The following is a 139357-nucleotide window of genomic DNA, read 5'->3' as shown; positions in this document are numbered from 1 at the left end:
AATTCCAATTTGGTGATGATGCCATCCATGGATTCTCCTGACAGGACCTGGCACAGACTCATCATCCCAGTTCCTGCTGAGCTCCCAGGACAGCTCGGAACAACAACAACAACACGTGAGAGACAAACCCAGATCCATGAATTAGTGGGAAGAGATGGAAATTTGAGCCCTTTTTTAGGTTTAAAGGGAAGGTGCTGTGCCTGAGGGGGGCTGGGGGAATGGGATGTGCCTCCCATCCTCATGGAGCACCAGGAATACTCAGGACACTCCTGATAGGAATCTCCATCTCATTTTGAATTTCACCAGCTCTGGAAAACAAAGCCCTGAGCCCCAAATCAGCAGCAGGCAGGGCCATGGATTGCAAAATGCCCATTGCTTGGGAATTCCTGCCTGGCTTAAGGAATGCTTTGTGTTTAGGGAGAGAATTGTGCTGCTGGGGAAAAGCAGGTGTGGTTTTACACTAAAAAAGGAGAGATTTAGATTGGATTTCAGGAAGAAATCCTTCCCTGGGAGGGTGGGCAGGCCCTGGCACAGGTGCTCAGAGCAGCTGTGGCTGCCCCTGGATCCCTGGAAATGTCCCAGGCCAGGCTGGATGGAGCATCCCCTCCTGCCCTAAATCTTTATTTCCTGGCCCAAAATGGTCCTCCCCCCGCCACACCCTGTGCCAGCAGCACGATCCCAACGTGTTGGTTTTTATAATTTATTAGCAGGACAATCTGATTTAGGCCCTGCTGACAAATGGGATGTTGTATTCCAGGAGTTTATCCCCGGGGAACAAATAAACAAACACAGCGCTGGAAACCTCATGAATTTTTTAAAGAGCTTATCAAAACCTTTTTTTCTTTTCCCCTTTTCCCACAGGCACGGTGGCTGAAAGGGGAAATATCCCCTCCATCTGCATTCCCAGCACTTCTTTCCCCTCCAATCCCTTAATCCTCTTCTTTCCAGCTCTAATCCACACGGTTGCCTCTTTCTTGTTTGGTTTTTTATTAATTCCCCCCTCTCCAAATAATCACAAAACCAACACCGAGACTCCAGAGCTCCGTGTCCAAACTCCCGGCTCCGCGAGCATCCACAAAAGCCTGAGCATTACATCATCCCAATTCCTATTTTTTTCCCCTCTTTTTACCCCAGAATGACCCCGGATTTGCATCCCCGGGGCTTTTCTTGGGATTGCAGGCAGCGGGAATTGGAAATCCATCACCGGGAGAGGCGCTCCCCGCTGGGGACATCGCTGTCCCTGGAATGGTAATGAGTTAATTAAGGAAAAGCGGGGCAGGAGAGGTGCGAGCCCTCGGGGAATTCATGGGAGAAGCTCAGGAATTCCCAGGAAAAGCCTTCAGCAGCTCCAGCGGGATCGCAGGGTGTTGGATTTTCCCGTTCCAAAGGGAGGATTCCCAAAATTCCCCCGCAGCCGCCCCGTCCTGTCCTCGCATGGATCTCCTGCCTCCAACCCCTCCAGATCCCAAAATTTGTTCCCTAAAAGCAATTCAAACCCATAGGGAAAACTGCTCAGCCCCTTTTTCAGTGATTCCAACTTGTTCCTGTCCAGGTTGTACTGCTGGAAAATGAATGTAGGAATGAAAAGCAGGAAAGGCCAGTAGGAGTTATTATTCCACAAATTTCCTGATTCCTTATTCCCTTTCCTGCCCCACATGGCTCCAGGTGGAGCAGAGGCACCGAGAGTGTAAACTTTGCTAATTATTGACTTTTAATCAGCTGATAAATTGACTTTTAATCGCTGATAATTCATCCCAGCTCCCCAATCCGGGAAAACCAGGATTGCAGGGATATTCCACCTGCATTTTCCACCCTGGGAGGTCAGCAGGGATATAAATCCACCAATAAATGAAATGAGGCTCCTTATCCTGCCCTTCCCTGGATGTCACCTCCCTAATAACCCAGACCTGGAAGCACAAGCACAGCCTCATCCTTGGGAAGGAGGCAAAACCTCTGGAAAATCTCTGGGATGCTGCTCCAGCATCTGCCACGGGAATGGCAGGGACCAGCAGGAGAGAAATTCCCTTTCAGCCGAAAAATAAGTTGAATTTCCACTCCCAAAAGGCCCCAAATGTGGCTTCAATCCCAAAATTAGTTTTCCCACACCCCCAGCTCGTTATGGAGCAGAGCGCAACAGCAGCAGGCATCCCATTTAAATTGGAGATTCTGACCTTTCTGCTGAGGATCTTTCCAGCCGTCCTGTTTCCAGCTTTTTTTATTTATTTTGTGTGTGTGTGCTGGCACTTCCTAATCCTCCAAACGAGATTGGATGCAGCTTTTTCAATATTAAAATGCACTGCATCCTCCTTTTCCCGAGCCCTCAGGTAATTAGAAGGTTTTTTAGTGCCCAAAAATGAGGGATGCAGGGCTGGGGAGGAGGGGATTGTCACTCCAGTGTCCCCACAGGGGTGGGGACTCAGAATTTGCCCTTTTCCACTGAAATCCACCCCGGTGCTGGGCACTGGGAGCCACTGGCTCCGTTTCCCTGGATAAGGCTGGTGCCAGGAACCTCCACAATCACTTTTGGCTCAAAACCCAGCGTCCCTGACGTAGGGATTTATCTGGGGACACTTCAGGCCAATGTCAAAAGTCCCTTGTCAATAACCTCGATGTTTTTGGGATTAAAAAACCCCTGAAAACCCTGTGGGATTGGGTCCTTCTGGTGCAGCATCGCTGGGAGCAGGGATTGGGAATCGCTTCCATTGCACCATGGCCCATAAGGACCATTCTCCTTTTCCATAAGGAAAATAGATTTGCTGTCCCAGGAGGGTCCTGGGAAGGCAAACTTTATTCCAACAGATGGTGATCCCATCAGGAGAGGGGTCTGGAATTGCATCTGGAATTGCAAACACCCTCTAAGGAGCTGCAGAGGGAGGGGAATATCCCTGTTTTTAGGAAATACAAGGAAGAATCGCTGGGTTTGGGGAGAATATGGGTGAGTTTGTAAAGCCCTTGGGCAATGGGATCCACTGGCCCAGCTCGGGGGAGGTCTCATCTCCCCTCATTCCCGCAATTCCCAGAGTTTATCCGGAGGGAGGGAGCGCTGCGTGGCCGGACACGATCCCGGGAGGATTAAAATAGCACAAAACAGCTCCTTATCCCCAGGCTGGCACTGAGGCAGCGTTCCCTGAGCATTCCCTGAGCATTCCCTGAGCATTCCCTGCCTGGTTTCCTATGAAAACGAGCGCCATGTCCCTCCCGGGTGAATCCGGGCACAGGAATGTGAATCCTGCATGGATCCTCCAGGAATGGGGATCCCCGCGGGATGAGGGAACCCCCGTGGATGTGTTGGACACCCCCCGTCCTCCTGGTACCGGGAAAAATCCGCGCTCCCAGCTCGTATCCCTGGATGCGGCTTTGGGAGCGGAGATTGCCAAAGATCTGGGAGAAGGTGCTGCCCTAATCAGCGTCAGGAGGTTCCTCTGGAGCCCTTTGGAATTCTCTCCTCACCTGGAGGGACTCGTTGTGCGCCACAGCCGGGAATGCTGAGGGATTGGGATCACAGCACCGGGAAGGGGATGCGGGTCCCAGCTGCCACAAGCATCCCCTAAAATTCCTCCCAGCGATTAAAGTTGGCAATAAAAGGGGTGGGGAAAAAATTCCCGCTCAAGTTAATCCCTTTTAAGTCGCAATTTTTTATTCTCAGGCTCAGAAAGTTTTGGAATTAATTTTTAATTGATCTGACAGCACCTAAAAAAAAAAAAAATTCATATACGCAAACAAATATACCCACAGATATATCCCGTGATATATTTATATGTTTATTTATTTTGATATATTTAGCTATGATATATTTATTTATAATAAATATATTTATATATTATTTTTATTTATATATTATTTTTATTTATATATTATTTATTATTTATATATAAATAATAAATATGTACTTTATAATAATATATTTTTATAATATGTACTTTATAATAAATATATACACATATAAATGTGTTTACATTTATATATGTAGCTGTATATATTTATTATAAATAAATGTATTTATTTAGAATAAATATATTTATATACTATTTATATTTTATATATTATTTATCTATACATTTTATATAAATATACATATTAAATATATAAATATATATTAAATATTTATATAATATATAATATATATTTGTTTATTATTTATATATAAATAATAAATATATACTTAATGATAATATATATACTTCATAATATATACTTTATAATATATATATATATATATATATAAATGTATTTACATTTATATATGTAGCTATATATGGAATGTACGTGTTTACCTACATTTATTTATTTATTTATATTTTAAATGTAGGTTTAATCCTTGCTGCCTCCATTCAATAACCCTTGGGCCGGTCCCGGGTGCCGGGGAGGACGGAACCGGATTCCCGGTGGGGGGATCCCCATCCTCAGCATCCCTCTCTTTGGGGGCAGCAGAGCGGCCGGGACCACCCGAGCGCTGCTTCCCGGTGCTGCCGCATCCCTGAAAAACAGAGAAAACAAGAAATAAATTTGAAATTTATATATATATATCCAACCGGGGCGGCGGGAGGGAAGGGGTTAAGGCCGGCAGCCGGCGGAGGGAGCGGAGCCGCTGGATGGAGACGTTAAGAAGCGGCGCCCGGCAGCGGCTGCGGGCAGAGCCGAGCGGCAGCACCCGAGCCGGGCCGGGCTCTCCTCGGCCCCAGCGGCACCACCGGAACCTCCCCGGGCGGTACCGGCACCGGCGGAGCCCCCCCGGCAGCGGGGCCGGGCCGCGGGCAGCGCCCGGAGCCCCCCCGGCCCCGCCGCTCCCGATGGAGGCACCGAGGGATGGATGGAGCCAGGGATGGAGCGGCCGGAGCGGCCGGGAGCAGGGCCCGGGCACGGTGAGGAGGAGGAGGCGAGCGAGGAAAAACCGCTCGGGGGAGGAAGAAGGGATCGGGGGAGGGAGCAGAGGAGCTGCCGGTGCGGGGAGAGCATTGAAACCGGGTCTAAGGGGAAAAAAAAAAGCAAAAAACCCAAAAAGCCCAAATTAACAACCCAAAAATAAGAGGAGAAAACAAACAACACCACCCCCACTCCCCAGCCCTCCTGCGCAAAATAAAATTTTTAAAAGGACTAGGGAGCTCGGCGAGCTGGGGTCGGCAGGAGCCCGGCCCGCCGGGAATTGCGTTTGGGAAGCGGCGGCTGCGGGTGCGGGAATTTGGGGGGCACCGGGTCCCCCCCGGCTCTGCGGGAGCTGATGGTTCCCGCCTCATCCCGGCAGGGATTTTTCGCTGGTTTCCGCTGGTTTGGGAAGGGTTTTGCTTCGCTGAGGGAGCCATGCAGGAGAGAGCTCCCCTCATCCTCATCCTCATCCTCCTTCCCAGACTTTGTGCAGGAACATCTCCGCCGGGGAAATAAGGAACATAAGCGAACGTAATCCTGCCAGAAGCCTCTCCCCTGTTTATTTTCCTCTTCCCACATCCATGCTGGCAACTTGGGGGAATAATTTAACATAGAGATGAGCAGGGAGAGCAGAGGCAGTTGCAGAACGGCGTGAAGGTAACCTTGAGCTGAGCCCTGTAAACCCCGGCCTCCGTCAAGGCAGGATTAAAGAAACTTTGCTGGCAATGCAGAGCTGGGAATCCCAGCCTGGCCCTGGGAATTACAGCCCCGGGGTGCCCCCACACAGCCTGGCCCTGGCCCTCTGCACCTGCTCCTCTGGTGAGTGCTGCATCCTTCCTTCCTCTGGGAATTTAGCTGGGAATTATCCTTCATGAGGGGCTGTCCCTTCCCTGGGCTTGGCAAAGAGCTCTCCCTTGGAATATCCAAAGCTGTTGAGCTCCAGGAGCTCCTCCAAGACAGGATTTGTTAGCATTTGTTGGGTTTTTTTAATGTATATTATTATATTATATATATTATTAGCAATTATTGTGGTTTTATATAGATTGTATTACATCTATTTTATGTATTATTAGCAGATGCTATGGTTTTAGATTTATTGTTCTATTATATTCTATTATAATATTGTTATATTATTAGCCCCTACCGTGGTTTTTATATACATTACATTATAATATTCCACATATTACTAGCAGTTATTAGGCCCAGGAAGAATTCCCCAGAGGGTTTTGCTCTGGTTTTTTGGGATGCCTTTCCCAGATCCCGGTGTTCAAGAACCCAAATCCAGCTGCAGCATCCAGGCTGCAGGTACCTGGGTCCAGGGGGGCTTATCCATGTGAATGTCCCTGTCTTTTAGGGTCCTTGATGTTTGGGATCCTGGCAGATGGGAATCCCCCACAGGAGGATTTGGGGATGGATTTTCTCTCACAGAAAAATACTCCCTTCTTCCTGGGGGATCTTTTCCCCATGGAAAGCTGTGCCAAGCCTCAGCAGCTCCAGGCTCCCATCCAGAGTCACAATTCCCAGGGATGAGGCAGGATCCAGGAGTGTTCAGCACCGTCCCCAGCTCAGTCCAGATCCTGGGAAAATCTTTTTTTCCCAGCCCCCTTGGACCAGCAGGGACTCCCAGAGCAGAGCAGGCAGCTCTGGGGTGGGAATTTGTCCTTCCCAATGTGTTGGCTCTCTCTGGGGCTGGGGAGGGAGTGTGGGACAGGAGGTGCTGAGGGATGAGCCTGTAGCATCCATGGGAATGGCAGATCCCTGCCTGGATGAGGGGAAAGAGAGGAATCAGCTCTCCTGGGGAAGGAGGTTTTGAGGGAAGTGTTGCACGAAATCCTCCTTCTCACTCCATTAATGTCTGTGGGCTGTGCAAGGCATTGTCTGCCGCTGCAAAAGCTCGTTAGTTAATTGCCCCAGTGCTGCTGTAATCCCAGATTAACGAGGGCTGAGGCAAATCTCCATGGAGCAGACCTGAGCGTGGGATTTGTGGGGAGGTTGGATTCTGCTCTTCCCTACCTGGGGAGCCCTTGGGGGCTCCATCCTGGGCTGGACGTGCTGGGTGCTCCCAAGGGAAGAGCTTTCTGTCACATCCATGAGGGTTCACACTTCCCAAATCCCCTGATTGTCCCCGTGGATCCCATTGGGATGGGATTTAGGCAGGTCCAGCTGGGTGCACCCGGATTTCCCTCTCCTTTTGGTGTTTCTCATCACCTCCCCGTGAATCCTGGGGCCAGGACTGCTCCAAACCTCGGGATGAAACCCTTTGGCTGCTGCGGGGTTTGTTCCTCCTCGTTAAGCACAAGGAGGGGAACAGCAGAGTCCTGGCTTTCCCTGGAATCAGGAGCTGCCAGCTCGGGATGTGCCAGCAGCTGCGGCTCAGGAATGCTTTCCCACAGCCACAGGGACGTGCAGGTCATGGATGGAGAGCCCAGAGGATTTGGGGAGGATGAACAGCGCAGGGAGGGCCGTGCATCCCTCCAGCCCCAGCACTGCCTCTGGAAAAGTCCATCCCGTGTGTCCCAAACCTCCTTCTCCTCCGGGATTCAGGCAGCTCCGTCTGCGGGGAGCTTTGCTGAGCCAGCAGCTGGCTGGGATCCAGCTGTGCTTCCCTAGGGAACAGCCCCGGCCTTCCTCCCGCCCCCCTCCTCCTCCTCCTCCTCCCTGGCATGCACATCCCGGCTCCCCAAGCCTGACTGAAAACCGTGCCTGGATTTTGCAGGCTGGGCATGAAACCCCCCGAACGTGAGACGTGAAAACTGCTCGGGTTAAAGCCTGTCACAGACACTCAGCGTCCTCCGAAGGAATTACATCACCTTTTCCGAGGGCTTGAGCGTCGGGAGGGTGGGAAGGAACGGGAGAGGGAGACTGGGAGCATCCCTGGGTGTCACTGAGACCCCGCAATCCGGGGTGGCCTCTCCAAAATACCACCCAAAAATAGGGAATTAACGGGGAAATGGAGGTTTCTCAGCCTTGGACGCAGGGATGGGGCTGATGAAGCAGCAGGAATGTTCAGGGGAGGGATGCTGGAAGCTGGCAGGGATGGGGTGGGGGAAGGCTGGGATCCCGCACCCAAATTTAATGACCCCGATCCCAAAGGATGCAGCTTCCTGCTCCTTCCACAGCCCCACCCCAAACACCCCGGGCAGATGGGATAACGCTGCTGGAGAGAACTGGAACACCCAGACCCCCGGGGTTGCTGCAGATTAATTAATTAATGAAAATCATAACGATGCTGGGAGGGGAACAGCGAGTCCCACAGCTGGATCCCGGCTGTGCCACCTCATTTCCATCATCCCACAGTTCCCTGGCCTCTCTCCCTGCCCAAATCTCTGCAATCCACGGCGATTTCCTCCCCTATTTCCTTCCCTGCCTTCGGCAGGGCCGGGTGCTTTTTTAAATGATTCATGACTTAAACCATTTTTCTTTATGAGCTGCTTTTCACACTTGTGAGGGGAATTCAGCCTCCAAGAACCTGGAACGGGCTTTGATGGAATTGTGGGTGGAGGAGCAGAATGCGAAGTAAAAAACTCCCCATTTTCAGCTCCACTTGGGCCATTGTGGAGGAGAATACCCAGGAAAAGGAGCAGAGCTATGGAGATGGGATTACCTGGGAATTAAGTGGCCTGGAGGGAACAACATTTCTTTGCTTTTGGGGGCTGGAGCAGCCTGCTCATCTCAGCTGGGATTTGGTTTGGGAGTCTCTCACCTGTCCTACAGCAAATTCCCCACAATCATCATGGTGATCCCACCTTGTGCCATCCCATGGATGTGGGGTTTGGGCAGGAATGAACATCCCTTGGGTAGGAATGAGCATCCTTAGGGTGGGGATCAGCATCCTTTGGGTAGGAATCAGCATGCCCAGAGCAGGAATTGGCATCCCTTGGGCAGGAATTGGCATCCCTTGGGCAGGAATCAGCGTGCCCAGGGTGGAGATCAGCATCCCTTGGGTAGGAATCAGAATCCCTTGGGTCGAGCTCTGGGAATTTGCAATGCCAGGCAGCTCAATGTCATAATTAAAAATGGGGTTAAACTTCCTTAAATAACTTGATTAAAGAGAATTGCCTTTCTGGGCCAGGCTGCAGGCCCTGGGCTCGTGCAGCTCTGTCCAGTGAGTGGAATAAGCCAGGGCAGGATCCATCCTGGTGTTCCTGGGTTTATTTATAGCTCAGCCCTGGCAGAAACGGGGCTGGTGCCCTGTGGGCTCTGTCCTCTGGAGAGCACAGGGAGCACTGAGAGGAGCTTGTGCAATTAGCACGACCTCATTTCAGAGGAGCCTTTTAGAGACCTTAATCAATTAGTCTGGGGCAGACCCGAATGGATCCTGGATCCTGCTGGATCTGGATCCCTCTGGATCTCGGTGCCTCTCGCCCTGGGAAAGTGCTGAGGCCACCGATAAATCCCCAGAATATTTCAAAATCAGTTTTCATCCATAAGCAAAACCAGCTCCTTAATTCCAGTCCAAACTCCTCCATGGACTCCCAGCAAGGAGGAGGATTCGCAAACCCCACAAAATGGAAATCCCCCACAAAAATCCACCAGCAGATGGGCAAATCCTGCCCTGGATCTTCAAATTGAGCCAATAATTCCCTAAGGAGATGTTTTCCCTTTGCATCCCTGGCTGGTTTGGCCTGTGGAGGGGATTTGGTGGCTCCACAGGGAAGTCCAGGCATGGGAAATGTCTCACCCTTGAGGATGAGGATCTGATCCTGGGATGAGTCTGGGAGCTGCTGACTCAGCTGCTTTTAAGGCATCCCCCAGAGGAGAGGAGGCACAAATCCATTTCTCAGCAAAACGAAGGCAGAGAAAAGCAGAATAAATAAACTCGATTTTGATTTGAGGGGGACTGACAGCTCCCTGTGCTCGGCTGGCCCCTGGGAGAGGCACTGGAAGGTTCTGGATGCTCCAGGTCTGCCCTGCTGGGCTGGAATAATCCTGGTTTATCTCAGCTTCATTCCCAGCCATAATGGGGTTTAAATTCAGCCCCATGCATCCCATTTGCTGCTTCCTTAACGAGTGGAAAAGGGTGACAATCCATTTCCATGAGGCTGGAAAAGAGGATGGACAACTCCACCTGGAATTTGGGCTGCCCAAACTCTGCCAGGGCAGCAATTCCAGGCTGGCACTGGGGGATGGAGGCTGAAGGTTTGAGGGATGGCAGTGCCCAGGGTGCCCAATGTCACTGGGGGTTTGAGCTGGTGTCACTGGGGTTTGTGCTGGTGTCACTGGGGGTTGTACTGGAGTCACTGCTGGGGATGAAATGGAGCTGCAGGAACTGCTCTGGGATACAGGGACATGAGGATTTCTGGTGGTCCCTGCACCCAAGTGGGTGGCTTTTGGTGACAGCATATCCAGGGAACCTCCATGCCCTAGGTCCTGTGTCCCATAAATCCTGCACCCCATGGATTGGGCTCTTTTCCCCCATCCTTCACTGCATTTCCAGGCTTGGCAGAGGCATTCCAGCACTCCCAGGGTGCCCAGAACCTGCTGTCCCCATGTCCCCATGGCGTGGGACCGGGTCAGTCCCTGCGTCACAGCCCTCCCGTGGGGTCACCCCGCTGATGTCACCGCCCCTCCGCTTGCCAGCCCTATTCTCTCGCCGTCCCTGTGATAAGAAATGTTAATGAGGGGGTGAAACTGGATATTCCCGTGGCCTTCTCCTCCTCCTAATGGAATTCTGCTGGTGGTTAATTTGCTGGTTTTAATGGGCCCTTTGTTCTCCCTGGCTGGGGGAGCCACGTGAGGGTGTTTGGGAGGTGGTGCCTGAAGACCAGTGAACCTTGGCGCCCAATAATTGCAGGGCAATTTGAAGACAAGCCCCAAATCCATAATTGATGGGCCCTTCACTCATCGTGCTCCCGCTGCTCCCGGACCTGCTCCCACCTCTCCAGGCGCAGAGGGATGGATAAACTTGGGAAAAGCTGGTAAATTATCGAGGATTTCCTCACCCTGGGGACAGCTGACATCGTGCAGAGAGGTGGGTTGGGTGTGGAGTGATGCTGAACCAGGTATCCTGGGGCTGGGATGAGGAATTTGGCTGCTGGTGGGATTTTACTGAGGCAGAGTTGGGTGTTCCATTGATGGATGAGGATTTTGGCTGCTGGTGGGATTATAAAGAGGCAGAGCTGGATTTCCCATTGATGGAGGAGGATTTTGGCTCTGGGTGGGATTTTACTGAAGCAGAGCTGGGTATCTCAGTGCTGGGATGAGGATTTCGGCTGCTGGTGGGATTATTCTGAGGCAGAGCCAGGTATCCCATTGATGGATGAGGATTTTGGCTCCTGGAGGGAGTCTGATGATGGATCTAGGCAGGGAATCATTCCCTGATCCCCACTGGCCCCACATCCTGGGAAACCGCTGTGCTTTGGCTCTGGGGGGGCAGGGAGGGATTCCCCAACCCTGGCACCGCCAGCCAGGGGGGATTTGGGGGAATTTTCCCACACTGCAGCTTCCAGGGCCGGATCCCTCCCTTAGGCTGGATCACAGTATGTCCTAACTGAGCAAGGGCTGACAGATCATTCCCTGGTGGATAATTCCCTCCGTTCCCTGCTGCCCCAGCAGTTTTCCATCCAGGCAGCAGCAGGAAGGCCGGGCTGAGGCCGCTGCATTGCGCTGGCTGGGGACTGTCCCCGTTTGCTTCATTAGCCTGGATGTCAAAGTGTGTCACCGCTGTCCCCCGGCCACACCGCGGGCTGGGCTGGCACCGAGCACGGCAGGGTTCAGACAGCGGGGTCGGGGACACGATGGGACCCCTGGGGACACCGTGGCGGTGACAGTGGCCATGGGGACCAGCGGTGGCCGCTCCTTCACCCCAGCGCTGCTGCACGGGGTGGATCCATCCTTAAAACCCAGGATGCAGGGAACGGCGCTCTGGGATGGTTCCTGCATCCCTCAGCTCCCGATACCCCCCTGCTGATACTGGGAGCACTGGTGTCCGTACTGGGAGCACTGGTGCCGCCCCCGGCAGCCGGGAGCCCGGAGCCGGAGCCCGTTATCCGCTCCAGACAATTAGCAGAAGCATTAATGGAATATATGCAAATGCGCAGTAATTGACCTGTGACTCCGCAGTTCATGATGGAGAAGGATGAGCTCCAGATGGCTTAATGAGAGTAATTTAAGCCCCTTCTTTATATTCTGTGCCAGAGCCTGGCAGCGCCCAGCCGGGGAGGGGAGGAGGGCAGGGAGGTGGCACTGGGGACACTGGGGACACTGGGGAGCAGGGACAGCCCTGGGGACGCTCTCTTTGCTCCCCAAACCGCCCCGAATCCAGCTCCCATCCCAACCCCGGCAAGTTGGATTTGTTCTGGGTAAAGGAGAGCCAGAATTCCTGGTCAGGGAGTGCAGGAGAGCAGCAAAACACCCCCGGGATCATCGGGCTGGGGGCTGCTCTCCCGCCATGGCCATGGTGGTGCCACATCCTGCACATGGAAAACCCAAAATGCTGCTACTCCGACGTTACTCAGCCTTTACTCCAGCTCTGTTTGGGGTTGTGCCCCTCCACTGCTCTGCCCCAGCCTCTCCAGCCCTGAGCTGCACAAAATTCCCGCAGCAGAGCTGGAGGTATCTGAATAACCACTCTGGGAAACCAAATTAAAATATTGATGTATAATTCATGCCATATGTTCCACCAATATTTTTTATTTAATCAACTGAAGACAGATGGCAGGAACATAGAGGCCATTAAACTAATGGCACTTTGTCTTTCCATTTATTTCCGTCTCCTTTCCTAAAATAAGAGGAGGCCGTGACAGGCAGCACACCCCCGGCACTGGGATGTGTCAGCAGGGGCATTTCCCACGTGGCATTTTCCCAGGAAGGGCTGGGGCAAATCTCCCATAGCTGGGGGGGGCTGGAAGGAGAGAAATCCAGCTGGATTTATAGGGAAATCCATCCTGGTGGGGCTGGAGGGGACTGTCCCATCTCTGCCCTTCCTGTGCCAAGAGGCACCAGGGATGGTCCTGGTGCTCCTGGGACAGCACCATCCCGGTGGCAGAGTGGGAATGCCACCAGGGAATGCTCCTGGATGGAGGTAGAGGATGTCATGGCAATCTCCAGTCCCTGGGGATGTGAGGAACTGGAGGGACACTCAGGGATGTTGTGCTCCTGACCCTGTGGGATGCTGGAATATTGACTTGGGTATCCATGCAGTGCCCATGAATGGATTTCACTTGAGATCTGCTGCTGCAGAGATGTTTGGATCTCGGGGTGCAATGTGTGTGTGCACAGCTCATCCTCGTGGGGGTGAAACTGGAAATTTTCCACATCCCAGAGCCATCCTGGAGCACCTGTCCTGTATGATAAGGCAGACACGTGCAGGCTCTGGGATTTGGGCTCACCCCACCAGCACCGCTCCCACTGCACCCAGTTACCCACCTGGGAGAGGTGGAGCTGCCCCTCCTCGGGGCTGGAAGGCGATGAAGACCACAGGTGGCCTTCCTCACCTCCTGCAGGGGCAGGGCCACCATCCTGGGGCGCTCTCCTGAGTGTGCCTCTCTCTTTGACTTGCAGGTGGAGATTTCTTGCCCTGGGAGCGAGTTGAAAGCGGTTTCCTTACACAAAGGGTGCCGGGCAGCATTCCAGGCTCCAGGCGCGTCCAGGCACCTTCCATCCTTTGTCTGAACGGGCAGCGGGGCCGTTCCCATCCCAGCGATGCCTGACGGAGCCCCCGCCGCCGGGAGCGAGGAGCTGCGGCAGCCGATCGGCTTTCAAATCACCTTCAAACCTCGATTTCCTTAACATGATCCCTCCGTCAGCGCGGTCCCCGGGGCACAGCCGGGCAGGAGAATAACCCGGGGGCTGGAGGTGACAGCCAGCGCTGGAACACCCCGGCCACCACGCGGGGTGACAAAATCCACCTTCCCCAGCACTCCAAGACATTTTTAGGGTCGGGCAGCAGCTCTGCACGACCTCGCCCTGCAGCTTTCACCCCATTTGCTCGCCGGGATTCCCCTCCAAGCCAGGCGGGATAATCCCCATCCTCGCAGCATCCCTGGAGCCGCAGAGCATCATCCCCGCGGCGCCGGCTGCCGGGGAAGGGATGAAGACGCTATGGCCAAGCTTTTGCTGAAACTCCAGCGCTATTTTCGGCGCAGACCCGTGCGTTTCTTCACTCTGCTGGCGCTCTACCTGGCGGCGGGCAGCTTGGTGTTCCTGCACTCGGGTTTCTCCGGGGAGCCCAGGGTGCCGGGCAGCCCTCGGAGCCCCGCGGCCGCAGAGGGGCCGGGGCTGCCCTACCTGGGGGTGATGCAGCTCAGCCGCGGCTTCAAGGCGGCGGCCACGATGCCGGCGGGGGCCCGACGACACGGCCCGTGGTTCAAAAGCACCTCCAAGGAGCCGTCGGACAGGGGGAAATCCCGGGAAAACGGCGGCACCCGGAGCAGGGCGGTGCGGGGCAGGAGCGGCCGCGAGAAGGAGGAGGACAGAGGTGAGGGCTGGGGACGTGTGGCAAAGGGGTGTCCCTGCTTTTGCCTCTCCATGAGGGCATCACGAGTTGGGGAAGCGGTGTCTGAGCTAGGCAGGACCACAATCCCCCCCAGGAAATGTGTAATTATTTCTTTATTTATTTATTAATTTATAAGCCACGTGCACGCGCTGTTGGAGCACCGAAGTTTTCTTCCCCCATCCCACAGAGATGCTCTGGGGAGCAGCACCCCGTTCTGGAGAACATCAGTCCAGAGAATATTTCCAGAAGGATCTTCTCCCTCCTTCTTCCCTCTTTCCTTTTCTCCCTCTCCAAGTGCCAATAATGTGCTTTTATTTTACTGTCCTCACTCTTTCCCCCTGGTGCATCACCGAGCTCTGAGCCCCCCTTGTTGTTACAGGTGATTTTGGGGGTGGCAGCTGTGCCCCATCTTCCTCCCACCCTTTGGCCCTGCCAGGGGCCAAATTCAGTTTTCATTCTGTTGGCCTGAATCAACCCAAAATCCAGGTTTGTGTGGGTGTTGTGTCGAGGCAGGGGCTGGCTGTGATTCCCATGGAAGTGCACACAGGGCTGGGCTGTGGGGCCTCTGGAGCCAGGACATCCCTGCCTGGCTGGGGTCTTGTCATTATTAATGATCAAGGATGAAAAAATGGAATAATTCCCACTGATTTTTAAAATTACATTTATTTATCCTGAAGTAGGCCAGACCTGCACATTCTGTGGGATTTGGGTGGAGCCCCCAACCCCAGAGCAAACTGGGTCTTTCCCAGGGGTCCAGGCTTGATCCCCCCAACCTGGGCTGCCCTCAGGGCCTGGGGGGCTCCTTCTCCTCCTCCTCCAGCAGGACGTGGTTTGTTCATTCCAGGAATGATGCCTGGTCCAGGAAAAGTGATGCTCACGGGATTTTGTCCTGCTAAAAGGAGCTGAAGGGGTTCCCCTGTTGAGACCCCGCTCCGAGGGGTCTCTGGGGAGTTTTGGTGTCTCTCTTAATGCAAACTGACTTCAGTGCAGCCTCAGCAGATGGTCCCTGAGGCCAGGCTGTCTGTCCCTATAAACACCCCAAGCAGTGCCCATGTCCCAGGCCATATGTCCCGTGTGCTCCAAGATTAACCTCATCCAGCTCTGCCAGCAGGGATGGGATGCTGGCCTTGGGATTCCTGGGTTTATCTGCTCCCAGCTGCTCTGGGAATATCATTTTCCCCTTGGAGCGTCTTGGCAGCTCCTGAGTGGGATGGTGTGGAGAGAAATGCAGCAGCTTGAGAAATCCCACGTGCCCCGTGTTCCTGGTGTGGCTGGCAGAGTTCCCCCCTCGCTTCCCTGCTCCTCTGGAGCACTGGGATATCTGGCAGGAACGGGTGGATTTAATGGTGCTGGTAATTAAGTGGGGACAGCTTAACGAGGTGGTTGCCACGTGAAACCATTCCAGAGGGAATTCTGCTCCAAAAATCAGGTTTAGGGAGTGATGTGCAGCTCCCTCTTCCTCCTCTTCCTCTTCCTCCCTCTCCCAGCAGTGTCAGGTGAAGGTGTGGGTGGGGAACAGCCCTGTCTGCCAATGCAAATCCCTGTGGGAAGGGGCATCTCCTGCCTCCATCCAGGGAGGATTTGTAGGCAGTGAAGCCAAGGGAAGCAGGAACAGACCCCAGCCCTCAGCCACATCCATCTCTGGTGCCTTCCTGGACAAGCCCAGCCATTCCCACCTGTGATACACAACCAAGCAAAATTCCATGAGGATGGAGGGGCAGCCACCCCAGGCAGGGACCTGGAGCCATCCCTGTATTCCCAGCTCTGGAAAAATGAGATGCTTGGGGAATTTAGTGACAATCACTGGGTGGATGTGTGTGTCTGCTCACAGCTGTGTTTCCAGCAGGCTCCAAAATTCCTCCTGGAGAGGTCCAGCTCTCCCTACAAAGTGCCAGCCCCACTCTCCCCCTTCTCTTGTGTCCTTGTCTGTCCCTAATTATTCCAGCTGGCTTCCCAATAAGTGGCAGCACGCATATGTCAGGAGCACTGGATTGAAGGTAATGCACATCAGTCACTGGCTCCGTGCAAGTGTCTGGAGCCATCCCACACCCACTGGAACCCTCTGACCTGCCAGGATCTGCTCATCCCTGTGGGAATGTCGTGTGGAGTAACTGGGATTTATGGCTCTGGTGGTTGGAGTTATCTGGGACATTTCTCTCCATCTTCCTTCTCTTTGGCCTCCAAACTGGCTTGGGAAGGAGGCCCCAGCACTGGTGAGGTCTGTGCTGTGCTGGGATAATTGGGAATGGGGGGGGATCTGTGCGTGGAGCACACCATGGATGGGGTGAGCTGGCTCAGGGACCCCACGGAGGTGTGGAAAGCAGGGAGGAGGTGAGAAGTGTTATCCCAGAGCATGGCTTGGAATTGGAGTGGCACAGTGAAAGAAATTCCTTCCTGTGAGGATGGACAGGCTCTGGCACAGGGTGCCTGGAGAGTCTGGAAGTGTCCAAGGCCAGGCTGGACAGGGCTTGGAGCACCCTGGGATAGTGGAAGTTGTCCCTGCCTGGTTTGGACCCAGAGTTTCCAAACCAAACAACCAGGGAATGCTGCTGCACGTCCCTATTTAGGGATAAACCAAGAGGGGTGGGCTCACAGGGTTGTGACCCTGTCCCCTGTGTGTCCCCAGCCCGGTACGTCGGCTGCTACGAGGACAACACCCGGCAGAGGACCCTGCGCGGGATGTCCTTCTTTGACTACAAGAAGATGACGGTGTTCCGCTGCCAGGACAACTGTGCCGAGAGGTGGGGACAGGGACAGGGCCTCCATGAACCCCTGCACACTCCATCAACCCCTGCACACCAGCTCCAGCAACCCTTTCCCACCATCTCCATCAATTCTTGCACACTGTCCCTCTCAATCCCTGCACACCAGCTCCATCAATCTTTCCCACTGTCTCCACGAATCCCTATGCAATGGCTCCATCGATCTTTGGGTTGGGATGGGATGGAATAGGATAGAGATGGAATATCATATCATATCATATCATATCATATATCATATCATATCATGGATTAGGATATGATAGGAAAATAGGGTAGGATGGGACAGGATGGAATGGAATACTAGGATAGAACAGACTAGAAAAAAATAAGGATAGGATAGGAAAGAATTGCAGAATGGGATGGAATAATGGAAAGGATGGGATAGGATTAGGATAGGATAGGATAGGATGAAATGGAATTAAATTATATGATATTATATGATGGATTAGGATGTGATAGGGAAATAGGATAGGATGGAATGGAGTAATAGGAGAGAATAGACTAGAAAAAATAAGGATAGGATAGGACAGAATTGCAGAATGGGAAGGAATAATGGAAAGGATGGGATGGGATAGGATAGGATAGGATAGAAATGGAATTAAATTATATAATGGATTAGGATATGGGTAGGATAGGAGGTAGGATGGGATAGGATGGAATGGAATGGAGTGGAGCAATAGGATAGAACAGACTAGAAAAGAATAAGGATATATAAGGATAGGATATGAAAGCATTGTAGATTGGGATGGAATAATGGAAAGGATGGGATAGGATAGGATAGGATAGGATTGGATATTTTCAGTTGGAAGTGCCCTAAAAGGATCATTAACCAAAGAAACGAATCCCTGGGATGCACTGCTGCTCCCAGAACAGCAGCAATGCTCCTTCCAACCCCCCTGGAGCCGGGGGGGGATGTGCTGAGACCCCGTTTCCCCTGGGCAGGGGGTACCTGTACGCGGGGCTGGAATTCGGGGCCGAGTGCTACTGCGGGCACAAGATCCAGGCGTCCAACGCCAGCGAGTCCGAGTGCAACATGGAGTGCAAGGGGGAGCGGAGCAACACCTGCGGCGGCATCAACCGGCTCTCCATCTACCGCCTGGAGCTGGCCCAGGAGTCCGCACGCAGGTGTAAGTTGGGGGCTGGTCCCAGCTCAGCCCTGGGATGGGGGGCACTTATCTTGGTGCTGGAGGGGTGATCCTCGCATTCCCAAGCCAGGTTGTGGCTCCGTGGAGGTTTTTGGAGAGTGGTTCTTGAGTCCAGAGAGGTTTTGCTGCTGCAAACATCAGGAGTCTCCTTGTGGGGATGCTGCTGGCTGGGGTTGGGTGGAATGAGGAGCCCCAAGGATTCCTGCTGGGATTCAGGGAATTTTGGGAGATTTTGGGTGGAGATTTGTTTCCCCATGGCCAAACAGCAACATGAGTGTCTCCTGTGTGTGCTGCAGGATGAAGGATGTGTGGGAATTCCAGGCAGAGCTGAGAGTGCTCCCTCGTTTGGCTCCCAATTATAATTACCGACATTCCCTGCTCACCTTTCCTCATATCTAAGGAATGGGAAAGGGGATGGCAACAACCAGGAATGCACAAGGGGCTGAGGGTATCAAGGACCAGGGATGGGATTCTAGGCCTGACCAAACCTGTTCCTGCTCCATCCCTGGTATCACAGAGCTGATAAAAACACCCAGGAAAAAAAAATATCCCTGATTTTGTTACCAGTGTTTTGCTCTGATTGTGGCTGCGCTGCTGGAGCCGCTGGAGCAGTTGGGAATGCCGTGTCACACAGAGTGGCAGCAGTGTCATTTTTGGAGTGTCACTGGGGCCTCTCTCTGTCTCTCTCTCCCAGATGGAAGCGCGATATTCCGGGGGTGCTTCCACCGACCAGAAAACGTCTCCATCGCCCTGCCCGCCAGCCAGCTCATGCTCAACATGTCCGTGGATAAATGTGTGGATTTCTGCACGGAGAAGGTACTGGGATAAACTCCTCTTCTTCATCTTTGTTTCCATCACCATCATCACAGTCCCACTGGGAGAACTGAACCTGGTTTAGGGATATCGTTTTTGTGTATCCAAAAAAGGGATAAATGGATTTGTGTCCCTGCCACAGGATGGAGTGGAGTCAGCAGCAGCCCTGGGAGAGTTTGGGAATGAGCATCGCAGAATTAGAGTTTAGGTTGGAAGGGACGTTTAAAGGAGCCACCATGGGGTCCTGCTCTGGTCCAGGGGTCTCATCCTGGGGCGTGGTGCCTCCAAAAAGGAGGGGAAAAGTTGGCAGTGGGAACTGATGGAGGGTGGATGCTGGAAATGGTCTGGAATGATGCTTGAAATAGGTTGGAAGGATGCTGGAAATAAGGTGGAAGATGCTGGAATTGGAAGAATGCTGGAAAGGGCTGGAAGGAGGCTGGAATGGGATGGAATGGGCTAGAACAACTCTAGAATTGTCTGGAAGGATGCTGGAATTGGAATGATGGTGGAATGGTCTGGAAGAATGCTGGAAATGGATGGAAGGATGTTGGAAATAAGGTGTAAAGATGCTGGAGTTGGGAGAATGTAGGAGTGGTCTAGAATGGTGCTGGAAATGAAAGGATGCTGGAAATGGTCTGGAATTATGCTGGGATTGGAAGGATGCTGGAAATGGTCTGGAACGGTGCTGGGATTGGAAGGAGGCTGGAAATGGTTTGTAATGATGCTGGAATGTTCTGGAAGGATGCTGGAATGGTCTGGAAGGATGTTGGAATTGGAATGATGATGGAATGGTCTGGAATGATGCTGGGATGTTCTGGAATGGTGCTGGAATGGTCTAGAATAGTGCTGGAATTGGAATGATGCTGGAAATGTTCTGGAATGATGTTGAAATGTTCTGGAATTATGTTGGAATGTTCTGGAATGATTGTGGAATGTTCTGGAATGATGCTGGAATTGGAATGATGCTGGAACGTTCTGGAAGGCTGTTACAAACCACCCTGCGCTGCCCAGAGAGGGCGAGTGCGGGGGCGCAAAGGCCCTGCCATGGCTGGGGGGCGGTGCCATCTCCATTCCTTGTGCCCATCCCGGCAGGAATTCCCGCTGGCAGCTTTGGCGGGCACCACATGCCGCTGCGGCTTCCCCAGCACGCTGTTCCCGCTGCACGAGCGCGAGGACGAGCAGCTCTGTGCGCACAAATGCGCCGCCGAGGAGTTCGAGAGCTGCGGCTCCGCTGACTTCCTGCTGGTCTACCAGACACAAGTGCAGGGTGAGCTTCTCCCCCACATTTTTTCCCCCAAAAAATGAATTTTCATTCTCCTTCTGAGGATGAAAATTCATTATAAACTTCAAAATTCCCATCGGGTTAAAAATGATGGGAATTTTGAGTGATTAGAAGGGTGTGAGAGTGTTCACAGGGGTCCGAGGATGAGGGAAGAGATGAGGATCTGGCTCCATGTTTCAGAAGGCTTGATTTATTATTTTATTATATATATTATATTAAAACTATACCAAAAGAATAGAAGAAAGGATTTCATCAGAAGGCTGGCTAAGAATAGAAATAAAAGGAATGATAACAAAGGCTTGTGGCTCGGACAGAGAGTGTGATTTGCCATTGATTAGAAACAACCACATGAGACCAATCATAGATCCACCTGTTGCATTCCACAGCAGCAGATAACCATTGTTTACATTTTGTTCCTGAGGACTCTCAGCTTCTCAGGAGAAAAAATTCTAAGGAAAGGATTTTTCATAAAAGATGTCTGTGACAGAAAGGAGACTTCTACTCACTCACCTTCTTCCCTATGGCTCTTTTTGTATCATGATCTATTATACAATTTGCAACATGATTTGCCTCAGACCCTTATGTCACAAAAGTCTTCACTTACCTACTATTTTCCCTAATTGCAATACTCATCCTAATCATTGCCAACAACTTAAGTGTGAGGATCCCGTTAAAAATGAGCAAGTTTTAATTTCCCTGGTGAGCTGCGGTTGCTGCCTGGCTCAGCTGCAGGGCACAGCAGATTCTGCCTCTGGCAGGATTCCTCTTTCCCATGGTTTTCCCACCTCTCTGTGATCCCATGGGAGTCTGCTATCCAGACAAGCTCCAGGGAAAAATGTGGGGTGGAAAAAGGCAGAACATTCCTGAGAGAGCAGGGAGCTAGGGAGAAAGGAAAACTGTTCCTGGGAGAGGAAAAGGCTGAAAAGAGCAAATGAGGACTCAAATTCGGATGGTTTTGGCTCAGTCTTGTCACGATCCTTTGGTGTTTAAAGCTGTGCTGGAAATGCTGTTCATTGATTCATCGAAAAAGCAGGAGTGTTTCTTGGCACAGGAATCCCTCCCTGTTAGTCACCCTTCCCTAAGCTCACAGCTGGGAATGGCAGAGAACTCTTGGGAAAAATCCTCTTAGGACTTTTTGAGTGTTTAGGACTCTTGGAGGTGTCCAGAACCCTCTGGGATGTCCCTCTAAGCCTTAGGCAGGGCCCCTTTTCCCTGCCCAGCCCCTTCCCCAGCATTTTCCTGGGAGAGACAGCGTTTCCTTAGACATCCCAGTGGGACCAGCAGCTTTCCATGACACATTCCTGACGTGTCTCCCTGCAGACAACCGCTGCATGGACAGGAGGTTCCTGCCCAGCCGTGCCAAGCAGTTGGTGGCCCTGGCCAGTTTTCCTGGAGCTGGGAATACCTGGGCCCGGCACCTGATTGAGTTGGCCACCGGCTTCTACACCGGCAGCTACTACTTTGATGGCTCCCTGTACAACAAAGGTGAGGGGAGGGCACTCCTGGGGTGCCACCCCAGCTGGGGACAGCCCTGGTGACATCCCAGGAAGGGCGGAGCAGGGCTGGGTGCGAGCGCTGCGGCTCCATGGGGTGGTTTGGGCTGGAGTGTCCTGGTGAGGGAATTCCTGCCTGGGAGGGTGGGGAGGTCCTGGCAGGGGTTGCCCAGAGAAGATGTGGCTGCTCCACCCCTGGGAGTGTCCAAGGGCAGGCTGGACAGGGGTTGGAGCAAGCTGGGGTAGTGGAAGGTGTCTTTTTCCAGGAGGGTTGGAATGAAATGAGCTGTAAGATCCCCTCCAACCCAAAGCATTTGGGGGTTCTGGTTCTAATAACCCACCCCATTCCCAGCTTCTCCTGTTTAGAACCACCCACAACAGTTTTATCTGGAGACCTTGAAGATTTCCCCTGTTATTCCTTCATTTTTTGTGTCTTTGAGAGGAAATTCTCCCTTCTTCCTCAGCTGTGGTGGAGTTGGGATCTGTGTCTGTGCCATATTGGTGGGGTCTGTACCCAGGTTATTCCCTAAATCCCCATTTTACTGACATTCCCTCCCAATTCCTGCCAAATCCAGCCTTGCAGGAGGGAGATGCTCAGCGAGGGAGCAATATCCCAGCCCCCAGGGTGCAGCAGCATCCCAGGGAAGGCAGCAGCAGTGGGAAAAGCCTTGGCTGGGTTTTGCTGAGCCACACGAGCGTGGGCTCCGTGTTCATTCCCTGTCGGAGGGGCCAGGAGGTATCCAGGCAACCAGCAGATTTATCCACTGCTGAGAGCCAATTACACCTCTCTAATTGATGGAACACAGCTCCTTCCAGCTTATCCCCCACTCCAGGTGCATTCCAGGGGCTGGGATTGATGCTGGCTCAGCCCTATGCCCAGTGCAGTGTCCCTTCTCTGAACCCCCCCATGGCATCACCCCCACCTTGGGCTGATCCCCTGCCCCACAGGCACAAGGGTTTCCCTTTCTTTATTTATTAGAGGTCTCTTCCAACCTCATTATTCTGTGATTCTGTGATTTCTGGGAGAGTTTCAGCTGTGCTCAGGGAGGTTATAGCCATTAAATCTGCCCTTGACCCCTCAGAACAGGCACAAGAGCTGAGTGTGGCCAGGGAGATGTCACCCTGAGAGGCCCCTGTTGCTGTGAGCCACCCACTCATCAATTTTATGAGACTCATAACATGGGAAAATAAATTATTTCCATCTGGGAGAGGGATGCAAATCCTCCTTCACGCCCCAGCTGCTTTCATCATCCAACTGGATTTTGCAACCTGATATCCCTGTGATGTTCCCTTTCATGGAACTGTGGGATCCTTTGAGTTGGAAAAGCCCTCTGAGGCTGAATCCCACTGTTCCCCCAGCTCTGCCAAGGCCACCACGTTCCCAAGTGCCACATCCACACAGGTTTTAAATCCCTCCAGGGATGGGAGTTCCATCACTGCCCTGGGCAGCTCTGCCAGGGATTGATCACCTTTTGGGTCAGATATTTTCTTTTATATCCCATCTAAACCTTCCCAGCACAGCTTGAGGCCATTTCCTTTAACCCTGTCTGGTTTCCCCTGGGAGCAGAGCCCAACTCCCCCTGGCTGTCCCCTCCTGTCAGGGATTTGTGCAGATCCAGAACGTCCCCCCTGAGCCTCCTTTCCCCCAAGCTGACCCCCTTTCCCATCTCCCCATTACTCCCACTAATCCCAGCTCTATCCCGGCAGGATTCAAGGGCGAGCGGGACCACTGGAGGAGCGGGAGGACCATCTGCATCAAGACCCACGAGAGTGGGCAGAAGGAGATCGAGTCCTTTGACTCTGCCATCCTGCTCATCCGCAACCCCTACAAGGCCCTGATGGCCGAGTTCAACCGCAAGTACGGGGGGCACATCGGCTTCGCCGCCCACGCCCACTGGAAGGGCAAAGGTAGGGCAGGGAATCCTCTGGGAATTGGTTGGGTGTAGGAGCGTTGGGGGGTCAGGACGGACGGAGACAAGAGATCTCTGCAGCCAGGTTGAGGAACTTGTTGTGGTTTGTTGCAAAGGGCCTGGGTGCAGGGCCTTGCTGGGAGCTGCCAGCCACAGCTCAGAGCAGGCCCCAGACAGGGAGAGAGAGATAAAGAGAGTGGTAAAGAGGATGAGAGAGCAAGGTTCCCATTACAATACAATAAATCTTCTGGTCCTGGAACTTGGGGTTTATTGCAAAGGGCCTGGGTGCAGGGGCCTGCTGGGAGCTGCCAGCCACAGCTCAGAGCAGGCCCGAGAGAAGCGAGGGGTAGAGAGGATGAGAGGGTGAGAGAGTAAGAGGGTAAGAGAGTAAAAGGATAAGAGACCAAAAGTGTAAGAGAGTGAGGTTCCTGTTACAATACAATAAATCTTCTTCTGTGTTGAATATTCTGATTCTCACTAACCAGTCTAGTACAATATACAAATCCTATAGCATTTACATACAGCCTATAAGAATCATTACATTACCATACTGTGTTACATTTTAAACCCTAAAAACTCCTCTTTGGACCCCTTCTGCCAAGCTGTAGGGTCTGCTCTGACCCTTGGACCTGCCTGCAAGCAGAGGGTATTGTTTGATCAAAAGAGGATTACCTTCAGCCAGCCACACCATTGTTTTCCAGTTGTTCAGTAACTGAGGTATCTCAAAGCTTGCTTTCATTTCAATCCCACTTATAGTTCCTATATTCTCAAAATCTTTTGCCAGGCAATTATATTTATAAGGCTTTCCCGTTTCACCTTCCCCAACAGTTGGGAAAGTTCAGCAGAGCTGGAGTTGGGTGTCCGTGGGGGAAATTTTGGGCTGTGCCACCGTTTTGGGCCATCTCCTGGTGTAATCATCATCTCTTGGTCGTGGGTTCCTGTGTTGGGTAGAATAAGATGGGAAGGGATGGAACAGGATAGCAGGACCAGGCAAGGATGGGCATCTCCTGTCCCCAGGGAGGGGTGGCAGTCCCCAGCCCATCCCTGTGGTTTCCAGGTGTTCTTTCCACGTGTCCAGCTGCTCCCCAGCCGCCACCTTTCCCACGCACAGGCGCGTGCCAGAGGCTGCTTAATTACAGCAATTTCCAAATTGCTGTTGTGGGATTGACTTCATTGGAAAGAGTTAAAATGTTTAGCTTGATTGAACATCTGCTACCCTTAATTCTGAGTTTATTTAAGGGGAGCTTTGGCTGCTTGTGGCTGGGATGTGTCTGGATTTCGTTATCTCCATGTGCTCACAGTGCTGGGCACAGCCCAGCCCTGCTCTCCCCATTCCATAAAACCTGTGGGGTGTGGTGTCCCCCACTTCCTCAATCAACATCCCTGGGCTGGCACTGACCCCACTGTGGTGGCACAGGAGCCTGTTGGTTGATTTTTTCCCCATCCATTTGGGGATAGAGCCAGGATTGGTATACCAGCAATTGATATTGAGCCTCCTGAGCCTTCCCAATCTCTGTCCACGGAGCACAAGGAGCCTCCTGAGCCTTCCCAATCCCAACCCCCTCCCCAGCCTGTCCCAAGCTTCGTGTCTCTGAGGGGAGGGAGATCCAGAGGGGGACCATGCCAGCACAGCCTTGTTTGGATGCACTTCAAATATATCACCAAATTTTTTCCAGAGGATATGTGGAGTAATTAGGGTTAATTGTCAGGTTAATTAACCACTACTGGGAAAGATGGAGATTTTCCCTTGCATGGTTGGGGACCCCGTTCCCAGCTGGAGAAGTCCCTGAACACAGAGCATGAGGGTCCCATTTCTGGCCTTCCCTGCAGCCCAGCTCTCCATATTTTTTCTTCTCCCAATAACTAATTTTGGGGCTAATTTGGGAAAAAAATCCCTGGGCCCTCTCTCCAGCCTCACCCCCAGTGCTGAGTGGGTGTTCTCCCATTTCCCCCAGCCCATTACCAGCCCTGCAGAGGCCAAACCCCTGTTTGGTTCCATGGCATTAATTTTATGATGTCCCTGGAGCGGCTCCAAAGCAAAGTTTTATGTGCTGTGATTACACAAGGTGAATTGTCCTGGATCTGTTTAATGGAACACATCCTGTGGTTAACGATTCCTCAGGGAATTTAACCCAGTCCAGCTGTTAATCAGGCCTTGGTTTTGTGGGGAGGACTTGAGGAAGAGGGAGATGCCTGCAGCTTGAATGCAGCACTGCCAAGAGAGAGGCGGCTGATTATCGGTGTCTCATCATCCCACTCACCACCTGATTTGAATGGCAGGATCAATTAGCCAGAAGGTTAATTGAGATGTTCCAGCAGGGATGGGAGAGGACACAGGGAACATCCACTCGCATCTGTTGGAACCCTGGGTGCTGAGAATTTTAAACTTTCTGTGCCGAAAGGCACAGACCCACAAGAGAACACTGCATTTGACCTGAGGCTATGGAGAAGGCTTCCAAATTTGATTGATAGCCCTGAGATTACGGGCGTGGAGTTGTTAGAAGTGTGTGAAAAAACTTAGATTTGGGGATTTAGTATATGGTGATATATGGGTGCCAAGATGGAGAATTTTGGGCATGGGTTAGATGTCTTTTTTGTACCTCCTTCTTCACAAATCTGGGTAGTTTTCTTCTCGGAGTCTCTGTGGTCAAGATGATCCCGAGGTGTTGTAAAGTCTTTTTTTCCCAGCCCTGAGACTGAAGAAGGAGTCAGTCTTCTTCAGCTGTGGTTTTCAAGATTGTTTATTATCTATAACATTCCTTTTCTGATCTGCTGAGGTCTGTCTAGCAAGTCTGTGGCACACTGACCGCCCTCAGGATGGTGTTATCTTTTTATACTAAAAACTGTACATTATTTACAATAATTTTCCAATACCTATCACCTATGTTAGACAGTCTGTCTCTACTCTAAACCAATCCAAAAGTGCCACCATCACAGCAGAAGATGGAGGCTAAGAAGAAGAAGAAGGAGAAAAACAGGACACGCCCAGATTCCTCCATCTTGCCTCCTGAACCCCCATTCTAAAAACCCCAAAATTCTACATTTTTCACCCTGTCATAAATTCACTAACATTCTATTCAAACCCTTGTGGCTTTTACACATTCGCACAAGGTGCGAACATACAACTACCAAAAGTTGGTAGTTTTTTCCATGGGTTAAAATCAAAGGCACGGGTGTCTTTGACTCTGTGCCAAGGTCTCCAAGCCCTTTGCCAGGGTCCCGAGTCCTCCAGAGGATTCTGCTGGGCTCCAACATTTTCTCTAATTGGGTGAAACCCCAATACACATCCCCTTCTCTTTTTTTCCCCCAGAATGGCCGGAATTTGTGGCTAATTATGCCCCGTGGTGGGCAACCCACACCCTGGACTGGCTGCGCTACGGCAAGAAGGTGCTGGTGGTGCACTTCGAGGACCTCAAACGCGACCTGTTCGTGCAGCTGCAGAGGATGGTGGCCCTGCTGGGTGTCACGGCCTGTGAGGACAGGCTGCTGTGTGTGGAGGGACAGAAGGATGGAAACTTCAAGCGCTCTGGGCTGAGGAAGCTGGAGTACGACCCCTACACGGCCGAGATGAGGAAGGCCATCAGCGGCTACATCCGCACCGTGGACGCCGCCCTGAAGCTCCGCAACCTCTCGGGGGTCCCTGAGGATTATTACCCCAGATGATGGTGACCACAGCGGGGGGATGGCGCCCAGGGGTGGCTCTGTCCTCCCAGATTCTGCCTAATTCCACCCAGTGGGTGGCTCCTCTTTTAACCCTCCATGTGCTGCTGTAGCTGTCGGTCACTCCCTGCATGAGCCGCCGCAGGTCCCCAGCCACCGCTGAGCTTTTTTTTTGGCCAACCTGGGGACAAGGGTGCCTTCCCTGCTCCCCACAGGGTCCCCTGCTCCTGTTCCGGCTGCCCCAGCCCTCCTGGGAAGGGCAGGGGGATGTCTGTGTCCCCTCAGGCTCTCCTGGGGACATTGAGCTGCTCAGGCTCTGGTGTATCCAGAGCTGAGCTCCTTGGGGTGGGTGTCCCCAAAATCCCAGCCCTGCAAGGATTCCACTTGTCCTTGGATGGAATCTTCAGCCTTCCCAAGGGAGGATGGACCAAGGGTGTGGCACCCTCCTGGATCCTGTCTGAGGTTATGGGATGGCAAGGCCATGCTGTGCAATGTCCCCAAACCCGCTGGCTGTGGCCCATTGAGCCATCCTCTGGCTCTCTGAGAATTCCCTGGAATTCCCCAGCCACAGCACCAGGCAAAGTTGCTGCTCCAGCCCTTGGGGGGGCCCATGACCCCCACCAGTGTGGCCACAGGGGGAAGCCCCCCTTCCCTGTGGATGCAGCTCCAGAGGGGGAAATTTCCCTGGAGCTGCTGGGCCCCACGAGCTCGTCCAGGCCTCATTTCAGAGCCCACGAGCCAGAACATCCCCTCAGGAGCATTTCTGGGGGGCCAGGAGCAGTCTGGGGGACTAAAAGCAGGGTCCACGCTGCACCCAACCCTCGTGGGGAGCAAACCCTGGGGCTGAGCTTTGGGGGTGCTCCAAAGCCAAACCAAAGGATCCCACACACCGGGAATGTGCCGATTTCCGGGCTGGCTTTGTGCACAGCTGCATGTGGTCCCTGGCTGTCCCCTCATCCTACGCCACCCTCCCCATCCTGGCTTTGTCCCAAATGAGCTCCCAACCTGCAAAACCCCCTGGATGTAGGTGCAAAAGCCATATATTGTACGCAGCCTTTTCTAGAGTTAGAGATTCACCAGTTGGCTTTTAACTCTTGATCCTGATAGAAATGCAGGCACAGGTTGAATCCAGGGACCCTGCTTGGTCTCTATTTCCAAGAGAGAAGAAAACTCCCTGGAGAAAAAAGGAGAATTTCAATAAAAATCTATTTTTCTAACGTGTGTGTGGAGCAGAGCTGGGCTGCTCCTTGTTTTATTGAAGAAGTGGGGGAATTTCGATCAGAGGGAGCAGCTGCCCCATTTTTAACTCTTTCAAACTCTTTTTTAACTCTTTAACTCTTCCCTTGACAAGCAGCTGGAGGTTTTTTTGGGATTCCTGGCAGTGGGATTGGAGCTGAGCCCACACTCCTTTGCTCATGGCAGCCCCGGGGTTGTCATGTCAGAACAAACCCTGAGGGTAACCCAGCAATTAAAGGAGAGGTTTTCTTGCTGCTCTGCCTCCCTGTGTGTTTGTGGGGCCACCTGAGCACTCCCAACCCACCACAGACAAGGTTGGGAGCAAAGGGAGAACAGCTCCTCTCCCCTTTAATCCCATTAATCCATTTCTGTATTTAAACCCATTAACAGGTATTTAAATCCCATTAATGCCATTTCTGCACTGACAACGCCGCCAAAGCTGCTCCTTTTTGGGATCTTCTGTACCTTGAGACTGTCCTTACAGATTTAATGGGATGTGTGCTAGGAAGGGGGAGATTCACTGCAGGATTTATTCCTGACCTTCCTCGGCACCAGAGCGAGAGCTGGGTGCAATTTATCCCTGATTTCTAGTATGGAGTGGGTGAAATTCCTATTTTATTTTTTTATTTAAGCAGGGATGGAGCCTCAACTTAGACCTTGATTTGTTCTGACAGGCCCCGGCCGCCCAAGGGGCAGAGCTCCCTGCCTCCCCTCGGCAGTAATTAACCCCTCAAAGCCAATTAATCGCCAGATAAAACAATTAAGGGATGACATTGCATGCGGCGCCCAGAGCCTGGGCTGGAGCTTGGGAGAAGAGGGGAGGGGACCCCACATCTGCACCTCCACAAACCCCACCAAAAAACCCTGGGAATCTCCCCACTACCAATTTACATCTTCTTTTATTTTTTTGTTTTCCCTTTTATGGCACCACAATTGCTTCTTTTTTTTTTTTCCTTAATTTTTTTAAACACATTTAAATTGCACCAAAATGGAGCAATTGGAATATGTTATGACCATGTCAGCACATCTGGCAGCACCTCTGGATTCTGGGATCCCCCCTTCCCCTCGTTCCACTGATGCAGGAGCAGCTTCCCCATCCCAGAGCTTCATCCTCTGAATTTTTATTTATTTATTAAACGCTGGGCTGTGTTTCAACCACATGGAACTGGCACTTAAGGACAAAATTCCTATTCCCCCTGGAAAAAAGGAGCCAACCACCCCTCCCGCATCATTTTCCTGGGAAAAGCTCTTGACATTTACGAGCCCGCCCGGCTGCCTGGGGGAGGCAGCACTCATCCTTTCCATGAGGATTTGAAAAGCTGAAAAGCCGAAATTTTTCCTCTTGACTCAGCCTGAGCATCCCTGGGTGGGCACAGCCCGCCCTGCCCCGCTGGAAGGACCGTGACCTCCCCTCCTCCCTGGATTCCTGCAGGAAAAATCATCTATTTTTGGCAAATCTCGCATCCCCGGGAGCGTTTTCCTGCCTCCCGGTGCTGCTGCAGCGTTCCTGCCTCCAGGGCTGCAGGGGTTGCTCGGCTGTTGCCGTGGCAACGGCGTCTGCACCAAAAACTCCCGCATTTCCCCCAATTCCGGGTGGGGTTTGTGCTCCCTGGATGCTGTGGTGATGGAGGGTTTGCGATCCTTCCTGGCAAAGGGAGTGGATGCTCCTTTGGATCCTCCTGAATCCAGGAATTCCTAAATCCCCTAAATCCATGAATACCCCAATGTGATGCAAACAATGCTGAAGGGCTCAGAGAGAAGGAGTTCCCCACTTCCCAAATTAAATCCCATAAAGCTGTGTTAAAAAAAAAAAAGGGAATCCCCCCACCCCACCCCACACACCCCTCAGTAGCAGAACTTCCATAAAAACCCCAGAATGGGGAGATGGGCCATAAATCAGAGAGCAGCCATCTCCATCCCTGACAAAACCAACAGGTTTATGTATCAGCTTGGCTGTTTCCCCTTAAATTTACAGCTGACAACGTGCCTGAACACAGCAGGGATAATTTAAACCTGGCTCCCAGCAAAGGGAGAGGGGAACACGTTTAGTCCTCTTTTTTTTCCTTAATTTTAAATTTCATTCCAATTCGGAACAAGGGCAGTGATTTATGGGAGAGGGAAAGCACAGCTTTATTTTAGGGCCGTGACAGCCAAGTGAAAAAGAGCTGTCATTAAGGATGGTAACACGTTCCACAGGAGCAGGGTTTGTTCTATTCCAGGGTAATTTCACCCAGAAAATGAGACCCAGCCTTGGGTTTGGGTAAATCCAGGGGAGCAGAAAAGGGAATGGGGCAGGTTTGGGATGTGCTGGGCGAGAAGCAGTCCTGCCACAGCTCCCATCTCTGGGATCTGGGGGGCTGAACCCCACAGCATAATGAGGAACTGGGGGAGGGAGAGGGGGAATGGTTGTGGCAGGATTTAAGAGGTGGGGACTGAGGATGTGGGCTGGGGATTCTGGTCTGAGAATCACAGGGATGTGGATGGGGGTCCTGGCCTGAAGGTTGGGGGTCCCAGGGTTTGGGATAAAGGTCCTGGACAGGGGTTGGTGCTCCAAGGCTGGGGATAGGGGTTCTGGGATGGAGGATTTGTGCCCCATCTCCAAAACCTGCTGTTCTTCTTTACCATGACCCTTGACTGACCCTAAAATCCCCACAACTGCCCTAATTCCGGATTTCATGGGGTGTTGGTGGTGTTGCACCCCAATTTCACCGATTTCTGCCCCAAAAAGAGCAGCAGATCCCGGCACCAACAGCCCTGGAGCTGCAGCTCCCCCCCACCAGCCTTTCCCTGGATGCTGATTCCAGTTTGTGCACGTTCCCCTGGAGCTGCCCCTGGTCATTAACCTCCTGCTGCCGTTAATCAAGAGGACTTTGTTAATTAACAGCTAAAGATGTCTCCAGCTGAGCAGCGCAGGTGTGGGATTGGGGTCACCTGGATGCATCCAAGGATCTTTAATTCAATATATTGCAGCTTCCCAATGCTCTGGGGGAGTGCAGCCCCCTCCCCTCCATGAACAAAACATCCAGCACTGCAAAAAACCCGAGGAATGCTGACAGGATCCATCCTCAGCACCCTGGGAGATTCCAGAGCTGCAGCTCCTGCAGTATTTTGGGAATATCAGAGGAATTGGGGCAATACTGAGCTGCATTTCTCTGCCACTCTGCCAAAAAGGGAAGAAAAAACCTGGCTGAGGAGGCTGAAGTTTTCTGAGGAATGCTATTTTCTTTTTTTTCCCTGCTTCTATTTTATAGACGTATAAAAATGTGCTTTTTTAATGCTGCCTGGGTGAGCCGTTTGCTGCCTGTCTCAGTGGGTGACACAGGAACAGAAATCACTGATATTCCTTGGGGAGCTGAATTCAAAGATAACAAGGTCCAGCAGGAAAAAACTCAGTGGATTTTTCCTTTTTCTTCCCAAACCCTGTCAGGATGAGGAGAATCAGGAAGAGGAGGGGACAGAGCAGCAGCACTGGGGTCTGGATGGATGTTGGGGTGCAGAACTTGGATCATCCATGGGGGATATCCCAAAGCCCACCCGAGAGGCTCAGATCCCACCTCAGCCACTCAAGCCCCATCCCTCTTTCCACAACTCCAAACTGGACCCCAGGGCTCAGGAATACACACAGGGAAGGGATTTCTCCGTGGAAAACCCTGGGATCCTTCCCACTCCACACATTGAGGTATTTGTCTGGAAAACAGAGGTTTTATTAAATAAGCAAAACAGCTACAAAGATGCACCCAAATATTTGGGAAACTTGGGATTGCCAAGCTGCCATTACAGGGATGATTTAACCCCAGGGTAAGTACCAAGGCACTGCTTTTTTTTATTTATTTTAATTTTTTTTTTTTTTTTTGGAAAGCTGTTTGGAGCAATAACAGATGGGCTTGGAAAAAACAGACACCAGAATTAGTGAGGAGCATCCTGAATCCATCATGAACATCCCAGCACCAGCCTGAGGGGCTGTGGGATGGCATCCAGTCCTTGAGGCTTCATCCCACTCTTCCCACATCCAGGCCTTCTCCAAACCCTGAGCCCAAAAAGCCACAGAAGCTGCTGGCTCTGGGTACATCCCATCCCCACTGCTCCCTAAACAGATCCTCTGCAAGTTCTGTGTGTCCCTGTGTGTACATCTGTCCCATCCCACTCCTAATAGGATCCTGGCAACCTTCCAGCAATGTTAATTAAATACTGGGGAAAATGAGCAAGAGGAGCCTCCTCCCACCACCAGAGAGGCCCTGCAGCCTCCTCAGGCACCTCATCTTCCATGGGTATAGATCCAGCATGGGTTTGGGGGGAAAAATCTCTGTGGAGCGGGGCTGGGAGTAGCCCTGGGCTTGGCAGTGCTCCCCAGGGTGCATCCCAACCCCAGGAGACACACAGACAATCCAGGTGCTGAGCGTCCCATCACAGGGAGGAGGTGATGAGATCAAGGTGGAGCAGCGAGGAGCGCCAGGGCGGAGAGGATGCTGGATAATCCATCTGAAATCCTGAAATCCTGAAATCCCGAAAACCTGAAATCCTGACATCTTGAAATCCCAAAATCCCGAAATCCTGACGTCCTGAAATCCTGGCATCCTGAAAATCTGAAACCCTGACATCCTGAAATCCTGGCATCCTGAAATCCCACTCCTGCCACCCGATTTCAGGATCTGTTGCCTGGAAATAGCTCCCTGCCTTTTCCTGGGAGATGTCTCTCCATTTTATTTTCCATTTTCTGATTTCCAAGGAAAGCTATAAATAAATATTTCGGCCCCTGTGGGCATCTGGGAGCAGATCCTCAACTGCCAAAACCCGCACAAAGCTCCCTGAGGGACCTCCTGAAATGTCCCCAAGGGCTACTGAGGGCTGCCTAATTCCAGCTCCATGGAGTGACACATAAATGAGGGTGACACCAGGGCTGTGGTGAAGGAGCTCTAATGGAGAAGGAGCTCCAAAATTAACTGGTTGTGAAACTGGATTGAAGAGGTGGCTCAGCTCATCCTTCACTGCAGAGATCGGTGTGTGGCGGCAGAGTCTCCCAGGAGAATCCCAGAGTGTCCCAAGATGTACATGAGGGGACAGCAGGTCCTCCCCAGAAGCTCATTCCCAGCTCATGGGCCTGCTCCTGGTCCCAAATACCCACCTTTCCTGCAGGATGTACCGTGTGGAATGTGCCCATCAAAGGGAGGGTTAAAAACGCATTTCAAATTGACCTTTCCCTCTTCCTTCTCCCCGTTTTCCATGCTGGTGACCCTGTGCATGAGCCCAATCCCCACTCTGGAAGGTGGCCCTGGGTCTGGGTCACTTAGAAGACATTTGAGACTTCCCAGTTCTTTGAGATGGGATAATCCAACCCCCTCATAAGGACACTTCCCAAAAAAAGTCACAAACACCTTCTTCTGGTACCAAAATACCTCAGGAATTTACCATGAGGAGCCACACAGAGACATGGGACAGAGCAGTGTCACCAGTTTGGCCATGGCACAGGAGATGCCTTCCTGATATCCTGCACCCCACTCTGGAAACACCAGGAAAGCCCTTCCTGGGTCAGGCACTGCACAGTTTGGAAGGGAATGCCCAAAAATGTGTTTAGTTTGGCACAAGGATTTTTGCAATCCCAGATCAAGGGTGGTTGTGTCTTCTCCATCCCTTAGGGGTCTCCATCCCCTGCCAGCCCCCAGGCAGCAACACCAGTCAAAAATGGGCAGTGCAGGACAATGTTTGACCACACCAGGGCTGGTCACCATCACAGTGCCATCACCAGGGGATTCTGTCCCTCCTGCAGGCTGAGTTTACACAACCGTTGTCTCTTTCTCAGTCATGGAGGAGACCTTGGAGAAGCTCCTGTGCACGATGCTGGAGTGTCCTGTCTCCTCGCTGAGGGCGTTCACCAGCCTGGAAAGGAGGGTCACCTTGAACTTCTTGAAGTCCTGGCCCATGAAGACGTAGAGGACGGGGTTCATGCAGCTGTTGGAGGCTGCCAGAGCCGTGGTGAGCGGGATGAAGATCTCAAACACGGACCAGGGCACCGCGCCGGGCGCCGTCTCCAGCAGGTTCAGCAGGTGGTAGGGGCTCCAGCAGAGGAAGAAGGTGACAATGATGGTGACAATGATCTTGAAGGGCTTCTTGGACTTGGCCAGGCGGTTGCGACGGAGGTTGAGGACGATGGCGACATAGCAGAAGGTGATGATGGTGATGGGGAGGATGTAGCCAGCCAGGAACCTGGTGATGTTCACCGTGCGGTGCCTCACCAGAGCCAGCCCTTCGTAGGATTTATTCCTGGAGAGGGAGAAGTTGCTGAAGCAAATCACGGAGCTCCGGGTCTGCGCCGTGTCCCGGAAGACGAGCGAGGGGCAGCTCATGACGATGCCCAGGGTCCAGATGACCACGCAGACCCCGTAGGCCAGGTTGGTGGAGCGGTGGTTCTGCGACCACACCGGGAACACCACGGACACGTAGCGGTCGAAGCTGATGGTGGTGAGCAGCAGGACGCTGGTGTACATGTTGAGGATGAGGAGGAAGGAGTTGAGCTTGCACATGACCGTGCCGAAGATCCAGTGGTAGCTCATGGCCGTGTAAGCGATGTTGATGGGCAGGAAGATGTTGAAGAGGAAGTCGGCCACAGCCAGGTTGAGGAACCAGACGGCGTTCACCGACTTCTTCATCTTGAGGGTGATGATGGCGATGACGAGGCCGTTGCCCAGGATGCCCAGCACGCAGGACACGGTGTAGATGATGACGGACAGGATCCTGGTGATGTCCTTGGGGTCGTGGGCCGGGTCTGCCCACACGCTGCCCGTGTCCTCGTAGGTGTAGTCGGGGTAGTCGCTGTAGTTATTGTTGAGGCTGTCCAGGTAATCGGACAGGTTGGGAAGCGCCATTGTCCCTGGGAGCAGCAGCTGATCCGTGTGATCCTGGGGAGCTGGGATCTGCAGCCAGGGATCTGCCCCTGATGAGCAAACACTCGGTGTTAATCACAGTGAGGAGAGCAGGAGGGACAGTGGACCCCGACACATTTGGGAATTGGGGACAGGGAGAGAAGGGACAAACGCAGGAATGGGGGATCTCATGGAACCTCACTGGTCCCGAACAAGATGCTCCCGCAGCTCCTCCCTGATTCCCTCCCCCATCCGTGAGACATCAGGACGTGATTCAGCCCCTCAGCTTCACCAGGATGTGGCTGCAGCCTCATCCTGCAGAAAACGTTGATTGCCCGCCTACTTCCAGAGGGAAAACCGGGATAATGCTCATTAACAGCTCATCAACAGCTCTGACTTTACAATCTGCAACATATTATGGGTCCTCTATTTTTTTTTTATGGACTGAAAACCCAAAGGGAAGCTCCCCACACACCCCAGTGACACCAGGCACCCTCTCACCTCTCTCCTCTCTGTCGGGATGGGGACAGGTGACACTTCAGTGTCCCAGGGCACAGCGGCAGCTCCCTCCACACCGGCCTAGGGCATGAGCTGTAAGATTAAAGCCAGGATCAAAGAAAGGCCGCTCACCTCCGGATGTGGGGTTAAAGGAGGAAACCCAATCAGGGTGTGGCAATAATTAACCCTGTGCAGCCTCCCTCTGGGGACTGTGCTGGCCAAGGACCCAACATGAGCAGCACCCTCAGGTGCACACAAAGAACCAATTAACCACAAGTTACTAATCATTAAATAATATAAAAATATATAAATAATAGAAATATATAAATAATAAATTAAATAATAATTAATTCAAGGTATAAATGAGGAGGACATTGTCTATCTTATATCCTGCATTCTCACAGGGTTGTTTTCCCAATTCAGTTGATGCCCTGTATGTTTAAATATGTTAATTGTGGTAAATCAGCAGCATCATTGGCCATTGTCAGACTCCAGGCTCCAGAGCCTGGATTGAGGGGCTTCAACCTCTCCCCTGTGAGAATCCAGGATATAAAACCCCCTGCCTGGATCAGGAGGGTTAAAACCAAAATCCCCAAAGGCTGACAAGAAGCCCAGAGCATCCCACCCTGACGTGTCCTCACAGGAGGGACATGGGGACGCCCAAGGACCCTGCCTGTTCCCAAGGAATTTCACCCCAAAGGTCCCTAAGCCTCACCCTCCCACCAGCCCTGCTTTCAGATTCCCATGGTGTTTGTGCTGGAGGCTATTGTTCCTCCCTGGGCTTTTCCTGCTGTTCCTTCCTGCCATTGCTACTGCAGAGTCCCCAGCCAGGGGTGAAATCCCACCCTGTCACCTCCCCCTGGCCCAGCTCCTGGGCACGATAAGCAGCCAGAATAAATTAGATTTGAGTGCAAAGTCTGGGAATGGGCTGGAGCTGGGGAGAGGCCTCGTCCCAGGAAAAGCTCGATGGCCACAGAGATGACTTGAAGTCGATGATCCGGTGGAAGGAACAGAATCAGCAGAACTGACTCTCCCAGAGATGTTAATGGTGATTGATGAGGGTTGCTTTATGGAACAGGGATTTCAGGTCATCCCCTTCCCAAAGGCTGAGCTCCAGAAAGGTGGGGGAGACCAGAACCCCACGTCCATCCCACCCCACCCCATTGCCTCATATCCCATCCCACTTCATTGCCTCCCATTGCACCACACCCCATTGCATCATATCCCAATCCCATCCCATCCCATCCCACCATCCAGAGAACCCCAAAGCTCCCTGGACTTGCTCCACAGCCCCCTTTTCACCTTTTCCACTGTGTGTCATCCATGGGGCAAGCGAGACACTCCCACCCCTCACTGTTACCCCACATTCAGCCCCTGCTCCAGAGGGACAGAGGAAATTCCCACTCCTCTTCCCACTGTGTCCACTCCCATGTTTTTAATGTAAAATCCTCCCTTTAGTATTATTTTTAATTGCTGGCCCTGATGATTTTCAGCTTGTTCCAAAGCTGATTTTATTGGATTATTTACCTGAATTCTCTGTTAATTTTGCCCTGCCAGGCTTGGCAGGGATTGGTCTCTGCTCCCAGCTGGGATGGGGATGGCAGAGAGCAATGGGAACACCAGGACACTGCTTCCCCGTGGGATTTGGCAGAGGATGGGTTTGTTTCCAGGGCTCACGAGAAGCAATCCCAAACTCCACAGCAGCAGCAGGACAATCCCACCATGAACATTCCAGATGGGCACCAGGAGCCCAGACCTGCTGGAAAATCACCCAGCAAACTCCCACCTGCCTCTCCAAAACTCTCCCAAAAATGGAGAATATCAAGGGCAGCTGCCTGAAACCTCCTCATTTCTCACAGCAAAAAAACTCAGAAGTCTGGGAGGAAATTAAAAAAAAAAAAAAAAAAAAAAAAAAAAAAAAAAAAAAAAGCCACATAACACTAAGAGTGTTTCATCGCTCCTCTCCGGGCTGAAAATTCCCTGCTCAAGCCAAAACCACTGCTCTCCCTTCGATCTATTCATCCTTGTCCTCCTACCTCAACAAAAAGGAGCAGAGGGTTTACCCAAAATAGCCTTTTCTCCGTCATTCCCGCAGCTGTGTTTGCCTTGGTACCCAGGGAAGGCCGGGTGGGATTCCCGACGGGGCGGCTCGAGCACCGGCAGCATCCCGGCGCATACCGGGGGAGGATGAGGTCAGGGATGTTGTTCTTGGGAAGGCAACAGGAAACCGAGAGAACAGCAGAAAATGTTCAAATCCAGCTTTTTCTGGGCGAAAAAAAGCTCTGCCCCGGCCAAGGCAGGCGGGCGGGGGACGGATGTGAGCGGGGAAAGGCGGCGGGATGGGACGCGGGGAGGGCAGGGGATGCTCGGGCAGCGCATCCCGGCGGGCAGGGCGGTGCCGGATCCCTGCTCCAGGATTTATAGGGATGGGCAGGCTGCCAGCACCGCCTGCTGCCCGCCGGGCCCGGCTTTTAGCGGGGCAGGTTGAGGAGAGCTGATAGAACCTAATCAAATCAAATCAAATCAAATTAAATCAAATCAAACCAGCAGAGCAGCTTTTTGAGTACATCAGGCCCTGCCTGAGCTGTCAAAGCGCATCACGCTTTGATGGATATCATGAAATGAATCCGGGCTGGGACCTGCCAGGCTCTGCGGCTCTGGGGGAACTGGGGGAGCCCTTGGGTGGGTGTTTGTCCCGCCTAAAAAATTCTTGTCCCCGGAACGGGACAAACAAATCCCCCGGGGTCAGCCGGGTCCGTGCCCGCCCTGCTGCCGCCTCCTCCCCTGCAGCTACTCTGCCTTTGCCTTTCCTTCCTTGTAGCGCCTCCCTCTCCTCTTCCCACTGAGGTTTCCGAGCTCCCAGCGCACCCCAAACCCCAAACCCGCTTCCTGCGGGCGTGGGAGGCGCGGGCAGCTCCGGCACAGCCCCGGCACAGGGGAATTGCCGGCAGATGTTCGGAGCTCGGCTGTGGGAAGGGCTGGGGGCAAAACGGGATCTCCACATCCCCCTGGAGCTGCTGGCACCGGTCCCCACCGAGCCCTGCCACAGTCCTGGGTGTCCCTGAGGGGCAGGGATGTCCCTGAGGGACAAGGATGTCACTGAGGGGCAGGGATATCATCAGGAGGGCTGGGATGTTCCTGGGGGACAGGGATGTCCCTGGGGACATGTGGCAGGTGCTGGTCCCAATTCCATGGGGGTTCACAGTTCTGGCTGGATCCCAGCATCCCTGAGAATTCCATGGCATCCCATGCCCCAGGAAAAGTGGATGGAAACCCCATTCCGAGCTGGCACCCAAAGCCACCACATCAATCCCCACATGTTTCCAGCCCCGGGTTACACAGGAGGGACATCCCTTTGGGATCCAGCTCTCAGGAATCTCAGGGAGCAAGGCACCAAATGGCAAAGCAGCTCTGGGCACCCAGCTCCAATTCCCCTTTATTTTAGCAGGTGATTGCTGCCAAAATGGCAACAGATGCCACAGGGATGAGGCTGCCCACATCCCACTCCCCACCGGGATACCCGGGATGAAGCTCCCATTCCTGGGTGTGAATCGACCACCAGCCCATCAAAAGGGAGTTTACAGCTCCAAACCCCAAGTTCCAGCCTGCCCAAAAGCTGCTCCTGGCTGTGATTCCAGCCCTGCTACCACCCCTGACCCCTGTGTCCAGCTCCAGCAGGCTGGGAAGGGCACAGGGATGTGGGATGCCATGGGAGCAGCAGCAGCAGGCTGAGGATCCAGGCTGGAAATTCTCCCAAACCTCCCCCAGCACCTGGAGACCCCCAGAGCAAATGGAGGAGGCACAGCTATGGGGGAAACTGAGGCACAGAGGGCAGTGGGAAGCTTAATCCCTACCTGCATCCACTCAGACACATCCCAGTTCTCCATCCTGGATCCGGGACCCCCCTGTCCAGCAGCCTCGGGCATCCCCAGGCTGTCCCTGCATCCCTGAGGCTGCACCACGCCCGTGTGAACGGCACAGGGAAAAGGGAATGGCTGGAAAAGGCAGCCTTAAAAAAGCTGCTGTGCCCAGGGTGGGACAGAAAAACATGAGTCAGTGTTTATCTGGGCACAGGCAGCCAGGCTGAGCAGGACAGGATGGGATGGATCCCACAGATCCTCCTGGCCACAGTGTGGGGTCACCCCCATGGGGAAGGCGCCCCAATCCTGACAGAAAAAGGGGGTTTAACCTCAAAATTTGGGTCAGGAAAGCCCCTCCCAGGGTGAAACTCCGGCAGAGGAACCCAGCCTTCCCTGGCACCAAGTGTTGAAAGAGCCATCCTGTTTGTAAAATCCCGGCCTTTTGCTCCATCCCTTCTGTTCTTGGGAAGGTTTGAGGATTAAAGGGGAAAATTTGGGGTGTTTGCACCTACACAGGCAAAGATTCCCTTGGAAAAGGGCAGTTTGTACTTCTGAGCTGCCTAAAGTGACTTGGCTTCAAAGATAATGAAAGTTCTTTCATCTCCTCTGCTCTCCTCTAATAGTCCAAGGTTTTCTCCTGGCACTTCTCAGGCAATAAAAAGGCAATAAAACCTCCCTTTTCCAGAGCATCCTCCCTGCTACATCCCAGCAGTGCAGTGATGCTGTCCCCATCCACGGCTTGGGCTTGGTCAGGGGACAAAACCTTGGGGACATCGCTCTGGATTTGGGGAATACAAAGGGAAAGAAACACAAGAAAACAGATTTTTTTTTTCTTGCAGGAGGGACGTGACCCCTGAGGGGATGTGGCATGGCTGGGGACAGCAGGCTCAGCCCCCCCCTGAGTGAGGAAGTCACCCTGGATCCATGGGAGCATCCTCCCAGCTGTGCTCTGTGTCCCCAGCTGAATGCTGATCAGCGTTCAAAGAAAAGCCACCCTGTTCTCCCTGTGCCCAGGCAGGGGACACTGCCACACTGTCAGGGCACCAACCCCCCCAAATCCTCTGCCAGCTCCTCTCCCTTCTGTGCTGCTTTCTCATCCTGCAGGCTGCAAAGCCCAGCTTCCAAAGGAGGTTGGGATTTTAGGGAAAATTAGGGGGTTTGGAGTGAAGGACAGTGGGGATCCCAAACCCACTGTGTAACAACAGGGCAGCAAAAAACCTCAACTGGCTGCAAACCCTTCCTCCCAAATCCTTATGAAAAAAACACAAATTAACAAATAGATATAAACCCAGAGGTGTTTACCTGAGCTGGATAAATCCCCAAGGGAATTTTCAGCATTTAGAGGCTGGATCAGACATCTCTGCTTCTCCTACAGCCCCGTTGGCGCTGGCATAGGAACCACCCTGGGCTGGTGGCTTTGGCATCCAGCTGGAGCTGACACGGATATTGCCGAGATTTCTCATCCCGAGGAGAAGCACATGGGATGGGAGGATGAGGAAAATAAACGCAGCCCGTGGAATGAAGCAGCTGCTGGCCTCAGCAGAGCTGCAGGGGAAGGGGGAAGCTCTGGGGGAGGATGTTGGGTTTGCAGAGTTTGGCTGGACACAGAAGGGGATGTGGCAGCAGTGACATGTCCCGTCCACCACGGCTGCCCACAGCGGCTTGGGAATCTCCTGGGAGCCTTTGGGAAGGGTTTGGGTACCCCCAGAGGGTCCCCTTGGGCTCCTCCACCCTGGCTGCCCCTCATCCCTGCTCCCCAAATCCATGCCCTGTTCCTGGGATGCTCCTGGCCTCACTCACCCAGGAGAGGGGGAACCCAAAGCCATTCCTGGGGTGCAGGGAAGAGGAGAAGCTGCTCATCAGGTCCTGCCCATCCCACAGTGCATTCCCAGTGAGGAAATCAGCCTGGCCTGGTTTGTAACCCCAAAGAGACAGCCAAGGGCTGTCCCCAACCATCCTCACCTCAGGAGCTGGAAATTGCCGGTGATCCTGAGCAAGCTGAGCCTGGATGGACACAAATATCTGGACACAAATCCCTGCCCTGAGCCAGGACAGCTCATCCAGAGGGAGATACAAAACACCTGCAGCAAAAGCTGCACCGTGCTGGCTCTTCCACCAGAGCCCCCACCTGCTCTGTGTCACCAAGATCCTCCAGTTTTCCAAGGGACAAATCCCAGCTCAAAGCTGGAAAAGCACCACCCCCGTGTGAGCAGGGGACAGGGGGTGATGCCAGCAGGGAGTGGCGGCAGGTGGGAGCCCGAGGTGGGGACATTGACCCCGTCCCACGCGGGGCAGCTCCCGTGAGAGCCCCGAAAGAGGAATCGGAGGCACTGCCAGCTTTGCACAACTCCGTGTCGCAACATCCCCGAGCTGAATCAGGGCTGAAAAAAATGCTGATGTGCCGGTTCGTGGGGCTGCTCCGGGGAAAGGAGAAGCCCCAGAAGTGTGAACCGGGCAGGGATGTGCCAATCCCCGTGTGGAACCCGGCTGGGGACTCGTGACCGGCTCCCCCGTGTCCCTTTCTCCCAGGACCCCAGGATGGGGTGGCAGCTCTGGGATATTCCACACTTGTGGCACCTGTGGTGGGTGATCAGGTACAGAGGAGCTGCCTCAGGACAGTGGGAAATGCAGCAAAAAATTATAAAAACCATGAGAAACACGGACCCAGCACAGTCTGGGTCTTCCCCATCACTCTGCCACCCCATCCCGTCCCTTCTTCTCCCCAGTGTCCCCACCAAGTGACATCTCCCGATACCTCGTGCGGTGCCAACGCTGTCCCGCTGCTCCAGGCTGGGCAGGACGAGCTGGGGGTGCCCTGGGTGCCAGCGGGATCCCATTCCCAGGCGGATCCCGGCGTGCCGGGACAGACACAGGCCCGGTGCCGCTCCCCGCCGCTTTTAAGGCAGCGGGGCGGGAGCTGCATCCATCGCCAAAGGTTTTCTTGGCAGCGCCCGCGATGCTCGGCGAGGCAACAGCTGGGAGAGGGTGTGACGCCGGGAGCTGGGAACGCTGGCCTGGATCACAACCCAGCGTGAGGAAGCAACAAAGCTGCTTCCCCAGGGGCCTCCTTTCCTGTGCCGCCCCCCGGGCCGTCCCACGGAGGGATAACGGAGCCCGGAGCTCCGTTCATCGGCATCCCGTGGGGATGCTGCTCCAGCCGGGGGCACCGCGGCAGGCAGGTGGCTGCCAGGCCCCCCCTGGCTGTGCTGTCCCCACCCTGGGTCAGCCGCTGTCCTCTGCTCCCCTCACCGCCCCCAACTCCTTCCAAGACGTTGAGTCACTTCCCCTTCAGGCAAAATCTGGCTCCCAAACGCCGCTCCTGCTGCTCAGGGGCTGCTTTTTCCCCGATGGATTTCATTAGCACCAGGATGCTGCAGCTGCTCCCAGGCAGCCCCCCCAGCCCGCAGAGGATCTGTGGGGGCAGCTCTGTCACCCCCAGCCCCTCTGACACCTGCCAGAAAAGTTCTTTGAGGGCTGGGAGAGGCTCCAGGGTCTCCTGGGTGGGAGGGATGGGAAAGGCTGGACACAGGGATGGGGTTCAGGGGGATAAATAAGAGAGTTTTGGGGCAGCCATCCCCAGATTGGGAGCACTGAGCAGTGCAGCCCCCACCCACACAGAGCAGGAGGTTTGGATAACCCCAGGCTTGATGTGGCACCGGGAAAATTCCTTCCCTCCCTACACAGATCCCAAGCCTCAGGCATCCCAATCTCAGAATCCATCCCACTCCCAGCATCCATCCCAATCCCAGCATCCATCCCAATCCCAGTATCCATCCCAATCCCAATCCCAATCCCAATCCCAATCCCAGCATCCATCCCAGTCCCAGAATCCATCCCAATCCCAGTATCCATCCCAATCCCAATCCCAACATCCATCCCAGTCCCAGCATCCATCCCAGTCTCAGTCCCAGAATCCATCCCAGTCCCAGAATCCATCCCAATCCCAGTATCCATCCCAATCCCAATCCCAGCATCCATCCCAATCCCAATCCCAACATCCATCCCAGTCCCAGAATCCATCCCAGTCCCAGCATCCATCCCAGTCCCAACATCCTTCCCAGTGGGATAAGGGCCAGTGCAGGGGTTGGGAGCAAAGGCAGCACAAGGAAACACAAGAAAATTTGGCAGGGATGCCCCCCATCCTCCTCCAGCCTGGAAAAGGAGCAGGATTTGCCCCACTGGGACACCCCAGCACTGCCCTGAGTTTGTCACCAGCCATTCCCCAGCAGAAAGGAAGTTTGTCTACCACAGGATGCTAATTAAGGCTAATTAATTACCCCCAGCTGTAAAGACAGAGCAAAAAACATCCTGAACCCAGCCAGCAAGGGACAGAAACAACCACAAACTGATGGGATTTCCTTTTGTGTGTCCGGAGTCCAGCGGTGCCGCCAAGAGATGCTCAGCCCAGGCAGCTCCAGATGGCACCAGCTGGGACCTTGAGGGGATCTTTGGGCTTCCCAAAACCTCCCCAGGACCTGCTGGGGCTGGGAATGATCAGCCACGGATGCTCCTGCACGTGGCCTTGCCAAGGGCAGAGCTCAGGACATCGAGCAACGACCAAAATTCCAGCAGATCCAAGAGGTCCAGAGCCAAGATCTGGCACAATCCCAGCGTTCCCAGCAAGGCTGAGCCCCACAGAACCAGCCCATCCCTTAGCACTCCTTTCCCAGGCACCTGCCGCTTCCCCACACCCAGGCAGGATGCAGGATCCTGGTCTCACACCGATCCCTGTGTTTAGCCAGATGGGAGGAAAACACGCTGACTTGGGATGTGATTTCCCATCCCGAGCCTTTGCGGGTTGGGGTTTCCCTCCGGGCCTGCTCAGCAAGGACAAATCCCCGTTCCCAGGGCTGGGGATGGAGCAGGATCCGGGCAGGAGCAGCCGTCGGGAGCGGCAATTCCAGGCACCGCAGCCTTTGGCAGTTGTCGTGTCCTTGGCAAGCGCCGAGTGTCACCCACACCGAGCAAAGCAATTAAAGCCCTAAATTGATTTGGGCTGATTAAACGCCCTGGAGCTGCTCCCTGCAGAGCCGGGATGGGGATGGGATGCGCGGATGGAGCCGGGATGCGGGGATGGGATGCGCGGGTGGAATGCGCGGATCGGGCCGGGATGCGCGGATGGGATGCGCGGATGGGATGCGCGGATCGAGATGGGATGCGCGGATGGAGCCGGGATACGCGGATGGGATGCGCGGTTGGGGCCGGGATGCGCGGATCGAGCGGGAATGCGAGGATCGAGCCAGGATTGCGCGCATGAGATACGCGGGTGGGGCCGGGATGCGCGGATGGAATGCGCGGATCGAGCCGGGATGCGCGGATGGGGTCGGGCTGCGCGGATGGAATGAGCGGATCGGGCCGGGATGCGCGGATGGGATGCGCGGATGGGATGCGCGGATGGGGCCGGGATGCGCGGATGGGATGCGCGGTTGGGGCCGGGATGCGCGGATCGAGCGGGAATGCGAGGATCGAGCCAGGATTGCGCGCATGAGATGCGCGGGTGGGGCCGGGATGCGCGGATGGGATGCGCGGATGGAATGCGCGGATCGAGCCGGGATGCGCGGATGGAATGAGCGGATCGGGCCGGGATGCGCGGATGGGATGCGCGGATCGAGATGGGATGCTCAGCCAGAGCCCGGCAGGTCCGACCCGACCCCTCCGGTTCTCGCCCTTCTTGCCTCCCACACAGGCAGGCGCTGGGAAGCCGCCTGACTCATCCCGAAACAGATGCGGCAGTGAATGGGGAAGAAATCGGAGGAAGTTTTGGAAGTTTTCCCTCTCCGGGGGAGCTTTCTCAGGCATCCAGCAGCGCTTTCCCTCGCCCCGGACAGAGCCGTGGGGATAATGGGAATGGCTGGAAAAGGAGCTACGAGGACAAGGCTGGAGGCTCCCACTGCATATCCCAGCTCCAAATCGCGTGTTTCAGAGCTGGGTTTGTGCCCGGGGATAACTGTGCCCAGCCTTTCCCCAGGGAGCTCATCCCTGGCTCCACACCCGCTGCGGTGCCGAGCTCCGGATCCCGCCACCGCCTCCCGATCCGGGCTCAAACTCCCTGCACAAATAAAGAAGCCACAGACAGGATGTTCGGGAGACGGCTCCCGTTCCCTTTTTTCGCTGATTTGATATAACCACGGAAAAAAAAAAAGCAAAAAACCGAAAACCCAGTCCCGACCTTGTGCAACTCGAGTTTATAAATAGCCCCAGGAACACAGCGGGGCTGGCACAGGGCGGCCAAACCCACTGTGCTCGAAGGCTGGCACCTTATCCTTCTGCATCCCACCCCTGGGATGGGCCAGATCAGCGATCTCCACCTGGTTCAGATCCTGAACACCTTCACAGAGCCTCTCTTTGCCTCCAATCTCGCACAATTTCCCCCATTTTTCCACTTCTCTCAGAGCTGTGCCTGGAACTGGATCTGAGCCATGCACGTCCACGGACCAGGGGAGAATTCCCAGTTCTGGGCTCCCAAACCCCACCCTTGGCAGAGGAACACTCCCAGGGCACAGCTGGGCCCTGTTCCATGGATTCCACCACCTGTGGCATCACCCACCTGCTCCCACGCCCATCCTGCTCCCCAGGAGTGATGGAAGTGCCACATCAGGGGATTTATCCACGATTTCCAATTCCAAATCAAAGGCCGCTGACAGCTCCTGGAGCAGGGATGAGGAATTGCCAGGCATGGACATTTTATCGTTGCCTTGGAGCCCCTCAGCAGGTGACAGACAGGATGTCACCTGCCCAGGGATTTATGAGCAGAGATGGCCTCAAATCCCAAAGTGGTTGGGTTTGGAAAAACCTTAAACTCATCCCATTCCATTACCTGCCATGGACAGGGACATCCTCCACAGGCCAGGTTGCTCCAAACCCCGTCCAGCCTGGCCTTGGAATAAGAAATTCCATTAAAAAATGAGAAAATCCATTAAAAAAATTGAGAAATTCCATTAAAAAATAAGAAATTCCATTAAAAAATTAAGGAATTCCATTAAAAAAAATAAGAATTTCCATTAAAATGCCTACACGTCTCCAGGTTTCAATTCCTTGTGCTGGGAACTGCTGGAGCTGAATTCAGGCTCATCTTTCACCCTGAACTCCTTCAGCATCATCCTAAAATCCTCTGGATGTGCTTTTCCTGCTGCTGGTGTGCTGAGACACCAAACATGGATAGAAGAGAGTATTCCTGAAATTTCCTAGCAAAAAAAAAAATATATCAGTGGGATCTGGCTGATAAAACCCCTCAGGAAACTCCCAATCCTTTAAGGCACCAGCTGGATTTGTCTGATAACAATGACTTAATAGCAAGAGATTCCTTCAAATTCCCAAACATCCATAAGGAAACCTGCCTTATTTATGATTTTTTTTAAATGAATAAACCCAGTTTTCCTTGCAATCAACATCTGGGAACTCACCATTCCATGGAGCAGAGCTTTGCTGGGATAAGTATTTTTGAAGCTGGCTTTTCCAATGGCCCCATCCTGCTCCCCGTCACTGGGATGGGCACAGGGGCTGCCCAGCTCTGGGCTCCTTGTGGGAAATTCCAGCATTCCTGCCAGCTCTGAGCAATCCATGCCTTTTTCGGGGTGTTTTTGGCTGGGGGTGGCCTTGGTGCAGGTTCCCTGGGCTCCAATTGCCCTGGAATTTGTAAAAATAACAGCAAAATATGATTTATTCCTGAGCCTTTGCCAGGCTGGGATTATTTCTGAAACGAGGGAGCAGCACTCAGTGGTGCCAGGGAGATGTGGGGGCACCTGTGCCCTCATTGGGGGTCCCCACAGCATCTCCCTTGGATGGATCTGGATCAATGATCCCAATATCCAGAGCTCAGCCCCGTGCTGGACACAACCTTTTCCCAGTTCCAAAACCCAGCTGTTATCTCAGAATTATTTAAATAGATCCACAAATGTAGGGATCTACCCAGAGGGTGCTGTTGATGGAAGCCAGATCTACCAACTCCAAAGAATTCCTGATTTTTATTCCCTAAACAGAGGGAATCCCTGTCGTCCATGGCCTGGAGTGGGTGCAGAAAGTCCCCAGCACAGTTCCTGGCTGATGGAGGATGGAGCTCACATCCAGAAGGATTCACACCTTGGGAATACCTTATAAATCAATTGGGATAAATTGAAAATTTGAAAATTCAGGCAGGATTTCACATAATTCACCCACTCTCCCTTAAGAATTTTGGGGAAAAAACAGATTGGGAAAAGGGAATTGGGGATACTCTGGCTGGACGTGGCTTCTCTGGCACATCTGGCTGGGGAGAGGATGCCCAAGGAATGAATTCAGTGTGGAGATCATTGGAATGTCAGGGGACCTCTGATTTATCCCTGGCCTTCAAGGGCAGGAATTAATTCTGGCCACGGAATTTCAACCACTTCCAACACCAGCAGAAGCTGCTTTCAAGGAGCCACAATCCCCAAGGGAATTAAAACTAAAAACTAATTAAAACTAAAGCATTTCCCTGGATATCCCAGCTGGAATTGGGGTATCCCTCACCCTGGCATTTTCCCAACCCAGCAAATCCCCAGCTCCTGCAAAACAATTCCCCTGTGGAAAACAGGGAGCTAATGGGATTTAGGGGAAGAGGAATGAGAGGCTGGATGTAAGCAGAGCCAATTAGTGGATGGGTCAATTAAGAGAGAGGTGATGGGATATTGGAGATCCCAAATCCCTCCTTGCTCTGAGGATCCCACCTGCTCGTCTCCCACCGTTGCCCCTGGAAAATTCCACCATGAAGGAATTTAAACGAGTCATTTATCAATTAAATGTGTGCTCTGGCAAATTAAAATCTGTCCTCTTGCTTAATTAATAGGGCAGCTTTATAGTCGACAAATTAGGGAGCCTCTTGATGAGCTAATTTGTTAATTAATGGAAGCCTGGAGGCTCTTCCTTCATTAAGAGGTTGGCACATCCAAAGTGCAGCTCCTCCTTCAGGAGCCCTGGCGGTGGGTTTGCCATGGGAGTGCTCCTGGCATGGCTCCTGGCATTCCTGGGATTTATGGCAGCAGTGCATTCCCCTTCCCTTTCCCTTTCCTTTGGGAAAATTTCCATCCCTTGCCAAGGAAAACGTGAGGTCCTGCGGCCAAACAGAGCCCAGAGCTGCTCCAGGATGGAAAGAGGGAAAGAAATTGATAAAAAAAGGGGAAAAAAGGTATCTGTGTTGGGTGGGAATCGGCGCTGTAGGTGGAGGATCCAGCGCTCATCCCAGCAGATCCAAGGATTCCTGGGTGTCCCCAACACCCAGATCCATCCCACAGGGAACACAAATCCCCCAGGTCCATCCCCTTCATGGATCAGCCCTTTCCCCATCCCAGATGGCCACAGCCTCCCCCTCCCAGTGCTTCCAGTACAAACCAGTGCCAGGATGGTGCTGAGGCTGGGTGGGCTCCATCGGCTGCTCCAAAGGGTGCCAGGGAAAGAGGGATCAAAGGAATCCCAGGACAGGGATCCCAAAAGGAGAGCTGGACCAGTAACACCAGTAAGAGCAGCATGGTGGGGCACACCCACACTGACCTGGGATAAAATCCTGCTGCAAATCCACATTAGAAACCAGGAATGTGATTCCTGAGCTTGCACCAAGGAGCATTCCCAATCCAGCCTGTCCCAGATCCCATGGAGCAGCTCCCTCATTTATTTTTATCCACCAGTGCCTGCTGCATTCACCAGCTATCAAATAAACATGGGAACCCAGGAGAGGCACCCAGAGACTCCCTTATCTCAGTTTTCCATGGGCTGGCAGTTCCTGGGGTGTGTTTGCCCTCAGCCTTTAAAAAGCAACACCAGGTTCACTTTCTGCCACTGGAGTTTGCCAAGTTTCCAGCTTTCCCTGGATCTTATCCCACCCAGGCAGGTCCTGCAGAGAGGGCACAGCTCGCTCAGAGCCCAAAGGTGCAATAAAAAAATCAAAGTGAAAGGCAAATTCCTGATGGATTTTCCACAAACACTTGGCCAAAAAAAAAATAATGCTGCTGTCAAAGCTGCCCTTATTTGGGTGACTTTTCCAGAATTTGTGCTCTGGCTCTGGATACTGATCCGTTCTACAGGAATGCCAAGCACAGGGAACTCAGCTGATGCTGGAATGAGACCCTCAGACACTTTTCCCACCTTTCCCACTCCTGCCCTGTGCACCCACAGCCTCCCTGCTGCCACAAGGGATCCATCCCCACCCCCTGCCTCTGATTCCCAACACTTTTGGTGCTCCAATCCCTCAGAAAAAATCTCAATTTCAACACCCCCAAGAGTCTCTCTGCCCTCCCCACAAGAAAAGGAAATTCCAGAGGTTGAATAATGAAATTATCCCATTTCATAATAATGAAATTATGCCATTTCAGGTTGTGCTGGAAATGGAAGAGAGGGATGCAGATACTTTTCCCTTGTGCTTTTCTCCTTCCACAGCCTAACACACCTAAAAAGAGGGGAAAAAAACCCACTTGGAATAATATTTACAAGCTAATTAGGCAGAGAATTGATTTGAACATCACTGGGATACCAGAAAAATGCCAGCTGAGCTGGGAAGGCTTGGGCTGGTTTTCCATGGAAATTGAAATTGCCACAGGCTGCTGGAGGCAGGAGCTGGAGCCATTCCCTGGGAGGTCTGAGCCCCTTCCCACCCCCAGCAGCCTCCTGGTTTATCTCCAATTCGTGAAATTACTGTAAGAGGTGAAGGAAAGGGAATTTTCCTACCCAACAGGAGAACATTTGAATTGCTGTGTGCCATGGGAATAGGGAGAAATCCAAAATATGCTGGAAAGAAACAGCAATTCCTTTTCATGCCTCTTCAGCAGCACTGCCCTGCCCAAATCCCAGCCAAAATTCTAGTTCCTATATCCCAACAGATTTCTCACTAAGGGAGCACAACATGGAATTGTTTCTCCTTCCATTCCCAGCTTTTCTCCTTCCTGCCTAAATCTCCCCGGATTTATCTGGGCCATTTTCCCAATTTATCTGGGTCGTTATCCCAGTTTTCCACCAGCCAGCAGTGTTTGGAGCACTGCTCCCCTGTCTCTCAGGAATTATGGATCTACCCAGCAAAGGCACAGGGAAATCACTGCTTGTTTGCGGCTCAGAGCCCAGAAATTCCAGGAGAAAAGGAGATTTCTCTGGCTTGCTTTAGATCCTGGGGTTTCCACACAAATCTGCTGGGTTTATCTCCAAATTCAGGTGACAAACAGCACCAGTGGCATTCCTTTTGGGAAGGGACAGGGAGCCTGGCACTGCCCCGGTGCTCAGGGAGGTTCACACCCAGCTCCTGCTCCAGCTCAGCCTCTTCCTGTGGGAAGCAAAGCCCAGCTGCGGGAATTTAACATTCCAGCTCCGAAGGAATTAAACCCAGCCTTAAAAAGGGAAATATTCCCCAGCTCTGAGGTTTTGCAGAGTGCTGGAGGCACCTGACAACCACAGAGTTCCACAAACAGGGGCTGCTCCCTGCTGACAGGGAGATTTCAACTTAGAGGAATTTCACAGGATCCATTTTATCCAGCAGGAAAATGAACAGAGCACCCTGGAAAGCTGGGAACGACACAAGCTCTGTCTCCTTGTTTCCAAAGGGGCTCTCTGAGCTCCGCTGAACAGCAGAGCTTTGCAAATCCATTTCTTCCATTTGCAAACCCATTTCTTCATTTGCAAATCCATTTCTTCCACTTGCAAACCAAATTTTTCCCAACTCCTGCCCTGTTCCTGAGTGAATATACTGAGGAAAGAGTGGTGCAGAATTCCAAAGGCCAGATCTCCTCAATGGCACCAACCACAGAGGGGATTTATGATTCCTAAAGGATCACCCACCTGCCTTGGTTCCCATTTATCACAACCAGCACTTATCAAGAGTTATTTCCATATCCCAGGCTCTGAGAGCCTTTGGAAACTTGGATCCATGGAAAAGAAAAATGTGAATGACAGGAGGCTCCTGAGGCCTCCTCTGCTCCAGAGTTGATGTTTCTCCTCCTGGGATTTAAAAACTTAAATAGCTCTTGAATCTCAGGAATTTTATTATTACACAGTATTTTTTATATCTATCTATATCTATCTATATCTATATCTATAGTATATATATTGTATATATATACTATATATATAATATTATATGTTGTACATCTTTTATACATACACACATATATATAATATATAATATATTTTTATATAATATATTAAGATATAAATGTATTTTATATAATATATAAATATAAATATATTATATATTATATATTATATATTATATATATACACACATACATATATATAAAATATATACAATGTAAATATATAAATATATATAAATATAGTATATATAGTGTATATATATGATATATATACATTATATATAATTATATATAAAATATATATGCTATATAAATATTATCTATATATTATAAATATATATAATTTATTTATATAAATTATATATATAATTAGATAAAAGATATAGATATATATATATATATATATATATATATATATATATATATATGAAAAATTACTCCTGTTTTCAAATCCTGCTTGGGACATCCTGGCTAAGCAGAGCCCCTCCCAGGTATCCCACACTGCCTGAAATGTTGGAATTCAGCCCAGGATCAGGACAGGAGAGCTCCAGCAGCTCCCCAGCACCTCTGCCAGGACACAGCTGTGTCCCCAGCATCCCTGCACTGCCGTTGCCATGGTGACTGAGCATTGTCCCCTCTCCTGCCACCTTTAAGGAAAAATGTCCCTCCAGAGCACAGGGCTGTCCCCAGAGCAGTCCCAGGTGGCCTCAGCGCCATCCTGCACCCAGGACATCCCTCAGGACATCCCCCAGGACAGGAACTGCTGCCCATGGGGAATTCCCTGCTGGCTGCAGCCCAGAGCTGACCATCACCAAGGGAAAAAAAAACCCAGGAGCATCCACACCTAAACAAGGGGGGGTTTAAAGTGAAATCCAAGCAGGGAGGAGCTTGAGGCCACCCAAGACCAGCAGAGGATCCTTGAGCATAGAAAAGCTTGGGGCCAGCATGGGTGGTGGCACTGGCTGGACCAGGGAAGCCACCAGCAGTGCCTCCCCTGAGTGTGCCAGGCTGCTCCTGTGCCACCCCTGAGTGTGCCAGGCTGCTCCTGTGCCACCCCTGAGTGTGCCAGGCTGCTCCTGTGCCACCCCTGAGTGTGCCAAGCTGCTCCTGTGCCCTCCCAAATCTCCCCTGGCACCTGCTGAGCTCTGACAGCTGCCAGGACCCAAGCAGGGGGTGAGCTGAGAAGCTGAAAGGAGAAACCGCTCCTTTTGGGATCTGCTCCCGCAGCACTCCCAGCCCCCTGCCCGTTTTAGCCCCCCCTGTCCCACACTGGAGCCCTGGAGGTGGGAGATGGGAGGGATTGTGGCAGTTCAAGGGGTGATGTCGCCTCTGTGTGTGGCTGTGGCAGAAGAGGTGCCCACCCTGCTGCCACTTCTCCTCTGGTATCAGAATGCAGGAAATTCCTCTGGCTGCCCTGGAGGGCTCCAGACCCTGCCCAGAGGGCTCAGAGACCTTGGCACAGAGCCCCAGACCCCTGTGCCTTTGATTTAGCCCTTGGGAAAAAAAAACAAAATAAAAACAAACAATTACCAACCTTTATATGAAGAATTACAAGCCATGAAAGTTTAAGTAGAATGATAGTGAATTTATCACAGGGTGAAAAATGTGTTTTTTGGGGTTTTTAGAACAGGGGTTCAGGGGGCAAGATGGAGGGGTCTGGGCTTGTCCAGCCTTTCTCCTTCTTCTTCTTGGCCTCCACCTTCTGCTGTGATGGTGGCACTTTTGGATTGGTTTAGAGTAGAAGCTCACTGTCTAACGTAGGTGATAGGTATTGGGCAGTTAATGTAAATAATGTAGTTTTTAGTTTAAAAAGATAACACCACCCCAGGGGCAGGCAGAGTGCCTGGACTGTCTTGCTGAATGAACCTCGGCTGGACAGGAGAAAAAATTTTATAGATAAGATACAATAAAACAACCTTGAGAATGAGAAATGAAGAGCCCTGACTCCTACAACCACCAGGCTGGGAAAAGAGACTTTCTAGCTCATCTCGGGGTCACTCTGACCAGCTGGAGACCCCGAGACCAGATCAACCCAGGGCACCTTCCCTACCCCGGGATGCTCCAGCCCAGCCTGAAATAAACAGCACTGATGTGTCTGCCGGATCACAGCCTCCACATGGAGGCCAGGGAAGATCTCAAGGATCAGCCTCACTGGGCAAGCTTTGGGAAGCTCCAAGCTGCTGGTGTACCCGGGAATCTCTGAGTGCACACACAAGGGAATTTTATCCCAGCACAAACAGTTCCAGAAGGCAGCCAGGGCCTTGCTCAACCTCCAAATATGTTTTCCAGGATCGGTGCTGGGCAGGTCCTCGCAGGGGAATGGAGCAGGCTGGAATGTTTCCGTGGAGCAGCGAGAGGAGTCAGTGCCATCTGCCGGCTGCAGCTCCCAAATCCACCGGACGGACAGGAACAGTGGGCTCCTGGTCATTACATAGGTTAGTAATGTCACAGCTTGATGATTCTGGATAATTTTCAAGTATTCATTTTATAAATCAATAAATAATTAATTCATAAATTAATAAATAGTAATATATATAATATTTTAATATATTATATAATGTTATGTATAATATTATAATATATATTCTCATATATATTATATATACTATATATTATATTTATTATTATATATATTCTATTATGTTCATTCTATTATGTTATATTATTATAGAGTATCATATAATAATATGACATTAATGTAATATAATATAATATAATATAATATAATATAACATAATATATAAATTCTATTAATAATACTTTAATAAATTATATAATATTTACAATATTTATACATTTTAAAATATTGTATTGTATTGTATTAATTTTTTTTCCACTCTCTCCCCATTCCTGGCTTCCAGGTGTGGAACAGGTGCTGCTCAAGGCCAAAAATAAAGAGCGAAATATCCAGAAGGGCCACGGAGAGGCGACGGGAACTCTGTATGAACAGAACGAGGTGATTTTCCATGGAAATGGCCAGAAATTGAAGGCAATGGAATTTAAGCCTTTGTGAGCCCCGCCGCGCTCCCATCGCCTAGCAACAGCACGCCATGCCCTTATATGGCAACCGCGCCCGCCCACTCATCCTCACTTCTCATTGGCTACACGCCGCGTGATTGATGTACACGCTCACCAATCCCCACCCTCCACGAGCCTCTCCCGCGCCCGGGGCGCGGCGCTACCCGGAAGCCGGTGCAGGAAGCGGAGAGGAGGAGCGCGAGAGAAGCGTCCCCTACTGTAGCCAATGGGAGAGGAGCTTGGGGGCGGCTCAGCCAATGGCAGCGCGCGGGGGCGGAGCCGGGGGCGGGGCTGCGGGAGCCGGCAGCGGGCGGCTCCGGGAGGCGGCAAAGGTGAGGGGGGACCGGGGGGGACACCGGGAAGGGGCCGGGACAGCACCAGAGGGTCTTGGGCAGAGGGCATCGGGGGGAAAGCCTGGGGTGCACCGGGCAGAGAGGAGCCGGGGGGCTGGGGGGGATTCCGACCGGTTCGGGCTCGAGGAAGGAGCGGTGGCTGCGGGAGAAGCGGAGCATGGGGAGGGATTGCAGGGACCCGTGGCTTGGTGGGGTGCACAGGCCTGGAGGAGGGTGGGGAAGGGACGGGAAAAGCTCCGTGATGGCCGCGGAAGCGGCTGGCAGAGCCCCGTGCCCACGCTGCTCCCGGGCATCCGTGGGAGTGGTGCGAGAGCGGATCCCATATGGGGCTGGGGGTGGCAGGGAAGGGGGTGGCAGGAACAGCTGTGACAAACCCCGAGCACATCACCCACGCCCCGAGCACACCACTCCGACCCACAGCACATCACCCACACAACATCACCCAGACCCACACCACATCACCCCGAGCACATCATCCAGAGCACATCATCCACACCCAGAGAACACCACCCAGACCCACAGCACATCACCCAGACCCACTCTTACCCCACACAGAGCTCTGGCTAAATCTGTGCATTCCCAGGTGGGAGCAGCGGCAGGGGAGATGCCCCAGGTGCCGGTGCTGGACTCAGGATGAACCTCGTGGCGATGGCGACCGACCCCGAGCTGCAGTGGGTGTCCCTGTGGCTCCGTGTGCGCTGGGCGGCCGTGCTGGTGCTGCTGCTGAGCTCCCTGGTGATGCTGCTGCTGCCGCTGGACAACCAGTGCCAGGCTGTGCTCAAGGGCCTGTCCCTGCTGAGGAACAGGCTGGGCTCCTCCTCGGGGATCAGCAGGATCATGGGACAGAGCACCGAGCTGAGCGTCACCTCCCGCGGGCTGGAGCTGCTGGTGCTCAAGGGAAAAGCATCCCCAGGTGAGAGGTGCTGGGTGGGCATGGATGAGTTCCTCAGGAGCTGCTGGAGAAGGGCACAGAGGTGATTTGGGGTCTGGAGCATCTTTGTGATGAGGGGAGACTGTGGGAGTTGGGTCTGGTCAGTCTGGAGGAGGGAAAGCTGGAGAGAATCTCAGCAATCCACACAAACATCTCCAGAGGATGGTGCCAGGCTCTGTTCAGTGGTGACAAGGAGCACTAAATTAAAACAGAAGTTCCACCTCAACATGAGGAGCAGCCTCTTTCCATGAGGGACAGCTGCCCATGGAGTTGTGGAATCTCCCTTCATGGAGACATTCCAAACCCACCTGGACACCTTCAGATGACCCTGCCTTGGAGTGATTTCCAGAGGGCCCTTCCAACCCTGACACCAACCCAGAGATCTTCACCCCCTTCCTGACCGTGTCCTGTACCCCTGATGACATTGTACCCTGATGGTAACAAACTGTAATTAACTGCAATTAACACTGGCTGTAAATGCCCCCGAGGTCAGGCAGGCCCTCACCAGCTCCTTGACTGCATTCCAGGACCCTGTGCTGGCATTGCTCCGTCTCTCCAGAGTTTTTCCTCGTGTTTTCAGTACTAGCAACTTCTGTGGAGGTAATTGGAACACAGAGAGGTGGTTTAATGCACAGAAATCTGGGCTACACAGCATTAATCCCAAAATCCTGGCAAAGAACAGCCTTTCAGGCAATGTCAGGCTGTAGCCATGGCCAGTATCAGCCAGGACATTCATTTGGAAAACACTTAAAGGAATTATTCCGATTCCAGCACTGTATCTGTGTTTGCATTAAAGCTCTTACTGCTGGGAAAATGTTGGATAGTTGAGTGGAAAAACAGAAGTGCTGTTGGCAGCCAAAATAATAATGTTAACATTATAATTTCACCTAAAAGAATGCCAAGGGAACACTGTTAAAACAGTTTCCTCCCACATAAAGCAGTTTGGTGGCCACCTGTAGCCACCTTGAGCCTGCAGCCCACAGGTCCTGCCCTCCCCACACTTGCTGTCAGGAATGGCTCTGCTGCCTCATACTCAGCCTGGAAACATGGCATAAATCTCTGGAACACAAATTCTGTTCCAGTTCTTGTTCAGTTTTTATATCAGTGAACAGTCATTCATAGAACATCCTGAGTGGGAAGGGAGGCACAAGGATGGTGGAATCCAGATTTCCAGAGGTTTCCAGTAAAACTCACCGCCCTTTATCTGTTATTTGTTACCATTTCATTCCAGAGGTGAAGCTGGAAGCCAGAGCAGCTCTGAATCAAGCCCTGGAGATGAAGCGCCAAGGGAAGCGGGAGAAGGCCCACAAACTCTTCCTGTACGCCCTCAAAATGGACCCGGACTACGTGGATGCCCTCAACGAGTTTGGGATCTTTTCAGAGGAGGACAAGGACATCCTGCAGGCCGACTACCTGTACTCCAAAGCTCTGACCATCTCCCCCCACAACGAGAAGGCTCTGAGCAACCGCGGCCGGACGCTGCCCTTGGTGGAGGAGATCGACCAGAGGTATTTCAGCATCATCGACAGCAAGGTCAAGAAGGTGATGGCCATTCCCAAGGGGAATTCTGCCCTGCGCAGGGTGATGGAGGAATCCTACTACCACCACATCTACCACACGGTGGCCATCGAGGGGAACACGCTGACGCTGTCCGAGATCCGGCACATCATCGAGACCAGGTACGTGGGGGGGTTTGCAGGGGTCCCAGGATGAGGGAAGAGAATCTTGACTCCGTGTTTCAGAAGGCTGATTTGTTATTTTGTGATATATATTATATTACAAGAAAACGATACATCAAAACTATACTAAAAGAATAGAAGAAAGGATTTCAGCAGAAGGCTAGCAAGGAATAGAAAGGAAAATGCAATGATAAAAAAATCTTGTGACTGACCAGAGTCCGAGACAGCCAGACTGTGATTGGCCATTAATTAAAAACAACCACAAGAGACCAATCAAAGATGCACCTGTTGCATCCCACAGCAACAGATAATTATTGTTTATGTTTCATTTCTGAGGCCTCTTGAAGCCATGATATTTTCTGAAAAATCCCTTTGCCAGGATTTTTCTCCTGAGAAGCTGAGAAGCCTCAGAGGAAAAGAAAATAATTATCTGCTGCTGTGGAATGCAACAGGTGCATCTGTGATTGGTCTCACGTGGTTGTTTTTAATTAATGGCCAATCACAGTCTGGCTGTCTCAGACTCTCTGAGAGTCACGAGCTTTTGTTATCATTCCTTTTCTTTGCTAGCCTTCTGATGAAATCCTTTCTTCTATTCTTTTAGTATAGCTTTAATACAATATATATATTATATATATATACATAATAAAAGAAATAATATAATATAATAATAAAAATATAATACGAAATAATATATATGAAAAATTATATATTTAGATAATGCAATAAATATAATATTATGCAATACTCTAATATAGTATAATATTAGTATTATAATTATGATATATTTATATTTAATTATATCAATATATATAAATAATATATTATAATGTCATGATTACAATATATAATTATATTATATTATAGTATAGTATTATATAATATAATTTATAGAATTATATAATAATTCTATGGAATTATATAATAATTTCTAGAATTATATTATATATAAATATATAATATAAAAATATAGATAAATAAATAATGTAATGTTATAATATAATAATATGATATGGTAAAAATAATAAATTAGTATAACATAGTATAATATAACATAGTGTAATATAACATGTATAACATAACATAATGATGTAAACAATAAAAGAAATAATATCATATATAATAATAATAAAATAATAAATTAGCCTTCTGAAACATGGAGTCAAGATTCTCATCTCTTCCCATATTGGGACTTCCTGCAAATTCCCACATCCTCTCAGCTTCTCAGGAGAAAAAAAAATCTTTACAAAAGTGTTTTTCATGGAACCCATCTGTGCCACAGGTACGCCGTTCCCGGGAAGAGCCTGGCGGAGCAGAACGAGGTGCTGGGCATGCACGCCGCCCTCAAGTTCGTCAACACCACGCTGGTGTCGCGCATCGGCTCCGTCACCAGCAGGGACATCCTGGACATCCACCGGCGCGTGCTGGGCTACGCCGACCCCGTGGAGGCCGGGCGCTTCCGCGCCACGCAGGTCTTCGTGGGCCACCACATCCCGCCGCACCCGCAGGACGTGGAGAAGCAGATGGAGGAGTTCGTGCAGTGGATGAACTCGGAGGACGCCAGCAGCCTGCACCCCGTGGAGTTCGCGGCGCTGGCGCACTACAAGCTGGTTTACATCCACCCCTTCGTGGACGGCAACGGCCGCACGTCGCGGCTGCTGATGAACCTGATCCTGATGCAGGCGGGGTACCCGCCCATCACCATCCGCAAGGAGCAGCGGGCTGAGTATTACCACGTGCTGGAGGTGGCCAACGAGGGCGACGTGCGCCCCTTCATCCGCTTCATCGCCAAGTGCGCCGAGACCACGCTGGACATGCTGCTCATCGCCACCACCGAGTACTCCGTGGGCCTGCCCGAGGCTGGCTCCAAACAAACCATCCCTGTCAAGACTTGAGGGTTTGGGGCAGGTTCAACAGAACTCCAAGCTGTTCCTGCTGGGAAGTGACTGGATGGGAGGTGGCACTTGAGTGTTTTATTTAAATTTGATTAAATTAATATAATTTATTTATATACATGATGCCAAATGGAGCTGGGGGATGGTGGCCGTGCACTGGAAGGAGGTGGGGAGAGATGTCAGAGGGCTCAAAAAGAGGAACTGAAATTGAATTTCTCCTTAGAACTGAGTTTTGAGGAGCTGCTTCAATCACAACACTTCACCCAGGCAGTCAGCTCTGCTGTCTGACCTCAGCAAAGCCTAAACTGAGTTGATTCTGTGTGGCCTCTTCCCTATGACTCCAAAACACATCCCTGAAGGAACAGCACTCTCCCAGCTGTGTCCACCAGACACTTCGGTGTCAGTCACACAGGTACTGAGCAGGAAGGAGGCTGAAGTCCAGCCCAAAGGCATCTCTCCCCTCCCAGTTCTGTTTCTGTGGCACTTTGCATGTTTACTTTCAGCTGCCTTTCCTGGGGTGAGTTCTGTACAAGTGGGAAGTGTTTGGTCCGGGTGACAGGAGTGGAACAAGAGGAGGAAAGCTCTGACTTACTTGAGGGAGGACTCAGAAAATCTCAGCCAAGAGGAGCCCAGGGAAAGCACAACTGTCCTTAGACATTTCAGTGGAGGGGCTGGAAGGAGCTTGTCTTCAGAACTGTGGGCAGAAAAGGTCATCAGGCAGAGCCAGGAGACACCAGTTGTGCCAGTTTGGGAAGAATGTGTACATGAAGTTTGCCAAAAACTTCTATTTCTTTGGTCTAGGTAAGGGAACTTCCACAATTAATCACTGGTCAAATCATTACTCTGCTAAATGTGTCAAGAATCACTCGAGGCCTCTGTGTGCTGCAGGGGCAGTGCAGTGCCTGGAGCTGCTGAGCAGTTCAAAGAATCCCTTTTTCCTTGGTTTTTAAGGTAAAAGTACCCACAGATCTCCCTACCCCAAACCTGCCAGGTCTGTAACAGCATCATTGACCCCACCGACTCCAAGCTCACAAAACTTCCATTTAAAATCCCCGTTTAGAGCATTTAACCCCTTGACAAAAGCTGCCAGGTTGTCCTAGGCTTAGTTTTCTTCCCTTTTAACTCTCTCTTACCTGACAGGGAGCTTAGGACATGTTTTAGAGGAGCAGAAACCAGGATGAGACTCTCTGAGCACTGCTGCCAGGGAAAGCAGACAATGCAGGAGGAAAGGTGTCCTGTCTTTACAAAGCATGTTATTTTTGTAGTGCAACCTGAGTATAAATAATGCACTTTAGAGCTCTGTGGGGGGGAAAAAATGTTATTTTAGTAACAGATTAATAAACTATTTTAATATGAAAGTCTTGGTTTGGAAGAGGCTGTTGTCAGAGCACACTTGGCTGCAGTGAACTAAGTGGTTGTGGAGGAGGAGAAGCCATGGGAGAGATCCTGGTTCCCTCAGCCATGTGACAAGATGAGAAGAGTCATCATTTCAAAGTAAAGCCAAGTGAAATCAGCACAGAAAATAGTGTTTATTTGCAGCAGTGTGGTCCAAGTGAACTCAGCACTGGGGTCTCCCCTCACACCCACCCCTCTGGGAGGTGACTTCCAGAGTATTTGACAAGCAGGGATGTTTCTAGCCAAGGTCACACCACTGTTGGAAAGTCTGAGGTGATGACTGAAGTGATTTCAGGATATTCAGAGAAGGAATGAGCTGCTTCAAGGCCTGAGGGACACTGAGCACACCTGAGAGGTGAGGTACATCACTATCACCCAGCTGCCAGAGGAGAAGTGCAGTTCCAACACCCACATTTAAACAAAAGCAACAGTATTTATAGAAAACCTTTGAGAACTTGAGTTTAATAAACCGAGAAACGTCAGCTTGCACTTCACAGTTGTACAAAACCATACAGAAACCACCTGCAAAAAGACATGAGCTAGCTAGGTAAAACAACCAAAAAAAACAACCAAAAAACCTGGTCCTCAGCAACAGCACGTCCAGCTTCATGGGAAACAGAAATTACCACCGAAGGATCAGCTCCTGACACTTAAAAAGAATCATCTCAATGTCCTTTACAAATACACCATATAAAAAACAGGGCAACTGGAACAGAACAGGAACTGGATACATATATATGTATATCTGTGTATCTACATATACACACATATGTATAGAAACTCTCCCAATACTAAAAGAGGCCATTGTGGTGAAGTTGGAGCATCTGCTGTTGGATTCTGCATGGAAGGAGATGACAGTCCCTGCGTGCGTGGGTTTGGGTGAAGAATGGGGCTGTTGGCAGAGAGAATGTCTGCAATCCCAATCTGACCTGACCAGTGGAGCTTGCTGAGGTCCTCCCATGGCATCTCATTCGTTAATGAAAGAGAAAATTGTTGGAAAGTACTCCAAAAAACTCCATGTGGCATCCGAGCTGTGCAGGAAATATTTCCCCCCTCGGTACCCTCAATATGAGGGATCACATTAACGCCATTTCAACAGAACAAAAGTGTAACTCTTTGCTCTTAGAGGAAAAAAAAAAAAAAAACAAAAAAAAACCAAAAACCACCACCTGGATTTGTGCCATCCTCCACTGATCCCGAGGAATGCAGCAGTCCAGTATTTACACGGGATTGGGACGGGCATTCTCTCCTTGCAAAGCTTAAGGACACAACATGGCTTCCAGAAAGGCATTTCACATTGGACCAGACCCGCTGAGTGCACACTCCTCGCTCACTTCTTCAGGAGCATCTTGGCAAAATCAGCATTGGACATCTTTTTAGGCTCTGCAGGGGGCTCAGAGGACGCTGCTGGTGAGTTCTGGACCATCCCATTCTCAGCCTTGGCCACGGGGTTGCTCTGACGCTGCAGCGCCCGGGGCATCATGGAGAGCTGTGTCCTGCCCTTCCCTCGCCTGGAAGGGAAACAATTCCCATTAAAACACACTCTTTTAGCTTGGAGGAACAACAAGAACTTGTTTGCTATGAGGAATGCACATTTCAGTGTCATTCCTGTCATTTGTTTCAGGGATAAAGCTTTCCAGCTTTCCATGGGTGTCTTTGAAGCATCCCTGAGTTCTGGCAGACAACAACTGCCCCACAGTCCCCAGGGCTGAAGCTCTGTTTACCCACAGGGGCTCATCCCATACAGGAACACTAAAAAGATGAAGGAGCAGCCTTAATGCTCACTGGGAACAATGGCTGCTTCTCCAGAGGGAGAGGTTATCAGGGATCAGTGCCAACATCAGATCCAAGGGGATGGCCAGTGCCTCATCCTCTTGTTGCTACAGAGCTGTTTCTGTGGGTAAAGAGGAAAAATTTGCTTTTCCTCATCAATCCAACAACCCATTTTTTATGGTGCAGTACCTTTTAAATGTTGTTTCAGATTCACACAGTCCTACACTGATTTGGGTTTGAAGAAGCTTTGAAGACCACCCAGTCCTACCCCTGCCATGGGCAGGGACACCTTCCACTATCCAAGCTGCTCCAGTCAAATCCAACCCAGCCTTGGACACTTCCAGGGATCCATGGGTTCTCTGGGCAACCTATGCCAGGACCTCCCCACCCTCACAGGGATTCCCTCCAAATATCCCACCTAACCCTGCCCTTTGCCAGTGGGAAGCTCTTCCCCCTTGCCCATATAAAAAAATCCCTCTCCCTTTTTCTAACCCCCATATTCCAGCTAAGAGTCCTCAACTTCAGCACATAAAGAAACGCAGTATTTCCTTTCCAGGCAGTTTTAGGCACCCCTCCCTCAGGCCCTCCCTGACTCACGCTCCGTAGATCTGCCGTGGTAGCGCCAGGGAGGCCTTGCTGGGGTCGGGCCGTTCCGGAAGCTTCCGCAGAGGGGGGTTGCTGATCATCACCTTGATGACGTGGTCCTTCATTGTCAGCCCATCCATTTTGAGCACAGCCTGAGAGGCCTGGGCTTCATTCTCATATTCCACATAAGCCAGGCCCTAAATTAAGGAAATGAAAAAACCTACATTAGGTTTTAGTGTTTCTGTAACAGCTGATGAGGAATTTGTAAATGAGGGAAACTCAACATAGCTCACTCCAATCATCACTCTCCTTATAACCTGTATTTCTTGCCTCTTACTCCTGATGCCCTCATGTATAGAAAAAGTATTAAAAAAAGGAAAGAACCACTCTAAAAATGCTATTAAATAAATATAATGAAGTACCATGGCAGGCTCACACAGAGAAGGGCATCACCTCTCCCTGCTGTTACTCTTTTAAATGACATTCAAAGCCTTAAGCTGCATTTTTTGGATTATCCAGTTTCACAGGAGAGGCATCAGGTTTTATATAACTTTCCCAAAATACATTTATTTGTGGTTTACACACAATCCCTGCTCAAACTAAGCTCAGAACAAGAGCTGGAGTGCCCAAGAGCACTCATTACAAGGTGTGCACACAACAGGAACTTAACCTGAGGGCAAGAAAATTCAATTTAAATCCATGAACACCATTCCCGTGATGTCCCTGTGGACAGCACCCACCACACAGACACAGCCCAGGTGCCAGGTAGAATTTTGGCAAAGCAGCAGCTGGTTCAGAATCCCTTATTTTAACAAGGAGCCATTTATTCAGGGATGGAAATAATGAGCCTTGTCAGAGAGGGGGATCATTTCTCACTGGCAAATCCCTTCCTGCAGCAGATGTTAGGAACAAAAGCCTCAGGAAACTGAGGAAAGGAGGATAGGATTTGATTGCACCAGGTAAACCCCATTTAGCCAGTTATTTAAAAACCAATCCTTTACAGAGTTGCCTGTTTTTACTATACTGAAAGTGCTGTAAACATTTCCCCTTCCATCCCATCTTTCTTATGCAATTTAAGAAGTATTTTGGAAAAATTCCTTTTGGTTTTCTGCACAAAGGCACACTGGGCTGTATAAATCCAAGCTCTTCCACAAGTATTAATAAAATACCACACTGCCAACTTAACAAACCCAAATTTTTTGTCTCCAGACTCCATGACAAGCTTCTTTTTGAAGGATTTCTTGAATCCAGGAGTGTGTTAAGGATGCCTACCTTGGGTTTTCCAGCTCTGTTGGTGACCAGTCGAATGTCCTTCACATTCCCATGGGCTTTACACACCTCCTCCAGCTCCTCCTTAGTGCAGGAAAATGGCAAACCAGATATAAAGAGTTTATGTTTCTCCAGGGTAGTGCTGTACCTGAATACCTGGAGGGACAAAATGGATGTTGGTTCACAAACCAGCCAGAAATTCCAAGGATTTCAATTCCACACCCCAAAAGTAATTCCTGTTTGTGGGATCCAAAACTGCCTCAAAGTCATGAGTGGTGTTTTGGAAGATATTTGTATATAAACACCAAGGACTTGCAACTAAATGCTACTAAACCCCTTCCCAATGAGAAAAGACACTGAGATCATAGAATATCCTGAGCTGGAAGGGATCCAGAAGGATCAGAGCCCAATTCCTATAATAATGTATTTATATTATTGCCTTCTTACTCAGCTATCACTACAGGAACATTGAATTTTTCTGTTCAGGAACTCCAGAACGCAGAAATCTCCTGATTACACAACTGAGTTCTGGTACAGAACATCCCCAGCCAGGGGATTGGGTAACAATGCTGACCAAGAAAGCTCTTCAGAGGTTGAACCTGGGTAGGTCCCACCACTAAACTGCTCAGATCAGCAGATTTCTGCACATCTTGAGTAAATTATGACAACCCTGGTGTCTGGCAGAGTAACAGAGGATGCAAAAAGTCCCAAAAAATAGTTGAAAGCACAACATGAATTGATTTGACATAACGGATTCCACCAACTCCCTTCCCCACATCCACTGTCCAACAAGAACCACCAAAACTTTACCTTAAAGTCAGGATTCTTGTTCTTGTCAACACAAGGGGACACAAACATGGGCCTGCCCTCCACAGCCGTGCGATCCAAGCCCAGCGCCTGCCGAGCCGCCTCCTCCTCCCTGAACTGCACGTAGCAGTAGCCCCGGAAGGTGCCCTTGTTGTTGAACACTGCTCGGACCTCCACGACCTCCCCACAGCTCCCAAAGAGCTCCCTCAGCTTGGCCTCGGGCTCTGCCATGGTGTAGGAGAGGTTGCTGACAAACACAGTGACTTTGTCCTTGCTGCTGTCGTGGAACACTTTGGGGATGTCCTTGCGGCTGGTGGACGCCTTTTCCTTCGGGGCTGCGGGGCCATCGGGCTTCTCACTCCTCCCAAAGAGCCCAGTCTCCACTTCCATGTCCTCTTCAGGGAGCACTCCATCACCCTCTGCCCTGTGCCTCTTGCTGGGCAGCTCTGATTGATGGAATTGTTAGAAAATCCCTTGTTAGAAAAGACCATAACCAACAACCCCCCAGGCTAGCCCAAGCCTCAGGATAAGGATTCACCACCAACGACACTTAGTGTTTGTTGAATAAACAAACACTACCAACATCCCCCTAAATAAACCATAACAAGCACCAAAGACACAAAAGAAACCCCCAACTACACCCTGCAACAGCCACTACAACCAACCCCAACACCCCATAATAAGGAGATGGGTTAGACACAACTGCCAAACCCCCCAAAGCAAAGCACAACCCTAAAAACAAAACAAATTCTATCATAAATTCCTACTTGGCCTCTCTCTGAGATTTATGACCTGAAAAACCATTTTTACAAAATTTAACTACAGGAACACCTCACTCTATCCTCCTTTCCCCCCACTCCCCCGTTTCCTTCCCCACTGAAACTCCTCTGCCCCCCATTCCCACTGTGGAGCTTGGAAATGGCACATGGAAGCACAAATACAATGACAGGTCTTAAAAGACACCACAAAAAAAAAACTCCCTCAGGTTATAAAGAACAAATAACAACAGATTATTTCACCAAGACAGCTTTAGATGAAAGCAACTGGAATATTTGTTCCTTTTTTCAGCCAGTCATAGCTGACAGTCGCTGATTCATGTTCTTTTCTTTGTCTAATGGTTCTTTATTTAAAAAAAAAAAAAAAAAAGAAATCTAAAAGCTCACAAAAATCCCAGGGGAAACAACCTATTAAAGTCTTCTGTTCCCACCTCCAAGAAGCTGCTACAATTCTGAATAACCCAATTTAGACACATGGCTCAGTATCATAGGATGAGTCAGAAAAATTACTTTAAAGGAAAATTAAGGAAGAAAAAAACAAAAATCACAATATCCAAAATAAGAAACCCCAAGAAAACTCTGGAAGTTCTTATAAACCTGTTTTTCTCTTGGTTTCAAACCAGTTAGCCTTGTTTGCATTTCACTCCCACAGTGAACACTACCCAGGAGAAAGCAGCCCTGGAAAGACACCAATGCTGGCAATTCCTCAGCTCCCTCTACCACAAAAGCCTTGAAGTTTCAATTTAATTTTATTTTTACCTTCTTCTTGTCCCCATTCACCCTCATCATCCTCGTCTGCTTTGCGCTTGTCCCCAGCTCTGGTTTTTTTGGCTTTTTTGGAAGCTTTCTTCTCTGCCCTTGCTTGCTTTCTCTGCTCAGCTCTCTCCTCCTCCTGCTTTGCCAGAGCAGCTTCTTTCTCAGCAGCCTAAAACACAGAAGATTTATTTCTTTTTTTCTCCCACTGGCTGCAGATTGCAGAGCATTTTCCAGAGCACTGAGCCCAGAGGGTTTTCTCCTAACCCCAGCACTAACAGGGAAATAATTTAAATCTCATCCCAATTCTTTGCTCTCACAGCTTTCCTGCAGGGCACATCACTCTTGTGGCCAGCCAAGAGGCAAAAGGACAAAGATAAAAAGCAGCAAGAGGTTGTTAATCATAGTTTTAAAGTAAAAATCAATAGTTCTAGGGCTTGAAGGCATTTCAGGCTTATCTGGGGGGAAGCCACATTAAAAATGTGACATTCAGGGTAGCATGGATTTAATTTAGGGGTATAAAATGCTTTGGTAGCTCACAGAAAGTTCTGACCTTTGCTCTTTGTTCATTCACTCGAGCCAATCTGTTCTCAGTTTTCTGAACAGCTGCATCCCAGTCCTCCAGTGTTCCTAAAGGATAAAATTAAAATAAATTTTAAAAAGTCTTTTATTTAGCTTCCTCATAATTCAAAGATACAATTCTGGAAAAATAAGAGTCACTGAGTTCATGGCACTTGCTGTTCATATTTAACATTCCACATGAAAATTCTAATTATAACAACTAGCCTGCAAGGTAAAAAAAAAAAAAAACCCAAGAGCCAAGCAGAGCAGAAACCTCTCATTAATAATGCAAGACTCCAAAAAGGCATGGAAAAATCCAGTGATTTCAGAAAAGCAAGGAAGAAAAGAGCTGTCTGTGGATTTGACAGCAGTGAAAAGTGAGACTTCAGCAGAGCACAAAAGACAGGATCAAAAGCCTGTGTGCCACCTCTGCCTAACCAGGCTAAGAGATGCAGTAATTAATTACCTTCTGCCAGTCACTGAGTTACCTTCTGTTAATTAATTACCCCCTGCCTGCCACCGCCTGGCAGTGCCCAGGTACCTTCTATCCTCTCCAGGGTGAGCAGCACCTCGCAGACGTGCTCGGGGTAGTCACTGGTGCACTGCACTGCCCTGTGCAGAGCCTTCCTGCAGTGCTGGGTGTCCCCATGGGCCCTGCAGGAGGGGACAGACACTGAGGGGACAAACCACACACAATTCCAGCCATGCAAACATTGCCCCTCCTTCCCTAGCTGCTGGGACACTCCTGGAAGCCACAGCAGAGCTGCCCCAAGAAGCACAAAGGTGGTTTGTAAATGCAAACAAAACACATTTGTTCTAAACTGTTTTCTCCCACAGATGAGAAAACTAAAAGATGAATTATTACCTTTCCAGGTTGTAATATTCCAGCCACATGTTGGCATATTTGGCATTTCCTTTAGTCATGATGTTGTCCCAGAGCTCCCTGGCTTTCTGCATGTTGTTACACAAGCGGGCCTGCAAGGGAGCACCCAAAATATCCTTCAGGATTATGTGTTCAACATCATGAATTTCAAACCAAAAACACCCCACAGATGCTGCAGACAGATCCAGCAAGACACATCTGAGCCTTACAGGGGTCAAAATAAACACCTGACACAATCCTACTACTGAATAATCCTTCTCTGCCCACCTCTCCCATAATCTTGGTTCTGGCTCCCACATCCATTTGATTTTGGTCATTATAAAATAAATTACTGAGCTGTTTCTGAATTTCTTCCTTTTGGTTTTGATTAATGTACCTAATAATTCCCCAGACTAAGAACTTGGTTTGTGTGTAGGAAGATGGGAAATGGATTGGGAAAGGACTGCGTTCCATGGTTGGAATGTTAAAACCTTTAATTTTAAATCTATTTTATCAGGTTCAGCAATTTTAAATACAGCAGAGAGAAACATCACCTCAACTCTTGCCCAGTTCTGCATGATGGTGCAGGATGGATCTCCACTTTCACTGAACCCTAGGAAGAAACACAAGATCTGTTTGTTGCACTTGGCTCTCAGAAGTAAAAGTGTTTATTAAACAGGTCCTACAAGGAGATGAAATCTTTATCTGCAGCCTTCTGAAATGTTCAAGATTCTTGAAGAGAAATATTGTGTGGAGAACTGGTCTCATAAAAATGATTTTGAAGAGGAGAAAACACTACTTGAGATGATTTCACTTACTTTCTTCTACTTCTTGTTTCAAGTACTCCACAGCTCGTGCAAAAGCTGAGCGCAGCTCCTCCAGCTCCTTACTGGAGTCTGCAGGGAAAAAAAGAAAGAACAGCCTTAAATTAATAATTTAATTTTTATTTCCCAATAAAACCGTCTCCTTAATACCCACAATGAATTTATTGGGTAGCAAAGGGAGATTAAATTTATTATTTCTCGTTGTTACTATTGCTTAAATTTATGATTTTATAATGAGTAAAACTCACCACATGAATAATGTTAAGAATTATCAAAAACATAAGGCAGAGCATTTTTGCAATAGCAAACCAACCAAATTCCTATTTTTTTCAGACATTAGTTTCTGTGAAAGAAGAAAATGCTGTTAATGTTCTTTAAAAAAGTAACATTCAAGAAGTACAAAGAAAATAGTACAGATATTTATTCTGGATTTATCATACAGACCTTGTGTAAAATCCACCCTTCTCCTCAGGTAATCCAGGTAGGCCTGCCAGATCTCTACATAGTCTGTTGCTTGAATAAAACCTGCATTCAGAGCTTTTTCAAACATTTCTGAAAGAAAAATGGGCAAAAAACAGTTACTTCCCATATACTGTCAAAATTAGCAAGCTGCAGTGATAGCACAAAGAAATACTACACAAACACCACTGGTTTCTAGGAAGACAGGAAAATTAATCCTACACAATAAATTGGTTTGGGAAGTGAATTTAAAGGCAGCTGAATTGAGGAATGTTCATTCCAAGCTGTTCATTGCCTGCTCAGGGTGAAGCTGCTCAACCAAAGCAGCTTTGCCCTTGCAGGACCTGAAGGCTGAGAACAGATCCTGCAAGTCTCATTTGTCCCAGGCTGTTTGGGGGCAGAGAGCAGCTCTGAACTGCAACTGCTGGTTCTCTCCTCACCAGAAATGATGCTGTGCTCAACCCTGTGCCTCTCCATGGCCAGCAGGTACCGAATCCACAGCCCAACAGTCCAGGGGCAGTTCCTGACAGCGCGGTCGTGAGCGGATAAAACCAATTCCTTCACCTTCAGCTGCCTGTCCTGAAAGAATCACACAGGAAAAGTCAAGTTGCTGTCAGCCACAGAGACCACCTGAGACAAAAAGAGCCAACACCTAAAACCCAGCATTTTCATTTTATATTTAAAAAGCTCAGATGGGTATTTTAAATTCTGTATTCCTAAAAACACCTTCATGAGGAAGAATATGCTCAGGAAAGAGCTACCAGGCCACTGAGGTGTTTTCTGCCAAAGAAATAAATGCAATAAAGGCACTGAGTGAATTCCCAACTGTTCCTAGAATGTCAAGGATACAAAGAAGGAGCACACCCAGCCTATTTGTGCAGGTCTTGTTCCACCTGCAACCCACTGTGTCCAGCTGAGAAGAGAAAGAGATGATGGAAAAACTGAGCCTGGATAAGCTCCTGCAGGGAGTCAGCCCTGATCCCTTAATCCAGCCACCTTCTGTCCTGTCTCTGGAGCTCAAAGTGCACTAACAAACCCCCCTGGAAACAGGGGCTGAACATCTGGGTTTGCTTCAGTGCCCACACCCTGTTATCCTGCACAGAAAACAAAACTAGAGCAGAGAAAAGTGAGAAATGCTCACAAGAGGAATAAACACACCCCTGAAAACAGGAGGAAACCAAAGGGGAGGTGAAAATCTGATTTCTGGAAGATTTACAGATTAAAGGACAGGACTGAGGTAGAACTTAATGGCTGTTTATCAGCAACTGAGATTAAAAATAAACAAAATTAATGTCAGGAAAACAAATCTGGAAACATTCCTGGGTTTATTTCCTTACCAAATACTGGTTGTAGCGTGCCCAGAGGTCTGGGACAAGGCAGTTCTCAGCCAAAGCTCTCTCATAGATCAACTGAATCCGAGCTGGGTCACCTGCTTTCATTTCAAAATCAATGTAAGCTTGGTATTCTGCCAGCTTTGGGGTTTCAGCACCCAGCTGGAAAACAACCAGGGAGACACAACATCAAACTCTTCAGCAAAGCAAGACTCCAACAGTTCAGCTGTTCCTCAGAGCAGCTCTTGTGCAAGATTTCACACAAGAAATTTGTCCCTCAATCAGCAGCTGTTGACTTTCATACACTTCTGAATGAGCCTGAAATCAATCAGATCCTGAGTTTATTCCCCTTAAGCCAAAAACACACCCAGAGTCCTCAGGTGCACCTGAGGGTGGTCTGGCACACTCAATGCACCCCATAATTTCCAGTATTCCCAGTATATAATTGTCAGTATTCCCATTGCTGACAAAATCCCCCAGCTAGGGGGGACTACATAGAAAAATACTAAATCTGGAAAATAAACAAATCCCCCCAAAGCAATTTCCTCTTAGTTTTGAAGGAAGGTGTAAGTGCCAGCATTACCAGTGCCTCCTCGTAGGGTTTACACTTCTCCAGCTGCTGCAGAGCTTTTTTGTAGTTCTTTACTGTTGTTTCTGGAATGGGCTCTTCTGACCACTCCTCATATTCAGCATATGAAGCCTCCATGTCTATTAAAACATGAAATCCCATCAATAATGCACTTATGAAACTAAAAATTCAGATTTCAACCTATGTTCGGTTCTAAGACAAATTCCTTTTAATTTCATAATATTTATAATTTATTTGGAATATTTAAGCTTTTATTTTCTTTTGGTCTTGCTGCCACACTGCTGCATTCTTAAAGGATTCAGACATTTCATCTCACAAAGTGTCCTATAACAAACTCAAGGCAAGTTGTATTAAAGCTGCTTAATTGGAATTAGAAAACCAAAGTGGCAAAATTTTCCCCAAGGCTTCAGAAAAAAGAGAACCTAAATTCTTTCTAGATGGAAATGAAGTCAAAAGAACTGTGCTTAGATTTTTTTCCATGAGCAAGAAAAGGGACTCGAGGAGTTTAAAGCAGGAACTAGAGAAGGCAGAATTCCAACAATCCAGCTGCCAGATACTCCCTGCCAAGGGTTTTATGCAGCAATCACAGCTGAACTCCTCATTTTTAAGTCACATTTTGTGCTCCTTGCTTGCACTTTGAGGATGTTCAAATCCCCAACCTGGTGAGCCAAGTTCCAACAACTCAGAACATTTTTGACCCAGAGGGATCTCTGCCTCTTCCAAGGGAGCACAAGACCTCCAGCTGCACTTGGTGAGGCTGTGCCAGGAGAATCCTCATTCCTGGAGCATCCCCAGGCCCCTGTCCCAGCAGTGCAGCCCTTACCCAGCAGAGGGATCCCCAGCTGGCGCCGGAAGAGCGTGTGGATCTTCTCGAGCTGGCTGCACAGCACCTGCTGCTGCTCCGGGGATGGAATGCTGCCAGGAGCTGGCTGCAAGCAAAAAAAAAAAACCAGGGAAATTCAATCCATCCTCCAGCCCCAGCTGATGGACGTGAGAGGGAATTGTTTATGAGCTGAGGGAACTGAGATCCAAGTGAATATGTGATCCCTGAAGGGCGCACAGGGCCAAGCTGCATCTCAGTCATTGTCAGGAAAGCTAAAACTTGGGAATTGCTGCCTTTGGAAGGTGGATGAATGGGAAAAGCATTCCTGACTGAAAGCTGACACAATGATCACCTGAGAACAAGGAAGCAGCAGGTGACTGTGCCATTTCACAACCCCATCATGCTGCCAAAGAGGGTTTCAGTAAATCCCTAGGGAGTGGGGAGAGGATCTAAACTTCCAGCATTAATTGTGTTTGGGAATGAAAGAACATCCTCCTGTTACTCCTTTGTTTGGGGTTGAAAAGGACCTTTTAAAACCAAATAGTTCCCACTGCTACCATGAGCAGGGACATCTTTCAACTTCCATCTCTTATACAGCAAATTATCAAAAATAAGGAAATATTCCCATCCTGGCCATCTTGGAAAAGTGACTTTTGCAGATACCAAACTGTACTTTCCAGGGATAAAATATCCTCACCCAAAAGTCTGTGGATAAAATACCCTCATCCAAAAGTCTGTGGATAAAATACCCTCATCCATAAATTGTGGAATAATGAATGAATTAAAAGTTAAATTCCTGAACAGTCTAGGAATTAAACTTGGTTGACTCTCTGCAGAAACAGCCACAGAACATTATTTAATAATGGAACGTTTCAATTTAAAGCTGTTTTTGGCACCTCAGTCAGCAGCAGAGCCAAACTTTGCTCCTGGATTCGAGACGATTTTAGGATTTTACAAAAACACAAATCCTTTACTTTATCAGCCAAATCCACAGAATGGTTTTCCTGGAGCACAGGGCTGGCTTTTACAGCTGGGAAGAAACAACTGGGACATGACACGGAGGAGACAGCTCCAGGTGACTGCAGGAGCTGCACCACAGCTTTTTTTGGGATGGGAGCAAAGGGGAAGGGGCTCACCTGTGCTGTTTCCAGGATGGCATTCTCAAACTCCCTGTAGGCTTCCCACAGGGCCGTGCCCTTGGTGACGTGCAGCCCCACGGCCGTCAGGGCCCGCTCGAAGATGGACCGGACCCTCTCGATGCCTCCCTCCTGCCCAATGCCCCCTATGGAATACTGGGCATATTCCAGCCAAATTTCAGGACCTAAACAAGGTGAGGAGAAGCAGGTGATTTGATATTTTCAAAAACAATAACAAGGAAATGTAGCTTTGCCTCTCCAAATGCCTGATGCGCTGCGTATAAATAGAAAAACACGTGGCGATGTGTTTTTTAATCCTAAAAAGTTAAAATGTTTGAGAATTGTACTTATGCTGTTAGTTCAGCAGCAGCAGCTCTAGTTTCCTTCTGAGTGGTGTCACTCCTGTGGTTTTGCTGACAGGGAATGGCCCTGGCTGTCACCTCTGCCACACAAACCACACCAAGATGCCTGAAGAGCAAATTGCCATTTCCTGAGCTGGGACCACAGACCTGTCAAACTCTGGAATAATTCAGATTAAAGCAGCTCCTCCTCTTTCCAAACTCCTGAACTTCCCTGATCAGCATCTCCTGAAGCAGCTGAAGGAGAGGTGGGAGAACAGCACTGGCTGCCTGGCACCATTCCCACCAACACCAAATTCCATTTTGGGACCCCCAGGTTGGGACTGCCCTGGGTTCCAAAAGTGCCTCCAAACCCCAAATGCAATCCAGCAGATCCAAAAGATAATTCCTCACTTCTTCACCTCCATTCTCCCTTCCTGAGGGATCACCAACACCAGGTAATGTCACTGATGTGACTTTTTGTACACAGCTTTTGAGAGGGATTTCCCTCCATATTCCCTCCACTTCCTCAGGCTTTGTTTTTCCAGCTCTTTACCCCAATCCCCAAAAAACTCAGGGATTTATCCCCAAAATTTTAAGCTACAGCTGCAGCAGCTCCTGAGGAATGGAGAGACCAGACACCACATCCTTCCCTTGCATCACTTCACATGCCAATTTCAGAAATTAATTTGAAATTTTGCACCAACTTCTTCACTACAACAGAAGCAAAAGAGCTCCCTACAAAGCCAAATCTGGATGAAACAAAACTCATTTTAGAATGTTTGCGGGTGACTTACAGATGTAATCTTTGACAGCTCTTTCAAACAGCTCATAAACCTTCTCTCTCTCAGAGATCTCTGAGGCCATTTTTATCTCATCCTTCAACCAGTCCAGCCAGATTTCTGGAAGGAAAAAAAATTAGAACACATCATTAATATTCAGAAATAATAAGTTATGTCCACTTGGTGAGTTTTTAACAACAGACTTAAAGGAGGGAGAGCAAGGCAAAGAGACGAATTTTAACCTCCACAAATTCTAATAAATTTCAAATAAAAGTTGGGCAGAGACCTCTTAAGTTGGTGCTAAACAAGCACCTTTTTACTAAAGGGAAAAGTTGGAATTCTTCAGGACTTTGAAAATCATCCCATTCCACCTCCTGCCATGGGCAGGGACACCTTCACTACCCCAGGCTGCTCCAAGCCCTGTCCAGCCTGGCCTTGGGCACTTCCAGGGATCATGGGGCAGCCACAGCTTCTCTGAGCACTCTGTGCCATCCCTTTCAAAGAATAAAATCCCACAGCCTCTACAATATTTCCATCACCTCTGAGAGTTATGAGCAAAAAGAGAAATCCCCACTTCAAGCCCCCACAATTTCCACCAAGAGGGAATTTTCTTTACTGCCTGCCTATAGAATTTTTAGCAGGACTTTGATGAGCTCTGGATCACATTCCCTGACTGAGGGTGCTGAAAATTGGCCTATATATTTTATTTCACTGCTGAAACATCCTGCACCTGTGGAGAGGAGAGGAGGCTCCGTACCTTCAGTGAGGGGGAAGAGCTCGCTCATCTTCTGCCGAGCTCTGCGGAGCTTCACCAGCTCTCCCTCCTGCCGGAGCAGCTTGATCAGATCCAAGTGACAGTTGTAATCAAAAGCATTGATGGAGAGCTTAAAAAAATAAAAGTAAATCCATTTTGGAAGCCGTGTTGAGTGAAGTCAGAAAACAAATCACACAATTCTCGTGGTGTGATCACAGAGGCAGACAACGCAGAGTTTTCTCAGATTTAATAAAACCTCTGACACAGCCCCGGCCGCTCCCTCGGTCACGCCATAAATTATGCTTCAATTTTTTTAAAGGCAATAAAAACCCGCGGGCAGCCGGCTCAGATTTCTCAATGAACACCAACTGCTTACGGGGACTTTCCTCCTCTCAAAATAATCCCAAGCCGGTCAATTTCCATCTCAGACACCAAACACTCACGGCATAAAATCAACGAATATCCCGAGTTTGAGGAAACTCACAAGGAGCAGGGAAATTCACACCCTGACAGGGAAATTCACACCCTGCCAGTGCCAGCACCGAACCGCCGGGGCAGACACGGATTATCCCCGTTCCCGCCACACCCGCCAGGCCCACCTGCTCCTCCAGCCGCTGGATCTCGGCCTCGTTCTCCTTCTCCTCATCCTCGCCGTCCCCAGACGAGTCAGAATCGCCCTCATCGTCCGAGTCCCCGCCCGACTCGGGGTCTCCCTCCGGCAGCCGCTTCTCCTCCTCGGCCGCCGCCTCAGCTCCCGCCGCCGCCATCTTATGCAGCTCCGCTCACCGCCCGCCGCGCTCCGCCGGCCGCCGCGGCTGCCCCCGCGCCGCCTGTCCCGCTGCTCCGCCCCACCGCCGGCCGAACCGGGTGGGAAGAACCGGGATCTTCAGCCCGCCCCGCCCCATGATCGCCCGCGAACCGGGGCCGCGCTGCGCCGAGTGCGGCCGCGGCGCGACCCTTTATCTGCCGGTCGGTAGCGCAGGCAGCGCAGCGGGCACCCCGCTGTGTGGCCATCAGGGGGCCTCCGAGAGGGTCCGTGGCGTGCGCGGCGCCGCTTGCCCGCCATGTTGAGTGTGGCGCCGCGTGCCGCACGCGCGCCGTCTGTCGCGATAGAAACCCTGGCGCGACCGAAAGGCCGTTCCCAGCGTTTGTTTATTTACTGATCGTTTCAGCCGCAGCGCGGCCTCCATCGCTCACGCCGTCTACGCGGCCAACGAATGACCGGGGTGAGACGCGAGCTCCTGAGCCTAAGGGGCGTGGTCGGGGCGTGCTGGGGGGCGTGGCCAACACCGAGGTTATAAAAGGGAGGCGGACAGCGCCCCTCCCCTCAGTCAAGATGGCGGCGCTGAGGGCGGCGGGGGCGGCGCTGCTGCGGCCTCGGGCCGGGCCGGCCCCGGCTGTGCTGGGCTACCACAAGAAGGTGAGGGGCGAGCGTGACGCGGGGAGGGACGGGGGAGCGCGGGGTGACCCTCGCTGACGCCGTGTCTTGGCAGGTGGTGGATCACTACGAGAACCCGCGCAATGTCGGCTCCCTCGACCGCAATTCCAAGAACGTGGGCACCGGCCTGGTGGGCGCCCCGGCCTGCGGCGACGTCATGAAGCTGCAGGTGACCTTGGGGACCTGCTGGCACCTGGGTGGGGTTACACGGGGCTGTTGGCAGGGTCAGAGCTGTCCGTGTCCCCTCACCTTCCCTCATGCCCGCCCTGGCCGTGCCCTGTGCCCCGTGCCAGGCCAGTCCCGCTCCCCTCGGGCCCGGCTGGGGGGACCTGGCTGGCCTGAACCGGGCGCTGAAGCGTCCCCAGAATGGGCACTGAAGTGTCCCCAAAATGCTCCCGCAGGTGGAAGTGGATGAGAACGGCAAGATCGTGGACGCTCGCTTCAAAACGTTCGGCTGCGGCTCAGCCATCGCCTCCAGCTCGCTGGCCACGGAGTGGGTCAAAGGGAAAACGGTGAGGGAGCTCCGGGAATGCTGCAGGGCTTCCCACGTGCCTGTGCTCTGTGTTGGGATCGTGGAGGAAATGCTCTCCAGGGAATCCCTGCACTGCTCTGTGCTGTAGGAGTGACTGCCAGCACTGTCAGGGTTTCAGTTGTAGGGCATTAATTGTCTTTTTCTCATCAGAGAATCATTAAGGTTGGGAAAGCCCTCTAAGAACATCAAATCCAACTGTTCCCCCACCACTGACAGCTCCACAACTCACCATGTCCCCAGGTGTTACATCTACATGGAACAATTCCACCAGGAAATTTCTTTGTGTCTTATGCAATGAGCAAAACTAGGCTGATGGCAGAAATTTTAATTATAGAGAACTTTTAGATCATTTCTGCCAGCAGCAAATGCACCTCAGTGTTGTGATAGAGGATGATCAGACTCAAAACAGGCCCAGTGGGGACAGTGGGTGACACTGATATGTCATCAGACATTCCTTAATTCCCACATCCCTCACTGCCCTGGGCAGCTGAGAGGATCTCTCCTGTGGATTCTGCTGGCTCTGGAGCATTGAACCTTAGCAAACACAAAGAGCAGGGCCCTTGACCTCCTCTGCCTGTGTTCCAGGTTGATGAAGCGCTGAAAATCAAGAACACAGACATTGCCAAGGAACTCTGCCTTCCCCCTGTCAAACTGCACTGCTCCAGTAAGTAAAACCCTGGATCTCAGATACTCTGGAAATAGCACAGGTGCTTCTGAAGGCTGTTTTCCAAACAATTTCTGCATGACTTTGTCCTTAAGAGAAAACGTGTTCAGATTTCAGGGTTAATTCAAGAATTATCAGATCACTTCAATATTTTGGAGCCTGTAGCTCAGCAGACTGATTATAAACAATCATATTCTGAATTCTGTTATTATCTGGAGTTGTATTACATTAAATGAGCATTGTAGGAATTCAATATTTTAGGAATTCCATTCAGATTCTACTCCTAAGGCCAGTCTATGCTGCTGGTCTTATTTGCTCACTGCTGCCTGCTTTTGTTTTTATTTGTTTTGTCCTAAAAGCCCATGAATTGTCCTTAAATGCTTTTTTTTTTTGCCTTGCAGTGCTGGCTGAAGACGCCATCAAGGCCGCCTTGGCTGATTACAAACTGAAGCAGGATCCAAACAGAGAATCCAACAAAGAATCCGACAAAACAGCCGACAATGCCTGAACTGCCTGCGCAGCTTCCCCTCCTCACTCCCTCCTCACTCTGCAGTGCAATTCCCGAGCTGTTGTAGGACCCTGTGCACTACTCGAGCTGTAAGATACGCACAAGTTACGCACAACGTGTCCCTGTGGTGTCCAGGCACCCCCTAGTGCTCCCCTGGCTGGGGGCTGCCGTCCCCTCGGGAATGCTGCGGGACGACTCCGCTCCGGAGACCAAACCCCGCTGTCCGGTACTGGAAGGGCTGCACTTTTCGTTTTTGTTTTGGGAAGATGTCTAGTTTTGCCTAATATCTTATGGAATTTGGTGGGAAGCGTTGCCCTGGTTTGGATGTGTGTGTGTGAGAGATGTGGGGCTGTCCCTGGCTCTGCCTGAGTCAGGGTTGGTTTCGTAATCCGGGAGCAAATTCCTGCTTTTGGAATTCTGGGAATGTTTTGCTGGTGCCAAAGGGAAAAGTGACCAGGAAACACCGGTGGTTTCTGCTCCCATCCTGTCACCACTTAATTTTTGAAGCACTTGTTTGAGGAACAGCCTGAATTTTGGGGTGTTTTCTCTAAGAATTCACTTCTTCACTCACCAGGTGCTCTCTTAGAGCTGTAAATCCTGGGCTAGAGGAAGGTGTCCCTGCCCAAGGAAGGGGTTTGCAACTGGATGATCTTTAAGATCCCTTCATACTCAAACCCCACTCCAATATTCCCTAAAGTACACCCTCAGACTGGAACCCCAGTGGGGAAATAGCAGAGCTGAGGGGGAGCTCCCAGAGTTCCTCTTTTCTGGAGGAGTATTTCCAAACCAAGCAGACAACACATTGGCAGACTTCACTTTTTAACCTTCTAACCCCCCACGAGACACATCACTTCCCATTTTTCATACTGAGGGTGTTGTTAAACATTTAAAACCACATTTAAGAAAAAAAATAATTGTCTCATCCTGCTCCATCCCGGCACAATATTTGTAATTTTTAGTACAGAGGTCACACGTTTCTGCGAGTTTGTCACTCACAAGGTCCCTCTTGTGGTTCCTCAGCTCCTGGCACCCTCCAGCAGTGAGGAATGTGCCTCTCCCTCATGGAACCATCCTGCTATTTCCTGGTTTAAAAAAAAAATCAGGGAAGCTTCACCCACTCACATTTGCTTTGGGAAAAAACCAGCTCTGTGGTGGCACACGCTTCCCAAGGGAAGGTTGTCCTGAGGCAAGGACATAATGGGATGAAACACAGGGACACAGGAGGTTCAAGGGTACAGGGATGTGCTGCTTTTGGGGCAGAACAGCCTCACTCGCCTTCCAGGGTTCCCTGCTGTCCCCACTGCAGCAGCTGCACCCCAGGGCTGTGGCTGAGTCCCCACAGCCCCTCCTCAGCCCCACAGCTGTGGGTACAAGATAAAGGTTTCCTGGAAGGGCACATCATGTGCTGATGTGGGGACTGATAACACCCTGCCCAAGGCTCCACTGGCCCTGGAGTCCAATCCATCTGTGCCCCTGGGGGAGCACAGGGACACAGGGACTGTCCCCTGGCCACCCCACGGCTGAGACACACACGGGAGAGGAGCTGTGCGGAGGAAACATTTATTTCTAGCTGAAGGGGTTCAGAAAGTGAGGCAAAAATTCAGCTGGGCTCTGGGGTGGAAGAAGGAAGGGAGAGTCCTTGTCCCTAAATCCTCATCCCTCTTTCCCTTGGGTGGCCTTGGGCAAAGCTGACCCGTGTCCCACAGACCTCCAGCCCTGCTCCCATCCCTTCTCTCAGGGGGACACAGCTCCCGGCCAGGAGCCCGGCACAGACCAGGCTGCTGCTGCTGATTAAAATAACATTTGGGAGGAAGCTGTTGGCACAGCGGGGGCAGAGCTGCAGTGCCTGGGGTGGGAGAAGCCCCTTGGGCAGCAGGAGCTGGGGCTGACAGCGTTCCAGTGCTGGGGAAACCCACCAGCTGGCAAATCCCCCCTTGAGCATCCCATCAGCACCAGGGTCGGGGGAGCTGGGAGGGGACGGGATCTTCATCGGGGCTTCCTTGAGCCACCACGTACATACAGAGCCTGATCCACCCTGTCCATCGTGTGTCCCAGGGCAGCAGCTCCTCAGGCTTACCCGGGACCGTGTCCCTGCCTCAGATTCCAGAGGGAGCCTGGGAGCCATCCTGGGATGCCTCAGGGCTGCATCCTCCATCCTTGCTTCCTGCGCCCGCCGCTTCTTCCTCACCCGCATTTTGGGCAGGGGGCTTGGGTTGCTCATCCCCCAACTTCTTCTTTCCTTCCTCCTCTTCCTCCTCCTTCTCCTCCTCCTGAGGGGAATTCTGCTCGCCGTGGGCCGCGTTGGCCAGCGGAGCCTTGTGGGGGGATTTGAGGTTCTGGGCAGCAGCCAGGATGTCGGCCTGGAGCTGGCAGCTGCCGTCCAGCGGCTCCTCTGCGCTGGCCTCGGGGGCTTTGTCGGGCACCTCGCTGAAGTCCCGCGCTCCCCCCGACTTGTCCCGCTCATCCACGTATTTCTTCTTGGGAAAGGAGGAGGGATAGTAGGCAGAGGCCTTGTGCTTCTGCCGGACGATGACGGCGGCGCAGATGATGAAGAGGAGGACGAAGGACAGCGAGCCCACCACCACCACCAGCAGCAGGTACTCCTTGAAGAAGTCCACCAGCCCGTCCAGCACGCCCGGCGCCGAGCTGTTGGTCACGGTGGTCCCCGGTGCCGCCCCCACGGTGGGGCTGATGCGGGGGGTCACGGGCTGGGCGGGCAGCGTGGCTGAGGCCTCGTCCCCGTCCCCGCTGCCCGCCGTGTCCGGCAGCACCGGGCGGTGCCGCGGCGCCGCCGCCTCCGCCGGGGCTGCCACCAGCAGCACCAAGAGCAGCAACCACGTGCCCATGGCTGAGCCCATGCCCAGGATTCCTGCAGGAAACCTGTGGGATGCAGAGAGGTGAGGGACATGTTAATATCCCAACAGCGTGAGCCCCTCAGGCCAGCCCTCACCCGCCTGAATTTCCTTATGGAAGTGGAAAGGCAGCTCGGGTTTTTTCACCCTGACAGAGCAGGGGGCTCTGTTTGTTTTCCAAGGGCACAGCTGGAAGCCAGCTGGGTGGGATTGCTCAAGGCTGGGGACCGGGGCTGCTGCCAGCGCCCAGCTCCAGACAACGGTCATTTGGCTGGTTAGAGAATTCCTGAAAAATGGAGGTTTGCAGTGGAAACTTTGACACAGGCAACGCTACAAAAGGGCCAGGCCCGGCGCAAGAGGCATTTCCCAACCGCCGTCCCAGACTGTTAATTCCCAGCTGGAACACGGCTAAAAATAGTTTGGGGCAGGATTTCACCCTGGTGCCACCATGTGCTTGAGTGGAGCGGGATGGGGTGTGGGACAAAGGGGCAGCCCCAGAGCTGGGGTGCAGGGAATGGGGTTCCGGCTGCCTGAGCGTCCCTGGGAAGGGGGAAGGCCTGGCTTTGTCCCTGTGCTGTGCTCCTCACCCGGATGGGGCTGGATCTGCCCCCATTCCACAGCCCACAGTGCACTGCAGGACATGGGACACACACTTCCCACCCCAGAGCAATGACTGGGGTGAGCCCCTGGCCAGGCTCTGCACCCCACGGGATTTGGGATTGGGACGTGACCGTCTCCACTGCGAGACATTCCCGAGGGATCCACGCGTGCCACGCCACGTAACGCCACCGAGCCCTTCCCAGGGCTCTTCCCCTCCACACGGCTCCACGGGGAGGTCTCAGGAAAAGCTCCCCAGGTACATCAGCAGGGACGCCCCATGACAATTCCCCAACCTCAGGCTCCCCAAATCCCAGCCCACATCCCATTTTCCCCCCAAACAAACCCAAGCCAGCAGCTCTACAGAACAAGAGGGACTCCAGCGGCAGGATTTGGCTTCCAGGCTCTCTCCTGGCTGCACAATCTGGTTTCCATTAATCCGGTGCAAAAAACGGCAGCAGAGGCGGGAGGTGTCCCGACTCCCAACCCTCCTGGCTCCCCATGGGCACTGCTGCGGCTGTGGGGTCACAGCACTGACCAGCACCGGGAGAAGGAAGGGTTGGAGGGGCTGAGATGAGCCCCCTCATCCTCCTCTCCACCCCACACAGGGGCCCCTCGGCGGGAAAGGGGTCCCGGGATGGGGACGGCACCAATTCCCCGGCAGCCATCAGAGCTGAGGAGCAGCCGTGGCCATGCAGGAGCTGAGCAAAGCCCAGAGCATGCCAACAGCAGGGCCTGGCACCACGGGCATTGCCAGCCCTCCACTCCATCCCAAACCCATTCCAGCCCTTCCTTGCCCACCCCCAGACCCACAGCTCCTTCCCAGCTCCGCTTCCCAACCACTGCAGAAATTCAGGATTTCGGCGTTGTCCAGAGCAGCACGCTCCGATTCCCGCCTGGGAATGCAGCCCTGTGCCCGACTCCATCCCGTGTCCCGCCGTGGGGACCATGCCCAGCCCTCACTGCAGCACCCCTGGCTGTGGCACAGCCTGTGCCCTGCTCCAGAGCCCCCCAAAATTGGGGAGCAGCTTGGCACATCCAGTGGGATCCTCACCTCGCCCGCGGCCGGCGGGAGGCAGCCGGGAAGACGGGATCTGTCCCACACACCTCGAGCCCCTTTCTGCAGCCTGCTGGGATGGAGCCTCCTCCTCCTTCTCCCTCCTCTCCTCCTCCTCCTTCTCCTCCTCCTCCTGCGTCGCAGCCCGGGACCAGCTTGTTCTCATTACGGCCGGGATGGGGAGGGGGTGTGGGAGGCCAGGGAAAGGCAGGCAGCCCCCAGCCCCCTCCCAGATGAAATCCAGCTGGGGCTAGGGGTGTTTCCTGGCTTATCCCATCAGCAAAGGAGCCACGGTGCCCCCCATCACCAACCCCGGAAGGGGCCACATTTTGGGGTGCAAGTGGGGATGAGGGTCACACACAGGGGGTTGTTTTTAATGTTTTTATCCACGAAGATGGGGGTAATGCCCATTTGAGGGTCCAAGGGGGACAGTGAGGGATGTGGGCTCAGTGCCCTGGCATTATTGAGGCAGTGGGGCAAACATGGCTTGGGATCATCCCTGTAATTTCAGAAGAAAATTTCCTAAAATCCCAGCCTGGAAATGCTCTGGCCTGAGCACTTCTGCCTTGGGGTGCAGGCAGGGACACAGGTAGGGGCACCCCTGGTTCCCCAGACAAACACAGGAGCTGCTCAGCTCCCAGGATCTCCAGTCTTGGGGTCTGGGGGCACCTCTTGAGCCCCCCAATCTCTCTCTCCCCCTGCCCTGGTCCCCTCGGCCCGGCCTGAGGTTGCTCAAGAGGCTGCAGCCGCTGTGTGACTTCATCCCGCTGCTATTTTCCTCTGCTCCTCTCTGGGGACCTGCCAGACCCCCCAAAAAGCCGCGGCCAGCGCCTGGGGACCGTGACCCCCGCGGGGTGGGGGGCCGGGTTCTGTCCCCTCGGCCGGAGCGGGGCTGGCGCCGCTGGGGTTTCTCCGGCGTCGCCGCCGCTCCCCAAAATAAAGGCTCCGTCCGTCTGTCTGTCTCGGCAGCTCCCTGCAGCTGCTCGGGCGGCTTTTCCCGGCCTTAAGTGCTCAGTGATGAAATCTTAGAGGGGAAGGGGGAAAGGCGAGGGGAGGCCAGAGTTCCAGCAGCATCCGGCCCTGCTCCTGCAGCCCAGGTGGGGATGGGGCTGAGTTCCCCCCACCCACCCACTAATGCCGGTGTTGGGCTCAATTCCCTTGTCCAGCGTCTCCGTTCCACCCTGCCCAGGGTCTGCATCCCACCCCAGCCAGGATCCCCATCCTTCTTCCCCCAGAGTCTCCATCCCTCCTTGTCCAGGATCCGCATCCCACCGTGCCCTCGCTTCCCCCCCTTCATTGCTCACAGTCCTCGTCCCTCCCTGCCCAGCGTCCCCACCTCAGAGTCCTCATCCCTCCCTACCCAGCGTCCCCACCCTCGCAGCCGGGATCCCGGGCCCGGTTCCCGGTGCCAGCTCCCACCATCCCATTACGATTCCGTTTTTGCCTGCGGCGGCCGCGGGCCCGGCCCCTCGGAGCTGGGCAGGGCCGGGACCGCCCGGTCCCGCCGTGTAATTTGGGGCAGCAGGAACGCGCGGCGTGCAGGGCTGGGCTCGGCGGCACAGCCCGCCCGGGGAACCGGCAATTTGAGGCATTGCAGCCTTGCTCTGCTTCTAATTTGCTGCCCTGGGCTGCGCTTTGCTGTGCCAGCAAAATACCCGGAGGGCGCCCGTCCTGCCGAGCGGCACGGGGCGTGTGGAGCTCCATGTGCGGTGTCGTGAGTGGGATTGTGCCACCCCCGGCGCCCTGTCACCCTCCACAGCCCGGTGCCACCCCCGGGGTCCTGTCACCCATCATAGCCCGGTGCCGCTCCACCACACGCTGCCCTGAGGATTCTGCTGTGACACCGCGCAGGCTTCCCGTGAATTCCTGCGCCGTGAGGCGGGCCGTGGCAGCCCGACAGGAGCTGCTGACTGCGCCAAATAGGGCGATTCCTGCTCCCGTGGTGGAGGAAAGTTTCTCCTCGCTGAGCTCCTGCTGGAGAGCAGCTGGCACAGGGCTGGGAGAGTGGGAGCAATCCCTCGGATCTGCACCCATCCTATTCCTCACCAGCCTCATCCTCAGCGGGGGCAGAGGCTGGATGAGCTGCTGTGGGGTGAAGCCAGAGGATGGGAGCATCCCTCTTCCCCCATGGCTGCTTTGGCTGGCGTGGGGACACACTGGGACAGGGTGGCATCAGCAAGGAGCCCACAGCCAGGGTGTCCTGCGTGGGGACCGGCCATGGCCACCAGCTGCGGGTCCCCTGGCCCGGCTGACTCACCCATAAACATTTACATTCACAGCTGGAGCGGGGCTGAGCAGCTGCCAGCATCCAGATGGAAAATATCCCGAGCTCAGGGTGAATGTAAACAGGCAGCAGGGCTGGGATGCAGGTGAATGACCACGCTGCCAATTCCTCCTGGATAACCAGCCCAGAGTGGCCTTCGAGGGGGCTGCAAGCTTGGGGATGGAGGGAAGGGGATATTGGAATGTGGGAATGGGGATGTGGGAGTGGGAACCATGAATCTGGCGGGGCAGGAGGGAGGATAGAGAGATGGGGACATTGAAGCTGTCACAGCAGGGATGGGGATTTGGGGATGGGGAGCCTGGGTGGAGCAAAATGGAAAAATGGGAACATTGAGCCTGGCAGGACAGGGCCAGTCCTCGGCTATTTTCACTCCCTCAAGGAAGGGATCAGTTGGTGGCCTGAAAGGTGACTGAGCGGGTGAAACGCTGGGACCTCCGCTGGCCTCTCATGGATTTGCTCTCCCCATCCCTCCCAGTCCCAGCTGGATGATGCCGAGCCCCTGCACCACCGTTCCCCCCGGGGCCGAGCACCTGACAGGCAGCGGCGGCCCCGGAGGCGTCCCCGCCTCGCTGCGGCGACCGCAGGCAGGAACACGTTGTGCCACGAGCTGTCCCCGTCCCCTCCGTTTCCGCCCCGTCCCCCCCGCCCTTCCAGCTCCCACGAGGCCGGGCAGGAGGTCCCGGGGGCTGCGGTCCCGTCCCCAAGGTCCCGGGCTCCGGTCCCTGCCTGGCCGCGGGTTTCGTTTCTGCTCCCCCAGGGGCTTGAGGGGGAGGATGGAGAAGCGAAATTTTGGCAGCAGGATGTGGGCAGGCGGCGGGGCCGGGAGGGGGCTGGCGGGACCCTGCCAGGAAGAGACCACCGTGTCCGGGTAACTCTTTAATGGGATGGGCCCTGAGGGCCGAGCTGGACGCGGGGGAGCAGCTCCGTCTCACTGGTCCAAGGGACAACATCAGGGGACAGGGGCGCCCTGCCCGCGGCTCCACCGGGGACCGGGCACCGCAGCGCTGCGGGATGCAGGAGCCATCGCTGGGGCTCAGGAGTGCTCCGGCAGGAAGCTGCTGAGAGTCAGGTTGTCTCCATCGGGCTCGGAGCTGCCGTCGGGCAGCAGCAGCTTGTGCCTCCGGGCGGGGACAGGACGGGGGCCGGCGGCCGCCTCGGCGTCGGGCAGCAGCGAGGAGATGCAAACCATCTCGGTGGGGCCGAAGCGGCGCTCCCCCGTCCGCGCCCGCCGCCACAGCAGCGTCCCCAGCACGCCCGTGCTCACCAGGAAGGCGGCGGCCACCAGCCCCAGCAGCAGGATGGCCAGCAGGCACTTGCTCATCGCCCCGCTGGGCTCCCAGGGCGCCGCCGTGCCCACCGGCGTCGTGTCCCAGGTGGCCGCGAGGGTCGATGCAGGCGGAGCTCCGGATTTCTTGGGTTTCCCGTAGCCCGTGCTGGTGAGGACAAAGGCTGGGGGGGCTGTTGAGCGTGGCCCCGTGGAGGAGTCGCTGTCCAGGCCATCAGTCACTGCGTCCTCCTTGATGAGTGCCGTGAGCCAGCCGGGGGTGGTGGCGATGCTCTTTTGGGCTGCTGATGGTGAGCCAGGCTCTGAGCCTGGCAGCAGATCGGGAGCAGGGGAATCAGTCTCATCCATGGGATCAGCTGTGGTTGGCACCACGAGTACCCGGCTGGCCTCGGTGCTGAGTGCTGGTGGTGGGGCAGTGCTCGGGAGCAGGTCGGGATCAGGGGGATCTGTCTCATCCATGGGATCAGCTGTGGTGGGCACCCGGAGCAGGCTGGTGCTGGCACTGGTCACTGTTGGTGCCACAGAGTCCTCCAGTAAGTCAGGAGCAGGGGAATCTCTCTCATCCATAGGCTCGGCTGTGGTGGACACTGCAAGCCCCTGGAGCAGGCTGGAGTTGGTGCTGGGCACTGGTGCTGCAGAGCTCAGGAGCAGCTCAGGCTCGGGGGAATCATCATCCATGGGATCAGCTGTGGTTGGCACCAGGAGCAGGTTGGCCTTGGTGCCAGGTGCTGGCGGTGGCACAGAGACACCATCCCTCTTGTCACTGCTGATCATGGCGGTGGCACCGGGCTCCTGCCCACCGTCATCCCTCTTCCCACGGGAGTGGGGCAGGGGCTTGGCCTCCCCCCAGACCCACTGCCCGCCCCAAGGCAGCCCCGGCTCCAGCAGCTCAGCCCCACACGCCCACAGGGGGCTCAGCACCAGCAGCACCAGCAGGGCCCGGCCCGGCGCCATGGGACCTGCAGGGGACAGAAAGGGCAGGTGACATCGGGGTCCTGCTCCCCGGGGGAGAATGCTGAGCCCCAATGTGGGGTCACACTCCAGCCGAGGATCCTCCTGTCCCCCTCGGGTTTGGGGGATGGAGGAGGCACCCAGAGACCTCTTCCTGCCACAGCCCCCACCTGCGGGAGCTCAGCCCGGCTCTGCTCCAGGAGCAAGTTTTGATAAGGAAGTTGAGTGTCTGGAAATGGGAAATCAGCCGCGATGGAGGCGGCTGCTGCGGGACGGGGCAGTTGTGGGATGAGTGCGTCCATGTGGAAATGAAACCACAGGGATGTCACCCTCATTGTGACAGACACCCCTTGTCAGGGTGCCCGTCCCCCCCTCCACCCGCCGGTTGGGCTGGCACAGGCCTCCAGGGCTGAGGCCACCATGAGCCTGTGTCTCTGTGCTGGAGCAGGAGAGGCAAATCCACCCCAAACTCACCCAAATCCCCCCCATTCCATCACCAATCCCCCCACAGCTCCCTCGGCAGCCCCGGTGGGCGGCGGCCACCGCGGTCCCCGAGGATCCGCACCCAAGAGCATCCGGACACGGCTGAACGCTCCGAGCATCCCCAGGAGGCTCCCACACCCCCAGAGCACCCACCCGCCCCCCCAGACCCCAGCGACCAGCACGGAGCGTGGCACCCTCGGGGTCCCTCCCTGAGCATCCCCTTTACACCCAGAGCATCCCCGGGGCCGAACCCCGATCCAGCCCCTTCCCAGCAGGGCTCACCTGTGCTGATGGATCCCAACCTCAGGAATCACCGGCGAGGCTGGCACGGAGGGCCGAGGGCAGCCCCAGCACCGGCACCCGCGGGGCGTCGCGGGCCACCCTCCGCCTGCACCTCCGGCCGGGCGGGGCAGGGAGGGAGCGCGGAAAGCGGCTGCGGTTTCCAGAGCCCGGGGAGGGGGAGGGCGTCACGGCGAGAGCGGGGCCAGCGAGGGCCGGGGGCTGCGGGCACCCCGGGCGAGGGTGGCACGGCGTGGGCTGCTCCCCACCAAGGGGCTTCCAGCGGAGCAGCTGCGCGCCGGGGCTGGCGTCGCTCCGAAAGCAGAAGTGACGGCAAACCTGGTGCCAGGGCTGCCACCCCCGCGGGCACGGTGTGGGCATGGCCGGGGAGGGGGCCAGGGTGCCCTGAGACACCTCAGCACCGGGAAACGAGGCGGAGGAGGGTGAGGGCCTGACTTGATGTTTTGCACAGCCCTTGTGCCGGGCTCCTTCTCTCTGCACCGTCCCCAGGATGCTCGGAGGGGCTCTCGGGGGGGCTGCCCAGTATTGTCCTGGGTGTTGTCCCGGCCTCGTGGCATTGGCACGACAGGAAAGCCCCCGCCCCAACCGCAGGCTCGGGCGGGAGGCGCAGCCGCAGCCGCAGGAAGGTGCTGCAAGAGCCGCATCCGCAGGAACGGGCTCGGGGTGTCAACAACCCCCCGCCCTCGGAAAGCCCGGCCCGTCCCCGCTCCGAAACACCTGGCCAGGGGGCTGGAAAAGGGAAGAAAAGGGGCTCAGGATGTGGGATGAGCATCCCTGGGATGGATCCATGGGATCAGGGAGCACTGATTCTCTGGGAGCATCCCTGCACGGCTTGGGGGCGGTGTCAGGGTCAGGGTGTTCTGGAGGAGGTTGTGCAACATCCCCTGAAATGCCTCAGCCCTGAGAAAGCTCAAACCTGGGTGGGGTAAGAGATGCTGTTTCCAGCCCGGGCTCTGTGTCATTTCAGACTTCCTGCAGCCTGAAAACAAATTTCACCTGAGGAAGAGCAGAATGAGCCCCCCAGATCCAGGGTAACTCCCAAGCAGGGCTGTTCCTTCCTGGAAACACATCACCCCCATCCACCCCGAGATCCCATCACATCCCACACCCAGCCAAGCTCTTGGGCTCCTCACTGGGAATCACCAGGGAGATTCCATGTGTGACCCCAGGAACGGGCCCTGGCTCTCCTGGGACAAGACCAGAAGGTCCCCAAGGACCCCCTCATCCACAGCCCCCCACTGAAGCATCCCTCATTCCACATCCCAGTTATCAATCAGAGCTGGAATGCCGAGAGGCAAAGGAAAAGCCAAGCAGAGGCAGTTTATAATCAATGACTTTTATCTTTTGAAAATGGAAGCAAATATTTGGACAGATACTCTGGCCGCTCTATAAGAGCGCGTCTTTCCGGACTGGGCTGGTTCTCTCCTGGGATATCACGGCTACAAAAAGCTTCAGGCACTGACTCCGGTTGAGCCTGGCGAGGCATCAGTTCATTTAAATAAAATACAGGCTAGGAACTAAAATCTCCCACACCCCCACCCCCGGGCACCTCAATCCAGCGGCTCCCAAAACTGATTTCCCTCCAATGTTAGGAACAAACCCGAGGTCCCCGAGCACACAACCCTGAAGTCACACGTACAAATCAACACAGAAATCACCACTGTGGGGAGAACAACCTTCGGGTTTGGGATCCAAAAGGAAAAAAAAAAAAAAAATCCATAAAAATACACATCTCAGGCATTTACTGCAATACAGAAACGTCACCAAACAGCCAAAGAACCTGGAGCAGCCGGATTGTGGATCCACGGGCACAGGGCAGGGGATGCCACTTGTCCCTAAAACACAGAAATCCCACTTTTCTGAAGCTTTCCTGCTCTGCAATCCCACCACATCCTCTGTCTCCTCCATCCCGTCCTCCTCGTGCCTCTCCAGCTACGTCCCCCGGCCGATTCTGCCTCCACACACACATCCCTCCACAACAGGGAATCCTTAACCTGGAATTCTGAACATGCAAACACTGGGGAAAATGGAAAATCAGAGAATTCCTAGCTAAACTAATGGAAAATAATAAAAAAATCAATCACTTCAGCCTGGATGAGGGACTCGTGTCCACTGGGGTGCTCCTGGTGGGAGCACACGGAGCTGCCACAGGGACAGAGCCCAGCTGGGATGAGGATCCAGAGCTCTCAGACACCTGATGGTCTCTGCCCACCTTTGCATTCAGGATGGGTTATCAGCACTCCCTGGCACTGCAGGGATGGGCTGTGCCAGGAATGGCAGCACCAATCGGGCTGGGCACAGCTCTGCGGGGTGTCCTGGATCCCATTCCCAGCACAAGGACACGGCCTGGGAGCAGGGAGCCAGCCTGCCCCATCATCCCTGGCAGCTCCTCCACAGGGCACAGCCTGCCTGGGCACAGCTTTGCTGAGCTGAGCTTCCAAGGAATGCCAGGAGGAGCTCGCCAGCCTACAGCACTCACAGGGCCTCTCCCTGCAGGATCCCAAAGGAGCTGTGTGAGAAACCAGTTCTCCAAAGTGGGATCAAATCCACCCTCCCAGTGCCTTCTGCTCTGAAGGGCTGGGAGTGCAAGGTGGGGTTTGGGGTTGGAGGTCGCTCATCTGATCTGGGAACAAATCCTTTCCTGCATGGAAGGGTGGGAGGCAGGAATGGGAATGATGGACAGGAGAAAACAAATGATAAAAAAAGGTAACAACAGAGGCATTTTGTTTGTGGAGAATTATCGTGGAAAAATCACCTTTCTGCTGCTAATGCTGCTTTGGAAGCACAGAAAATTCCTATTATCAGCACTGGTGTGAAGGGCTGATGGATTCCAAAAGCTCCTTAAAATCCATGAGCTCAGGAGTGTTGGGGGGCAAGAACAAGGATTTACAGCAATGACTGCTGGCATCCCACAGCTCACCTGGAACTCCATGCTCCATGGATAAAAACATTCCTGCATGGAAGTCACTTCTGCCATGAAATGGAAATAAAAATGAGCAAGTAAAATGGGTGAGTTTGGTCATGGAAACAAACTTTGGGATTGTAGGAAAATGGGAACATGGTGCTGTCTTAAAACTTCAGTAGGAAATAAATCCCCTCACTCAGAACGATATATTTGTATTTTTCTGTCAACCAACAGGGCTGGGGACGCTTTGTGGAGGAGGAAAGGCAGCTGATCCCATATCCAAGGGGATTCCACAGGGAAGAGAAAGGAAGGGAACCCACCTGATTGTTCCAAATGGAGGATTTATACAAAATAGCTTCAGCTTTGTTCTCTGCACAGTGTAAACACCCCCCACACCCCCTGTCCCTTGGAATGGAAACACAAATACTGCAAAATGGCAAATAAGAAAAATAAAAGCAATTTTTTTTTCTATTTTTTGGCAACTCTAAAAAAAAAAAAAAAGGTTTAAGAACAATGTGGCGTTGGTCCCTAAATCTAGAAAAAGATATTTGGGCATGACATTGGAAGTCGAGAATGGATTCGTTTTTCAAGGATTCATAATAACATCTGGGAAAAAACCCCCCCAAAAAAAAAAACCTGTAAAAGTAGCACTTCTTATTTTTGACACAGTCACAGAAATTCATCGGAACATCGGGAAACGAAAAAGATCTTTCACTAAAAAGCTTGGCTTGAAATCATCGGCTCTCTCGACGTGGATTTAGGAGAACAGGAAAGCTCGTACTGGAATGCTGCAGGCTGCTGCTGGCTGAACTGGGAGCTGGGATGTGCCTGGGCTGGGGCCCCCTCAGTCCGCGATCTTGGCCATCTGCTGCTCCAGCTTGGAGATGCGCTCGTCCTGGCTGGAGATCGTGTCCTTGATGGATTTCAGCTCCTTCAAAATCTCGTCCAATTTGGCGTCGTTTTGCTGGAAGATCAGAAAGGATGAGTGAGGAGAGCTCTGGGGTTCTCCAAGGAAAGGGCTCCTCCCTGTGGGATTGTTGGAGGGATGAGGGTGTGACAGATTTGGGAGCAGTTGGGATGCTCAGGGCATGGAGCAGCATCTCCAGTGCACCCATCCAGGACCATAAAAGCCATACTTTCCTCTCTGTCCCAAAGGACAGGGATTAGTGGTGAACAAGGTGCTGGGTTAGGGTTGGACTTGGGGATCTTGAATTAGGGTTGGACTGGGGGATCTTGAAAATCTTTTCAAACATTTAGTGGTTCTGTGATTTAGAAAAAGCAATTCCAAGTAATCTTCCATGTCTACAGAAGCATTAGAATCACAGAATCATGGAATATCCCAAGTTGGAAGGGACCCACAGGGATCATCCAGTCCAACTCCTGGCCCTGCCCAGGATACCCCAACAATCCCAGGCTGTCCCTGGGGCTGTGACATCTCATGGGGAGCCTGGTCAGTGTCCCAGCACCCTCTGGGGGAAGAACCTTTTCCTGATATCCAACCTAACCTTCCCCTGGCAGAGCTCCAGCCATTCCCTCAGGTCCTGTCACTGGTCCCACCCTGGCATTCCCACCTGATGCCATCACCCCCACAATTCCTGGAGTTTACTCACAGAGTTTGAGGCATCCGCTGCTTTCTTTGGAGCGTTTATGAGATCACCCTTCTTGTTGCCAGCAGGTTTGTTGTCCAGTATGTTCTTCTTGACCACCTTGAGATCCCTGTTTTTGCCTGGAATGTACCCGTGCTTCAAGGAGATGAGGAGAGGATCAGCGTTCTTCCCCTCAAACCACTCCTCTGCTTCCAGAGCTGCTTCTGGGCCCGCTGTGTCCGGGTACAGGTCATCCTGGAAGAGGTCAGACTGCAAGGCAGGAGACACGGATCAGTCAGGAGCTCTGGGAGGCAGGAGCTGGCTCCAAAGCCTGGCCCCAGGGCAGTGCTCACCTTGCGGGGAACCGTCATGATGATGGGCTCACACTTCCTCTCGTGGAGCTTGAAGAACCTGCGTGGAAAAGGAGAGGTGGGACAGGGAGTGAGGACCAGGGAGATGGAGGAGATAGGAAAGGAGCAACCCCAAGGAACCACAGAAATCCCAGAGACCATCAAGTCCAACCATTTCCCCAGCACTGCCAAGGCCACCATAACCCACGTCCCCAAGTGCTGTTAATCCCTCCTGGATGGGGACTCCACCCCTGCCCTGGGCAGCCCCTTCCAATGTCTGACCCCACTTTCCACGAAGAAATTGCCCCTAATATTTGAGGACATTTCCCCTTGTCTTATCACTTGTTTCCTGGGAGAAGAGATGGCTCATGTTCCCAACCAGCAGTGATGTTCCCTCCTGGAGCCACCACAGTGACATCCTGAGATGTTTCCTGCCCTCCCCAGGTTTTCTGAACCACGGCTGCCCTGTGCTCAGTGCTCTGCTCCTGTAACCACTCCTGAAGTGCCCAGCCCCAGCTCCCAGCCCTGGGATGAGCTCTCCTCACCTGGCAATCTCACACTTGTTGACATCAAGGCCCCTCTTTGGCATGAACCCCATGCCCCTCTGCGGCTCTTTGCTGCTGAAGGTGTTGAGGTAGTGAACGTACGGGGACTCATCCGTGATCTCGAAGTAGCGGATGCTGCTGTCACCCTGCAAGGAACCCCAGGAGAAGCTGCAGCACCTGTGCCCACACTGCTGCTCCCATTTCCTTCCAGGAATGCTGCCATGGACAGCTCACAGCTGTTTCTGAAGCAAGGCTGATCCCCTCCACAATCTGAGTCCCTCAACTGAACAATTCCTCCCAGTCCTGTTCCAAACACTGTGGGACAGGGATTGAGCTCTGCTCCCAGGCTGGGAGTGGCCCCTTCCTCACCTCTTGTGGAAAAACTTCCTGCCACAATCAGGCAGAAATGCTATAAACCAGTTTATTCTTAATTCCAAGCAACTCCACCACACTGCTGTCTCTGAAACTGCAGGAGAGGTGGCAGACAGAAACCAAATGTTCCTCATCAGCTGCTACAAAGATGGGATTCATGAACATACTTGTATGGATCTTCCTTTGTAATTCCTTGCTCATCTTGGCTTGGGTTCCTATTTGTAGGAGTCCATGACATGTGGCCACCTAATTCCTACAAATTGCTTTTAGAAAGGAGCACCTAATTCCAGTTTTCTATTTTTAACCCCATAAAATCAGAGAGCTGCCACATGCTCCACCATCTCTGAGGACACGGAGGACAACACCCAAAATGGACCTTCCACCCATACCAGTATAAAATCATCCAGGTCAACACCAGCAAGAAATGTTTAGGCAACAGTGTGGGGACTTGTTGCATTAGGAGCAGCTTTACCTAACCCATCTCCAAGAAACATCCAGGTCCTTCCCAGGTTCTGCAGAATGAGGATCAAATCCCTTCCAGAGCAGCCTGGTCTCTCTGCAGCCCCAAATTCACAGCAGCACTGATATTTTGGGGAACATTTCACAGGCCCCACTCCCTCCAGGTGCCTCCAAAGCCTCTCCTTACCTTCCCACACAGGTAAATGATGTTGGTGTCTGGGTCATAGAAGGGCAGCAGGACCCCATTGCTGGTGTCCATCTCGTGAAGGGCTATTGGCTCCTCCATGTTTTTCTGGAAATAAAAATGCCAGGGATGTTAATAAAGAATGGAAAAGCTTCTGTTCATGGAGGGAGGGTCTAAATTATTAACACTCCGTAGGCAGTGAGCTCCCAGTGGTGTCTGCACCACCCAGAAGGATCCGTGTGTTACAACAAATGCTGGGAACGTTCATGAACTGATTCATTCCTCAAGGGCATTTTAATCACTAAATTAAATAAAAACAGGAGCCAGGAAAATTCACCAAGTCAAGGGAAATATGTGACACAGTGAGTTAGGATGGGAGATGGGACAGAGCCTCCTTCCCTGGGGACACTCAAAAGCCACCTGGACACAATCCAGGTGGTCCTTCCACCCTGAACCCTCCTGGGATTGCTGCTGGCCTGCTCTCCACAATGCACAGAGAGAAGTGACCTTCCCACAGCCCCTCTGCTCCCTGTGCATCTTCCCAGGCACTTCCAACCTGCAGCTCCTGCTCAGTTCCTTCACTGAGTGACCACACAGCCAAAATCATGGAAGCAGGAGCAGGCAGCAGATGGAGTGGGAATAACCTCAAGTATATAAACTATGAATTTAGGAAGGAATTCTTCTCTGTGAGGGTGGTGAAGCCCTGAAAAAGAAGACCCCAGAGAAGCTGTGGCTGCCCCATCCCAAGGCCACAGGATGGACTTTGAGCAACCTGGGCTGGTGGAAGGTGTCCCTGCCCACAGATTGGAACGGGATTTGCTTTAATGCCCCATCCAACCCAACCCAACCCATTCCAGGATTCCATGGCTGCAGGGCTGGGTTGGGAGGAGCAGGCCATGGATGTGAGGAGCCCAGGGATGCAGGCTGGGCTCGTACCGGGTTCCACAGGGCCAGCTGCCGCTCGCTCATGCGGCTGAAGCCGGTGGTGAAGATGTTCCCGTCCGCCAGGAAAATGGCTCGCATGGGCCGGGCTCCCTCGTGGGTTTTCTCCTTCTCCTGGAAAAGAGGAGCAGGTCAGGATCAGCAGTGAACAGAAAAACCCTTGGAGTGGTGGCTCCTCTCTGGACACACTGCTCCTCTCCAACACCCAGCTCTCCTCCCCTGCTGCCTGAGGGAAGAGCCCAAACACTGAGCCAGGGGAGAAGGGGACACTCCTGGCTCATTCCAGCTTTGCCTCTTGCAAGGGTGAAGGAAAACCTCTTTGTAAGCTACAACTAAAGCTCTGCTTTGCATGCACAACTCTGGAACTGTAATTATACAAAAGGATTAGATGTGGAATTACACTCCTGCAGGTTTAAAACTGAGCCCTAAAATCCCAGTTCAAACACTAATCCCAATAAACCCAGACAAATCCTCCAACTCCTACTATTCCTCCTGTAATTTCTGAAGAAAGAGACTGAACGTGGTGTGTAAAACCCACATATTTCTTCCATATTTTCTTCACTTCCTGCTGGAGTGAATCCAGTTATTTCTTTAATGATTAAGCAAACTTACAGCAACAATTTCTTGTTTCCTGGGGTCGATAACTCGGACTTTTTTGTCTTTGGAAGCTGTGCAGATGAGGCTGCCGTTGCGATTCCAGCTCACGTTGTAGATCATGTCCACGTGCATGTCATCCAGGTTGATGAGGGCTTCTCCTGTTCCCACATTCCAGATGATGATGGCATTATCACAGCCTAAAATGGGAAATAACAGCTCCAGTCACAGAACTGAGGGACACAGGGGCAAAGCCAGAGGTGGGGAACAAGGGATAAACCCCCTGCAGCTCCAAAGTGTTTTTGGGGAAACCAAAACCCAGACTGGGAGCTCAGGAGGGATTTTTATCAATGGATAACACCCAGCTCATCCAACAATCCAGCTGAAAGGACTGACTTCTTTCCTTGGGACCCAACCAATGAAAGTCTCAGATGGTTCCAATGGATAATGAATTATCCAATTTATTTTCATAATGGTGTGACTAATTTTCAGTGGTCAAAAGAATCTCATTCTGTGGATTGTACTGGCCAAGGAGACAATTTGGAAAATGCTGCCCATGAGAGCTTGTGGGAGGAACAGCTGGACTCTGGGATACCTTGCAGGGATCAAGGGAAACGAGAAACACTTGTGCCTGTTCTAAAAGTATATGAGAACAGGGATGTGGGGAATACAGATGTAAATTGTTCTTGCAGATCAAATAAAGTCTAGAACAACTTTCACACTCCAATTCCAGATAATTCCTTGGTGCTTATCCCTGTAAACTGAAGATAAAAAAGACTGCGATACAGAGGGGGCTGTGAGCCACGTGTCCCAGTGCTCCCAGCTACTGCCACGGGTCTTGTGATTCCCAGGGATCTGAGCAGCTGGGAGAGGCAAGAAGGAAAAGCTGGAGAGGAAGGAAGGCAGGGAGAGGAGCTGTTGATGCCCATTCCTGTGCTCCTACCTGCGCTGAGCAGCACGTTCCGCGCCGTCGGATGCCAGGCCACGATGCCAACTCTCTTGGAATGGCCTTCTAGCACTACCACAGGCTCTGTCAGGGACAGGGTGAGCCCATTCTCGGGAATCTGCCACACCTGGGAGGGACAGGAAAGCAAAGGAAAGCTGCTCAGGCGAGGGCAGCCCCTCTGCAGAGCGTGTGGCTCGGCTGCTTCCCGTGTCCCACAGCTGCCGGAGCTGCCAGTGCCCCGTGTAAACAGGGAGGGAATCAGGGAGGGAATCAGGGAGGGAATCACTCCCAGCTGTCAATAAACCCTTGGCTGATCCATGAGGAACATCCTTCCTCACTCCTGGGCCAGCACAAACCCACAGCTCCTCATGGTGCAACCCCTGCATTTCCATGTGCACAGACCCACTCTGCTCCTGCTCCCCAAGGAATCTGGAAAATCTCCCCTGCAGCTCCAATTCCATGGAAAGAGTTGCTGCCTTTCCAAACTATGCCTGTCCTGCTGCAGCTCTACCACTGCCTACTTTTGATTATTTTAGGAACACCAGCAATTCATTTTCCTGTTAGATTCAGGATCCTTCCAGATCCCATTTAATTAGAGAATGGTTTGGTCCTGGAAGAAGCCAGAGCAGCCCAAATCAGCTCTGCCTGTTCACTTCTTGCCTGGTTACACAACCCTTCTGTTGCAAACTTCCTCAGGGAAGGGCCACCAGGAGGAGGAACAGCCCCCCAAGGATGCCAGAGCCCTGGAATTCCAGCAGGAGGGAGGTGGCTTTTGCAGCTGGCAGCGACCAGGGATGGGACAGACAAACCCATCACCCCAAAGCCCCAGGGCAGGATCAGCCCCACCAAAACTATTCCTGCAATTCAGCACTGGACAATCATCTTGGAATTGAATTTGACCTACATAGAGTGTATTAAAAAATGCCATGGAATTCCAGGGAGAGCTCCTCGGGGAGCAGTTGGAGCTGCTGAAGGTAGGTGGCAGCATTAGAGCACGTTTGCTTTGCTTCCCATTGTTTGCTTTTCCTGGAGTTGGGAGAATGGGGCTTGCCAGCCCCTGCCCACCATGCCCAACAAGCTGTGGGATGTGAGGGAGTGGATTTAGGAAGTGAGGCAGACTGAGATGGACACGTGGATTTCTGTGCTAATCCCACAAAAAATCGTGGATTTTTGTGCTAATCCCAGTTTTTCCCTTCTCAAAAGAATGACGGGCACTGGAAAAAAAACCCAGCAAGATGCAGAGATTCTCAGTGGGTACCAGCTCACCTCTAAATAACCCAAAACTGATTTAGTTTTTCATGGACACAGCTCCCAGTGCCCTCCTTCCCACACCCTCAGCTTCCAGGAGGAATGACCACAACGGGAACACTTCCCCAGGAGAGGAATGCTCTGCAAGGGGTGAAAATGGTCACAGCCCCAAGGCTGCCAGAGCTCCAGAGCCTTTGGACAAGGCTCTCAGGCAGAGGGTGGGATTGCTGGGGTGTCTGTGCAGGGCCAGGATCAAACCAGGATCACAGGGAAATTACAGAACTTTGGATGCAGGATTTACCCTGCAAAAGGCGAGGACTCAATTCTGTTCTGCACCATCTCTGCCAGGAAGGATCCTGAGATCCCTCTGAGCAAGTGCAAAGGAGCCAGAAAACTCCAGAACCAAATTTAAACATGAGACAGCAAGTGCAAGGGGTGGGAAAGGGAAGGGAGGCAAAATCCCAGTGAAAAAGGGTTTTTTAAAAAAGCCTCTGGAGGACACATGGAATTTTCTCTCAGGTAAAGAAAGCCCTGGGAGCAGCTGCAGAGCACTGCAATCCTGGGCAGATTTCAGACCACTGACCCAATAATCCTGCCTGCTATTCCCAAAAATAATAAAGAAACAAATGTGGAAGGCCAGGGCATGGTCCCAGCCCCTCATTCCTGCACAGGGTGGGGGTCTGGCCTCAGCCTGGGATCAAATAAGGTTCACAGGGAAATCACAGAATTTTGGATGCAGGACTTACCCTGCCGAGGGGGAGGACTCAGGATGACTCCAAGGAAACCTGAAATTGCTGCAGGATTGCCTGGGCTTTAGGAAGGGTTTGTCAGCTCTCCCTCCCGTGGGTGTCTGAGTGTTTTTTGGGGGGTTTATGTTGTTATCAAGGGGGTTATGATGTTATCAAGGGGGTTATGATGTTATCAAGGCTGTTTGTTTGTGCAGGAGGAAGTGGAGGGGTGGCACAGCTGAGGGAGAGGTTTAGGGCTGCAGGAAGGGCAGGAGGGGAAGGTTTTGCACAAACAGCATGTGAGAAAGAAAACAAAGCAAACTTTTCTTTCACCACCTTTAAAGAGAAGCAAAAATGGCCTCCTCTGGCTGTGCACAAATTGAAAAGAAGTTTAAATCCATGTCTATAAAAAACATTACTTCCTGCATCATACATATCAGTTTTTATCACTTTAAATAAGGAAGTAACTGAATTTGAGGCCTGGATTTATCCATGGCCCTGCAGGAAGAGGCTCTTGGTGCATCATTTTTGCAGGGTCACATCTTCTCCTCATTCCCCCTGCCCTGCTTGGTGGCTCAGGTCACTGCAAGAGCTCTCTTTGATTTTTAAAGGAATTTGCTCCATCACATGAGCTCTGCTCTGGCCTTTCCACACAAATTCCTTAAAATCCACCTTCAGATGAAGAAAATTTTCCATCTCTGAGGAAGGGCCTCGATACCATCTAGAAATCTTTATCCACTAAAACATTTTCCAGCTGAACCAAAAGCCTGCAGTACATCAGAGCCATTCAGCACAACATCAAGCTGGAATATTTAAGTAATTCCTCATTTGCTGGCACAAAGAAACAATTCCTCCAAGGGAAGAGGCCACAGAAGGTATTTGCAAGGAAGGCTTTGGAGAGGGATGTCAGGTCCTCCCCTCCTTCCCAGTTTTGTCTCCAATGCTGTCTGGTATTCCCAACACCAAACCTGTTCAAGGTTTATGGACAGGTTTTGAAAAAATCTGGGAATTTCTTTAGAGGAAAAGGTTTCTGGCTTTGGATAGAGCCAAGTGAAGCTTCCTTGTGCCACAGGGGGGCTGCAGAGTCATGGCTGCAGGGAATCAGCCCTGTCCACCTGGAGACAGTGGTTTGCACCTCAAATCCATTTTCTATCCCTCAATACCATCCCAAATCCGTACTCTATCCCTCAATACCATCCCAAACCTGTATTCTATCCCTCAATATTATCACAAACCTGTATTTTATCCCTCAATACCATTCCAAATCCATAGTCTATCCCTCAATATCATCACAAATCTGTATTCTATCCCTAAATACCATCCCAAATCCATATTCTATCCTTCAATACCACCCCAAACTCATGTTCTATCCCTCAACACCATCCCAAATCCATGCTCTCTCCCTCACACAGTCCCAAATCCACGTTCCTTCCCTTAGATCATCCCAAATCCATATTCTCCCCCTCAATACCATGGCAAATCCACATTCTCCCCCTCAATATCCTCCCCCAAATCCACATTCTCCCCCTCAATACCACCCCAAATCCTCATTTTCTCCCTCACACCATCCCAAATCCACATTCTCCCCCTCACACCATCCCAAATCCACATTCTCCCCCTCAATACCACCCCAAATCCACATTTTCTCCCTCAATACCATCCCAAATCCACATTTTCTCCCTCACACCATCCCAAATCCACGCTCTCCCCCCTCAATACACGTCTGGCTGACGTAGCTGAGATTTCTTGTGAGATCCTAAATCCCTGAGTGCCAGGGCACAGATGGTCTTTAAGAACCAGGATTTTTCTCCAGCAGCTGGAATTGCACAGAATCCCCCACGTCACTTTCTGTGCCTCCCATCAGCAGAGCTCGGAGCCCACGAGCAGCCACGTGTCCTGCAAAGCTCCCTGGGTTTATTCTGCTCAGGAAGCAGAACCCAAACCCTTTCTCCAGGAAAAAAGGACACTGAACTGTCCATGACAGGCTAGAAAAGCAATTAAAATTGGGAAAGCTCATTAGCTCACTGCCAAAAGTCCAAGCCAGGGGTGTTCTTTGGGATGTGCAGTTCCCAACTGTCCTGAATGACTTGGGATCCATCACTTCCCATTCCAAACCTCCAGCTAACACACCCCAGCATCTCCCAAACCCTGCACATCCCTGATCCTGGAAGTGCAGCAAGGACTCACCTATTTCCCCTTCCACTCCAGACAGGTCACACCAAACACAAAACCCCCAGAGGGCTCCACCCCACCCTGCTCCACCCTCCTTCCCACACGGTTCCTGCCTCCAAGGATGGATGGGAAGCTCATCCCCACCTTGGGATGTGTGGAGAACCCCCAGAGTCCAGCAGGAGGTGCAGATTCCTGCAGTTTGTGTCCCCATCAGGATGGTGTGAGGGGCACAGTGGATTTGGGATGGTGGGAGGGAGAGAGTTTGTCCACTTGGACAATTTGCAACTGAACTCTGTCAGTTTTTCTCCACAATTCAGTCCCTCTGGAGCCTCCCAACATATTTCTCATTGCACTTGGATTACAGACTTATTTTGCCTCCAAGGAGGCAGCTCTGGCCCTTCACTGATGCTCACATTTCACAAACATTCCCAATGTGCAGCCCTTCTCCATTCTGGTTGGAGAAACATTCCTGCATCCTTCCAAAGCTCAGTTCCAGCCCAGTAGTGAGAGTTGCTAACACAGAAGTTGTTGTTTTGTTTAATATTAAATATAGCCCATTTTGTTAACATGTTTCAGCTTCCAAGACTGAGAGATCACAGGCAAGAGCTGTCCCAGGAAAAGCCTCTTGGGATGAATCCCCTCCCAAACATTTTAACGATGAACAGAAGCAAAGGAATTTATCTGACATGATCTATAATAAGATTTCAATATAACATTCAGCCTACAGCATTTCTAAATATGGCCAAAGATCCCTGGAGTTATTTGGCATTATTTCATCTTCCAAGGATTTTCTTTCACTTATTCTGCTGTGTTTGCATACGTGGGATTCCACATCCGTCACGGAGCGAGCCCGGCTGGGCCATCACTGACTTAAAACAGGTCTAAATCCAAGGCTGGCAGGTGCAGAACTTGTGAAATTATTTTTATTTATTTATTAAAAAAAAAGACCTGCTCAAAACTGGGAGATACAGGGAAAATTTCAAGCAACTTCCTTAAATCAAGGGTTGAAGGAATCTTGGAACCTTCCAACCCTGGATTCCTGGGCTCCTCACATCCATGCCCTGCTCCTACCAGTGAGCTGGGCTCATTCCCTTCCAATCTCTTCCTCTTCCCAATACACACTTCTACATCCATTGGGATATCTGAGGTAAGGAGCCATCTGTCTTCTCAAAGCCCAACAAATCAGAACACCTCACCACAGACCAGCACTCTCATCCTCTTCCCAAACAGCAAACAAATGCCAAGGGGAAGGAAAAATGGAAAAAGATTCTTCCCTGTGAGAGTGGTGAGGCCCTGGCACATGTTGGAAGTGTCCAAGGCCAGGTTGGACAGAGCTTGGAGCAACCTGGTCCATGGAAGGTGTTGGAATGGGATGAGCTTTGAGTCCCTTCCAACCAAACCCTTCTGCGGTGACTCTGCCCTCACCTCACCTCGGAACAGAAGGTTCCTGGAGACACCTCCAGGAATTCCAGAGTCCTCTGGAGCAGGAGCAAAGCCCACTCCACAGGGAACACTCACCATGACAGTGCAGTCCTCGGAGCCGCTGGCGATGACCTGGTCATTGTGGGGACACCAGTCGATGTCCAGCACCGGCCCCGTGTGCCCACACACTGTGGGGTAGGACTTGTCAATCCTGCCTGTCTGGAGGGAAGAAGAAGAAGAAAGAGGGCTGTGATATCCTGAAGGAAGGTGCTTCCCAACCCTCTGTTTGCTCTTTCATATCCTCAATTCCATGAGATTTGAACTCGTGGATCAGCAGAGGAACAGACCAGCAGCTCTTCCCCAGCATCAATGAGCTGGAAACTCCTCATAGAGCAAAGGAAAGGGTTCAGAGATCCAGCACAGCTAGATTGTGATCCCACACCTCAGCACCTGCTGCCACACCATCCCTTTTTCCACCCCAGCTTTTTGGGAAGAGCAAAGCTCTGGTTTCATCTGTGCTTCTCAACAGAGAGAGCTGAAGACAACCAAGCTAAAAATGTCATTGGAGGGCATTGCTGGTCACTGAATTCACCAGGTCTGCTTGGTTTCTTAAAACAGAAGGATTTTGCTTGGATGGGAAGATTTTAGGATGCAGTTGTGCAGAGGAAAATTTGTTTTGAGGAATAAAAGTTGCCAACAATGACTGTGACAGCCACACCAACCTCTCCATGGCCAGAGGACCGGGACCACCAATGCCAAGCTCCCTACAGGGATAACACTTCCAAGAAAATGAACTAATGAGCCACCTAAACCTGAACTGGCACAAATCCAGAGATGCTGAAACACCAATTCTGCCCCTGGATCTACCTTTTGCTGAGGAGCCCCTGAAAGACCTGATCCCACAAAGAAGGAAAAGGAAAATCACCCTCATCATCCTCCTCTCTCTTGGGCAATATTTACAATGCTGAAGATGCACAGCAATAACAGCAGGGTGAGGAGGAAACTCCTCCACTTCCACAGCCTCACCCCTGGTCCTGCTCCATGGGGTTTTGTTTCCAGGGAATGACCTTTTCATGATGAGTGATGGGAGAAGAGACGCAGCAGGGAGAGGTCTGGGATGGGGTTGTCTCCTTTTGTGTTTAAACACGCAGAAGAAATGGTTGGAATTTCACTTGTGCCATTGGATGGGAACATTCCCCAACCTTGGAGGTGACATTCCTTAATTTATGCCTCCCACCCTCCTATTCAAGGCTGATAACCAGAATAATGCTGGACATTGGCTTTAGAGGATGACTGACCTGGAGCCTTCCACAAACAGCAAAACAAGATATTGATCCCAAAAAAATCCCACTAGCACCTAAAAAGCCAAATTTAGGCTTCAAAAATAAAAAAAGACTCAGTGATTCAGCTGCTTTTGGAATTATTAAAAGGGGAAGAGTTGTGGATGAAAAGCCATAAACCTGCCATTCAAAAATTAAAGCCTGTGTAATCCCTTTTGGATGCCATAATGTGAAATAGGATTTAAAAAATTAATACACCCAACTGCCATGTAGAATTCATCCATTTTAATTTGCCCAATTAAAAGGAGAACCATGCAGAGCACATGAACTGCAGAAGGCACATGACAGGCCACAGACAAATACAGGCCTGAACCAAAAAGAAAAAATAAGAATAATAATGCAAAATGTCAGGGACTGCCTGTTCTGGCTCCCTGGCAGGAATCAGTGGGATCCTCCAGGAGGAGCTCCTGGTAACTATTTCCAGGCTGCACAAGCACTTGTCAGCTCAGTTTTGGGCTTTTACAGTCATTTATTACTGTGGGGAGTCAAAAAAAAATTAATTTCAGCAAATTAAACCCCAAACTTCACCTTTCAGTTTTGACCATGATGAATCTGCACAGGCTGAGCAGGAGCAGCCAAGAGCCTGTGACAGCAGTGACACCCAGGAGCTGCTTCCCACCACTTGAGATGGAGCTTGGCTCCTAAACCAGGATCCTGCACTTCCACGAGGAGCAGAACTTCCAGAATCATGGAAGGGGTTGGGCTGGAAGGACCTTAAAGATCATCCAGTCCCTGCCATGGGCAGGGACACCTTCCACCATCTAAGCTCCATCCAACCTGGCCTTGGGCACTTCCAGGGATCCAGGGGTATCACAGCTTCTCTGGGAAACCTGAGCCAGGGCCTCAGCACCTTCATAGGCAGGAATTTCTTCCCAAAATCCCATCTCAATCTACCCTCTTTTGTCTTAAAGCCATTCCCCCATGTCCTGTCACTCCATCCTTTATCCCAAGTCCTTCTCCAGATCTCCTGGAGCTCCTTTAGGCACTGGAAAGGGCTCTGAGGTGTCCCTGGAGCCTTCTCTTCTCCAGGTGAACACCCCCAGCTCCCTCAGCTCAGAGCATCTCCATGGCCTCCTCTGGACTCTCTCCAAGAGTTCCACGTCCTTCCTGTGCTGGAACTCCAGAGTGCTGCAGGTGGGGTCTGACCTGAGCAGGGCAGAGGGACAGAATTCCCTGTGCATCACCTACAGACACCTCCTGTCCCACCTGCACCAGGACACTGACACCAAACCCCGTTTCCAACAGGGAGCAGACAGGGACAACGGGGAAAGGAGATGTTATTTAGCAGCAGTGGGGGAGAGGCAGCAACCTCAGGCTTGTTTATCCACAAAGAATTATCAAACCAAGGAAGAGAGGACAAAGCAGAGCAGGAGATGTCCCACACAGCATCTCCATGGGATCTGGCAGAAGAAGACAATCCCAGGGAGATGAAGAGCCCAGGAGCATCAACACCTTCACTTGGGATTGAGAGGAGAGACTCTGCTGCTCACCAGGAATAATCCCAGAATCATTCAGGAATAATCCCAGAATCATTCAGGCTGGAAACTATCCCAGAATCATTCCGGTTGGAAATAATCCCAGAATTATTCAGAAATAACCCCAGAATCATTCAGGAATAATCCCAGAATCATTCAGGAATAATCCCAGAATCATTCAGGAATAATCCCAGAGTCATTCAGGAATAATCCCAGAATCATTCAGGCTGGAAATTATTCCAGAATAATTCAGAGACAACCCCAGAATCATTCAAGAATAACCCCAGAATCATTCAGGAATAACCCCAGAATAATTCAGGAATGATCCCAGAATCATTCAGGTTGGAAAGCCCCCCAAGATGACCCAACCAGTGACCAATCCCCACCTTGTCACCCAGCCCAGAGCCCCGAGCGCCACGTCCGGCCCTTCCTCGGCCGCCTCTGGGGATGTACAAAAATGAGCAGCAAACACCAAAACGAGACTAAATAAGGACATAAAAGTGCTGCAGGAGGCCCCAGCAGGGCGAGCAGGAGCTCCAACCCTTGGGGAGAAGCTCCTGCCTTGTGGTCAGAGGCACAAAACGGTCTCTGCAGAGCAGAGGAAACCGCGGTGTCTTCCTGAGCACGTTCCGAGAGCTCGGCGCCGCATCCGCCCCTCGTCACCAACATCTCCAGCAGAGCCCTGTCACCCCACAGGGGACAGCACAGGACAGCCACCCCCAGCACCACCCCAGGGCTGAGCCCTCAGAGTGAGCCATGAGCAGCTTTGAGCTCAGGGATGTGTTTTACCACCTCTCAGCATCGCTTTTGCAAATTCCATCCATCGGGTTCCTCCTCCCGGAGATTCCTCCATCAGATTCTGCCCCCTGGAGCACGGAACCCCAATTCCCAGCACAGCACTGTGCTCAGAAAAATCAGTATTTTCAGGGATTTGCCAAAAGGAAAAGCTGCACTAGGGTTATAAAAACCCACCAGGCTGCAAAAATCACCAATCCCATGGTTTTCAACACAATTATTTTACAATTGGGACAGCACGAGGTTTGGCAGCTGGGTGTGCTTCCACGACACCCTAATGCTCCCAGGTTTGGGGATTTATTTATTTATTTGGAAAATGTAATCTTATAATTAGGAGAGGATTTAAAATAAATCTCGAGTGCTGATACACAGCTTAAAATTAACTTCAAGAAATTCAATCCTTCTCACAATCCACCGGGGTTGTGGTTTGACACATCCCTGATAACTTTTGAAATCTGGAGTTGTATTTTATAAAATGTTGGTCAAAAAGGTGAATTTGAGGATTTTTTAATAAAGTTGGTTTTTGTCTGAATACACACTCAATATTCAGGTGTTTCAGCAAGGGGCAAATTTTCCTTATTAAATTAATTGAAATTATTAAAATTAAATTTTAGTGTATCTAATGTATTCCAGATTAAATAAAAAATAAAAGTTAAATCATAGAAATACTAAACACAGACCAAAAAAAAAGTGACAGATGAGAAGAAAAAAATTATGATTAAATCCAAAAGGGATGGATAAGCAACACAAGAAAAGTGTTCCTAAAAGTGGGAGTTTTATGAATTAATTTGAGTGTCTTGTGATCGTTTCTCTGCCAGAAAAGGGCATTTGGTGGCAGGAAACAGCTCATGGATTATGGTAAAAATATCAGAGAGAACAGCTGCTTCCCCAGCCCATGGCTGTGCTCCTTGAAATCTCCATTTAAATTAGGGAAGTGGCATCGAGTTGCACAAGCCAAAGCAGCTCCCCCCGCCCTCACTCTGCACAAGTTTGAGGAAGGAAATCAGGACACAACTGCAAAGTTTGAAACCCCAACCCACTGCACCTTTTCTCTGCTAGAGAAAATACTCCTCTTTTCTTTAAATTGTGGGTTTTCTTCAAAAAAAACACTCCTGAATTTCATCCAGGGAACTTCTGAGCACTGAGGCTCCATCTCTGGCTGCAGCAGCTGGGCCTGGAGGAGGCAACTGGGAGAAAATTGGGGTGGAATGGAAATTCCTGCCCATGCCCAGCAGCCATCAGGCATCCTGAACTAATCTGGAAGATTAGGAAGTGTTATTCCCAAAAGATCCACTGCAAAGTCAGGCAATAAGAGGCCACTGTGCTCTCCAAGAATCCCCCAGCAGTGCTCCTGTTGTCACCTTGGCAGCTGCAGGGCTGTGACATTGGATATTGGGGAACATTTCCACACTGGAAGGGTGGGCAAGCATGGAAGAGGCTCCCCAGGGAAGTGGGGGAGTCACCATCCCTGGAAGTGTTAAAACACAAGAAGTTGGGGCATTTTGTGATGTGGTTCACTTGCTCAAAGGTTGGACTTGATGAGCTTGGAGGGCTTTGCCAACCTCAAGGATTCCATGATTCTGTGATTCCATCCCAGGCTGCCACAGAATGGACACATGCTGGCTTTAAAAAGTTAAAAAAAAAATCCCAAAAACCAACACAAACAGCCCTCAGAGCCAACCCAACCTGCAAAATCCCAGCACTAGGAGCTGGGAGTGCAGCACAGCTCCAGCATTTCCATGGATATCTGTCCCAGAAATGACATTACAATTAAAAGGGACAGAAGTAGTGCTTTTTTCCCTCTCTAAAATATAATTTCCAAAGCAATTCATCCCCCTGCTCCTTCTCAACTGCAGGAAAGCCAATGGGTATCCCAGGAACTGAGGGCTCTGGATAAAGTGTAAAATCCTGCTGCTGTTCAGAGGATGAGCATCCACCCAGAGAGAGCAGAGCTGCTGGGCAAGGAGACAAAGATCCACAAGGATCCACAGAGATCCACAAAAATCATCCCCATGAGCTGGGGACAGATGATCCAGGGCTTCACCAAGTAAAACTTCCATTTTTATTACTGGACAAACCCTTAAAATTGCAGAGATATTTGTACAAACCTCTGGCTCTAAGACAGGGGATGGAATTTGCTGCTTTTTTCCCTGGAGGAATGAGATCCATTAGCCCCTCTGCTGCCCTCTCTTCCCTACTGCATTAGAACCTGATGATCCATTGGAATCAAGCTGACAGTGATAAATAGAAACTTCTTTTTATAGAGAAAAATCCAAGGTGAAATAAAAGGACAAAATCCATCACACTCTCCCTAAAATGGCAGGAAAGGCTCAATAAACCCATCACAGCAAAAAAACTCCTGGTTTTGTTCTACACAGAGTTCAGAAAATGATGATTTTCTTTCCCTCAAATCCTTCCTGGTGGAATAGGAATTGGGAAGAGCTGCTTAACAGCTCTCATGGATGAACACCAAGGCCTGTCACTTGCAGAACAACATATTCCTTGGAGGAGATCATTCCCGAGGTGTGCACGCCCCCACCCACATGCTAATTGCCTCTGAGGGCACCATCTGATCCCAGATCCTGCTGGGAAGGGGGTGAAGGAAGGGATCAGGAAAATGGAAAAATCTAATTAAAGCTATATCCAAAAGGGACTGAATAAACCTCTGGTAAAAGCCTTATGTAACACAGCTCGTGGCTGAATGGATCTTTCTGCGTGAACTCAAACAAAAAGGAACATTTGCAGCAGGTTTTTCTGTGCAGATATAAAAACTGGCAAAGAGTTTTGGAGGATGGGAAAAAAGAAATTTTTCTCTACTTCTGCTGGAGGACACATCCAGCACCAGAACCACCCTTTGAATCCAGGTGTTTCCAAGTCATCCTGCCCAACGTATCAGGAAACCCAGGGAATTTTTATCTGGTACCTTCCCTGTGTACCCAGAGCTTTCCCTCAGAGAAAACCAACTCTACAACCACAGCCCAGAACAAGCAGTGAAGTTTCCAGCTCCTTCCCTGGTGAGCAGAGTTAACACTGATTATCCTGACTCTTATCACCTCCACAACCCTGACCGGGAGGAATTACAGCTTTCCCAAACTATGCGGCTCATTCCAACAGAGGCCAAACCCCCAGACCGAGCAACCTGTGGGAATTCAGATTGTGTGATGCTCAGCAGCTCCTGCCGGAGCATGGGAATGGCGATTCCTGGCAAAGCCCCTGCACATGTGCGTGCAGGAAAACAGGAAGCTCACACAAAGCATTTCCACAGCAGCAAAGCCGGCTCGGCCGCGCTGCTCCGGGGATGGAAAGATGATGCAGGGAGGGAAGAGGATGCAGCTCCTGGGTCTGCCGCTGGTGCAAGGGGACGGAGAGACCCTCGGCAGCACGGGGGAGCCGGGGACGCGGCGGGGACGTGGGTGACACGGGTTAATTCGGGCACACACACGGGTTATATCCCGCATATGGGTAAATGAATTCGGGTTAATGAATCCCCGCGCGCACGGGTTAATTCCTGCGCTCACGGTTAATTCATTCCCGCACACACGGGTTAATTAAGTCCCGCGCACACGGGTTAATTCCCGCGCACACACACGGGTTAATTCATTCCCGCGCACACACACACGGGTTAATTCTCTCCCGCGCTCACGGGTTAATTCCCACACACACACACACAGACGGGTTAATTCATTCCCCCCCCACACACACACGGGTTAATTCCCACACACACGGGTTAATGCTCTCCCGCGATCACGGGTTAATTCCCGCACACACACAGACGCACAGACACAGACACACACACACGGGTTAATTCATTCCCCCACACACACACACGGGTTAATTCTCTCCCGCGCTCACGGGTTAATTCCCGCACACACACACACACAGACACACACACGGGTTAATTCATTCCCACACACACACACAGACAGACAGACAGACAGACACACACACACACAAACACACGCACACACGCACACACACGGGTTAATTCTCTCCCGCGCTCACGGGTTAATTCCCGCGCACTTGCCGCGCCGCGCCCCCGCCCCCGCCAATCAGCGCGGCGGCCGCGAGCGCTGCCATGACCATATAAGGTAAAAAGCCGCGGCCGCCGCAGTGCCGCTGCGGAGAGCGCGGGTGCGCGCGCGCGGGAGGCGGGGCTTGCGGCGAGGGGCGGGGCCTCCCCTCACGCCGGTGTCCGCCCCCCCCCCGAGCACATGGAGCGGGGTCCCGGGGGGCTCATCCCGCCCCAAAAACACCCCAAAAATATCCCAAAAACACCCCCAGAGCTCCCGCTCAGCGCCCGGAGGGAGCTGGGAGCCTCCAGCCCGGCACCGATAAACCCCGGCCATAACAAAACCCTGTAATGTCACTGAGAATTGGCAAGAAAAGCACATTAAAAGGAGTAAAATCGGCCCTTTTCTGTGCTCCCGCCCCAAGGGTCAGTCGCATCCCAGGTAATTCCCAGTGAGCCGCAAAGCGCTGGGATTGAGCAGCCACGATGTCGTTATGGGACATTTCCCCTGCAGAAATGCAGCAAGTGTATTTTTATGGCTCAATTTTAAAATCGGCCCAATCCCATGGTTTAAAATTGCCTTTTTTTTTTTTTTGACTATAACAACAAAGATTTTGCTGCGGGGAGCTTAATAAGTATCTGTGCTAAACAGGCTCAAAGAGAAATCCAAATGTTATTTAGGGTGTTGAAGGAACTAAAGGAACAATTTCATCAGCCCAGGCTATAAAAATAAATGCGGAACACAGGAACTGGTTAGAGCAGAGCCAGCAAAGCACTGCATTGCAAAAGAACGTGTCAGGCTGGGGGTGAGGGCCAGAGCTCCTCCAGCTTCCCGTGGAACCCCCTCAGATGTGGATTTAAATGCCTGTGGAAGGCAGGAATGGAGCTGAGGGCACCGAGGCAGTGATAAATAAGAGGGTGGGAGGAAGAACAGAATGGATGTGAACATAATGACAAAGATGGCACTTCAAAATGCAAAAGGGCACTCAGAAATAACAGGAATTTCTGCCAAGGACTGAGAAAACACAGAATCATGGAATCATTAACGTTGGAAAAGCCCTCAGAGACCACTGAGTCCAACTGTTCCCCCAGCACTGCCAAGGCCATCATGTCCCCAAGTGCCACATCTACACAGCTTTTAAATCTCTCCAGGGATGGGGACTCCATCACTGCTCAGGGCAGCCTGTTCCAATGCCTGACAACCTTTTCCATGAAGAAATTTTCCACAATATCCAATCTAAACCTCCCTTTGCACAGCTTGAGGCCGTTCCTTCTGGGTCCCTTGTTCCCTGGGAACAGAGCCTGACCTCCCTGGTTGTCCCCTCCTGTAAGGGAGTTGTGCAGAACCAGAGGGTCCCCCCTGAGCCTCCTTTTGTCCAGGTTGAGTCCTCAGTCCCCCTCATCAGATTTGTGCTCCAAACATTGGGATTTAAGAGAAAAAAGAGGGATGCACATCCCCAGCTGTCAACATCTGTGCCAGGATGCAGCTGAAGGAGGAATTCCTAACCCAGGGCAGTGCCACCAAGTGCCACCACGCGTGGTCCAGGCAGGAGGAGGACACGTGGCCTGAGGATGGGCCCTAAGCAGGGACGGGCTGCTCATCAGAGCAGCAAACTGAGCTATTTTGGGAGGTTGGGGTTTGGCTTTGCTGAACACGACGGAGACGTCGCTGCCTCTGCTCTGCCCTGGCCAGGAGGGAAGTTGTGCTGAATCCTGGGCACTAATTCTGTGTTCCACAGGGCAGAGCTGGAAGTGGAGCTGGGAACTGATGACAGACTGAGGACAACTTAACCACAGGCTTAAGAGAGGAGTTTGAGGGTCACAGGGAAAAGAATGTTGCAAAAAAAGTCTTTTGATCACAAGAATTTGCTGGTTAAGCATTACAGAAAGAGATGAGAAGAATCTCCTCTAGAAGATGGATGTGACTTTTCCATGCAGGACCATGGGCAACAGGAATCCCATTCTTGGAACCAGCTCATTCCTTTGCATCCCTCCAACGTGGGGCTGCAAGGAGTAGTTGGGCTCAGGTGTATTCCCAAATTAAATCTGCAAGGAGGAGTTGGGCTCAGATGCATTCCTGAATTAAATCTGGAAGGAGCAGTTGGGGTCAGATAGTTCCTGAATGAATTCTGCAAGGAGCAGTTGGGCTCAGATAGTTCCTGAATTAATTCTGCAAGGAGCAGCTGGATTCAGATCCTGGTTTAAGTCTCAAGGAGAAGTTTGGCTCAGGTGGTTCCTGGTTTAAATCTGTAAGGAGCAGTTGGATTTAGGTGGTAAAAAAAAAAGCTGAATCCCTGACAGCACAAAAACCAGACTCGATCATAAAAAGGCTTCTAAAATACGATTCTACATGGAAAATTCTGCCAGAATCAGCTCAGATGAGTCAAGCAAACAGCTTGTTTGTTGTGTTTAATGTATACAGAAAGCATCAGGCTGATTACAGACATTAAACACATTCATACACGACACCACCGAGCACCCGCTGTCACCACAACCTTCATCATCCCCAAAGTGCTGGGGTGACAGCACAGCCGAGCAGGGAACTCCAGAAACACTCCAGCAGCTCTTACCTTGTGCAGAGGCAGCACCAGGAAGGCTCCCCCTCCGCTGGCATCCACGATGATGGCCACGAAGCGGGGGTTGACGGCGCAGAAGGAGCTGTCCCAGGTGACGCGGGACACGCGGATGTCGTCGTAGCACTGGTCGTTCTTCACCGCCTGGCCGAAGACGTGCCGGAATTTGCTCTGTCGTACCACCCGCCTCATCGTGTCTGCAAAAGGACAGGGTCAGTTCCAGGCAAGGGGATGGGATGTCCTGCTTGTCCAGGAGATTCCTGGACAAGGATCAACGCTGGATGTTCTCAGCGGCTCCGTGGCCGCGCTTTCGGCACAGACTCGCTCGCGGTTCGTGGGATCGTGGAATGGTTTGGGTTGGGAGAATCTCAGAATGGTTGGGGTGGGAAGGGATGTCTGGAGATCCCCCCCTGCCACAGCAGAGTCACCCAGAGCAGGTGACACGGGAATGCATCCAGGTGGGTTTGGGGTGACTCCACGCCCTCCCTGAGCAGTTCCAGGGCTCGGCCACCCTCCATGGGAAGAGGCTCTTCCTCATGGTGAGGTGGAATTCCACATGGTTTAGTTTATGGCCATTGCTCCTCATCCTGTTGTTGGGCACTGCTGGAAAGAGTCTGGCACCGTCCTCTTGGCACCAAAGACCTTAACATTTATCCCATTGCACCTCCTGCCATGGGTAGGGACACCCTCCACCATCCCAGGTTCTTCCAAACCTGATCCTACCTGGCCTTGGACACCTCCATCTCAAGACCTGCCAAATTCTCAGCCAGCTTTGCCTTTTCCTTCTTTTATTAACTAAAATTTAAGGTTGTTTTGCACCCAGCCCAACCCAACTGCATTTCCAGGGGGCTTTTACAGAATTTGCCAGTTAAGCATTCATCTCCCCACTGTAAATGTGTTTGTTCCCTGACTGCAGTAAAGGAAGTTCCTAATCCCAAAAGCAGTTTTTAGACAAGTCTCCACATATTTTCAGGGATAAATCTAGTCTTGGATTGAACTTGTTTACTTTCAAGTCAGACAGGGTCCAGAAGATGTAAATAAAAATGCAAGCTCTCAAAATCCGGTGTTCCTGTGAAGTGGTTCCACATGTTCCCTAGCTTCCAGTTCTTTCTTCTAACTCCAAAATCACCCTAAAAAAATTTGTTTCCTAGGCAGAAAGGAGTAATGGAAACAAGTTAATGACTCCAATTAACTTGGTGTGTCTGTAGCATTTCTTGAGAAAAATTATTTTCAAGAATGCTGGAGTTAGAATAGAGGGAAAGGGAATTGGTGTGGAAAATTCCAGCACCTGGGAGAAGACACAGGGACAACACTTGGATTAGGGATGCAACCTATGGAGCCCTCACATCTGGGAAGGGCTTTTCCCATCATCCCAGTTATAAAAACCCCTTTCTCCCTCACAGAAGATGGAGCAGAAGAGGAGTTTCCATACCGCATCTTGCTTTTACATATGGGAAAAATATTTCTGTCCCAGTCTCTAGGGATAGCAAAAAAAAAAGGGAAAAAAATAAGCAGAGTCCAGCTCCTATCTCTCCTCCCAGAAGGTCCCCAAGCACATGGAGAGGCTGGGAAACACTGCCCAGTCCCTGGAGCTCCTCACTCCAGTGCAATGTTCCAGAGTGAGAGACTGGGAATGTGGTTCCATCCCAAATCCCTGCTCCCAGGCTGTCTGCTGCAAACGTGATGAAAGCTCCCAGGGCTGTCTGTGACTGCAAAGGCTTTGCAGGGAAGAGCTGAGCGAGTGCTGATGGCTGTTTTGTAGTCTGGGAGGTGAAATAAAAAATTAACCACGACAAAAAGCAGGATAACTGCAGGGAAGCGCTCATCAGAGCCGGGAAATGCCACGGAATGTGTTTGAAGAGGAGGGAAATGTTCCAATTAAGCAAACAGACAGCTCTGCAGTGAAACTCTCCAGTTCTGCAGAGGGAAGGGAGAAGGAGCAGAGCATTTGTTTGGCACCAGAGCCCATTTGGGGACTGGCACTGGTCACTTCCATGGTGGCTCAGCTGCTGGGACAGGGATGTACCAGTGCCAGTGTGCCCAGTGAAGGCAGATTTGGGGTCAGTTTTGTGGTGGGAACACCTGTCCCAGGTGTGGGGTGGAGGCCACTGAACACCTTCATGTTCCATGGGCTCCATGGTCATTCCCAGCCATGGGAAGCAGGTAGGGGTTCCCCACACTACCTCTGCCATACTGATATTTTAAAGATAATTAACAACATTAAAGAAAAAATAGATTTTAAATGCAGAATTTTGGGAAGAGCCGAGGTGTTTAAGATGTCCACAGAAAAGAGCTATATGGAAATTGTTAATGATTTCTCTGCTATTGAAGCTGAACTTGGGCTCCCTCCCTGCTTCCATCAGTTACTGGAATTGTGTAATGAACTTTCTGCCAACTGTTTCCCTCAGAGCACAAATCAAAGGCCTGTTCCAGGCTGGACACGCCCCGGAACACCAGGGAGTGATGGGAAATCACGAACCAGGAGCTGCTCTCCAGCTCCAGCCAGCAGGTGAGAGCCCTACACAAAATCGTGGCATGGTTTGGGTTGGAAGGGACCTCAAAACCCATCCAGTTCCACCCCTGCCATGGGCAGGACACCTTGCACTACTCCTGTCCAACCTGGCCTTGGACACTTCCAGCACGACCCCAGCCTCACCAAATCATGCACACAAAGAAAAGGTGAATTTCAACTCCAAGACGCCCAAATGACAAGAAATGCTGAAGTCTCATGGTTCAGATAAGACACATGATAAAAAATGCAGTTCCACACCCAGCTACTGATTTGTGTCGACTCATTCCCAGCCCTGTCACACAATTCCATCCCCAGGGCTCCTCCCAGAGCTGGGAAGGCTCAGCTGAACCTCTGAGGCCATGGCCAGGTCTGGCATCATCTTCCCACCACTGCAGGTGATCCCAGGCCAACCCCAGGATATTGGGAATGTTCTCCCAAGCCCAGTGTGACACCTCAGCCCTTTCCCACCCCTTCTCATCATCCAGGAGCAGGGAAAAGGCTCCTGCTTTGTGCAGGGTGGATTTCCAGGAGCGTTCACCCCCTGGCAACATTCCCACCCTGCTGTGAATCCAGATTAAAATCAGATTGCTGGGAAGAAGGCAAAGAGAAGGTTTGAACTTGTCGTGCTGAGCCAGCACAGCAAATTGCCCAGAATCACATCCCACAGGGCCAGGGGGTGGGAATGGGGCTGCTCCAGCGCTGGCAGTTCAGGTGGGATGGTTACAAAGGATTATTTGCATCACTTGGATAACTGTATCACTTCTTCACTTGATCAATACCAGAACAGCAGGGAAAAAAAAATTAAATTTCAATAAATAAATTAAATTTCAAATATCTGATGCTGGGGATCTGTCACCCTTTCCACTTTAACAGAAGAGAAACTCTTTACCCCATGGTAAAATCCTACTATTTGATTTCCCTCATTTTCACCCTCTGATGCAAAGGGTGATCATTCGGTTTTCTATAAATTACCTTTTAAAAATGCAGAGAGTTCAGCTGCCTCCAAAAATATCCTTATTTGTTCCAAAGGGATCTGTTGGAACACACCTTCCCTGCCCTCTTCCCCACCTACAGCTCGTCATCCTTAGCAGGAACTCTGTGATCAACACATGGTGAGCAGCCTCCAAGCGCTCATTTCCATAGCAAAGGGAGTGATTCTTGGCGTTGGATCAGAGCCATTTTGATCTGGCAGCTCTCCCAGGAGAAGGAGGGGGGAATGTGCTGCTTGTGGTTGGAAGGAGCAGCACTGTGGCTCTTTCAGCTCACCAGGGAGAGCAGGTGAAAAACCCAAAGCAGGGAGCGAGAGCTGAGCACCCCAAAAAGAGTCCCTAGCCCTGCCACAGAATGTCCCTAAATGGGAAAAGTGTTTTGTTTCCTCTTTGCTTCTCAATCTTTCTCCTCTTCCTCCAAGAAAATCCACAGCTCAGTTTGGTCCCTGTAAATTCTCTCAGCAGAGTCACAGGCAGGAGCTCCAGGCTTGGCCAATTCATGGGATGGTTTGGAAGGAACCTGAAAGGTCCCATCCCATGGGCAGAGACACCTCCCAGCCTGGCCTTGGCCACTGCCAGGGATCCAGGGGCATCACAGCTGCTCTGGGAAACCTGAGCCAGGGCCTCAGCACCTTCATTAGTCAGAAATTTCTTCCCAAAATCCCATCTAAATCTACCCTCTGTTGTCTTAAAGCCATTCCCCCTTGTCCTGTTATTCCATCCTTTATCCAAAATCCCCCTCCAGCTCTCCTGGAGCCCCTTTAGGCACTGGAAGGTGCTCTAAAGTGTCCCTGGAACCTTCTCTTCTCCCCAGCCTGGCCCCAGAGCAGAGGGGCTGCATCCCTCAGAGCAGCTCTGTGACCTCCTCTGGACCTGCTCTAACAGGTCCACATCTTTTTTGTGCCCCTTTTGGGATTATCAAGTGAGACACCAACACCTGAGATGATTCACCCTAAGGAAAGGAAAGGCTGATTCAGCCTCTATCACACTTGCAGAAGGATGACCTGGGTGGTTCAGGGAGCCTTGGGAAGTGATTTTGGAAATACCCAAGTGGGTAAGGAAGTGTATCCATGGCTAATGGGGCTGTGCTGGGGATTTTCTCTTAGGAAGTGGACTTGCAACATGAGCATTAAAAAAAGAAGTTAATTAGATCATTATCTATGCTGTTAAACCTTGGCTAAGGAACTCCCTACCCACTTGCTAGACAGAATATATTTTTGGGGGGGGGGGGGGGGGGGGGTAAAGTGCAAAATTAGAGCATTTAAAACCTCCTGACTGGGAGCTGAAAGGCCTTTAAATTTTACCAGAGTTACAACCCTCAGCAAAATTAAAACAGAAGCTTTGGACACCCTGCAAAGGCCTCCACAATAGAAGTGCTGACAGATCTACGGCTGCTGAGCTCCTGGATCCCGCTCGGCCACACACGGCATCTTGGTGGGGACACAGCAAACCTCTCCTTTATTCCCTCCCTGAGTGAATTCCAGCTGAATTTTACCAAAACTTGGGGTTCATCTGCCCTCTGAAGAGCCCAGCCCTTGTGGCAGCTTTTGAAAGGAGCCTGGCAAGGCTGGATGCTGCTGGCCATGCTCACACAGGGACACTTTTCATCCCACTCCTCTCTGATCTCCCATCACGATGTGTCACAAGAGCTGCCATGAGTTTGCCCATTTTCCTGTTTATAAAGGATTTATCTGTCTCAAGAATCCACCAGATGGATTTCTGTGGCTTCAGAGGGTTTGCAGCCTGCTTATGCAAGAGGAAATGCATCCTGCTAGGGAACACTTACAGGAAAACCCCCCACTATTGGCAAAATCCTGCTCAGCCCATGTGATTGTGATCCCTTCTGGAAAGGGAGGCATTGGAATAAAAGGCCAGTTGAAGTCAGACAGCCAGAGGCTGCTGTTAAGGGGGGGTGAGGAGATACAAATCCAGTGGATAGGGAGAGCAGCATTTATAAAAGGTTGGTGTTTGAGACTAAAAAAGCTCTTACTTAAGTGGAAAAAGTCAAGTTGCAGCTGTTGATGGTGAATCCCCAAAGTCCCAGTCTGAGCCTTGCTGAGGAGATTTGGAATAAAGGTCCAGTCTTAATTGTTAAAAAATGAGAAGCAGGTTAAGAAAAATAAAAATTAAGATGTCAATGGTTTGACTTGATGATCTTACAGGTATTTTCAACCTCAATAATTCCGTGGTTCTATAGGCAGTGCACCAGCAGCAGTTATGAATGGTGTTATGGGATGGAGGGGGTGCTGGGGTCAGCAGGGACAGGGCATGGTCCCACTGGTGAAACTGCAGCCCAGAGGATTCCCAAATACCAACTATGAGGCCTCAGTGGCCTCATCTGCAAACCAGCTCTGAGCATAAAAAAATCTTACAAAAAATCGTACAAAAAAATCTGAGCACAAAAAAATCTTACAAAAAATCTTACAAAAAAAATCTAGGAAGTGTATTACAACCCTAAACCCAAACCAGGCCATGGATGTTCCAAGGTGCCCCTGGCATGGAGAGAACTCCCTCTGGGAGCAGGGCTGAGCCATGTGCAGAGCAGTTTGCCATCATGGAGAGAAGCACCAGAGCAAAGCCCATAAGGAATCTGCCAATTCCCTCCTCAGAGCACTTTGAACATCCTATATAAAAATAAATATAAAAAATAAAGTACAGAGCCACACTGGAAGGGAGGGCAGAGGCTTTCAGGGGGTTTGAGGCCATTTAAACCTCCATGCCCTCGTGCTCCTCACAGCAAGGATGGCTCTGTCCCACCACTGTGGGCCCAAGGGAGCAGGGACTGAGCCAAGAGCTGCACCCACTGAGAAAAAGCACAGAGACCTCCAGGTTATTTCTTAATCCCTCCCTTCTGGCTTTTTTTTTCCACTCCAGAGCCTTGGTTGTGCAAGCTCCAGGGTTCTCAGTGACCCAGGGCCATGCCCAGCCTCAGGGACACATTCGGTCCAGGTGCACACCTATTCCAGGGAAATCCTACCACCACTGTCACCAGCAAGGCTGGAGGAGGAATCAGTACAACAAAATCCCAGAAAGGTTTGGGTTGGGTTGGAAGGGGCATTAAAGCTCACCCTGCCACGAGCAGGGACATCTTCCACCAGCCCAGGTTGCTCCAACCCCATCAAACCTGGCCTGGGACATTTCCAAGGACGGAGCAGCCACAGCTTCTCTGGCCAGCCTGGGCCTCACCACCCTCACAGGGAACAACTTCTCCTAATATCTCCTCTAAACCTTCCCTTGGTTCAGTTTGAACCCATTCCCTGTTGTCCTGTCACTCCATGCTCTTGGAACACTTCATCTCCCCTCTCCAAGAATCCATGGAACCAAAGAACTCAGTGTCGTGATCTGAAGTCTTGCAAGACTCAGGCAAAGAAGGAAGTGGGGGAAGAAATGTCACAAGGCCACAAAAAGTTCAGCTCACCCCACAACTTCACATGAAAGCTCAGCAGAAAAAGGGAACAGCCACGAATGCCTTGATGCAGTTTCTGTGCTTTTAAACACAATTCTGTTCCCTCTGTGGATCCCTTTTCCCATCAATCCATATCCAGTCCATTGCTGACAGAATTGTTGTTTTCAGCTGTTCAGAGTTATTTAAAACAAAGGTGAACACTACTACAGATGGTCACAATTCCAAAACACATCATATTTGTGTGCAGATTATTTTCAGTCTTTGGTTACTTGAGCCTAGGTTGAGCAAGACCCTGCCATCTGATTTCACTTCATTTTAAAGACAAAAAGCTGGAATATGAACTTAATACTGAAATTTCCAGCTGTTCTACCACTGGCAAGATTCTATTTTGGGATGGGAACCTAAACCACAAACTACCAGGGAATTTGATTGTATCTCAACTGGGGAGCCCAGCACATTCAAAAATGTAAAAAAACCCAAACTTTGAATAAACTGAAATTTCTGTTCTGGACCAAGAGCAAGGTGTTGGCTGCAACCTGTGAAACACTTGATACAACTCTGGATTTCAGAGCTGTAACCTGAAATGATCATATGAAAACCTTCAGAATATGAAGAACTCTTGAGTCAGAAGTGCCTGTAGAGCTCAAATCTCCCAGGATCACCAAGGACTCGTTATTTCCTGAGGGTTCACCTGTGTGTGCTCGTCTCACACCTCCCCCTGGGGCTATTTTCACTTCAAGATTTCCAGGGATGTATAATTCATCTTCTTGGGGAATCACCTGCTTGTGGAAGGTGTCCCTACCTGTGGCAGGGAGGTGGAATGAGATGAGCTTGAAGCTCCCTTGCAAGCCAAACCCTTCTGGGATGATCTTACCACTCCCACACTCTGTCACTGTATCTCCACATGCAGCATTACATCATTGACCATAATTTGCAGTGACAAAAGGACGCTGCAGTTAAAGTCATTACCCTGAACTGAGAGCGTTGTCTGGCTTCATTTAATCTGTGTCATCTACCAGAAAGGCAGAGCAATGAATGCACACAAAAATCATTACACAAAATAATTCAGCAGGAGCCACAGAGTGATGGGGAACCAGCAAAGGGAGACACCAGCAGGAATGGGAGTTCTGCTGCACTCCAAACAACCTCTTCTTTTGGGTTTATATCTTTTAGAGCATCCTCTGGCAGCTGGCACCACAGAGGTGCTGGGGGATGTTACCACAGGCTGGACAAAAAAGGGTATTAAAATGAAAAGAGGAGAGCAAAGTGGAGCTAAAAATAAAGGATTAAAACTCAGGACAAAACCTCATAAAGGCAAGGAGCATACAAAATCAGAGAGCAGGGATTGAACATTCCAGGTGCCTCAGTGCGTTCATGGAAGGTGGGGATAGGAGATGAGGCTTTAAGGTCCCTTCTAACCCAAACCATTCTGGGATTCTGTGATCTCTGCATTTCAGCTTCTGCTTTTGCTGCCAGCAGAGACAGCTGCACGGTGGTTGGACACCACAGAAGCTTTTTGCTGGACAAGGAAAGGGAAGCCTCCCACACACTCCCACCTCCAACGCCGCCGTTCCAGCAGCCGACCACAGAAGGTCGTGGCCTTTCACATCATCCCCTGCAAAAATCCTTCCTTTTCTTTTCCACTGGAATAAACACCAGAGAGGCTTCTTTGCACGCTGTATCCCAACCACTGCCAAGAGACAGAGCAACATCCTGAACAACAGCCCTGGGAGCTGCACCAGAAACACCAGAGCAGCCCCAGGGATGCTCCTGACACCCATGGGGAGCAGGGAAGAGCAGGGCTCCACACCATGCTGTGATCCCAAGGGAAACACAAGCAGAAGTGCAAGGCTCTCCCAGGATTCCAGCAGAGGGAATCCAGTGAGAAAATGCTTCTCCCCAGCACTGACCTAGTTCTGTTATCAGAGCTAACAGGGAAGTAGCAATCTGGTCAGAGCTGCTGCCCCAGCCCGCTGGATTCCTCTCTCACCCAAAGGTTACATGCCAACGTTTTCCAGACCATATTCCTGAGATACATTGGAGGCTTTTCTTTTTTTTTGGGCAAAGGTTGGTGGTTATGAACAGAGAAAGAGCTGTTCCCCAGCACAGCTTCATGAAATTCTCACCAAATCACCACCAGATCCCAGCATTCCCAACCAACCAAGTAAGAACCTTTTTCTAACATTAAAGGTGTTGTCCCTTGTCCAAAGTCCCTCTCCAGCTCTCCTGGAACCCCTTCAGGCACTAGAAGGGGCTCTAAGGTTTCCCTGGAGCCTTTTCTTCTCCAGATGAACACCCCCAGTTCTCCCAGACTGGCTCCATGGCAGTCCAATCCCCAAAGAAACAGATAAGTTGTTTTTTATTCCACAATTGCAACATCCCTTGGCCTCCATAGGAAAAAATTCTAAACATTAAAGGTGTTTTTAGAGATAAACAATCTCACAGGTAAAAGGTTGCAGGTCCCAGTTCTCCTAGAGCACTGCACCATCAGGGAACCAGGACCTGCAGAACCCTCTGCTCCAAACACCAAATGAACAAAATTCCTCCCAAATCTGGAATAAGGCAGAAACAACAGATCAGCACAACCAAGGCTCCCAAAGAGCCTGGCCAAGAGTGAGTCAGACTGACCAAGAGAGGAGCAGCGCTCTCCACATGACCTGGCCTGACCACAGCGGCTCCGAGCTCTGCTGGGAGAAGCCAGAGCTGCCTTGGGGAATGGGAGCTGGGAGCAGTAGGATGACCCAGTGCAATGGGTAACACCACATCTCCTGCTGCAACAGCAAACAGGATGGGCTGGAGTCCTGGAGAACATCTCAGGTAGGTTGGAGGTACAGCACAGAGCAGTGTGGTGCATCACACTGGAATTTCCAGTGGACACACTCTGCTCCAAAAAGTGACAATGAGCCTGGCTGCCCCATCCTGAGTGACACTTCTCAACAACACCCACCCAACAGGTGAGGCCCCACACTGAACTGCTTTTAATGCTCTCAAAATAACCCAAACAACAGTGAATTGTCAAAGACAAGACACCATCCTCACACAGGACGTGGGAGGTTTGGGCCGGACAACGCCAACATCTCAGATTTTAATGCAGTACAAACAAGCTGCAAAATGAATCTCAGTGCTCCCAGTTGGAACTGGCATGTGTTTCTCCACATTTCCATTTGCTGTCCTGCCAGCTCTTCTGGCCAAGCAGCCTATAATTCCAAGAGCACCATTGTCATTCCGTCCTGTTTCCGTACCGTGCAATTTAAAATCAGGGCTGGGGGAGGGAGGACGGGGCAGGAGGAGGCTGAAACTCAAACCCAGATAGTTCAATCTGCTCACTGGATTTTAAACCCCTGTCTCATGGTGCCAATTACAGCCCCCCAAACATCTGCTTTAGCAGAGGCTTCCAAGTTCAAACACATTTGTTTTTGTCCTACAGATGTTCTTTGTCACTGACCTGTCGTGGGATGACAATGAGGAGGCACTACCTGGAGCACCTTTCTCACTTCTCTGGGCAGACAAGAAACCAAGAATTAACTTAGGGAAGTGGATTAATCTATTAAGGAGCTTTAATAAACATTCTAGGCTGTCAAGACAGATTTTAGATTCCAACCCATGTCCTTGACACCTCCATGGCCCCACATCCGCGTCTGAGCTCCCCTGACAGGGAGAATCACCCCCACCCCAACACTGGGCAAAGAATGATTCCTTGGGGAGTTCTTGGCCCTTCAGCTGGAGAACTGGTTTCCAGTGAAGAATTCCAGCCTGTGCCTTGATGACCTTTAAGCTTTACTTACCTGCTGCTTTGACAGTCACGTTGCTGCACGTGCAGCCCACACTTGCAGGCCTTTGGGAATCCCTGTGGCATTTCCAGCAGCTCCAGAGGAGCCAAGCCAAAACAACACAATTACACCCAGATAAGCCCAGCTGGTTTTTATGGGAGCTTGCAGAGCACTTAAGAATACCCTGAGTGGAGCAGCAGATGGATGTGGCAAAGCAGGGATACAAAGAACAAAAAGATAACCTTTACCCCCAAAGAAACATCAGGGAGACAAGGGAAGAACAGAGAGATAACCCCAGGGTGGCCTGACCCTAACCAGGGGCACCCACCTTAAAATACCACACACAACAAATTGTTCCAGAAAGGAGCAATTCTCCTGGCAGTGGCCAAGAAAAAGATGCTGGAAGCACAGCACCACTGAGCTAGAAGAGTTTTGTGCCCACCCTTCAGGCTGTGCTAAAGCAGAATATATTGCAGAGGAATGTCTGGCAACTTGTGTTTGCCTAAGTTGGCTCAGGATTCTCTCCTGCCTTGCAAATTGATCTCTCAGAAGATCCAAAAATTCAAATAAACTTAAAAAAGTATCACTGAAAACTTTAAAAAAAAAAAAAAGCAATACACCTCCTGTTGTGAATGAGACAGCTTTGGGCCTCCAAGATATGGTATAATTATATAAGTACTGCAAAAGGTAATTAAGTAAGAAATTAAAAGTGTAACAATTGTAATTTATCCACATGTACACACCCCACTATGTGTGCTGGGGCAAATACCTGAAGCATGTGTAAAACAACAACTCCACTGAGTAGTACATGCTACAAGTAGTACATGCTACAAGTATTCCCAGCCTAGGACCTGCCAGACCCTGAGTAAAATGTGTCACCCCACATTCCCAGCTTGGAAGGAAGGATCCCAATCTGTTTCACACAGGTACGATGGAAAATGCCAAGGAAATGCCAAGCAGACACCCTGAGTCAGCTGGGGAATGCAGATTCCAGCAGGAAGCAACAAACCATGAGGGATTTTTAAGTATTTAAAGTGAAAAGGGGAGAAAAAAAAAAGCAATTCCAGGAGGTAATTCCAGCCCTGAGCAGGTGCCTGAGCATTGAGGCTTTGCTGATGACAATCTTCCCTATCAAGCCATCATCTGCCCAGCATGGCCAGTTTGCCCAGTTCCCAAGGGACACCCTGCTTCCCAAGGACTGAATTTGTTGCTGCCTGCTAATCCCTGGAGCTGCTAATTACACCCATTATCAGTTTGTCCAGCATCCAGGTCTGGCACGCTGTAAAATGTCAAGTGCCCATCAGGTTTACAGACTGGTTTGGGTTAGCAGGGACCTCAAAGCCCAACCCATTCCAGCTGCTGCCATGCAGGGACACCTTCCATGCTCCCAGGTTGCTCCAAATCCCATCCAACCTGGCCCTGGACACTTCCAGGGATGGGGCTGCTCTGGGCACCCCGTGCCAGGGCCCTGCCACCCTCACAGGCAAGAATTTCTTCCTTAAATCGAAATCAAATTCCCCCTTTTTCAGTTTGAGTCCATTGCTCCTTGTTCTGCCACAACAGTTCCTGATGAAGGAATGCTTAGGAAAGGGATGATGGAGAATGTGCTGCTTTAACGCTGCAGATTTTGTGTTTATTTGGGAGAAACAATGGATTTTCAAGGACTCAGGAACACAGTCTCCATGGCAACTCTATGCAGAACCAGGGGGAGGGAGGGGAAGTTCCCTTATTTCCAAATACTCAGAACTGAGTGATTTCAACTCCATTTTCCAGGGATTACTTAAACCAGCAGCTGCAGGTGCAAAGCACTGCCCAGGTTCATACAGGGATGCAAACAAGGAATAGTTTCAGGCACACCATTCCCATGGAGTTTTATTTTTTCTGCTAAAAAGGCAGAAATGTGCCTTAATGTTCAGCTCAGAAGAATTATTACCTATGTGCTTGTTCCTGCATAGATGGCAGCCAAAATGTGGAAAACCACAGGGAAACCCTGGTTCTTCCTAAGGGGAACATTTGGCCTCAAGCACAGCTCAGCAACACCCCAAGGAGAGCTGTGAGCTCATCTCAGCATCAGGCTGAGCTTTAATCACTTTAAGTCACATCCCACCACTGGTTTATTTCCATTGCTCTTTCAAATTCAATTATTAAAGAAGGAAAACAAGACAAACCTAATTATGCTGGGCTGAGAGGCCCAGCTCAATGTCAGAGTCACTGCAACTTCTCTCACCAAAATCCAGACCTCAGACGTCACCACAGGCTCAGCAAAAAGCAGATTAGAGATCATTATTGTTATCACCAACAGAGCCAGGGGTGTTGAAGAAGCAAAGTGGTCGTGCTGAAGAAATTGTCCTTTCCCTAGTGCAGTGATTCTGCCTTGGTTCTCTCTCTAAATCATCAGCACAGAGGAGAAATTGTCCAAAAGGCCACAATTTGTCACTTTCAGACCAAGGAGATCTCTTCTATCCACCACGGGAACATCAGAAACCTTCAAAACCCACAGGTGTTTCCCAGCAGATGCCATTTTCAATATTTCTCTCTCAATTTCCTGACCTACAGAGCGGGATTTTAAAGTTTTCAGGATGTTCCATCACAAAATCCTCTTCCATTTGAGGAGCACTTTGTGACTCCTTAGGAAGGTGTTTTCTCCAAGGGATCCCTCCTGTCTTATTGGCATCAGGAATTTCATGGGAGGGGAATAAAGTCAAATTATCAACTTGCCACACCAACAGCCACCTTCTACTTTTCCTGCATCATTACCTCCAGCCATTAATCCTGATTGGATTTATATTCCCTACACAAGCCCGTGAACACAACTAATGGCTGGTGATACAACTAATGGCTGGGATATTCCATTAGGATCCTCTCCAGACAATTTGTTCCTCCAAGGACAAGCCCTGCAAAGCTGCCAGTGGAACCTGGGAGCAGCTGAGCAGTTCTGTGTCACGCTGGTATTTCACATGCCTGTGTGTGGTTTGAGATGAGAAAAGCCACAAAAAGTCATGTACTGAACAATTATAACCTCAAAAAGAAACAAATAATCCAATGTTTTTTTTTTTTTTGCAGAGTTACTCACAGGAGGAAAAGCAGAACAAAGCAATCCCATTAACAGATAAAAAGAAAAGGCCCAGTAAACAATTCCCAACCATACTGGTGGAGCCAACACATCCAGAAAAATGAACTTTCACTGCTGCTTTCCTGAGTCACTCAGCTGAGCCCAAAACCTTTTTGGGCTTCATTTTAACTTGGTGTTCACCACCACCAGCAACTGTGCAGAATGTGACAAAAACTCAGCAGTTCCCATCTTGTCAGCCACGAGCCGCCAGCAGCCTGACTCCTCACACATGGCTCCAAAACGAAGCTCTAAGCAGTTTCTAACCACACAAATTTCAGGGTTACCCACCAGAATATGCCAGCCCAAAAATATTAAATGGGGGAGACTACAGGGAGCAAGCTAGGGGAGAGCACAGACATTTAATTCTTGTTCCTATGCCCTGCAAAGGCTTAAACTGGGGCACTTCAAATCCTCAGTGAGTTTCTGTTCCAACACATCCTCGGAGAAGGGCTGAGATTATCGCAAAAACCTCAGTAAAACAAAAATCAAAACAAACAAAGCCAGACTTAAAAAGTCAAGTGAAAATGTGCCTGTGAGCTTGCCCAAGAGGACATTCCTGGCCCTGGGAGTGGTGCACTGATGACCTCACCGAGCTGCAAACTCAGGCCAGGAAGTGTTTTGCTCGTGTCTTCAGAATAGGAAGCTGGCATCCCAGGGATAATTCTCAGAATTGATCACCAAGTGAAACCCAGGAGCATAAATCCCTTCCCCATCACAACACAAGGTTTTGGTTTAATGAGCCATTTAATCAAATGTTGGACGTGGCCACTACGGTGTCAGCGAGGGCAGAGCCCGGCACCCTGTGCTGCATCACCCAGGGAAAAGCTGATATTTCCCCCTTCTGCACATTCCTCCTCATTGCCATTAAACTGAATCCCTGCCTCTCGCTTGGAGTGAATCCCAGAAGTGACAGATGCAATAAGCATGAAGATTTCACTTGAAAAAATCCAATGATGTTTGAAAAGACAGCTCAGGAGAAGACAGAGCAATGCCAACAGAGAGCACAAATGCTGATTAAAGCAATCTGGATAAAAGGCTACAAGTGACCATTGAAAAATTACTATTATGAAGTGCTGCACTGAAACAAACACCAAGCAAATGCTGCCTGACATGTCCCCATGTGTGTCAGGTCTTACTGGGGCTACCAAAAACACAAAAAACCACATATACCCAAAATAAACAAGCATTGCCACAAAAGTATTTGATCTTCTACCTCTGTGTACACAGTCCTTAGCAAACACCACTATTAGCTGCAATAAAACCTTCCTGCAAGCACACAGCCATCTGGATTTTTCCCCCCACTCCTTGAGCAGAAAAGATGATTCAATGCTGGTTATTCAAATGAAAAATGGAATAAACCCTCTCCTGCCTCCCGCACACGGCACCCGCTGCTTTCCCCACATCCAAACCCGCTGCTCCCAGGACGTGCTGTGCCAGTTCACACCATCTTCCCACACTCCAGAGCTTCCCTCGTGCGTGCCACGGAGGGAGAGGATGGCACCAGGTAATTTGGGAACAGCCTGGCCTAAAATTAAAACAAAATCAGGAAATTCAGCAGCGAAATGAAAAATCAGCCGCAGCCTGGTGCGTTCAGAACATCCCTCTCTGATTTTGCCATCGTCCTTGGTCTTGCTCCAGTAATCCCCACGCACATCTGCACGAACAGACGTGCTCAGACCAACTCCAGCTGCTAAAAAAAAACCCCAACCCTAACGCATCTCACTTATCTTCAACAATAAAACTGCTTCCATCGGGCTCACTTTTGTTTCCTGGCACCTTTCGCTGCCTTTTTTTTTATTTTCTGCTTTTTTCAGACCTGCCTCCTGTGCAATCAGTCAGTTAAGGCATCAGAATGTCCTACAGCTGAAGCTCTCTCTGTGTCAGACACCTGCCCATGTGTCCAAGATCTTCCCTCGTGCTGTTAATGGAATCAGTGGGAATTTCATAAAGCACAGGTATGGACCAGCATTTAAATTCCAGCCTTTGGCACATCACTGTTAAACAACGTGGCTTCCTGCATAGGAAAACAAAGCCCAGGGATATCTGCCCGCAGCAAAGGGATGGGATGAGATGGTCCTTAAGGTTTTTCCAACCCAAACCATTCTGGGATCCCCTGGTGATTCAATGACATGTCACACAGCCCAGGAGGAGCCCACACATCTGCACAGCCTCCAAAGAGCCCCTAATAACAGCGTGACAAGGACCTGCTCTACAGGAGCCTCCGAAAAATAACCCCAAACTAAATCCCCATCAGGGGATTCTTTTGTCCTCTGCCATGGAGCACGGCGGGGACGGACGCTCCGGGGGCGGCACACGCCGGTGGCACCGAGCGGCTGCTGCATCGCCGGGCGCAAAAAATGGGGAGGAAAAAAAAGAAAAAAGGGAAAACGTGCCAAACAAAAGCCCCCCAGCGCTGTCCCCGCCGCGGCATCAGGTGCGCGGCGGGAGCGCCCGGCGCCGCCGCCCCGCCCCAGGCTTGCCCTGCCCGGCGGCCCCGGCCGGATGCGGATGCGGCGGCGACCCCGCGCCGCTGCCTAATAAGGAGGGAGCGGGGAGCGGCCGGGGCCGAGGCGGTGCGGGGAGGGCGCTGCCGCCGCGGGCCCCGCGCTGACAGCGGCCGCCGCCTCACGGAGGGCTCGGCGGCCCCGCGCGGGAAGGGCCCGCCCGGCCGGACCCCCGCCCTGCCCGGCTCCCTCCCGCGGGCGCCGCGCCGCCCGCCCTGCCGCAGCTCCGCTGGCCGGTGCTGCCCAGTTCTCTCCGCTCTCCCTCACCGCCCCCGAGCCGCACCGCGATCCCGAGCCGCCTCCCGCGTCCGCTCCTCAGCCCGGCGGAGCCGCCGCCTCCGCCTCCTCCTCCGCCCGCCGCCGCCGCCGCCCGACTGAGCGCCGCGGGGCGGGGCGGGGCAGAGGGGCCGCGGGTTCCGCCCCCCCAGTGACCACGCCCAGAAAGGACCACGCCCCTTCAGTCTGGCCCCGCCCGCTCCAGCCGCCCTCGGTGGGGGCGGGTCAAAGTAGTGAGTGACGGGTCAACCAGCCAATTGCCGTGCTGCTCTCGCCACCACGCGCGGTCGCGCGCTCTCAGGCCCCGCCCCGCCGCCCCTCAGCGGCGAGTGGGGGCGGGAGGTCCTGAGGGACCTGAGGGGTCGATCGTGTCCGCCGTGGGGACCGGCCATGCCTTCCCCGTGAACCAGTCCTCTCCGCTCCGAGGGACCGGTCATGTCATCCCTGGGGATCAATCATCTCATCCCTGAGGGATCGGCCGTGTCTGCCCTGAGGGATCCATCATGTCATCCCTGAGGGACCGATTGTGTCCTCCCTGAGGGAACAGTCATGTCCTCTCTGAGGGAACGGTTATGTCCTCCCTGAGGGACCGATCATGACATCCCTGCGGGATTGGTCACGTCCTCCACTGATCGTGTCCTCCCTGAGGGAATGGTCATGTCCTCCCTGAGGGACAGATCTTGTTCTCCCTGAGGGGACTGATCGTGTCGTCCCTGAAGAATCGGCCCCGTCCGCCCTGAGGGGTGAGATGAGCCTGCTGTCCTCAGAGGCAACGCTGAGGAGAACCAGGAGCTCCACAAGAAAACAACCGCGTCACCTCACGCTGTCACACCAAATCACGGTGGCTGTGGTGAAAAAAGGACAGTGACAAAAGCTCCTGCTAAAGATTGCAGAGCTCGACTCCAGCTAAGAACCACACTCCAACGAGACACCATGGCAGAGCTTTGAGACCAGAGGTTCTCCCCATTGCACTGTGGCAATTTGGGGATGCTGCGCTTCAAGGTGTAAGGTTTGTATCTGTGTGTATCTGTCGCGACAGGTCGGACAAGCACTTTACACACACACCTGGCTGCACACAGGTGACACCGCCACCCTCGGGGCTATCGCGGCCTCAGGGAGCCCGAGGGGCGGGTGAGAACACCCGAGCGGAGCCCACAGCCCTCAGTGTTACCATACATGGCCAAAACCAAAACTCCTCGAGCTTCCTCATCGGCTTGGGCCGACGTTTGCACGTTCATTTGCATGTGGTTTGATGCTTAAGGGGTGGGGTGATGTTTTAGGGGAGCATCACCCTGCTAATTTCTCTTCTAATCCTTCAGAATTTGGGGGAATATGTGTCGTGATGAGCTGAGCTGAGAGCCCTGCTCTTCCCCCATGGAGCAGTGACAGGACCATGAGTTACCCCCTGTGAGTGATAGCTGGTGTTAAAACCCCCAGATACATTTGTCCTGGTCTGACTGTCACAGCTGATGGAAACATCAGTAGCTACAGATTAAACAAATGTTATCCTGCATTTATTAACCTTTGACACCAAATGTAACCGCTGATCCACAAGCAGGAAAGCCTCTCTCACCTACTGAGCAACACCTTGATAAAAAAATTACACAAACAGAGATTGGAGTGGCAAGGCTGCACCCTTGCCCATGACAACAATTGCCCTGAAATTAATCAACAGCTTCTTTCTGAAAACCAGCCCAGCACAATTACACCACTCTGCTCCCTCAAACAATCCCTTTAAAGCTAAAGGAGAAGAAAACGAAAGCAGCTTTGGAGCAGAGCTGAAGGTAACCCAGAGTTTAGGGAGTTTAGGTTGTGATTCACATTTTCCACGTACGTACATGGTGCGTTGAAGGTCACAGAATGAGTCAGTGATAGAGCTGAGAGTCCTGCTTGCCCATCCTTAATTTATTAGGAGTCTCAGAACTGGGTGAGGGAATTAAATTTTATAAATCTGATATTTAAATTATGTGCCAAGTGATGCTTTAGCCTGGGCTGGAAAGCAGGAATGAAGGCAGCAGCACCCAGCACTGCCCACCAGCTTAGAAGGGGAACCAAAGAAGATTTTTGGCCTCCAACTGGAAAGAAAGTAACACACAGAGGGCACAAAAGTGAAATTTGTCCTGAGAAATCTGATTGAAGCCTAATCCTCTCAAGAGCTGCCTTGGGAAGGGTGGATCCTGCAGAGATGAAAATTCCTAGCTCGACAGAGTGCTGGAAGATGCTAAAGATGGACTCAGGTGGAAATAAAACCTGTGGAATTTTTACCACAGCTTCCTAAAACAGCTGGATGGAAACACTCCAAAGAACACCCAGATCCTGTCTGGGATTAATGAGCTGTTTAGATCACAAAGTGATGAAGAAATTACAGGAATTTTAGGCTGAATTCTCCAACAAACAGAAGAAACAGCTCAGGTTTTACATGTGCTCTTTGGTTCTGCTGTAACCACTAATTTTCATCACTTCAGATGAGTAAAGCCACCCTAACAAACAATTTAAATGTTATCCACAGTGCTGCAACTGAAACAACTTGTCAAAATATGCCACAAATTCTAATTTTTCTATAGAAAAAACACCAAACCCTTTCAGCTACGAGGAGAAACACACCAAAATTTACCCCATTTTTCCAGCACCTGCTTAGCACATATTGCAGAAATTCAGGATTTATTAAAAAAATTCACTTTTAGCCATCCCACATATTTCCCCCTCAGCTACATCACTGCAGGATTGCTGCAAACTATCTCACAGCCTTTATAGGGAAACAGCACCGTGGCTACAGACTCCACCTCTGAAACTTATGTCAGCTGCTAAATTTAGCCTCCTGCAAATATGCATCAGTTCCATCCCTGCAATAAATCCCCCTGCTTTGCTCCTGGGGTGAGCCTGGTGTGCTTCCCAAGGCCCACATCAGGTGTGTCCCTCAGCCCTCCCCACCAAGGCCGTGTTTGTAGTTGGAAGAGGAAAAGAAACACCTGAGGCACCTTTTTCAAAGGAGGAATTTCAATTAATTTCTTCAGTTTGGTGTCTGTAAGCCATCCCAAAGGGGTGACAAACCCCATTTTTTTGGAACCAGTGAGGTCACTGGAGGGATGAATTTGTCTCAAACATTTCGTTTTGCTGAAATCCTCATTGCTAAATATATTCTGAATGGAGGGAAATGGCTTAGGGAGGGCTTAGAGAGATCAGCAATTTAAAGTCCTGATATTTTGCAGCTTAACTTTTAAATCAAGCAAAATATGCCAGACAGGAGAGTCCTGAACCCTGGTTTTGCACATATCCACTTTATACAGCTTTTCAAGGACTTTTATGTCCTTATTTATATATTTACTTCTGAAGCCTTTTGGTTTATTATTATTATTATTATAATTACTTTATAATAATATTTATTTACCAGGGAGTACTAGGTTCTCCTAAACAAAATTTGGATATTTTTATATTTCTTCTTCTATGGCTTCCACAATTTAGGGATCCCATCAAGGCCAGGCCCAGCAGCATTGGGAAGAGCTGCTCCTGCTGAAATCAGGAATGTCATCTTACCTTTCACTGAACATTTTTGGGATTTAGTGATTTTTAGTGCAGGGAAACATTCCCTGGCAATAGCAGGGGGTTGGAATAAGATGGTCTTTTTAGTCCCTTCCAACCCAAACCATTCTGGGAATCTCTGAACTGATTGCAGTGACCAATTCTCCCCACTCCACTTTCCCTGAGGGGAATTAGATTTACTCTCAGCATTAATTTCCTTTCTCTGCCTTGATTCCTCCATGTCTGTGGGCACAGAGCAAGTGCCAGGGGCACTTTATGAAACCACTCCCAATCCTGGTTTTTAGGAGACATTTCCATGATCATCAACTGTTGAGCAGCTGCCAAGATGAAATTGTCCTCAGAGTCACCACGAAAAGGGCTCTGGATAATGGAAAATGGATTCTGTGTCTGGCTGGGAGGATGTGCTGTGCCCAGGGAAGTGTTCCCCAGCTCCTGCAGGAGGTTTGGCTGGAGAGACGGAGCAGAATCCCTTTGGACTGGCCTTATTCAATCCTTGGCCAGAAAGGGGAGCTGTAGAATTAGGGAATGAAGATAAGGAGAGCAAAATGTTCCATCAGATGCTTTGGAACAACAGCCAGGAAGGGAGAAGTGTCTGAGTGTGGCAACAAGGAAAGAGGAAATCATGGATTGAAGGGCAGCGTTGGGAGCCACCACCTTTAGTGCCAGCTCTGTGTGACGTGGAACCATCACTGTGCCAGACCCCAGGACTGGGGTCATTCACAACCCCCTCCCCAAAGGGCAATAAAATAAAAATAAAATGAATCAGGCCCCATGCTGACATTGCTCCTGAGCCACTGGAAAGGCTGGAGGAGGCTGGAGATGGATCAGGAATGAGTGAACATTAGGCCAGGATGTGCATTAATAATTAATGTTATTGTTATTAATGATTTACAATAGATTTCATCCAGCACATCTATTACTGCATCCCCCCACTCTCACACCCTTGTGCAGCAATATCAGTGTCAGACACATCCCTCCCAACTCAGCTGGAAAAAAGGCATCAAAAATGAGCTTTTACAGCAAAAAGAAACCTCTAATTTCAAGCTAATCTATTTCCTCATGTATTTTTTCTCCATCATTAGACAGGATTGTGAAATATATTTTCATTTCTCTTCTATTTCTGCAGTGAAAAGGAGGCAGGTCCCAATACCTAATTAAAATGTTGGGCCACCAAATAAACCCAAAGCAATTGCTTGCAACAGATGGGATTTCCTTTGCTGCTGTCTCGGGATGATTAACGAGGAGGAGAGAGACAAGAAAGCAGAACTGAAAAAAAAAATTAAAAAAAAAGAAAAGAAAAGGAAAAAAGCAAGCTGTATTTTATTTACAACATGAATATGCTGGGATTGACAATTCCTATCATCCTGAACAGCAGGAAAAAATCAGGGAAGAAGCCAGGGCTGGGTGTTGGGTTCCTGGGCACTGATCACAGAGCCTCACTATTCAAGCACTTTGGAATTCTTTTGCCATCTCCTTCTGTTTCTCTCTCTGCTGTCTAGGATCAGGTTGGACCAAAGGTGCTGGAAAAATCAGAGATATAAGAAAGGAAACACATAAGGGTAAATCCAGGTGAGGTGTCTGTGTTTGAGATTTGGGAAGATCAATGTTTAACCCATTTTTTAAACCCCAGCAGACTGCCATGGACAGAGCAGAATGGGAAGCTGCTCCTGCTCCAGTGGAAGGTGTCCCTGCCCCTGCAGGGGGAGGAACCAGATGAGCTTTGAGATCCCTCCCAACCAGAGCAATTCCGTGAGCCTGTGGGTTTTTATTGCAACATTTCCACAGTTCAGCACTGAAATATTGTCTCAACCTTCCCTCCCTGTTTCTTCTGGAGAACAAGGAGGTAAAAATGTGTCAGGAGGGGTTGGGCTGCAGCCGGTATTAACTTGGGGAGGGAGCTGATTCCTTGTATCCCTTCTCACCCCTTCTTCAGCCAGACCTATTCCATCCACCTGCTCCTTCATCCCGGAAAGGATGAGCTGATCAAACATCCCAGTGCCAGGGAGGAGAAACTCCAGCTCAGCTGTGCCAGTGACACCGGAGATCCTCCACCTTGCGGGGTGTGGAGATCCACACAGGCACCACCACCCTGCTCCCTGCTCTGAGCCTGCCAGTGCCTGCAGTGACAAACATCTCCCACCTCTATTTCCTTACATCCTGCAACGTGTCCTCAGCTGCTTCCTGAGAGCACAGGAGCTGTTTGTCATCCCTGCAGGGCTTTTGTCATCCCTGACACGCACAAACTGTGCCACGTTCGCGCTCCGGCTCTGTCGCGACAGTAACACATCACACCTATTTTTTTTAAAGCCAACTCAGTTCAAAGCCACCACAGATTTCCTGTGCCTTAAAACACTTATTTTCCCTTATAAGGAAATGCACAATTGCAGATTGTCACTGAACAGAAGATGGGAGTTAAGCAGCGTGGGTCGGGTGGCTCCTTGCGGGATCCAAACTCTCACACAAACACTCATTTCTATCCTTCCTATTTTTGCAGAACTGCTGTTTTACCAGGAAAATTTCAACAGAGTTCACTTCTCCATATTTTTTTTCAGTGAAAGGGTTTCCAAGTTGATGTCATTCTCCTGAATGGCTTATTCAGTGAAGTCACGGTGCAGGAGAAAAAGAACTTAGAGAAAATAATGCTGCTTTTTTATAGCTAAAATAAAATTACATTGGCTGGAGAGATAGAGGCAAATAATCCCACATGGCAGTGGGAGGATGCATCCTATGGACACTGCTGCACTGTAGCTGCTGTGAGAAGCAGAATATTGTACTTATGTCTGACAAAACAAAATTTTCCCCAAAACACTTTCACTGCATAAAAGACTTTGAACAAACACCTGATTCCCATTCTGCCTCTTTAGGAGACTCCGTGTGCCCTGAGCACATCCCGTCTGTCACCCGGCTATTCCCAGCAGCTATTTCCCATTCACGGCAATGTTCCCACCTGCCCTGGAACTGCGACCCCCAGCACCCCCCAGCCCCACGGCAGAGCCGGGACCCCTCACTCCTCACCTTTTTTGGGCGCTGGTGCTGCTGCCGTCCCCTCCGACGCCTTGGACTTTTCGAAGGTTTTCTTGGCATCGGCAACTTTAAGCACATTCTCATCCTCCTGACTCTGCCTCCCCTTCCGCTCCGGCTCCTCCGAGCCCCCTCCTCCCGCAGTCCTGCCTCCAGGGAGCAGCTCCGTGCCCGCCGCTGCCCACTGCTCCCTGCCAGCCTTGGCCTCATCGCCGAGGGGCTCCAGCAGCGCCTCCGTCAGCGCCACAGCCTTGCTCATACTCAGAGCCAGGCACTCCTTGCTGTGGGTCCTGACAGGGGGGGCCGGGGGGGTTCTTTTCGGGATGTAGGAATCGAGTTCATCAGCTTCACCCCCGAGCTGCTCCCTGCTGTCCGGGAGCTGGCTGCTGCTCTGTCTTGAAAGCTTCCCGGTGTCTCTGGCCACCGAGGGATGATAATTGGTGACCGCAGGGACCATCCTCTCGAGGCTCTTCGCTACCTGCTGCTCCGGCTCGGCCTTCCTGGCCGGGTCCTCCTCGCTGGCCTGGCCGTTCTGGCACAGCTCCAGTGTTCCGTCGGGCTGGGGGGCGAAGCTCCGTGCCTGCCTCAGGCTGTCCCTGCTGCTGTCCCTGGGGATGTAGGGGACAGGTGTGCCTGCGTCCTGTTTGCTTTGCAGGATGTAATCCATGAGCTCCAGGCTGTCGGACCTGACGGGCACGGTGGGCTTGTTCCCCTCCGCGGGGCCCTTGGGGCTCAGTCTGGTCACTTGCCTGCCCTCCACGCTGCTTTCCGAGTCCGAGCGGCTCATCTGCCTCCTCAGGACTCTTTCCAAGGAGTTGAGCCTGCTGAGGCTCGGGCTCGCCACCCTGCCATCCCCTGGATAGCCCTCCTGAATCAAGGGCAGCGTGTCCTCTGCCTCTTCCCATTCCTCCTCAGTTTCTGTTTCTGCCTCCTGGATGAGGCGCCGGTACTCGCTCTCCTCCAGCCTGTAGACCACCGGCCTCACGGTCCTGCCCGTGCCCACCCGCCTGGGCACCACCTCCAGCTCGTACACCTTTGGAGGGGCTTCTCCCTCCCGTCCTTTCCTGCACCCTTTGGACACGGGATGCTCCTCCAGGCACAGCTCCCCTGCCGGCCCCCACTGCCCTCTCTGCCCGCTGCTGCTCATCTCTGACCTCTTGGCAGGGCCTGCGGTGTCGCTGCGGAGGTCGGGGCGGTCCCCCCGCTCCCGGCTGTGTCCCAGGCCCTCCTGGCTGAGCTGCAGCAGTGGATAATCCTCACAGGTGCCTGCAGAGTCTCCCCGGGCAGCTGGGCAGTCTCTCCCCCTCGCCTTACTTGTGTCATCCCGTAAATATCCACGGTACTGCCAGGTGGAGGCTTCCATGGCCGGGAGATCTGTCACTATAATTCCTGGTTCCAAACGCTTTGGGACTGGCCAGCCAAGATTTTTCCCACCTTGGGTCTCGGCGGGATTTCAGCACCGCCTCCTCCTCGCTCTGCTCTGGGAGACGGCGGCACTTGGAAGCATCGGAGCCTGGGTCATGTGAACCGGCGTTCCTTGGCCTCATGGCCAGCGGAGAGGAACATCCCATTGGCACGATGGAGCCCGGGCTCTGCCACTCCTGACACCACACCCAGCACGGCTGATGCCGTGCTGGTCCCTACCCAAACACATCCCACCTGGATAACCGGAAAAATCCCTTCCAGCTGCTAATTTCCTGGTCCATGGTGCTTCACAGTCAGGACTTGCTTCCCATCTGCATCCTTCTCCAGGGATTCTCCTCTTTCCCCAACCTACTCCAGCAACAGCTCCCCACAGTCCTGTGCAGCAATCCCGGCTTGCCTCCAATTTTGCAGCTTCCAGAGGGATTTCCTGCCAGGCTGTCTGGGCAGAATCCCTCTGCCAGCTCCTTGTGGGCTCCACAGAGAGATGGGAACCTGCATCCGCTCCCCTGGCACTGCTCCCTCCTCCCTGCCCTGCGCCTGTGGGACGCGCAGCGGCTCCCCCAGCGCTCCTTCCTTGGAAGCAGCGCTCAGCCTTGGGCTGCGTCCCAGAGCTGGAGGGAGCGATGCTGCCTGCACAGAGCACACGGGACAGAGCCGGAGAGCTGGAATGGTCTGCGGGAATTCGTTATGGAAAAGGGAATTGCTGTGACAGAGACTGGCTGCCTGAGATAAACACGGGAGCCCCACAGCAGCCTGAGACACAACTTTCCCTGCTGAAACTCCAAAACACAACTTATCAAAAATCCCTATTAATGCGTTGGGCACTTCTCTAAATAACCCTCTGAGCAGGACGTTGCTCCCTTTGGACACCCCTCTGGATGGCGGTGGAGCCGGGGAGCTGGAGGGCTCTAATCTGTTTGTACACAGCTGGGATGCCTGGCATTGCAGTGAGCCGCAGCTCCCAGCCCAGCCGCTGCCCTGGGCTTTGCCTTTTATGGTTCCCCAAGCTGGGAAGCATCCCGGGGCAGGATGCAGGAAAACACCTAGATCATCCCAAAAGAGCTGCCTGCACAGGCACCTCTGCATTGTTGGGGCTGTTACCCCAGTGTCACCTAAAGAGTTGGCAAACAGAGCCTGGCCCCAGCCCAAAGGCATCCCCTGATATTCCATGAGGCTGGAAAATCCCACAGGGCTTCGTCCAGAGACCTCAAGGACCCAGCCAGCCTCTGAGCACCACAGACACACAGCAGCTGCGTGGGCGACACCAGGACCATGGTCACGATGCCACTGCCTCATCCTGTGTCCCATGTCAGGAGTGAATCCTGGCCACTGGCAAGGGGAGGGAGTGAGGGATGAGGGTTATCCCAGCCCTTATCAGCCTGGAGCCAGCCAGGCCCCTCGCTGGGACTGTTCTGTATCAGTGCACTTTGCAGAGCTGCTCTGCACAGACAAAACCCCGTTTGTTTCCACTGGAAGTCTTAAATCCCCGCCGAGGCTGCCCAGAGCAAACACAACCAGCTCCCAGCGGGATCAGGGCTGGTGGCCGGGCTCCTGCTGCTCCTGCCAACAGCAACAGGAGCACCTGGCAGCAGCAGCAGTCCTGACAGGTACAGAAATGCTGAGCAAGGTGTGCTGGCAGGTGCAGGAGTGAGGAAATTCACAGCCAAGTCACCTC

At 51.4% G+C, this 139357-nt stretch overlaps 8 protein-coding genes across 9 annotated transcripts; 3 read left to right on the top strand and 5 right to left on the bottom strand.

Moving 5' to 3' along the window:
- Positions 1-4736: 4736 nt before the first annotated feature.
- Positions 4737-28581, top strand: WSCD2 (WSC domain containing 2). Of its 2 annotated transcripts, none has more exons than XM_054288869.1 (9): positions 4737-4862; positions 13366-14281; positions 16926-17040; positions 18004-18188; positions 18901-19022; positions 20112-20286; positions 21622-21786; positions 23502-23702; positions 27015-28581. In XM_054288869.1, the coding sequence occupies exons 2-9, from the start codon at positions 13906-13908 to the stop codon at positions 27365-27367; spliced, it is 1692 nt and encodes a 563-aa protein (XP_054144844.1). In that variant the 5' UTR covers positions 4737-4862; positions 13366-13905; the 3' UTR covers positions 27368-28581. The 2 variants fall into 2 exon arrangements, with proteins under 2 accessions (XP_054144844.1, XP_054144845.1); XM_054288870.1 differs by lacking the exon at positions 4737-4862 and adding an exon at positions 5080-5682.
- A 4640-nt stretch (positions 28582-33221) lies between these two features.
- CMKLR1 (chemerin chemokine-like receptor 1) lies at positions 33222-35502 on the bottom strand. Its single transcript, XM_054288872.1, has one exon. It carries the CDS (start codon positions 35458-35460, stop codon positions 34372-34374), a length of 1089 nt encoding a protein of 362 aa, XP_054144847.1. The 5' UTR covers positions 35461-35502; the 3' UTR covers positions 33222-34371.
- A 19647-nt stretch (positions 35503-55149) lies between these two features.
- FICD (FIC domain protein adenylyltransferase) lies at positions 55150-61463 on the top strand. The gene is made up of 4 exons (XM_054288871.1): positions 55150-55191; positions 55796-56125; positions 57375-57822; positions 59102-61463. The coding sequence occupies exons 2-4, from the start codon at positions 55846-55848 to the stop codon at positions 59712-59714; spliced, it is 1341 nt and encodes a 446-aa protein (XP_054144846.1). The 5' UTR covers positions 55150-55191; positions 55796-55845; the 3' UTR covers positions 59715-61463.
- An 88-nt stretch (positions 61464-61551) lies between these two features.
- SART3 (spliceosome associated factor 3, U4/U6 recycling protein) lies at positions 61552-76309 on the bottom strand. Its single transcript, XM_054288868.1, has 19 exons — positions 76131-76309; positions 75535-75661; positions 74793-74897; positions 73658-73842; positions 72522-72627; positions 71693-71817; positions 71116-71271; positions 70219-70357; positions 69764-69871; positions 69314-69391; positions 69050-69108; positions 68499-68608; positions 68175-68287; positions 67626-67702; positions 67079-67244; positions 65547-65989; positions 64740-64892; positions 63480-63664; positions 61552-62620 (listed from the first exon to the last, which is right to left on the bottom strand). Exons 1-19 carry the CDS (start codon positions 76296-76298, stop codon positions 62440-62442), a joined length of 2784 nt encoding a protein of 927 aa, XP_054144843.1. The 5' UTR covers positions 76299-76309; the 3' UTR covers positions 61552-62439.
- A 332-nt stretch (positions 76310-76641) lies between these two features.
- Positions 76642-79155, top strand: ISCU (iron-sulfur cluster assembly enzyme). Its single transcript, XM_054288832.1, has 5 exons — positions 76642-76951; positions 77025-77138; positions 77371-77481; positions 78087-78165; positions 78567-79155. The coding sequence occupies exons 1-5, from the start codon at positions 76868-76870 to the stop codon at positions 78671-78673; spliced, it is 495 nt and encodes a 164-aa protein (XP_054144807.1). The 5' UTR covers positions 76642-76867; the 3' UTR covers positions 78674-79155.
- A 1084-nt stretch (positions 79156-80239) lies between these two features.
- On the bottom strand, positions 80240-86487 carry TMEM119 (transmembrane protein 119). Its single transcript, XM_054289057.1, has 5 exons — positions 86422-86487; positions 86125-86304; positions 84930-85150; positions 80960-81553; positions 80240-80243 (listed from the first exon to the last, which is right to left on the bottom strand). The coding sequence occupies exons 1-5, from the start codon at positions 86485-86487 to the stop codon at positions 80240-80242; spliced, it is 1065 nt and encodes a 354-aa protein (XP_054145032.1).
- Positions 86419-88577, bottom strand: SELPLG (selectin P ligand). Its single transcript, XM_054289018.1, has 2 exons — positions 88465-88577; positions 86419-87707 (listed from the first exon to the last, which is right to left on the bottom strand). The coding sequence occupies exon 2, from the start codon at positions 87700-87702 to the stop codon at positions 86497-86499; it is 1206 nt and encodes a 401-aa protein (XP_054144993.1). The 5' UTR covers positions 87703-87707; positions 88465-88577; the 3' UTR covers positions 86419-86496.
- Positions 88578-90896: 2319 nt separating this feature from the next.
- On the bottom strand, positions 90897-129777 carry CORO1C (coronin 1C). The gene is made up of 11 exons (XM_054288521.1): positions 129704-129777; positions 113125-113324; positions 103032-103154; positions 97363-97492; positions 96438-96619; positions 95820-95939; positions 94887-94991; positions 93869-94014; positions 93327-93384; positions 92998-93243; positions 90897-92351 (listed from the first exon to the last, which is right to left on the bottom strand). The coding sequence occupies exons 2-11, from the start codon at positions 113317-113319 to the stop codon at positions 92232-92234; spliced, it is 1425 nt and encodes a 474-aa protein (XP_054144496.1). The 5' UTR covers positions 113320-113324; positions 129704-129777; the 3' UTR covers positions 90897-92231.
- Between the last annotated feature and the right edge of the window lie 9580 nt (positions 129778-139357).

The sequence above is a fragment of the Melozone crissalis genome, unplaced genomic scaffold, assembly GCF_028551555.1.
Source record: "Melozone crissalis strain CALT ecotype California unplaced genomic scaffold, PUWL_Pcris_2 ptg000063l_1, whole genome shotgun sequence".
In the NCBI taxonomy this organism is placed as follows: Eukaryota; Metazoa; Chordata; class Aves; order Passeriformes; family Passerellidae; genus Melozone; species Melozone crissalis.
The sequence above is the reverse complement of the archived record's forward strand: the minus strand, read 5'-3'. Positions and strand labels throughout refer to the sequence as shown.

Excerpts from the sequence above, each read along its gene's own strand:
- CMKLR1 (XM_054288872.1), bottom strand. The coding sequence starts at position 35,460 with ATGGCGCTTCCCAACCTGTCCGATTACCTGGACAGCCTCAACAATAAC.
- TMEM119 (XM_054289057.1), bottom strand. The coding sequence starts at position 86,487 with ATGGCTCCTGCATCCCGCAGCGCTGCGGTGCCCGGTCCCCGGTGGAGC. Across the intron at positions 86,305-86,421 it reads GCCGCGGGCAGGGCGCCCCT|GGTCCCGCCAGCCCCCTCCC; the intron begins GTCCCCTGATGT and ends TCTTCCTGGCAG. Across the intron at positions 85,151-86,124 it reads GGGACCTCCTGCCCGGCCTC|GAGCTCAGCGAGGAGAAACT; the intron begins GTGGGAGCTGGA and ends GCTCTCCAGCAG.
- SELPLG (XM_054289018.1), bottom strand. The coding sequence starts at position 87,702 with ATGGCGCCGGGCCGGGCCCTGCTGGTGCTGCTGGTGCTGAGCCCCCTG.
- CORO1C (XM_054288521.1), bottom strand. The coding sequence starts at position 113,319 with ATGAGGCGGGTGGTACGACAGAGCAAATTCCGGCACGTCTTCGGCCAG. Across the intron at positions 96,620-97,362 it reads GAACGTGCTGCTCAGCGCAG|GCTGTGATAATGCCATCATC; the intron begins GTAGGAGCACAG and ends TTCCCATTTTAG. Across the intron at positions 94,992-95,819 it reads AGCTGGCCCTGTGGAACCCG|AAAAACATGGAGGAGCCAAT; the intron begins GTACGAGCCCAG and ends TTTTATTTCCAG.
- FICD (XM_054288871.1), top strand. The coding sequence starts at position 55,846 with ATGAACCTCGTGGCGATGGCGACCGACCCCGAGCTGCAGTGGGTGTCC. Across the intron at positions 56,126-57,374 it reads CAAGGGAAAAGCATCCCCAG|AGGTGAAGCTGGAAGCCAGA; the intron begins GTGAGAGGTGCT and ends ATTTCATTCCAG. Across the intron at positions 57,823-59,101 it reads CGGCACATCATCGAGACCAG|GTACGCCGTTCCCGGGAAGA; the intron begins GTACGTGGGGGG and ends TCTGTGCCACAG.
- SART3 (XM_054288868.1), bottom strand. The coding sequence starts at position 76,298 with ATGGCGGCGGCGGGAGCTGAGGCGGCGGCCGAGGAGGAGAAGCGGCTG. Across the intron at positions 72,628-73,657 it reads CCATCCTGGAAACAGCACAG|CCAGCTCCTGGCAGCATTCC; the intron begins GTGAGCCCCTTC and ends TTTTGCTTGCAG. Across the intron at positions 65,990-67,078 it reads TGAATGGGGACAAGAAGAAG|AGCTGCCCAGCAAGAGGCAC; the intron begins GTAAAAATAAAA and ends TCCATCAATCAG.
- WSCD2 (XM_054288869.1), top strand. The coding sequence starts at position 13,906 with ATGGCCAAGCTTTTGCTGAAACTCCAGCGCTATTTTCGGCGCAGACCC. Across the intron at positions 18,189-18,900 it reads CCAGGAGTCCGCACGCAGGT|ATGGAAGCGCGATATTCCGG; the intron begins GTAAGTTGGGGG and ends TCTCTCTCCCAG. Across the intron at positions 19,023-20,111 it reads TGGATTTCTGCACGGAGAAG|GAATTCCCGCTGGCAGCTTT; the intron begins GTACTGGGATAA and ends CCATCCCGGCAG.
- ISCU (XM_054288832.1), top strand. The coding sequence starts at position 76,868 with ATGGCGGCGCTGAGGGCGGCGGGGGCGGCGCTGCTGCGGCCTCGGGCC. Across the intron at positions 77,139-77,370 it reads GCGACGTCATGAAGCTGCAG|GTGGAAGTGGATGAGAACGG; the intron begins GTGACCTTGGGG and ends ATGCTCCCGCAG. Across the intron at positions 77,482-78,086 it reads AGTGGGTCAAAGGGAAAACG|GTTGATGAAGCGCTGAAAAT; the intron begins GTGAGGGAGCTC and ends CCTGTGTTCCAG.